Source organism: Panicum virgatum, chromosome 6N (genome assembly GCF_016808335.1).
Source record: "Panicum virgatum strain AP13 chromosome 6N, P.virgatum_v5, whole genome shotgun sequence".
Lineage (NCBI taxonomy): Eukaryota > Viridiplantae > Streptophyta > Magnoliopsida > Poales > Poaceae > Panicum > Panicum virgatum.
The window spans coordinates 39879806-40001638 of record NC_053150.1 but is presented as its reverse complement, the minus strand read 5'-3'; the positions used below and the strand labels follow the sequence as shown (position 1 = coordinate 40001638).

General features: G+C 49.0%; 1 protein-coding gene and 3 long non-coding RNA genes across 9 annotated transcripts in view; all 4 read left to right on the top strand.

Moving 5' to 3' along the window:
- Positions 1–714: 714 nt before the first annotated feature.
- LOC120678810 lies at positions 715–75295 on the top strand. Of its 5 annotated transcripts, none has more exons than XR_005676817.1 (4): positions 715–1762; positions 2515–4204; positions 7113–7179; positions 8165–8527. It is a non-coding gene; the product is annotated as an uncharacterized LOC120678810 (long non-coding RNA). The 5 variants fall into 5 exon arrangements; XR_005676815.1 differs by having other exon boundaries at positions 8162–8527; XR_005676814.1 differs by having other exon boundaries at positions 7113–7435; positions 7566–8527.
- A 12888-nt stretch (positions 75296–88183) lies between these two features.
- LOC120678930 lies at positions 88184–90416 on the top strand. Its single transcript, XR_005676890.1, has 4 exons — positions 88184–89022; positions 89106–89203; positions 89282–89500; positions 90051–90416. It is a non-coding gene; the product is annotated as an uncharacterized LOC120678930 (long non-coding RNA).
- A 5251-nt stretch (positions 90417–95667) lies between these two features.
- LOC120678928 (probable glucomannan 4-beta-mannosyltransferase 11) lies at positions 95668–103800 on the top strand. 2 transcript variants are annotated; one of them, XM_039960387.1, is made up of 9 exons: positions 95668–96641; positions 96792–96890; positions 100778–101030; positions 101139–101249; positions 101350–101486; positions 101584–101697; positions 101782–101981; positions 102076–102327; positions 102867–103800. In XM_039960387.1, the coding sequence occupies exons 1-9, from the start codon at positions 96246–96248 to the stop codon at positions 103030–103032; spliced, it is 1728 nt and encodes a 575-aa protein (XP_039816321.1). In that variant the 5' UTR covers positions 95668–96245; the 3' UTR covers positions 103033–103800. The 2 variants fall into 2 exon arrangements, with proteins under 2 accessions (XP_039816321.1, XP_039816322.1); XM_039960388.1 differs by lacking the exons at positions 95668–96641; positions 96792–96890 and adding an exon at positions 100059–100439.
- A 16127-nt stretch (positions 103801–119927) lies between these two features.
- The window catches only part of LOC120679159, a 2413-nt gene continuing 507 nt past the window's right edge, over positions 119928–121833 (top strand). Inside the window, exons 1-2 of the long non-coding RNA XR_005677014.1 lie at positions 119928–121329; positions 121611–121833. The exon at positions 121611–121833 is cut by the window's right edge and continues 507 nt beyond it. This is a non-coding gene — a long non-coding RNA (uncharacterized LOC120679159). The remainder of the gene's footprint in view (positions 121330–121610) is intronic.

Sequence of the window (121833 nt, the reverse complement as noted above, 5' to 3'; positions counted from 1 at the left end):
ATCAACTATACCTATCACACTTCATTCAATACATCAACACGTTGCTAAAATATATCAACACGATATTGTTTTAACTGTAATATACGATAATATATTTTTATTATTATTTTACATCAAATCTTTTGCTACAGGCCGCAAAGCGCGCCAACCTGCCTAGTTTGGAGCTATGGCCCATGGGCAGGCCAGCAGGTGGCCTGCTCTCGTGCAACGAAGAAGGGAATTTATTTTATTCGCTCTTCGAATTTCGAAATCTGATATTGCAAACCTGAGAGATTTCCATGCTGCTTGTGCCTGCCTCTCCCGCGATGTAGCAGGATGTACCATGAACACTGAGACAGAGAGAGAGAGAGATCCCTTTTCATGAGGATCCTCCATATTTTGCAGATGCCACGTCGTATGTCCTGCTTCGTGGATCATCAAGTGCCCATTTTGATTTCGGCATCAGCAATCTGTATAATGATCAGGAGATCCGATCCACGTGTGCTTGATGCTCCGCCGCCGTCGCAGGGATCTTATCTTATCTTATTTTATCTTCTTATCTCTAAAACACGAAAAGGCGTCCCCGCACGGGCGATTCTCTGGCATCGCGTTGCGCCACGTCGCGCAGAAAGATATGGGCCGTCGATCGGTCCATCCAACGGCCATGTGAAAAAGTTGATCTCGACCCTGCTGCTCTCTCTCTCTCTTTGGATAAGATGCCGCGTCCCTCTGCCTACTGCCCTCTCCGCTGACCGCGACCCACAACCAGGCTGTGCAGTGAAGTGCCACCTTGCCAACCCGACTCCCCTCCCCTTCGGCTGCAGGCTCCCGGCGGCGACTCCCCTCCCCTTCGGCTGCACCGCTGCAGGCGCCCGGCGTGCGGAGCTGTGCCGGCCGGCCGGCGGCGTGTGCTTATCTCCTTCCCCGCGGCTGCAGTCGTGCGGAGCTCGGCTCCATCAACGACCGAGGCCAGCGGCGCACGCGGCTGCCCAGCGAAAGGGCGCAGCATCGCCAGCGCTACGCCAGGAGCAGGACAACCAGCGGCTCGCACCACATCTCAGTCTCCACCGCGCTCCCTGCCACCACGCTATGGTGCTCGCGCCGCTTGCCCAGCCCTCAGTAGTAGCCATGGACGTACTGCGTCCCCTCTTACCCACCTTTGTCTATTAAGAGCACATATGCACAGCAAGTGTTCGATATTTTGCCTCTATAAGATGATTGCTCAGTTTGAACCTGAAACATATGCGCGGATGAATGATATTATGTTCGTCACCAACTAATGGATATGGACCATTGCCACCATGGCACTTGATTGCCATCTTCGACCATGACCTAGGAATAATTGCATTCCTAGATGAATCTTGGGAATCATGTAGGATATAATTATCATTATCTTAAATGATAGATACAGTGTGTATACTATTTTGTCAACTCATAAATACTTCTAACCTCCAACTCTGGTATCCAAAACTTTGGATTGTTTATTATCTGGGTTAACCATTTTACTATTAGAAGTATTGAGGGTATGACACCTGAAAATTAATTGAACAATGATTAGTTTGATATTTTCATCTCAACTGAACAAAGACTAATTTGATGTCCAGATCGCTTGCATCAGACAATGCCGGCGAGCATCGTCGTCAACTCCACCAAGGCAAGCTACATCAGTCTCTTCTCTGCAGACGCTGATGGCCTGCTGCTTGCATTTGAGGTCTCTAGGAGACCTACCACCCTTTTACAGAGCTTCATGCAATCGTGCTGGACTACGCTTACAACAACAAAGGTACTTTTATGGACAGCCTCGACCTGCTCGGTGAAATGATAGTAAGGACAACTGCATGCAAATGGCAACCTTAAATATAAAATTGGAAAAGTATCAGGGAGCTACTCACATGTTCTATCACATAAGATTACATAATGTCATTACACACAAACCTGATCTTGTTTGGTTCCTCCAATATGATAATTTTGGCAAGTATATTTGTGAGATTATTTTTCTGCTAATTCTTATCTTAAAAAGTATATTCTCCAATGCATATCTTCTTTAATAACCAACCTATTGCCGGATACCGGAATTTTATCTATGCGAATAGTTCTGAAGATGGCTGCCTATCTATCATTATATATTGCTTCAGAAGATATGTCATCTGAATAGAAGCATAAAGACACAGTAACAACTTCCTGCCAAATTCGAAACAGTATTATTTTGAACATCCACTGTACATAGAACTGTAGAATAGAATATCAACACATCAGTTCTAATCATCAAAAGAGAAACCCAAAACCTTTATAGTTACGAGAACCATGTGTAAGTTGAAATTTAACTCTTGTTGTTTAAACAAAGTTACACATTCACAATATCGCAAAAAAAAAAACAATGGGATCTTCATTGGCCAATGAAGTATATCAATTAACTATGTTGTACAAAGTCTGGCGCTGCCAAGGAAGAATTTAATGCAATTGCCTTTGTACAAGACCCTTACGGCTACATGTTTGAACCTATTCTGAATACATTTTCTTTTCCTTTTGTTAAAGGATGGGCAATTCCAAAGGACGGAGTTTCTTAGTACCTTCAGAGAAGCAAGATCTTTGGATGAAGTTCCTCAACAAGAAGAAGGATGTACCTGATTACCTTTCTATATGCAGTTTATCAGACAAGAATAATGTTGTTACATTTCATGCCATGCAACTTTTATTCAATTCTTCGTTTCATGCCATGCAACTTTTATTCAATTCTTCGAGATAGATTTATGCATATCATTTTTTGTTTGTATGGCATATGATAGAGAAATATAGAAAAGAAGCCAACTAAGAAAATGTGAAACTTCTCTGCTGACAAAGTGCACCCATATTAGGATCAAATTCTGTCATTCTACAAGAAATTCGTGCCTGCAAAGCTAGCTGAAGAGACAGAGCATAAGCCTAAGCAGAGGCTTGATAGCTGCTGCTCTGCCTCGGCTTCCTCGACCATGATTTTGAGGTCACAGCTGCCAACTGAGCAACATTATGCTTCTACCCCTACGGTCCTACCTCTTTTTATTTTAATTTACAAATTGATTCTTCTCCTATCATTATTGCTCTTTCGCCATTATTCTGAATTGCTATATTGGCATCTTCTATATACTATTACTCTTTTCATCAATTTAGACAGTGGCATCAATATTCAATAGGCTGGCCCACTCCAAAGAAGGAGGCGGCCGCGTCAGTGTTTCTAGTCTTGTCTTATCTTATCTTATAACACGAAAGCTGGGTCCATTCTCTGGATGGTGGATTGGGCCACGTCGACCCGTTAACCATTAACCGTTGGATCCATTGAACTCTCATTTCTGACCTTTGGATCGGGTGTAGCCCGTTAAGCTACGGACCTGATAACCCTCGGACCGTCGAGAACTTGCTGGAGGCTTCATCCCCTCCGCCTCGCAGGCCGCCGCCGCGCCCCGCGCATGTGGCCCCGGCGTCGCGAGCCTCTCCCTTCGCCTTTCCCACCACCGTACCCCTCTCACGTTGTGTCGGGCCGAGTTCTGTCCCTGGCCTCTCGACCGCGGCCTGGCAAGATGGAGCAACGATGAGCAAGAGATACCGAGGCGGGTGAAGGGGACAGACACCACGCCGCCTCCGCGCCAAGTAGATCCAGAAGCAGGCCTCCAATGCCACCGTCTCCGTCGCCGCGCTCGCCGCGGGCTTCTGCCACCTCCACCTCGACAGCACGCCGCCACCTATATATACCTTCTCTCCTCGCTCCACCGCAATTTCACCACCACGCTCTGCGCCATCCTCCTCCTGCCAGCTAGACCAGCCTCCATTCCAAGGACCTGATCCACGCCTCGTGCAGCGCCATCTCTAACAGTCTAACTCCAATCGTCCCTCCCTGCGCCAATCCGTCGGTCCGTCCCAATCGCCCCTTCTTCCCACCATCTCGCGCCTCCGCAGGGCACATGCCCATGCCACAATCGGCGAGCTGGGCTCCGATGTCCCCTCCTCACAGCACCCGCTCCACCGCTGGCGTGTAACCTTGGTTTCAAGAATTTCCTCACAGCAGGCGAGGGGCCAGGCCGAGCGGGAGAGGAGAACACGGCTGGCGATGCTGCGGATGACGTCGGGTAGACGGGTCGTGCTTTGTGGCCCGAACCGGGTTACGGAGATGGCCCTGTCCCTGCTGTCATCGACGCTCGCTAGGCCATGTAGGTGGCAGTCTGCCTTCGTGGTGCTACTCCCGTGTTCCGAGGTATGCTTTGCTGCCTTCGTGATGCTGCTCCCGTGCTCCGAGGCATGCTATAGCATGCGCTCCACCTGTTTGCTTAAATGTCTGTGGGAGATGGAAGTTAGTTTCTGCCTAGGAGTGGCATGCTGTACAATCCAGGGATCACGCCTAGACATCTCCCTAGATTCTGACTGGGTGATGCAGGAGGTGCATACTGATGCATTCAAGCTAATTGTAGCTTTAGTGAATGGTGACTAGCACATGCACAGTACACAGACTGAACATATATACCGGTCGAGCAACAGAGCAACAGAGCAACATGCAAAGTACATAGAGAGATCTGCGCAAACAGTAATAGGAAGGTTATCTTCTCTATATACGATTCTCGGATCATTCTCTGGGCATGGAGCGGGTCCACGTCACCCGCTAACTCTCCAGCCGTCGGATGAAGCTATCAAGCAACGTGAACCATCAGATTGGGATCCTCGCGGGTCGCGCCCGTTAAACCGTGAACCAGCCGCTCGCGAATGCTCTGGAACCCACACCACCTCTGCCTCACCGCCTAGCGCGCTTCAGCCGCGGCGCCTCCCGTTGGGCCACCGCACGCCGCCGAGCCTCCCGTCGGGCCGCGACGTCGCGCCGCGCCGAACTGCCTGCCGGGCTGCGAAGGAGGAGAACCCGCCGCGAAGGAACAGCCGCGTCGATTTGCCCGCCGTGCAGCCGTACCGAGCCGCTGGTCCTCCCTCGCCGGAGCGACCCGGTGTCGGCCCTCCGCCTAGGCCGCAGCTCGCGCTCCACTTGGCCGCCGGCCGTACCTTGGCCTGGCCCCATGGCTGCGGGGCCTCCAGTCCGGACCGCCGCTGGCCACAGCCCTCCGCGTGGCGCCGCCGGCCGCGCTGGAGGAGGCCCCAACCAAAGGGAGGCAGCATAACCCGTGGCCGCCGAGCCGCCACTCCGGCCAGCCGCTGGCTATTGCCTTGGGCGCCGATCTCTATATACGATTCTCGGATCATTCTCTGGGCATGGAGCGGGTCCACGTCACCCGCTAACTCTCCAGCCGTCGGATGAAGCTATCAAGCAACGTGAACCATCAGATTGGGATCCTCGCGGGTCGCGCCCGTTAAACCGTGAACCAGCCGCTCGCGAATGCTCTGGAACCCACACCACCTCTGCCTCACCGCCTAGCGCGCTTCAGCCGCGGCGCCTCCCGTTGGGCCACCGCACGCCGCCGAGCCTCCCGTCGGGCCGCGACGTCGCGCCGCGCCGAACTGCCTGCCGGGCTGCGAAGGAGGAGAACCCGCCGCGAAGGAACAGCCGCGTCGATTTGCCCGCCGTGCAGCCGTACCGAGCCGCTGGTCCTCCCTCGCCGGAGCGACCCGGTGTCGGCCCTCCGCCTAGGCCGCAGCTCGCGCTCCACTTGGCCGCCGGCCGTACCTTGGCCTGGCCCCATGGCTGCGGGGCCTCCAGTCCGGACCGCCGCTGGCCACAGCCCTCCGCGTGGCGCCGCCGGCCGCGCTGGAGGAGGCCCCAACCAAAGGGAGGCAGCATAACCCGTGGCCGCCGAGCCGCCACTCCGGCCAGCCGCTGGCTATTGCCTTGGGCGCCGCCGGCCACGCTGGAGGAGGCCGGAGACTACGTCCAAAGGGAGGCAGCATTCCTTGCCGCGCCGCGCCTTCGTGGTCCTGCTCGGGGCCGCCGCCGCCGCCGCCGCGCCGCGCCCCCGCTCGGCAGAGGCCTCCCCCGCCGGAGGCTAGAGCTCTAGTCACGACCAGGGAGGAGAGAGAGACCCTGCCACCGGCCCGAGCTCCGGTCGCGACCAGGGGAGAGAGAGAGGGAGATAGAGAGAGAGGGGAGGGACTGAGCCAGGGGAGGGGCGCACGGCACCGCGCGCAGCCCTCGCCCGCGCCGGCCGCTGCCGTGCGCGACAGGACTGGCAGCGTAGCGCCGACGGCAAGCGCCGGACCACCGGCAGTCCCGATACCGAGGACTCCGGCCGCCTGGTGGGGTTCGAGCATTGTGCGCTGTCCCTAGCAGGTCGAGCAGTTCCTTACGGCGTATCGACTTCCACGGTTCCATTCCCGTTCAATCCGGCGGAGACGCTACTCCTCTCCATGGACCGGAATCTCCAACCATTGCAGACCGTTGTTTTCCAGTTTTATGCCCCCAATCCATCTTGCTGCCAGAGCTTATGCCAGCTGAGATACCCATGATCTTTATGTATTTGATGAAATGCACAACCGTGAGGCACTCTATACACTCGTAGCTGTGGCTGATGAAGGCAGCTCCACGAGAAACTGAAAAATGGTAAGCATATCCAAAAATGAATTTAGTGCTACAACCTTGTACTCTTTGTATTTTTCCAAACTGTGATCTTATTTTCTTACCAGTTTATTAATAAAATATAAGTTACTGTCATTGCAAATCACTGAGATATAGTTTGGTTTAAGCATTGTATTCACCTTGAGTTCTGTAGTGTGAGCAATGATCCTTTTGTGTGATAAGAGTTGTAGGAGAGTGATTGGACTTTTTTTCTTCCAGAGGACAAATATTGACTAATTGCTTGTTTCCTGTACTGATCAAAGCTTTTCAAGTATGCATGTATATAGGTGGGCAACTGGGCATATATATATATATATATATATATATATATATATATATATATATATATATATATATATATATATATATATATATATAGAAATAGGCTACTCTTTCTTTTGTGGCCCTTGAATGAATGATACTATAGTGGATGGACACATGATCCAGGTAGTGAAGATGCAGAGGAAAAACATTAGATGATGTTATTATATCAATTATGATATGCATCTGCTCAATCATTGTTGCAACTTGTTCAAGGGTCCTTGCCATTTACCGGATGTTTAACCATGTCCATGCCGTGCAGCTAATAAAAGCACCTCTTTTTTTATCGCAGCAACCATCAGGAAGCTAACTAAAGTTCAGCATGTTATCTCTTGGGACTGCTCTACCAGAAATAGAAGGTTGCAGAGACATATTAATGTTTTCTCCTGAATACTAATATAACTTATAGTAGATCTGTATTCAAGCATTCAGATTGAGGGTTTCAAGAAAGGGCAGATCACTACAGACATGGATTCTTGCAGTTGAAACCCTTGTTGCTTCACTTCCCATTCAGGGTTGTAGATTGGAGAACAAACCTCTCCATTAAGATTTCTAGGAATTATTTTGAAAGCTTGCAGATTTGAGATTCAAATTATTCCTGCATGAGTGAACCAGGTAGCTATGTCCTCTAAATACAAGAGCTTACCTTATATTTTGTTTAAAAACAACATATGAAACTGCAAGTGTTATATCCAAAAGTTCAACTTAAAAATTCTTATATTTTATTCTCAATCTATGTATACAGTTGTGCACACCATTATACATGCTGCCTTCCCATTGTCAGACAAGATACCATGCATCTCTGCTATTGTTACTGGCCAAGATGTGCTTATTTAACTACTACTTCCCATTCAGGGTTGTAGATTGGAGAACAAACCTCTCCATTAAGATTTCTAGGAATTATTTTGAAAGCTTGCAGATTTGAGATGATAGTACCTACACATTCAAATAATTCCTGCATGAGTGAACCAGGTAGCTATGTCCTCTAAATACAAGAGCTTACCTTATATTTTGTTTAAAAACAACATATGAAACTGCAAGTGTTATATCCAAAAGTTCAACTTAAAAATTCTTATATTTTATTCTCAATCTATGTATACAGTTGTGCACACCATTATACATGCTGGCTTCCAATTGTCAGATCCATAATTTGCACACCATTATGCATCTCTGCTATTGTTGCTGGCCAATCCTCTCTAAGTTATAACAACTTCTGAATTCTAATCACGTCCAAGATCCATAATTTGCTCAGACACTGACAAATCTTTCTATCACTGACTCACTTATTTTGTTTCATGACCTTATATAATCTCTATTTTTTTCGTTTTGTTGTGTCAACAGCAGGCTGCAGGCAGTTGTCCCCAGCATAGGCGTCCACCCAGTAGAACACAATAGAAAAAAGGTTCTCTATCAGTACCACATTTCAGAAGTTGATGTATACACCGAAATAACTCTGCATTGAGGTTATTTCTGTTATTAAAAGTTTGTGCCAGCACCGTACATCGTTATTTTCGAAAATAGAATTGACCTTTGGCATGAAATATTTCATTAATAGTTTTACCAGGGGACATGCTTAGTCTATGAGTCATTTTAGATTATAGAACAAAGTTTTCATCTCCACATTCTTGTATCCCTCCACAACCATATTTTATCACTACCAAAATGTGTATACAAATACAATGGACCAATGCAATGACCAGAAAGCAACCCCTCTAGCTCCCTTTATGTTTGGCAGTTAACATTGCCCTTGCATAGGATAACTTGCAGGTAAATCTTTCCTCTCATACCACTTCAGGTATGTAATTATTGTCATTCAAATCTTATGAATGGTCTGCCACTTCAAATAAAATTCTTATAAATGGACTCAAAAGGATAAACTCTCATTCATGTGTTTGAACTACTAACAGTTCGAAATTTAGCTTCGTTCTATGGCCCTCAAAACTTAGCTCCCAAGCTATTGGTTTTTACTGTCCTAATAAGGTGAGCCATTATTTCAAAGAAAGCTCCTAGAGAGAGAGAGAGAGAGAGAGAGAGAGAGAGAGAAATCTATGACTTAATTATTATGATCTACTAGAGATTTAATTTACCTAGGCAAAGGAAAATAAGAAATTCCTGAAAAAAATATACACATAATTAATATAAAGTTTATAGCCATCCTACATGTTACATGGATGTTTTTAACTTTCTGATATTGAATTCCTTCACTGGCCCTCGCTCCATTTTATGCCTCATGTCCTTGTTTTCAGGTAAGCAGAAGAGGAAATAATATTTGAAAGTAAGGCAAAATATTGAAATTCAGCATAAATACATACTTTTACAAATTTAGTTCCGATTATCTACTTCGAAGATGGCGCGACAACGTCCCTCCGCCACCGTCGGCCTTGCGCACCGCCGGCCATCTTTGGCTCCGCCACTGGAAGGGCCCAGGTGAGTGAGGGGCGCCGGGAGGGAGCTGGGAGAAGGCGTGAGGAGAGAGAGAGAGAGAAAAAAATGGTAGGGAGGGAGGAGGGCGTTGATTGGGTGATCGGGGAGGGGGGGGGGGGTAAAAAATGACACATGGGTTCCACAACCTATGACAAGTGCGGGGAAATTGCATATAGGATAAAGAATCTCGATGGTCAGAATAGAATAAAGAATCTCGATGATCAAGACAAAATATTCAAAAGAGACGCTAGAGTACAAATAGTACTCGACAAATAATAATATGACAAAGCACACACCCTGCCACATACAAAGCAATCTTTAAAAAAATTTATATCAACATAATTACATTCTTCCATGTATGAAACAAAGTTTCAAATAATACAAATAAATAGTACAAACTAGGTCTCGCGCAGCGTTTGCGCGACGTTTCTAGTTATTTTATATTGGTGTTAAACATTAAGGTATGATTCTGTATCTCATTGTCCTATACCATTACTTTTTGAGTCTGCTAGGCTTAGCTGAAATGCTGGTAAATTAGGGCTAATTAGATCGATTTTTCTATCATCCACTACAAAGCTTAGAACATAGCTTAGTTGTTACAGATTCTAAATGACTTAGTTGTTACTAGAAAGCTAGTATTCTAAATGAACCCTTTTTCAAGTACGGATCAAGTTAAGATTTGCTCCGTACGTATTTTAATAACTTGGAATTACAAAACTTTCACTTTCTGAAAGTCTAAAACGTTGGTCCAATGTCTATTCTCTTTATATTTATGCTTTTTTTTTTCACTTAGCTAAAACCGGAATCGTATGAGGAAACAACTATACGGTTTTTTAATATATTTGTGAATTCTTTGATTTCTTGGCACAGATTTTCATTTAAAACACAACAGTAGGCTCAACAAACATCCTAATATATGTCTTTGAAAGCGATCGGGTGCTCTAGCCTAAGAGGGGAGGGGGTGAATTAGGCACTATTAAAACCTTAACCTATGGCTCCAACTAGTTTGCACAAAACTTAAACTAGATCAGACTATTTAGATGTGCAACTATGGTTCACCTTAGTCTAAAATTCTCATCCCAAAAGAGTTTTGCAACCTATAGCCAATCCTAGTAAGATACTACACTAAGAAAGTAAAAGCACACAAGTTGCAATATGAAATGCGGAAGCTTAAAGAGAGGGATGAGAGGAAGCGAACTCTCGACACGAGGATTTATCCCGTGATTCGGATTGCCACAAAGGCGCCCCTACGTCCACGTTGTTGAATCACTCACGAAGAGTATCGCTTCCCGGCAATTAAGTCTCTTCCGTGAACACAATCACGGTCACCTTGATCCCGATCTTCACTAAGGGAGATTGCCCACGAAGGAGGGGTCCCCGCACAATGTTGTCGACGCCGCTCCACACCAAGCCGAAGGGTTGTTGACTTGCCGGCGAGCCACCAAAGCTCCAAGGATGGCCGGCGCACCAAGATACAATGTTGGTTCACTCTAGAACCACAACACATAGATCTAAACCTTGCTTGATCACTCACTCAAAAGCTAACATAGCACTAACACTCACAAAACTTGTGTTAAAGACTAATGATTTGATCTTTATGCTCTTGGATGGCTTGGAGGTGTACTTGGATGTGTATGTGATGTCTTGGGACTCCAGAAATCTTCAAATGGCCGGGGGAGCACACACACACACACACACACACACACACACACACACACACACACACACACACACACACACACACACACACACATATATATATATATATATATGCCACCAAGTCTTGTAGCCGTTGCACCAACGGTCAGCAGAAAACAACAAACCACCGGTTGAACCGATCCTTGGGCGTCGGTTAAACCGGTCACTCACAGCCTCTGGACTAGCCGTCGGACCTCTCTCTTCTGCTGATGTCATTGCACCGATGGAATGCTCCGACGCACCACCGGTTCAACCAGTGCTGAAGACTTGGCTTCTGCGCGCTTGACATCGTCTCTGGAACATAGTACGTTGAATGCACCAATGCCTATCTTGAAGTCATCGGTTCAACCGGTGCTTCACTTGATCTTCCCTTGATCTCCATTTGGCGCTTAGACTTGTACCAAAGCGAAGGCGTCGGATCTTCCGACAACCATCGGATGCACCGATGCTTAGGCATCGGTTCTTCCGGTGCTACTGGTTTCTGCAGAACTCGTCCAATTCAGCGTTTCTTTGAGTTCTTTCTTCGTGTTTTGCTTTGTATGGCCTTTTTACTTTATCCCTGGGATCTAGAAACGTTCACTCAACAAAAACATTAGTCCCATTGTGTGACATCCCGAAAATCCATCAGAAGCAAATCACACGCTAAAGTAATTATTTGCAAAACTTCTTATCGTTGAGCTCAAAATGCTCTTAAAACCTGAGCCCTTTCCCGGAATCCCTCTCACCGTTCCTAACGTCCGATTCCCGACCCCGATCTTTTTCCTGTGGCCTCGTCCGCGCGCGCACGCAACGTTGCGCATGGCCGACCGGGTCACAGCGGCCGTCGCGATTCCCGCTGGCGAGCGCTCGTTCCTCTCTCTCCCCTCCTTTTCTTTTTCATTCTCCCATTTTCCTTTTTCTTTTCTTCTTTTCTTTTCCTCTCTCCTTCCTCCTTTCTCTCCCTCCTCTGCCGCGCGCGCCTGGCCCGCCCCCCCTCGCCTCCTGCAGTCTTGCTCCACCCGGCCACGCTCCCCACCCGAGCACGCCTCCCCTCGGCCGTGCGCACGCACGCCCCCGGAACCCGCTCCTGCGCGCGCCCCCCGCTCCCGGCTGCTGCTACGTGCACGCACACGCGCGCACCACCGCAACTCCCCTCCCCCGGCCGAGCGCCGCGCCGCGGAGCACCGAGCCGCAACGCCGGCCGCCCGCGCGCGCAGCCGTGCCAAGCCGCCCGCGCGCTCGGCCCTCCCTTCCCTCTCTCCTCCCCGAGCACGCCCGGCCCGGCTTTCCTTCTCCTCCACGCGCGCCGCCCGGCCTGCCAGTGCGCCCGTATGCACGCACACGCACGCGGCCTCGACACGACGAGCCGCGACCCGCGCGCACGCGCTGTCGCCATGGGCGCACAACACCGGTGACCTCGGCACAGAGCCGCCTGCGACGGTCGCCGCCTGCCCGAGGCGTCGCGTCACCTCGCCGTTCGCACCCCGGCCCGCCGTTGACGCCCGCACAGCGCCGCCGGACGCCGCCTGCCCGAGGCATCGCGTCACCGTCCGCACCACCGCCCAGCTGCCGCCGTTCCCGCTACGCGCCACCGCAGCCCACTGCTCGCCTCGACGCTCGAGCGGCACAGCACCGAGTCGGCCCCCACTGCCATTAAAGTCCGCCGGGCCGCCACCGCCGCACCCTCACCTCCACCGCCTCGGCCGCCTATAAAAGGGGCCGAGGAGCACCCCGACGCCTCCACAACCTCACCCACCTCCCCGAGCTCCCCTCCCTAGCCTGTAGCACTGCCGCCACAACCATCCCCGCTCACCGCCGCCGGTTCTCGATGCCCCGCCGCCTCGCTCCACCTCAACTTAAGCCAGGTGGGGGAATCGAGCCGCCTCCTTCTCCTCTCCCTTTCCCCTCTGACCCGGGCCACTGCCGAGCCCCGGCCGGCCGGAATTGGCCGGCGCAGAGGCTCCCCCGCCGCTCCCCTGTTTCCCGGTCGGGAGGAAGGAGAAAAGGGCAATTTTGCCCGAGACCCCCTTCCCTTCCCTCTAATTACTAAAGAACCCTTACCCTTTTAGCCCTCTTTCCCAAAAAGCCCTTCCTGTTTTCCCTTTTTGCAAATAAACCCTCCCCTCGTATAAACTTAATTCTAAATAGACCCCTGACCTTTCCAGAATGATCCAGATGTTTCAAAAAATTATAAATAGGCCCCTGCCTTCTCGAGAATAATTACAGCTAGGTCCCTGATTCCTAATCTAGCCCATGAACCTTTATAAAACCTATCATTTTATGCACCAAATGAACTCTGATCCACCCGAAACTTTACCACGACTTTCATAACTTAGTTTTGACCATGCCATTAGGAAACCGCTCGAAAATATTACTCCGAATTCTATATCTTAGTTGTTTCCGATTCGAGCTCAACGATAAAAGCTTTTATTTCTTTTTCTTGATTGTATGTTTGGTTGTGTGCAACGTAGACCACGGTGTGAACAAAAGAGAGCCCGTCAACGAGCAGTACTGCGAGCAGGTGAACGAGGACCAGTTCTGCGACCCCGAGCCCGAAGGACAGCACTTCGATCAGGAACCCCCCGAAGGCTTCGAAGACGGCAAATTCAATCCCATCCTTTGATGCATGTTTTGTCCTAGTTTTTACAAACACAACCTATTGGCCTATTTTACAAAATTGCATATGTTTTGCTTGCTGAAAACATGGTTGGATAGCTACCCTTTGATTTGTTATAACCATTCCTTGACCACCTAGATTAATGTCTGAATGTGTTTTGTTTGGACGTTAATGACTGCTAGAACGCTACGCTTAGGACCTTAAATTCAATACAACTTGTTTTACAAAGAAAAGGTGTGTGTGTGGGAAGGGATAAAAATGTGAGATTTCGAAAGATGTGTCTAGACGGGATGGATGGCATTTCTGTGTGATTTGCCGTTTGGTGTGTGTCGGTGTCCCGACTTGGGGGCCTGGATCCCAACTAGTAAATGCTGCGTGTTTCCTCGTCCCAGATGATGATGCAAGAGGCAATCACAGTAACGCTCGGTTTATCCTAGTTCCGGCCGCGGGGCCGTACGTCCAGCAAAGGGGGTGTGCGAGGGCACTGTATTATCTTGCACCCGGAGTGTTTGTAGTAGGGGATACAAGCGAGGCGAGAGAGGGAGGGAAGCTCCCAAGTCTCTGCTAGGAGTGGAGTCGGTTGAGATGAGTGCTCAGTAGTGCTGAGAGTTCTCTTGGGAGACAGAAGCCAGAGAGCCCGCTACCAACCACCCGGCTAAAGGAAGCCCACCTCCTCCTTTTATAGTCACAAGGAGGGGTGGTGCACATGAGTGGGGGCATGGAAGTCGTCGTTTCCCCCTGAATCGCGGGGGTACAGTGGTTGGACACTGTAGGAAGTACACTCCGGGAGATGGTGCGGAGGGTGCTGTCCGCCAGCTCGACCCCCCGCGTGGTGTTCGGTGGAGGAGACGCTGGAAGAAGGCTTGCGAGGAGAGCGTCCCGCTGGACCCGTGAGGTCTGGGGGCTGCTTCTCGCATCCCTAGCAGCCTCGCGTTGCGTCAGCTAGGGGCTCGGTGCCTTTCTTCGTCGCTCGCTCCACCCCAAGACAGGGAAAATTGCCACGTAGGTGGCAACGTGTTTGTATCTTTTGATGGCTTCGCGCCAGTGATCCTTTGTAATCTTTATTTGTATTGAGCAATAAAGTTCCCTTTCTCCTCTGCGGGGAGGATCCCCGAGGGTATAGGGATGTACATAGAGTCACGACCCTCGAATATGTGTGAAGTCAACTTCGCGGGGGCGCGTCAGCGCACCCGCGGGTGTAGCCCCCAAGGCCTTGGAGGAGAGTTTGTGCTCGTCCAAGGGCTATAAACGCTGCCCCCCCGTGTAGCTTTACTGGGGTGGCTGCCCAGCATCTTTTTTCAGCCGGCATCGGCACTCTTTCAGCCGGCCTCGGCATTCTCAGTGCTGGTACAGTGGCCTAGCACTTAGCTTAACCTTCAGGAGAGCGCACGTCAACAGCGGAGGGTTTGGTTAGACACGTGGAGCTTCACAATGGACGGTTGTCGACTTATTCGAGGGTGTGGTTTGAACCGTGGTGTGCGGGGAGCCCCTGAGCCCAGGCCCGCGTGAAGGCGTTCAGGGGAGCCCTCGACTTCGATTACGACCCTCGTCGCCCTTTCGCAGGGAGGAGGGGTGAAGCGCACCATGCTACCCATGTCCGGGCCGCGAGCTATGGCTGCTTCAGTGAGCTACTAGCGGGTTGTTCAAGCGGACGTCCGTGCCCCGTTCGATAGGGGTTGGCTCGTGGTCCATAGACACGTCCCATAAAGCGCTCGCGAGGGTTCGCTAAGCGGGGCTCGAACCCATTCGGTAGGGTTCGAGGGCTCGATGCTCTCCCTCGATGGGATCCCCCTTCTAGGCACCCTCGACTGGCCTTGAACACTGCGTAGGATGTCTCGAACTCCGCGTTCGAGGGTAGCTTGTATGGCACATCCCTGCAGTCCCTGACTCTGGTGATCTGGGGTGCCTGTCGAACCCCCTGAAGGGCTAGGCTTCGACCCCCTGATCAGTAAGGCCTCGGAATGCGATTCCTTCGAGGGTAAAGAGACCCTACGAAGGAATATTCTGTCGTGATCTGAAAATGTCGCAGAGCCGCGAGCCACGCGCGCGGGTCTTCCGCCGGTAGCGGGCGACGTGGCCCGATTTGTGCGGCACGGTGTGGGCGCGCCTTTTCAGGCGTCCGCCTCGGGCAGACGAAGCGGCGTGGGCGCGCGTGGGAGACTCCGCGGTCGTGGGGCCCATCCGTCGGCGATAGCAAAATCTACCGCATTCAATGCGGTAGATTTGGGCCATGGCTACGGATTCGCCCATCATGGTGAATAAATATGAAAAGAAAGGGGATGTTTTGGGTTTACCTGGCCATTTGCCTCCATCCTGCTTTGCCTTCTCCGCCTCCGTCGCTTCCTGAACCCGTAGCCAAGAGCGAGTAGGAGGAAGAAGGAGAAGGAGAAGGAGAAAGAGAGAGAGAGAGAGAGAGAGAGAGAGAGAGAGAGACATAGCCATTTCGGTGCCTCCTTTCCCGCATCCTCCCTCGACTCGCGGAGATGTTGGACATCCAGGAGCCTCTGCCGTGGGGGAAATCCTCCGCCACCGTGGCGGTTCTGGAGCAGCTGGTCGCTGACCGGCTGCTGCCGCGGAACCCCGACTCGGGAGCACTGGCGTGGATTTCCCCGCACCCAGACGAGACCGAGCCGAAGCCCCCGCAAGGCTACGTCGTAAGCTTCGTGCGCCTCCATGAGCGAGGCTTCGGCGTCCCCGTCAGTACGTTCATGAGGGCCTTGTGCGAGTACTACGGAGTGGAGCTGCACAATTTCAGCCCCAACTCCATCTCGCAGGCGGCGGTCTTCGTCGCCGTCTGCGAGGGGTACCTCGGCATCGAAGCCCACTGGGACCTCTGGATCCATCTGTTCCGCGGTGAACTCTTCATCGAGAACGCACGGAACTAGCCGAGGCGGTTCACGCGCGCCGATGGCCTGACGCTCCACGTCCGCCCGACCCGGAAGAACTTTTATATCTCGAGCAAGATGACGACAAACAACTCCGGGTGGAGCCGAGGGTGGTTCTACCTTCGGAACCACAAGGATGCACTCCCGGCGTTCACTAACAAAGTTCTCTAGGAGCGACCGCCGAAGTGGGACTGGGGGTGTCACCCCCAGCGCAACAAGCCAGGCTCGAGGGCCTCACCGACGCGCTGGCGCGTTTGGCGAGGAAAGGGCCGACGGCAGCGGCCGTTATCCCGAACTTCCACCGGCAGAGGGTTATCCCTCTCATGGAAAGGGCCCTGCCAATTTTCGAGCTCACCCCCGGGAGCAAGGTTGAAGGCTCGAGGACGTCAAGCAAGCTTCTCTCTCACACCTACGCCGCTCGAAGGGCGAAGTACGTGTTGGCGGAGTTTCCCCAAGATCTCGCGGATCTTTGGAGGATCAAGATGCGCCCCGAGCCGGGGTATATTTCCCTGGTAAGTTTTGCCTTCGAACTCGTCGTGCGTCGTGTAGTTCCCTTCTCCTGATCCTATCTCGGGTGTGTTTTACAGGGGTTGAGGTGCGGCACCTCGAGGCCCCCGGTCCCAGAATAGCGCCTGATCAATCGCCTCCACGTGGAGAAGATGAAGAGGTGGAAGGACGCGGCGGAGATGAAGGCCGAGAGGAAAAGGAAGAGGAAGGCGAGGCACGACAAGGCGTGCAAGCTTGCTCGCGCGGAGGGGAAGCCGCAGCCCTCCACACCCGTGTCCTCGGAGGAGGACGAGGAGGAGGCCTCGGACGCCGAGGACCACGCTCCGAGGAGGGACGGGGAGGGCGCGAGCCCCCCACCATTCTACCTGTGGGATGAAAAAGACGGAGCGACCGTGGTGCCAGAGGAGCCGAGGGCCGTAGCGGGGCCATCGGCGAATCCCTCTCTCGAGGGTGTGGCGCGGGAGTCATCCCCGCCGGCGGCCGGCGAAGAGACGCCCGCGCCCCAGGTGCTGATCCGTGACGACGAGGCTGCGGCGGGAGAGGAGTCGTCCATGCTGGCAGCCCCGAGCCACCGGGCTGACACGAGGGGGGCGCCTTCGGGGCAGTCTTCGAGGGACAGCACGATGCCCCGGTCTCAAAGGAGCGCCACGAGGAAGCGGAGCATGAGTGCTCGATTTGGGTAAGTATTTTGGATTTTGTTTTTGTTACGTATTTGGTGGATTTCTCGATCCTGCTCAACTCGCGTCTCTTGATTTCCAGCCCCGGGGCCGTTCCCAAGGATGTAGTGCGGCTTGCCCCGGCCAAGGCTCTCAAGACCGGGGCACGCAGCACTCCGCACATGGCGTCGCATTCCCAGCCCGCCGTGGATCTCGAGGCGGCGGCCGCTAGGCTACGGGAGGCCATGGCGCGAGGGGCCCAGGCGGCGCAGCAAGCTCGGGCACAGGAGGAGGGTGACACCGGTCAGAGCGACGCCGGCCAGCGTGGTGCCGAAGCAGCTGCCCAGGCGGCCGATGCCGGTGAAGAGGCCGGCCGGGGCAGTCTCGGTGGCGCTGCCGAGGCTGCCATTGAAGTTGAGGCCGGTCAGGGCGACGCGGCCAGCGCCGCCCGACTAGATACGGAAGGAGAGACCGGTGGGGGCACGCGGGAACGCTCTGCCGACCGTGTGGAGGAGACCCTCGACTTCGAGCCCTCGAGGGCCGAGGGCGGGGGCGTCGCGGTGGAGGGTACGACGCAAGAGGCGCCGGCGGTGGAAGGAGCCCCTGCCCCGGGGCCCGCGGAGGGCCTGGACGAGGGTACCGTCGCGGTTGTGCCTGAGCCAACGGCGCAAGGGGGTGTGACAGCGGTGGTGGAGCTGCCGGACAGCAGCGAGGAGTACGGGGATTCGATGGACATCGACCCCGCTGCTGCGGCGAGCGCTGCCGCACACATCGCCGAGTTCGCGTCGGCCATCGCGGGCGTGCTCGAAGCGGGGGCGTCCGAGGGAAGCCACCTCGGGGCGATCGTCCCGTCCGGGGTCCCCTCGGAGTTCCTCCGCAAGGAGCAGGAGGAGGATGAGGCCTGGAACAAACAGATGGGCGTCGGTCGCGAGATCTTGCAGGCCCTCGACCGCGCCTATCAGCTCCATCAGAATGCGGATTACCAGGTCAGCCAGGTAAATATTTCCCCCCGGAAATTGCTCGTATTCGGTTTTAGCTTTTACGCGTCTTCACCCACGCCCTGCCCCTTTGCAGCAGCTGAGGCAAATCTCGCGCGAAAAGAGCGCCGAGATGAGCCGGCTGTACTCCCAGATGAGCCAGCTCGGGCAACACAACGCCGAGCTGGTGCTCAAAAACATCGACGCCAACACAAAAATGGCCGACCTGGGAGCGCGTCAGTAGGCGCTGGAGGAGGAGCTGGCGCGGGTTGCTGGTGAGCGAGACGGCCAGAGGGCGGCAGCGGAGTAGAAGGCCCGGGAGGCCGAGGCGCAAACTGCCGAGCTGCAGCGCCTTCGGACGGCACTCGAGGAGAGAGCTCGCGAGGCGGAGGTGCAGAGCGCTGAGCTGCAGCGCCTCAGCATGAGGCTCAAATAGCAGAAGGCCAAGCTCCTCCATAAAGAGGTGGCCGTGGTCGTGCTCGCCGGGACCCTCCGGGAAAAGGGCGAGGCCCTCGAGGGGAAGGAGGTGGCCCTCCAGAACATGGGGGCCGCCCTTAGAGAGAAGGAAGCCTCCTTGTCCTCGCTTGAAGAGGCCGCCCGTACCCAGAGGGAGGAAGCGCAGAAGAACATGACGGGTGAGTACCTTCGATTTTTCGTCGATTTGTTTTCTTTCGTGGCTAATGTCGATTTCCTTTGCTCAGAGCTGAGGCAAAAGGTGGCGGACGAGACCGCGGCGAAGGAAGCGGTCCACACTGCTCTCACGGCGGCACAGATGGAGTTTGCCAAGCTGGAGTAGACCGCCGTGAGCGTGTGTCAAGAACTCGAGGGGGAGGGTGCCGTCTTGGGCAGTTCGGTGATCAGCCGCCTGCGCGCTAGGCGGTCGGATTGCCGAACATGCTAAGAGCACCTTCCGCCTTGGTGTCCTGCGGGCTCTCGCCGTGGCCTCGACGCACTACCTCATGGATCTCCAGAGGGTGTCGCGGGGTACGTCGTTCCTGATGATGCGGATGCGGACGCCGCATCGGTCATCATGGATGAAGCCGACGCAGCTGCGGAGGAGTTCGCCACCGTTCTCGCCGAGAAGCTCGAGGCAGACATCCCTCCCATCGCCGAATTCGACGCCCCTGAAGGCCCGCAAGAGGGGGATGGTAGCCTGTAGGAAAGTTGGGCCTCGAAGCTCATTGTAAATAGATTAGTGTTTATCATAGTCGCGCTTTGTAGTCGCATCCTATGAATATAAAAGATTTTGTTTCGTAATTTGAGTGTGTGGCCCGTCGAGGCCTTGCGTGTTCGAGCCTGTGTTCCTTTACTTTATTCCCGTGTTCCTGTATGCGACTTGGACGAACGTCTGCGAGGGGGTTCGCGTTCATAAGCAACGTAGGCGTAGGGTGGTGAGGGGGGTGCCGTATCCCGAAGGCGTAGGCGGCCCCACGACTCGGCCGGCTCCGTACCATAGTTGCTTACGCCTCGCGTCCGTTTTTTCCAAGGATACGAGAAACTTAGGGTCGAGACGGAAATATTTCGAAAAACATTGGCGACTTTTTGGGGACGTTCGGGGGTTCCCCCCGTAGTAGCCCCCGAGGGAGGCTCGGCTTTGCCGAGGGTAAAGCCGAGCGTACCTCAGAGTTAGCGCGCATCCTAGCCTTCGAGGGCCCGGATGGTTCCCAAAAATAAACCAGTAAAGCGTACTTTATTACTTCGGGAAATTGAAAATGTGAGTATGAGCAAATGTACAAAAAACTTGAAGTTCTAGGGATAGAAGCGACGTAGCTATTGTATATTCCAAGCGTTGGTGAGGACTTCGCCTTTTTCGTTTGCCAGCTTGTAGGTGCCGGGCTTGAGCACCTCGGCGATTATGTATGGTCCTTCCCATGGAGGTGAGAGCTTGTGGCGGCCTCTATTGTCCTGTCGAATCCTCAGCACCAAGTCCCCTTCATTGAGGTCTCGGCGCCGGACCCTCTGTGCTTGGTACCTTCGCAAGGACTGCTGGTAGCGCGCAGAGTGGAGGAGCGCCATGTCTCGAGCCTTGTCCACTTGGTCCAGCGAGTCTTCGCGAGCTCGCTGGTTTCGTTGCTCTTGGTATCTCTTGAGCCTCGGCGATCCGTACTCCAAGTCAGTGGGGAGTATAGCCTCGGCGCCGTAGATGAGGAAGAACAGAGAAAAACCCGTGGCTCTGCTCGGGGTCGTCCTTAGGCTCCAAATGACCGAGGGTAGCTCTGTGAGACACCTCCGGCCGAACTTGTTCAGCTTGTTGAAGATCCTTGGCTTTAGTCCTTGGAGGATCATGCCATTGGCACGCTCCACTTGCCCGTTCATCTGTGGGTGTGCCACAGCCGACCAGTCCACACGTATGTGGAAGCTGTCGCAGAACGCGAAGAATCTCTTGCCTGTGAACTGGGTGCCGTTGTCGGTGATGATCGAGTTCGGGACTCCGAACCTAAAGACAATGTCGGTGAAGAACAGAACTGCTTGCTCGGATTTGATCTTGCCGATGGGTCGAGCCTCTATCCATTTGGAAAACTTGTCGACCGCCACCAGCAAGTGGGTGAAGCCCCCGGGCGCCTTCTTCAGTGGACCGACGAGGTCCAGTCCCCACACGGCAAACAGCCACGTGATGGGGATGGTCTGCAAAGCATGGGCCGGGAGGTGTGTTTTTCGAGCATAGAACTGGCAACCCTCGCAGGTCCGCACGACGTCGGTGGCGTCGGCGACTGTGGTGGGCTAGTAAAAGCCTTGCCGAAACGCATTACCCACGAGGGTACGTGGCGCGGTGTGATGGCCACTGATGCCAGCATGGATGTCGCGGATCAGCTCCATGCCCTCGAGGATGGGGATGCATCGTTGCAGGACACCCGAGGGGCTGCGCTTGTGTAGCTCATTGTCGATTAGGATGAAGGACTTGGCCCTCCTGGCGAGGCGTCGCGCCTGAGCGCTGTTCGAGGGTAGGACCCCTCGAATCATCCAGTCGAGGTACTGGACGCGCCAATCTCGCGAAGTGGGGGCCTCGTCAATTTCCATTGCCTCGGCCTCGTTGGCAGAGGTGGTGCCGAAACCAATGTCCATGGGCTCGACCTCGTCCGCCGGAGGGTTCCCGCCGGGGGGCCCAGCGGACGAGGGGCCTGACTCCGTCGGGTTCGTGAACTCGACGGAGGGATTAATGATGTCTTGAGCGAAGATATTCGGGGGGATGGTGGTCCGCCCCGACGCGTTCTTGGCTAATTCATCGGCGTCCTCGTTGTACTTGCGCGGGACATGATTAAGCTCTAGGCCGTCGAACTCGTCTTTCGAGGCGGCGCACTGCCTTGCAGTACGCCTCCATCTTCGGGTCGTGACAGCTAGATTCCTTCATTACTTGATCAACGACGAGTTGAGAATCACCACGTACGTCGAGACGTTTGACGCCGAGCTCGATGGCGACGCGGAGGCCACTGAGGAGGGCCTCATACTCCGCCATGTTGTTGGAAGCGGGGAAATGCAAGCGTATCACGTACCGCATGTGTTCTCCGAGGGGTGAGATGAAGAGGAGGCCGGCACCGGCGCCGGTTTTCATCACCGATCCGTCGAAGTACATAGTCCAGCATTCGCCCTGGATTTGTGGTGGGGGTAGCTGAGTGTCCGTCTACTTAGCCACGAAGTCAGCCAAGATTTGAGACTTGATCGCCTTGCGGGGTGTGTAGGTGAGTGTTTCTCCCATCAGCTCCACAGACCATTTGGCAATTCTACCTTCGGCTTCCCGGTTGCGGGCTATCTCTCCCAAGGGGAAAGATGAGACCACGGTGACGGGGTGAGCCTCGAAGTAGTGGCGCAGCTTGCGCCGAGCCAAAACCACTGCGTAGAGCAGCTTTTGAATCTGCGGATAGCGTGTCTTAGTTTCAGACAACACCTCGCTGATGTAGTACACCGTTTGTTGGACGGGCAGAGCATGACCCTCCTCTTGTCTTTCGACCACGATCGCCGCGCTGACCACTTGGGTAGTCGCAGCTACGTACAGATAGAGGGGCTCGCCGTCTATAGGTGGTGTGAGAATGGGAGCACGAGTGAGCGATGCCTTCAGCCTTTCGAGGGCTTCTTGAGCTTCGGGGGTCCACGCGAAGTGCTCGGTTTTCCTCAAGAGTCGATACAGGGGTAAGCCTTTCTCGCCGAGACGCGAGATGAACCGACTAAGGGACGCCAGGCATCCCATGACCCTCTGTACCCCCTTTAGGTCTCGGATCGGTCCCATCCGAGTGATGGCCGAGACTTTGTCAGGGTTGGGTTTGATGCCCCGCTGGGAGACGATGAAGCCCAAGAGCATGCCTCGAGGCACCCCGAACACGCACTTCTCGGGGTTAAGTTTTACCCCTTTGGCTCGTAGGCAATCGAATGCGATCCTGAGATCAGCAACCAGGTCGTCCGCCTTCCTGGATTTCACAACGATGTCATCGACGTATGCCTCTACGCTGCGCCCTAGATGGTCTCCGAAAACGTGGAGCATACACCTCTGGCCCTAGTCTACACACATCCTCCAGTTTCCACTCTTTTTCTTTACTAATACTGGATTAGCTAGCCACTCGGGATGGAATACCTCTTTGATGAATCCGGCCGCCAGAAGTTTCTGCAACTCCTCGCCGATCGCCCGGCGCTTGAGCTTGTCGAAGCGTCTTAGGCGCTGCTTCACCGGCTTGGAGTTGGGTCGGACATCAAGAGAGTGCTCGGCGACCTCCCTCGGTATGCCAGGCATGTCCGAGGGACTCCACGCAAAGATATCTGCGTTGGCGCGGAGGAAATCGACGAGCACCACTTACTATTTGTCGTCGAGGGTGGCGCTGATCTGCAACGCCTTGTCGTCGGAGTGGCTCGGATCGAGGGGCACCCTCTTGATACCCTCGGCGGGTTCGAAGCTCCCGGCGTGTCGGTACGTGGAGTCCAAGGCCTCGCTTGCCATTTTGTCGAGGGTGGCTGCGAGGGCCTCATCCTACGCTTGAGCTTCCGCGCGCTCAACGCACTCGACGTCGCACTCGTAGGCGTGCTCGAACGAAGAGCCGATGGTGATGACGCCCTTCGGACCCGGCATTTTGAGCTTGAGGTAGGTGTAGTTGGGGACAGCCATAAACTTGGCGTAGCAAGGACGACCAAGAATGGCATGATAGGACCCTCGAAATCCCACCACCTCGAAAGTGAGTACCTCCTTGCGGAAGTTGGCTGCTGTGCCGAAGCACACAGGCAGATCGATCTGGCCGAGGGGTTGGACCCGCTTCCCTGGCGCGACGCCATGGAATGGTGACTTGCTGGGGTGAAGCTTGTCCAATCCGATCCCCATGAGCTCCAAGGTGGGGGCGTACATGATGCTGAGGCTGCTGCCTCCGTCCATGAGCACCTTGGAGAAGCGGGTGTTACCGATGATGGGGTCGACAACAAGCGGATACCGTCCCGGATGCGGGACGTAGTCGGGGTGGTCCTCGCGGCCAAAGGCGATGGTGTCCTTCGACCAGTCGAGGTAGGATGGCGTGGCTTTGGTGACGGAAAAGACTTCGCAGTGCTCGCGCTTGCGCTGCCGAGAAGTCATACTCGTCGTTGCTCCTCCAAAGATGAAGAAGGCGTTCTCCACTGGGGGGAACTCGTCATCTCCACCTTTGTCGCCCGCGTCCTTCTTCTTGTCCTCGTCGCGATGCGCAACGCGGTTGTAATACTTCTTGAGCATTTCGCACTGCTCGAGGGTATGGTTGACCGGGCCCTTGTGGTAAGGGCACGGCTTCTTGAGCATGTCGTCGAATTGGCCACCACCACGTCGAGGGGGGCCTCGAGGCCCTTTGCGGTCTGGGGCGGCAGCGAAGGCCTCCTCAGAGTCCTCTGCCCGCCCCGACTCATGCTGGTTCGGTGGGACCGGTTTCTTTCCCTTCCTCCCCCGCTTCTGTTTCTTGGCGGGGGCGTTGGGCATGGCGTTGCTGCCCTCCGCGGGCGCATCGTCCTTGCGCTTGCTCGATTTGTCATCGAAGATGGCACCAACAGCCTCCTCGCCGGCGGCGTAGTTGGTGGCAGCGTCGAACAACTCATTGGTGCTGACGGGTCGGCTTCTCGCAAGCTCATGCACCAGGTTCCTGCAGGTCGTACCCTCGAGGAAGGCATTGATGACCTCGACGTGGGTGACGCTAGGGAGCTCGGTGCACTGCTTGGAGAAGCGCCGCACGTAGTCACGCAGGGACTCGCGGGGCTTCTGGCGACACCCCTTGAGATCCCAAGAGTTCCCAGGGCGCACGTACGTGCCCTGGAAATTGCCCACGAAGATATGGACCAAGTCGGCCCAGTTGTGGATCTGATCCGCAGGCAGGTGCTCGAGCCACGTTCGTGTGGCGTCAGCAAGATGAAGAGGAAGGTTGCGGATGATGACCGCGTCCTCTGTCGCGCCGCCTAGCTGGCACGCTAGGCGGTAGTCATTGAGCCAGACTGCAGGGTCAGTCTCGCCCGAGTATTTGACGAGGGTGTTGGGATGTCGAAAGCGCGGGGGAAAAGACACAGTTCGAATCTCCCGGTTGAGCACCCGGGTGCCCAGAGGCTCCGGTGACTCACCCCTGTCGTGCTCAGGGTCGAAACGTCCACCCCGTCGAGGGGCGTACCTCCTGTCGTCGATGACGTTGCGGGCGTCGCCGTCGCCAGCGTGCCCGCGAGTGTCACGGATTCGCTCCCTTACGGGAACTCTCCCGATGCGCTCGTGCGCCGAGGGCGCCTTCGCACCGGGCGCTACGGCTACCTTGCCCTTCCCCGCTGGGGGTGTGTGCACAGAAACCTCACGGTCCTGACGCTGTAACACCCGGTTTATAAAAGGACATAAACCGAGCAATCATATACGTGCCAGGATCAAGTCACACGTATATACAACAGAATGAACAGTATATCACAGCACATATCACGAATAGGACATAATAAATCAAAATACGAATGTTATTTATTACATTAATGATAAAAATGTCTGATACAGCGGAAGCGAAGTACAAATACGATAAAACTCTCCGAAGCTGAGCAGGGCGCCACAGGGACGTCGACTGGGAGACGAACGCCTAGAAGTCCTCGTAGTCCTGGTAGCGCTGAGCGAACTCCCTCGCGTCGGCAGGTACTGAGCAGCAGTAGCGTATCCAAGAGGAAAAAGTAGAGAAGAGGCAAGGGTGAGTACACAACTTGTACTCAACAAGTATAACACAAACTATGAGGCTCTAGGTTGGCTGACTGACTGCATTAGCTTTTAAGTCTTGGCAAAATTTTATTAAAGCTAATTACTACAAGTTGATGAATTACCATTAACCCAGTTACATAGTAATTAATCAGAATTAATTAGGTAACTACTGAGAACCATACCAAAACCACCAAGGTAACCCCGAGAGGCACCCCCTCGTCGGAAGGAGCTAACCCCACTAATCAAAAGGAGTATCTGGGCCGCTCATGACCATGAGCACGGCTAGTATACCAGTTTTACACTCTACAGAGGTTGCATATCTTTACCCACAAGTCGTGAGCTATGCCAGTTGTTCATCACACTTCCTTAGGTGAGATGACTAGCAAACTCACTACGAGGCCGTTACAAAGGACACGTTGGTAAGGTGTAACCGCTAAGGATTCAGTCAATGCAACGATGGGGCCCACCTCGAGGGGGTACAAGACAACACAGACCAGCCTCGTAGCGTAGGGACCATTGAAGCTCGACTCCCCTCTTGCCCCGCAGGTAAGTTACTCCCGAACCAAAATGACCTAATTAGTAAGCCAAGACCGTCCCATTCCAGTCTTGTGGTAGCGCTGTTGTCCCAGGTTATCGCTCTATGAACCGGTCCTTATGGAGAGTGGCCAACCAGGCAGTAAGCACCGTGCTGGCCTCCTAAACCATGTTTATAACAAAACCAATTTTAACGAGACGTGAACCACTCAAGCCACACAGAGGGTCACTCTCAGAATTAAGTTGCATATACCATTAATCAAATTAATTAAAAAAGACCATTATGTGTTATAGCGCGGCACCTAGCACAACTAACCAAAATGCAACCCAAAGGATATATATAAAGGATATAAAGTGGCTAGGAAATCCTTATAGGCATACAGTATTAAAATGCAGAATGAAATTGTATTTAATAGTGATAGGTTGTTCATGTTATACTTGCCTTCCTCGTACTGCTCCTGCTGCTGCTCAAAGTGCTCAGAAGACGGCTGCTCCGGGTACTGATACTGGGGCTCCTCAGATGGATCAACGTCTACTCACGAACACATGGCCAAAACAATGCACAATAATAAGCATACAAGCAAACACTAACAAAAACTAAGAAAAAATACATCAATACATAAAAACAGCACACTAAACTAGTCTAAAACTATTCTACTCATTACAATGATCGCGTGGACGTAAAGAACGCTTAAAACGGAGCTAAAACACATTTTCTAGGCTAAAAACAAGGTTCAGGGACTAAACTGCAAGAAATCTAAGGTTCCAGGGGGTTTTCTGCAAAAACCGAGGGCCTAAATGTAATTAAACTAAAGCTTCAGGGTCTAACTCACAAAAACTTCAAGCCTGGACTGCGGGTACTATTTTAAAGAAACTCAGGGGGTTAACTGCTAAAAACTGGGCCGAACCGTAAATATTTTTGAACATGAGTGGACTGCGGGTGGATTCTGTGATAGTTTGGGGGTTCTTTAGCAAATAGGCCAAGGCGAAGCGGTATGGACAGATCTGATCCATTGGATCACGATCTCGCGGTCCAAAACCAATGGGTACGCCGTTCTAATCTCCGCCGCTGAGTTCAGATCCTACGGCTCAGGTGGGTCGGCTCGCGGGGCGGCGGCGCTGACCGCCGGAGTAGAGGCTCCCGCGGCGGCGCACGACCGGAGATGGCCATTCTCGACCTTCCCGGGGCGGATTCGAGCGGGGCTGGGGTCTAGGAGCATCTAGGCGGCATGCGTAAGCCACTGGTGGCGACAGCTGGGCAAGGTCAGGCTCGGGGACGCGAAAGCGGCTGCGGCGGCGGATTGGCTTGGGGAGACACGCCGGCGAGCGGCGTTCCCGGCCTCGGAGGCGAGTTACGGGCCTAGACAACTAGCGCAAAGCGACCAGGGGGCGAGTTGGTGCTTACCGAAGGCGCGGGGTGGTCGAAACTGCTGTGCAAGGTGGACGCCGGCGTGGTCGTGCGGCGGCGATGGGGCGGAACTCGCGGTCCGGGCGGCGCTGGGCTCCTCCGGGCTCCTGGGTCGCACGGATCGACGAGGGGTGGCGCTGCGAAGCCGAGCAAGGGGTTAGGAAGGGCCGAGGACCACTGGCGGCGATGAATTGGGGTGGCGGAGGTGTTTAACGGCGGTGGCCCTCCGGGCGGGAATCCGGCGCTATGCGGGCGGAATTCGTGCAGGTTCGGCTTGGGAGACTCCTCGGCGGCTCTGCGGATCTCCTGCGTGACTCGAGGAAGGCTGAGGTGCGGCGGAGGGGTGAGGACGCGGCGGCGCAGGGGACTCGGCGCGGCGGAGCAGAGCGGGGTGGTGGCTAGGGTTTGTGGGGAGGCGGCTGCGGATGTAGGGGATCACGAGTGGTTTAAAGGGCCCGGGCCGAAGATCTCGGCATGCGGGATAGGGAAGAGGGCTGTGGGAATCGCGGCCGGGGATCACGGCCGGTTTGTTGCGCGAGCTGGCTGTGCGAGCGGAGGGCGCGGGGAAGGGGATGATCCTGACCCGTGGGTCCGGCCGGGTAGCGAGGGAGGAGACAACGCGCACGGGGCTGGGCTGCGGGCGCTGGCTGGTGGGGTCAGGCGCACAGTGGGGGAGTGAGACGCGGTCGCGAGCGAGCGGCTGAGCTCTCCGCGCGGGCTGAGGCGCTGGCGGGTGGGCCTGAGGCGCGGTGAGGGAGAGGGCGATGCGGTGCGGGGAGCGGGCCGCTGCGCGAGCGAGTGCTGGGCCGCGCGCGGAGGTGTGGGTCGGGCCGCGGGGCAGGCTGGTCGGCCCGAGCGCGGGAAAGGGAAAAGAGAGGAAAGGGTTGGGCCTGCGAGTTTGGGCTGTTGGGTTGGTCACTAGGCCGAGATGGTTTGGGGTTTGGGCTCCTTTTCTAATCCCTTTCCTTTTCTATTTCTTTTCCTCTTGCAAACTCACACAAACTAGTTTGAATTCAAACAAATTTGAATTCAAACTCCCTAGCACTCAACCAAAATAAATAAAATATGCACCAGCATGAATGCAACAACAAAGTTTTAACCTTAGACAAAATTTTAATCACTTAAGGAGCAAAATTTTAGATTAAATGCAATTCTAACACAATAACCTTAGAAAATTAAATAAAGCCAATTAAATTTATTATTAAATGCTGAAATTTAAATTAGGGTGTTACAGACCCTACCCCCTTAAAGAAATCTCGTCCCCGAGATTTAGCTGGGCTGGCTAGCAAAGAGATCTGGATATGTCTTCTTTAGCTCATCTTCTCGCTCCCATGTAGCCTCAGCTTCACTGTGGTGACTCCACTGAACTCTGCACATCTTGATGCGCTTGTTCCAAGTAACCCTTTCTGATGTCTCCAGAATCTTCACCGGATGCTCAGTATAAGTTAGATCTTCCTGCACATCTACTCCATCCAGTGGTGCCTGCTCCTCGGGTACTCGCAAACACCTCTTCAGCTGAGATATATGGAAGACATCATGAACTCCTGAGAGGCTGGTGGGCAGCTCCAGGCGATAAGCAACTTCGCCTTTCCTCTCTAGCACCTTGAATGGACCAACATACCGAGGTGCTAACTTCCCCTTGACATTAAACCGGCGGATTCCTCTCATCGGAGACACCTTCAAGTATACATGATCACCAACACTAAAAGTCAGGTCTCTCTGTTTGCCATCTGCATAGCTCTTTTGTCTGCTCTGTGCAACCCTCAGATTTTCTCGCACAGCCTGAACCATCTGCTCTGCATCATCTATGATCTCAGGGCCAAAGAGCTGCTTCTCACCAATCTGATCCCAATAGAGTGGAGTCCTGCACTTTCTGCCATACAATGCCTCGAAGGGAGACTTCTTCAGACTGGCCTGATAGCTGTTGTTATATGAGAACTCAGCATAAGACATGCACTTATCCCAACTAGTACCGTACTGAATGGCACAAGCTCTCAGCATATCCTCCAACACTTGGTTGGTTCTCTCTGTCTGCCCATCTGTCTGAGGGTGATAAGCCATACTGAAACGCAGCTTCGTATCCAACGAATCATGGAGCTGCTCCCAGAACCGAGAAGTAAACTGAGACCCTCTATCAGATATGATCTTCTTGGGCACACCATGTAAGCAGACAATCCGAGAGATGTACAACTCTGCAAGTCTAGCACCGGAGTAAGTAGTGTTCACTGGAGTGAAGTGAGCAACCTTCGTCAGACGATCCACTACTACCCATATGGAGTTGTACCCTTTCTGAGTACGAGGCAATCCAACAATGAAGTCCATAGTGATCTCCTCCCATTTCCACTCTGGAATCTTCAAAGGCTGTAACAGACCCGCTGGCCTCTGATGCTCAGCTTTGACACGCTGACAGGTGTCACAAATAGCCACGTACTCTGCCACTGAACGCTTCATCTCATACCACCAGAAACGTTCCTTCAGATCATAATACATCTTCGTGCTACCCGGATGAATAGAATAAGCTGTATCATGGGCCTCACTCAGAATCAACTTCCGGAGATCCTTCACATCTGGCACACAGATCCGGTTCTTGTACCACAAGGTACCCTGATCATCCTCTCTGAAATGAGGAGCCTTGCCCTTCTTGAGCAACTCACGGATTTCCTGCAGCTTCTCATCTTCCTTCTGATGCTGCCTGATCTCTGACTCTAGAGTCGGTACTGCCTCAAACGCTGCACTCAAAGTATGATGCAAGAAGCCCAGACTCAACTGCTCGAACTCCTCGCATAACTCTGGAGGCATCTGGAAAGCCACGGCCATGTTGACATAACTTCTTCTGCTCAGAGCATCTGCTACAACATTGGCCTTGCCCGGATGATAGTGAATCTCCAGGTCATAATCCTTGACTAACTCTAGCCATCTTCTCTGCCGCATGTTCAGCTCATTCTGCGTGAAAATATATTTGAGGCTCTTGTGATCAGTGTAGATATCACACCGCTGTCCATACAAGTAATGCCTCCAAATCTTCAGAGCATGCACAATTGCGGCTAACTCAAGATCATGAGTGGCATAGTTCAGCTCATGCCGACGTAACTGCCGTGAAGCATAGGCAATCACTCTGCCCTCCTGCATCAGAACACACCCAAGACCATCCTTCGAAGCATCACAATATACCGTGAACCTCTTCGTCTGGTCTGGCAGAGTCAGGACTGGCGCCGTAGTCAACCTTTTCTTCAGCTCATCGAAGGCCCTCTGACGCTCATCAGTCCATATGAAAGCCACATTCTTCTCCAGCAAAGAAGTCAAAGGCTTCACGATCTTGGAGAAATTCTCAATGAACCTCCGATAATATCCTGCTAAGCCCAAGAAAGAACTGACTTCCTTTACTGTCTGCGGTGTCTCCCACTCGAGTACATCCTTCACCTTGCTCGGATCAACAGCAATGCCTCCCTGAGAGATAACATGACCGAGGAATGGAACCTCATCAATCCAGAACTCGCACTTGCTGAACTTGGCATACAGCTGATGCTCTCTCAATCTCTGCAATACGAGTCTCAGATGCTCCTCATTCTCTTCTTCTGTCTTGGAGAAGATCAGAATATCATCAATGAAAATCACCACAAAGACATCCAGATAATCCATGAAGACCATGTTCATCAGATGCATGAAGAAAGCCGGGGCATTAGTCAAGCCGAAGGACATGACCGTATACTCATATAGCCCGTACTTGCAGGTGAATGCCGTCTTCGGAATATCCCCAGGACGGATCCTCAGCTGAAAATAACCCGAACGAAGATCAATCTTCGAGAATATACGAGCACCTCGGAGCAGATCGAAGAGATCCTCAATACGGGGCAGTGGATGCTTGTTCTTGATAGTAACTGCATTCAGCTCCCGATAATCCACACACATCCTCTTCGAGCCATCCTTCTTATCTACCAGCAATAATGGAAAAGCCCAATGAGAGAAGCTGCGACGGATATAGCCCTTGGCTAGCAATTCATCAATAGTCTTCTTGACTTCTTCATGCTCTATAGGTGCCATACGGTAGGGCCGCTTTGCAATAGGAGCTGTGCCAGGCAAGAGATCAATACAAAACTCAATGGCCCGTTCAGGCGGCATACCTGGCAAATCATCCGGAAAGACATCCGGGAATTCAGACACCACGCGAATACCATCCGTGGGCCTAGCCTCCATCTGATGAAGAAATCCAGAAGGCTCTGAAGCACTGACTGTCACTTCTTGGCCATCAGATGCTGTCAGGTGAACTGCCCGATGAGCACAATCAATTCTGACTCCCCACTTGGCAAGAGTATCCATCCCCAGAATCACATCGATACCCTTGGTGTCTATCACCCTCAGATCAGCGCTGAACATTGCCCCCCTTATGGCTACACTAACTCGGGGGCAAACAATATGGGATCTCAACTCCCCTCCCGGTGAAGAGACTAGCAGACACTTCCTTAATGCAGTGGTAAAGAAACTATGCTCCTCAACATATGACTTGGTGATGAAAGAATGAGTAGCACCAGTGTCGAAAAGCACTGTAGCTAGATGGGAGTTGACCATGAACATACCAATAACCACGTTAGGAGCCTCGGCCGCTGACTCGGCCGTCACGTGGTTCACTCTGCCCTGTGCTGGCGCCCTGGGCTGAGCTGAGCGCCCATGCTGTCCCGCCTGCGCCTTCCGGGGGCAAGTGTTGGCGTAGTGCCCCGGCTGGCCGCAGTGATAGCACACACGAGGAGGTGCTGGAGCCTGCTGTCCGGCAGGAGGAGCTACCTGCCGTGGAGCCTGAGGTGCTGGCGGAGCTGGTAGAGCAGTACGAGCCGGAGGTGCCGGTAACCTCGGGCCCTGACCTGCCTGCTGCTGTTGAGGCGGGTACTGCTGCGGCCTCTGCTGGTACTGCTGGGGAGGCCGGTGCTGCTGCTGGTGGTACTGCTGGGGTGGCTGGAGGCGAGGACGAGTGTTGCTGCCGGAAGCAACGGGGACAATCTTCCTCTTCTTGTCCTCCATCTCCAAGTACTTGCGCTCTGTGTTGAGCGCGCTGTCAACCAGATGGTTGAAGTCGTCGAAGCGGAGGTTGAGCAGCGCGTACTGGAGGTAGTTCTCAAGACCCTCCATGAAGTGCTCCTGCTTCTTGTGGTCATCCGCAACATCGGCAGGGGCGTAGCGAGCAAGCTACAGAAAGCGATCACGATACTCCGTGACCGACATAGTCCCTTGCTTTAGTGCAAGGAACTCCTTCTGCTTCATCTTCATAATGCCCGCGGGGACGTTGTGGCTGCGGAACCGCTCCCGGAACTGGAGCCAAGTGAGAGCCTCGCGGTCCTGAACTGGGTGGGACTCCCACCAGTCCAAAGCTTCCCCTTGCAGCTGTCCTGCTGCGTACAGAACTCGATTCCGATCATCGCACTGGGCGATGTCCAGCTGGCGCTCCACTGCACGGAGCCAGTCGTCAGCCTGAAGAGGGTCGGACGTGTGAGAAAACGTCGGCGGGTGACCCCTCAGGAACTCAGCACGCCTGTCGCGGGGCTGCGGCGGTGGAGGAGGCAGAGGCTGAGTGTGAGCATGCTGAAGAGCCTGAACAGTGTTGTTCAGGGTGGCCATCATCTGCATCTGGAGCTGGAAGTACTGCTTCGGAGTCAAAGGCGGAGGCATCGGGATCCCGGTCCCCTGGGTGTTCTGACCCTGGTTGTTCTGCCCCTGCTGGTCAGAACCACGCCTGGTGTTCACCATCTGATTTTGGGACAAAAGATTTCATGAGTAAGGATATTGCAGGAATAAATTCAGATGGATATGATAACTCTTTGCGGAAAAAGACTCAGACCTGGTGAAATAGACAGGATAGAGTGGACTGTTTTACCCCCCAACGATTTAACTCATTTTATTAATTAGTTAACTTAACATAAGAGTGATTTTCTTTAAACAAATTTAAACTACTAAGCTATGCAATCATTCAAAAATCCAAATCAAACATGTAGCACAATAACAAGCAGACAATTTTTCACAACTTAGCCGAGTTTAACATACGACTCGACTAACACAACGCGTCGCAGAGCGTACTACCGTATTATTATAAAAGGGTCACCTAGCTGTTACTCATGGTGGTCAGATGACTGATTCAGGCCAAAATCTACGAAAACTATTCTTTAGAGAGAAAAATCAAGGCAAGGCGAGTAAAGAGTCTTAGAATTCAAGGGGTATAATAGTAAAATAGTTTCAGCAGACAAAGATTGGAGAGAAGAAGTCCTCAAACTCGACCAGTTCTATCTAGGCTTCGTCCTACAGTCGATACGGCTCTGATACCACTCTGTAACACCCGGTTTATAAAAGGACATAAACCGAGCAATCATATACGTGCCAGGATCAAGTCACACGTATATACAACAGAATGAATAGTATATCACAGCACATATCACGAATAAGACATAATAAATCGAAATACGAATGGTATTTATTACATTAATGACAAAAATGTCTGATACAGCGGAAGCGAAGTACAAATACGATAAAATTCTCCGAAGCTGAGCAGGGCGCCACAGGGACGTCGACTGGGAGACGAACGCCTAGAAGTCCTCATAGTCCTGGTAGCGCTGAGCGAACTCCCTCGCGTCGGCAGGTACTGAGCAGCAGTAGCGTATCCAAGAGGAAAAAGTAGAGAAGAGGCAAGGGTGAGTACACAACTTGTACTCAACAAGTATAACACAAACTATGAGGCTCTAGGTTGGCTGACTGACTGCATTAGCTTTTAAGTCTTGGTAAAATTTTATTAAAGCTAATTACTACAAGTTGATGAATTACCATTAACCTAGTTACATAGTAATTAATCAGAATTAATTAGGTAACTACTGAGAACCATACCAAAACCACCAAGGTAACCCCGAGAGGCACCCCCTCGTCGGAAGGAGCTAACCCCACTAATCAAAAGGAGGATCTGGGCCGCTCATGACCATGAGCACGGCTAGTATACCAGTTTTACACTCTACAGAGGTTGCACATCTTTACCCACAAGTCGTGAGCTACGCCAGTTGTTCATCACACTTCCTTAGGTGAGATGACTAGCAAACTCACTACGAGGCCGTTACAAAGGACACGTTGGTAAGGTGTAACCGCTAAGGATTCAGTCAATGCAACGATGGGGCCCACCTCGAGGGGGTACAAGACAACACAGACCAGCCTCGTAGCGTAGGGACCATTGAAGCTCGACTCCCCTCTTGCCCCGCAGGTAAGTTACTCCCGAACCAAAATGACCTAATTAGTAAGCCAAGACCGTCCCATTCCAATCTTGTGGAAGCACTGTTGTCCCAGGTTGTCGCTCTATGAACCGGTCCTTATGGAGAGTGGCCAACCAGGCAGTAAGCACCGTGCTGGCCCCCTAAACCATGTTTATAACAAAACCAATTTTAACGAGACGTGAACCACTCAAGCCACACAGAGGGTCACTCTCAGAATTAAGTTGCATATACCATTAATCAAATTAATTAAAAAGGACCATTATGTGTTATAGCGCGGCACCTAGCACAACTAACCAAAATGCAACCCAAAGGATATATATATAAAGGATATAAAGTGGCTAGGAAATCCTTATAGGCATACAGTATTAAAATGCAGAATGAAATTGTATTTAATAGTGATAGGTTGTTCATGTTATACTTGCCTTCCTCGTACTGCTCCTGTTGCTGCTCAAAGTGCTCAGAGGACGGCTGCTTCGTGTACTGGTACTGAGGCTCCTCAGATGGATCAACGTCTACTCACGAACACATGGCCAAAACAATGCACAATAATAAGCATACAAGCAAACACTAACAAAAACTAAGAAACAATACATCAATACATAAAAACAGCACACTAAACTAGTCTAAAACTATTCTACTCATTACAACGATCACGTGGACGTAAAGAACGCTTAAAACGGAGCTAAAACACATTTTCTAGGCTAAAAACAAGGTTCAGGGACTAAACTGCAAGAAATCTAAGGTTCCATGGGGTTTTCAGCAAAAACCGAGGGCCTAAACATAATTAAACTAAAGCTTTAGGGTCTAACTCGCAAAAACTTCAAGCCTGGACTGCGGGTACTATTTTAAAGAAACTCAGGGGGTTAACTGCTAAAAACTGGGCCGAACCGTAAATATTTTTGAACATGAGTGGACTGCGGGTGGATTCTGTGATAGTTTGGGGGCTCTTTAGCAAATAGGCCAAGGCGAAGCGGTATGGACAGATCTGATCCATTGGATCATGATCTTGCGGTCCAAAACCAATGGGTACGCCGTTCTAATCTCCGCCGCTGAGTTCAGATCCTACGGCTCAGGTGGGTCGGCTCGCGGGGCGGCGGCGCTGACCGCCGGAGTAGAGGCTCCCGCGGCGGCGCACGACCGGAGATGGCCATTCTCGACCTTCCCGGGGCGGATTCGAGCGGGGCTGGGGTCTAGGAGCATCTAGGCGGCATGCGTAAGCCACTGGTGGCGACAGCTGGGCAAGGTCAGGCTCGGGGACGTGAAAGCGGCTGTGGCTGCGGATTGGCTTGGGGAGACACACCGGCGAGCGGCGTTCCCGGCCTCGGAGGCGAGTTACGGGCCTAGACAACTAGCTTAAAGCGACCAGGGGGCGAGTTGGTGCTTACCGAAGGCGCGGGGTGGACAAAACTGCTGTGCAAGGTGGACGCCGGCGTGGTCGTGCGGCGGCGATGGGGCGGAACTCGCGGTCTGGGCGGCGCTGGGCTCCTCCGGGCTCCTGGGTCGCACGGATCGATGAGGCGTGGCACTGCGAAGCTGAGCAAGGGGTTAGGAAGGACCGAGGACCACTAGCGGCGATGAATTGGGGTGGTGGAGGTGTTTACCGGCGGCGGCCCTCCGGGCGGGAATCCGGCACTACGCGGGCGGAATTCGTGCAGGTTCGGCTTGGGAGACTCCTCGGCGGCTCTGCGGATCTCCTGCGCGACTCGAGGAAGGCTGAGGTGTGGCGGAGGGGTGAGGACGCGGCGGCGCAGGGGACTCGGCGCGGCAGAGCAGAGCGGGGTGGTGGCTAGGGTTTGTGGGGAGGCGGCTGCGGATGTAGGGGATCACGAGTGGTTTAAAGGGCCCGGGCCGAAGATCTCGGCATGCGAGATAGGGAAGAGGGCTGTGGGAATCGTGGCCGGGGATCACGGCCGGTTTGTTGCGCAAGCTGGCTGTGCGAGCGGAGGGCGCGGGGAAGGGGATGATCCTGACACGTGGGTCCGGCCGGGCAGTGAGGGAGGAGACGACGCGCACGGGGCTGGGCTGCAGGCGCTGGCTGGTGGGGTCAGGCGCGCAGTGGGGGAGTGAGACGCGATCGCGAGCGAGCGGCTGAGCGCTCCGCGCGGGCTGATGCATTGGCGGGTGGGCCTGAGGCGCGGTGAGGGAGAGGACGACACGGTGCGGGGAGCGGGCCGCTACGCGAGCGCATGCTGGGCCGCGCGCGGAGGTGTGGGTCGGGCCGCGGGGCAGGCTGGTCGGCCCGAGCGCGGGAAAGGGAAAAGAGAGGAGAGGGTTGGGCCTGCGAGTTTGGGCTGTTGGGTTGGTCACTGGGCCGAGATGGTTTGGGGTTTGGGCTCCTTTTCTAATCCCTTTCCTTTTCTATTTCTTTTCCTCTTGCAAACTCACACAAACTAGTTTGAATTCAAACAAATTTGAATTCAAACTCCCTAGCACTCAACCAAAATAAACAAAATATGCACCAGCATGAATGCAACAACAAAGTTTTAACCTTAGACAAAATTTTAATCACTTATGGAGCAAAATTTTAGATTAAATGCAAGTCTAACACAATAACCTTAGAAAATTAAATAAAGCCAATTAAATTTATTATTAAATGCTGAAATTTAAATTAGGGTGTTACAGACGCGCAGTCCCATCACGCTGCTCCGGGGCCTTCGAGCGCATACGAGACGCAGAACTCTCGGCCTGCTGCACGGCAGCTTGCTCGATGAGCTCCTGTGCCTTGCGGCGCAGGTTGCGGCCCGAAGGTGTAGATGGCTCGGGCATAGCTTGAAGTAGATAGGCCGCAGCGACGAGTTTTTCGCCGGCCGTTTGCAGTTCCGGAGATTTGTCGACGTTGTCGTCGGCCAGGATGCGCTCCTGGGCAACACGTCCCGCCGCCTGGGCGTGTGCACCACGCACGGCACGCTGCTGCTCGAGTGCGGCGCGTAGCTCCTGGGTTTGTTGACTGTAACACCCCGGGTGTCTGTACAGTAATTAAAAAGGTGTCTGCACAGTAATTAAAAAGGTGTCTGCACAGTAATTGTGTATGTTTGCTATGCATCATGTGCTTGAATTGCTTGAAAAGGATCTTTTTGTAATTATAAAAGGCTATATGTGTAATTATGATTTTATGCAAGGTCCTTTCTTTAGTTATTTCTGAATATAGCTTTTGTGGAGGGTGTTTCTGCAAAATTTCAGTGCATTTATTGCATGGCATCCAATTTTGCTTGTAAGTCTACATTTGAAGTGTATTTACTTTGAAAAAGACAAATTTCCTAGAATTCAAAATCCCTTCAATGATTTTAATTTTAGCTCTTGAATCTTTGGTCAAATAAATTTTTGCACAACATCAAAGTTGTAGATCTTGAAAAGTTGAACAACTTTCATGTTGGGCACTTTTCCATTTGAGCTTTTGTTTAAAAGTTATCGCTGGTTTACAGTTTAGTCCCTGGAATTTTTGGTAATTGCAAAATCGCCCTTATTTCCATCTCCCACCTCCCTGCTCTGTTCTCGCCGCCGCCCACCGACAGCGCCACCACCGGCGCCGGCGAAAGCTTTCCCGGCCATTACTCCGCCTCGCGCTGGCACCCACGCGTCGCCCCGGAGCTCCTCCCCCTCCTGTTGCCTCGCGCTGGAGTTCCCCGGCCGTGCCACGCGCCCCGCAGCTTCCAGAGCCGCCTCGACGGCCGCCACCGCGACGCCGCCGTGGACAGCCCCGGGCAGTGCCCGCCGGCCCCTTCTAGCGAGCGCCTGAGCAATAACGGAACCCCAGAAACCCATTCCCTCGCTCTCTTGCTTTTCCCTCGCTCTCACACCGCAGAACGCCGCTGCCGCCCCGCTTGAACCCCGACGAGCTCACCCCCGCCGCGGAGCCGCCTCACCGCCGCTCCTCCGCCCGCTCTGACCCCCTAGCAAGCACCGCCTCGCCCTCGCGCAACTCCCAGGCCACTTCCCCTCGCCCGAACCCCACCGGAGCCACCCCGCCGCCGTGCTCCGAGCCCGCAAGCCGCCGCTCGCCGTCGACCCGCCATCTCCGGCCCTCTTCTCGAGCTCCAAAGCCACCCAGAGGTGCGCCTTGGTCTCCTTAACCTCCCTTGCCCCTCCACTCTCGCCGCCGGCGCTCACCATCGCCGGATTTGGCCGGCCATCCTTTCTCTGTGCTTTTCCCCACGGCCGAGGACCCCGTGCTAGAATTTGAGAAACCCCAGGGGGTTATTTGAATAGGCCTAGACTCAGATGAATAGTGCCTTAGGGACTGCTTTGTAATATTTTTCAGTGAACTTTGAAATTCAATATCAATTCGTAGAAAATTCGTAAAATAGTAAATCTTGATGTTTTGGAATCCTCTTGAAGAGCTATATGCAATAGAATCATAATATGTTAGGCTTTAGTTACAAGTTTTTGCTGTAGATTTGGATTTGTGTTGCTAGTGCATAATTATTGGTTGATGTTATCTTTTTCTTAAACTGCTGAATAAAGCCATGTCTTGCAGTGAAACTTTTATGGTAGTTTACTCATGTGACACTAGCTTTGCTATAAAAATTTCATGATAAGTTCTATGTTGTAGCTATTTATTTGATTTAATCCTTGTTTAGTAGACTTTAATTATGGTAATTAGTTTCTGTTCTTGTTAAATCCTGAAAATATTCCTGAGTGTTCATCTAGAGTATATTAGCTTGTTCTGGAAGTTTGAGCTTCAGTTCATGGCTAGGTCAGGAGCTAAAAATATATCTTGCTAATATGTTGTTCTGTTTTGTTTATTTTCTCTTATTTATTTCTGTGTAGATAAAATCATCAAAAATTCACTGTAGTTAGTTCATTTCTGTATCAACCTTTTGTTAAATTTTGAGGTTCTTCTTTGTTCTAATTTGACTTGTATAATTCAAGTTTGTTCTATGTGCTGCCTGAATGAATGATTTGTTGTGATTAAATGGCTACATGTCTTGGCATGATTTTTACAGGGTTGATTGCTTTGTTCATGTTCTGTTTATTATAATTTTGGCAGATTTTATTACTGTTTTTACTATGAGTAGTTGATCGGTTAGCAAACTATGTTTTGTTTGTTATAAGAAAACCACCCCCACTTGTTTATGAAGTTAGTCAACTTCTTTTGTGCTGTTGATCATGATGCCTTGTGTAGTTAGTTTTGTTATTTAACTACTCTATAAACGATTGCCCATGTGTGTATTTATAATGTTGTTCTTGCATTACATATAGACACGACTACCTTATCGGACGGGACGTACGAGCTGATCCCGGAGTCTGACAGAGGTGATCTCGAAGCTCAAGTAAACACTGCTGAACTAACTGAAGCCCCGGACCAAAGTTCGGAAGAGCCTAGGGCTGAAATAGTTAGCAACTATCGAGAAGGCAAGCCCCGGACATAACCTATACTTCAAATTAATATCATTTACTGTATTACTTACTTGTGCATTTACAGTTCTTAGGATTTGAATTGAAACCCTAGATGCATGATCCTAGGAACCTATGTACTGAACACTAGACTTGAGTTCGACTACTTACTAAGCTTATAGGACCGGTAAAAGTCGAGTGATTGCCTGTCACTCGCGAGCTTTATAGGAATTGCCTATTTACTTTCTGTTAACAATATAAGGACGACGGACGGGGTTGTGATCGATATCATAACTTCATGTGAGACCCCGTCTGTGTTAATGAATTTGCTAAGGTCGCGGTGTGTGGTAGCGTTGGTTAAGTCTTTGAAAGTACTAGCCACATGCCGTCAATATGGTACGCGGCAAGCCTAGTAGCCGATTGGACCGAGGAGTGGATATACCTGACACTCTCTCTTAGGGATAGGTTTTATTTTTATGTTGTGCAACACTGCGACTTCAAGGGACAAGGGTGGACCTCGTAGAAGGGTGGACCTTGGAGCCCTGTAGTCGGGGAGAGTGTTCCTATCCACAAGCCGGAAAGAAAGGTCAACGGTTGTTTGGGAATGACCCGACGGTGTTCCAGACGTGTGTGCTAGGTTTATCCTTGCAAGGTTGAATTTCGATTCAGAATCGTCCGCCTCTCACGATGAAATGAGACTGCTTGATCTCTTTGCCACACAGAGTAATAAGAGCAACAATATTATTTATCAATCTTGTTGTTTGCTTAATCTTCTACCATGGTTGAATAGTAGCTGCTTACATAGAATAGTTAATCAACTAGAATCTTGAAAGCTAAAACTTGAAAGTAAGGACATACTCTTTATTGCTTTTCAGCAAAGAAAAACCAGAGCCTCACAAAACCTTGCATAGTCTAGCTAAAGTGGGCTACTTATAACCGTTGGCGGTTAAGTCTTGCTGAGTATTAGAATACTCAGTCTTGCTGTTGAAACCCTTTTTCAGGTATGAGTTTTGAGGATCAGATCGCTAGCTTGACCTACCCTTGCTCGTTGCCTCCTGGCTGGTCCGTAGAGTGGGACACGTCTGCGACCGGCAATGACTATGACGAGTGATACCAGGCTTGGGCTAGCCTGGTGTCCTTTTGCGACGTGTTGTAGCCGTCGTGTTTTATCTTCCGCTGTTTTAAACTCTGAACTTAAGTTATGGTTTGTATAACTGTTTTACTTAAGTTGGCTTTGTAATACTAGTTTTAACTGGTTTGTAATCATTACTATGCCTGTGTTGTAAAATTGTGGTTGTAATATCTCTGGACTCGCCTTCGTGCGGGGTATGCTTATTCGATCCGAGAATCGGTGGTTGTATCGGGACGTTACCTGACAGACCAAGAATTGTTCCGATTGAAGTGCGTTTAAGCTAATGTTGCCTTATTGGTGATGACCTGTGCACTTGAGCCGGGATAATTTAGGCGGTTCTGCCACAGCTGGTATCAGAGCTACAAGCGTACACCAGAGGTGTTGGAACCTTAAAAATCGCTTTCCGTATAAAATTGGAACAACAGGGTATTTCGAAAAATTACGTTGGATTCGTTAAGGGTTGTGCATAGAACGTAAAGTCCTAGGGAATTTACGGGAATTACTAGGTGGCTATTTATGTATGGTTTATGTTATCTGACTTCCAGCACTTTACATTTTGTTAAACCATACTCACAAGCAACTCTTAATTCTTGTAACGACGCACCTACGTTGAGGTAAGAAGGTAAGGATCCTCAGTCAGCTGAGGGAGTCTGACCTTCCCGTCGGTGATGCGAGCCGAACGCTGCCCTCAAGCAGTGGCTTACTTGAGGTGCTTCCAATATATCGACGATTAGTTGACTATATTGGAAGTAAAGTGTGCTCAGTCAGCTGAGGGAGTCTGACCTTCCCGTCGGTGATGCGAACCGAACGCTGCGCTCAAGCAGTGACCTACTTGAGCTGCTGCCAATATATCGATCTTGGTCGACTATATTGGGAGTAAAGGAACTTGTGAATATGCCTCTGAGTAGCGTATGTTAACGTTGGCCATACGGCGGAAATTGTATGGCTGCCGCTTCTATAGTGAGCGGTAATGTTTGGGGACGCTTTCATGGGTGCTGGCATGAAAGGTTCAATGGATATATATATATGTTCTGTCAATCTTCTGCAGGTACACTAACCGCGATTCGATAAGTTAAGAACGGTTAGAATGTATTGACTAGCTATATAGGGAGAGCCGTATTTATGTATGCCACCGTGCTAACCACGTAAGCCCAACGATAGTTGGCGATTGTTTATCTTGTGAGGACGGTCAGGACATGCATGCATATCTAGCTGATGTTTGATTTGGTTCTTAGTGTTTGAAGTTGTTACCTAAGCTTTGTAAGGAATTTCTAGTATGAATTCTCATAGATAAGTGTTAGTGTGCTTAAACCATAAGTGGGTTAGATTTTGATTTTAGAAGCATGCTTGTTAAATGCTTAGGTTTCCTTGGATGAAAAATATGGTTTTGAGTCATGCCTTCATCCTAAGCCCCATCTTGTTGTTAGACGGATCTTTTCATTCCATAGAATCTCAAATGATGAACCAGTACCGATTGTGGTTTGTTATTTTCTGAGTTTGGAACCATGTCATCTTTTGAATTAGAATCACATTTGTTTTACCGCAGTCTTCTTAAAGCTTTATTTGAGAAGTCTTGAGATAATTATATTACTCACATTTGAATCCTTTTTTATTCAGATGGCGACTTGTTCCCAGATCTTTTGGGATGAGGAGGGGAATGCTCATACCGACTGTCTGTACTGGGAGGGTTTCCCAAGGATTCTTTGGGATTCACTTCGTATCTTTCACTACCCAGATCCACCCCAGTACACGGGACGCCAGTTTTCTGAGGAGGGAATTAAGAAGAACAGAGTTACAATGACCATTCCTCAGCACCCCACCTTGGAGTGGCCACCGATTGAGATTGAGGTGATTGGGTACCGTCTTGTTGATGCTTTTGAGACAACAGCTCTCAAAGCAATTACTACTTTTTGTGAGCACCATCCCGAGGAGGTAGCTGCATATCCTATTGGTTTGTTTCCAGCAGTCAGTGCTGGCAATGCAGAGTGGCTGTTCAGGGTCACCCACTTCGGGCACTTAATTGGAGATGTAGCGGATGAGACTATTGAGGCCGTAGTCAGATATATGAATGCTCAGTTGCACTACCAGATACTTCAGCAGCGACACATGGACCAGGTGATAGACTTGGCCCAGAGTTTTCAGCGAGGTCTTCGTTTGAGAGATACCCAGATTCAGGGACTTCAGGATGCCGTTGCTGGGAGGGATCTGGCCATTGCACAGTTTGAGCATCAGGCTATGGAGCATGGTGCTGAGATAGAGCAGCGCAACATAGTTATTGGTTTTCTTCAGGGGCAGGTGACTGAGCTTCAAGCAGATTGGGCTGATGCTTTAGCACATGTTGGTATGCTCCAGGAGCAACTAGATGCCCCAGCCGAGCCTGCAGCAGCAGAAGAGGACCCAGAGGAGATTGAGGGAGTATCTGATTTAGATTAAGAGCACGCACTTGCTGAGCCTAACCCTCAGCCGGATGACTCTTCTTCCGGCAGTGCCTCTTCTGTGGGCAACCTCGACGACTTCTAGGCGCCTTAGACTAGTCCTAGATAGTTCGTGTTTTCTCTTGTTGTAGCTTGTACATAGGAAAGAGATGTTGTAAGGTAGCCCTAGGGAGGAGTACCACTTGTTGTATTATATGTGGTAAGGGTGAGTGATGTTAGGTTGTAAGAAAAATGCTACTTTGAGTGTAATATAAGTAGCGACTACCAGTTTGAAAATCATGATCTTCCTACCTACCAATTCTCTTCGTTTGTGCATTTCTAGGCTGTTTGACGAATACTAAAGATGTTGCAAGTTTTGTGGCATGTGTGCTCATCAAATTTTAGCCTATTGAATTTGTGAGACTAAATTTTTAGTCCAATCACTCCTATGGTCTCTGTTGATTAGTAGAACAGCACATAGTGATGAAGAGTGAATTGCTAGATTATCTCCTTTACCCTTTTGCTCTCAGCGTTGAGTATCGATACGATGGAGCATGAGGCTATATGACAGCTGACCTGTTCTGAGTTTTATGGGTTGCACAAATATGTGTTATGCATATTGTGCTACACCGCATTTAGTCAAATTCTGCTGATTTTATTTTGATATCCAATGTATGATCATTGCATGTACCATTGATTTTGGAAGCAAGAAATATGTATCTAATGGATGTCTTCCATAATTACAGATGGTAGGTCATACTCGTGGAACGCCTGATGGCTTCGGTTGTGAAGCTGGCAGTGGATCTCAGCAGCCACCGCCAACCCCGTCGAATCTGGCCGAGTTAATGGCCATGCAAACCGAATTGCTTCGCCAGCTTGTCCAAGGGCAACAAAATCAGCCACGCCAACAGTATGGAGGACGTGAGGCACAACCAGCGGGTTACCAGGAATTCTTTGGTACCCAACCTCCGCTTTTCAGCAAAGCTGATGACCCACTGGATGCCGATGCTTGGCTCCGTACAATCAATTCCAAGTTTGCTTTGTTAGCAGTACCGTGTGTTGATGCAAACAAGGCCCACTTTGCCGCTCAGCAACTTCGTGGTCCTGCACGTATATGGTGGGATAATTATTGTGCAATGCAGCCTGCTGAACATATTATATCTTGGGAGGAATTCAGAACTGCCTTCAGATCACATCATATTCCTGAGGGGCTAATTGAAAGAAAGTTGAATGAGTTCTTGGCTCTAGATCAGGGAACCCGCACTGTTCTACAATATGCACAGACCTTCAATCATCTGTGCCAGTATGCGGGCCATCATGCTGATACGGATGCCAAGAAACGTGATCGTTTCCGTCGTGACCTCAATACCAAGCTCAAGGAACGCCTGAACCTTGTTCAGCCCAACACCTACAATGAGCTGGTCAACTTGGCCATTACGCAAGAGGACTGTATTGCTGCCCATCGTGCTGAGAAGAAGCGGAAGGCACCAACAGGACCCTCGAGTGCTCAGCCACCGAGGTATCGTCTAGTGCAGAATGCTCCACCCAGGCCTCCGCAAAGAAATGCCCCAGTGGGCAGGTTTGTCTTTAGGCCGCCTCAGCAGCAAGGAGGATTCAGACCTCCAGTGCCTCAGTAGCAGCAACAGCAACAGCAGCAGCAGCAGTTTAGCCCAAGGCCGAATGCCCCACAGTTCAATAGTGGGAATAGTAATAATCGATGTTTCAACTGTGGCAGTACTTCTCACTTTGCCAAGAATTGTCCGCAACCCAGAAGGAATAATCCAGGGCAAAACTCCAACCAGAACAACAACAAGGGCAAGGGCAAGAGGCAAATGGTGCAAGTCCGGCAAGGGCGAGTTAACTTCACTACTCTTGCAGACCTTCCAGAAGGAGCACCAGTAATGACGGGTACTTTCTCTATCCACAATAAACCTGCAGTCATATTATTTGATTCTTGTGCAACACATAGTTTTATAAGTGCCAAATTTGGAGCCAGAATAGGATTGGACTTTTGTCATACTAAGAGATCTTTTATGATAACTCCTGGTGGGAAGATAGCTTCCAATCGAATCACTACACATGTACCCCTTATGTTGGGTAGTAAAGTGATAAAGACAGATTTGATTTTGTTGAATTTAGAAGGCATGGATGTTATTTTGGGCATGGATTGGATGACTAAGCATAAAGTACTGTTAGATATCTCTTCCCGAGCTATAGAGATAGATTCACCCCATCAAGGAGCCACCATACTCTATCTACCACAACAAGAGTGCTTCAACTCTTGTGCCTATACCACAAAAGAAATTAAACTTGAAGATATCCCAATTGTGTGGGAGTACGCGGATGTATTTCCAGATGATTTGCCTGGAATGCCCCCTGATAGAGATATTGAGTTTGTTATTGAGCTTCAACCCGGTACCACCCCTATATCTAAGAGGTCGTACCGAATGCCTCCAAATGAGTTAGCAGAATTGAAAGTCCAACTCCAAGACCTTCTTGACAAGGGCTTTATACGTCCAAGTTCTTCACCCTGGGGATGTCCAGCCCTGTTTGTGAAAAAAAAGGACAACAGCTTGAGGATATGTGTTGATTATCGACCACTCAATGCGGTCACTATTAAAAACAAGTATCCTCTTCCCCGCATCGATATACTGTTTGATCAGTTAGCTGGAGCCAAGGTTTTCTCTAAAATTGATCTTCGTTCTGGCTACCACCAAATAAAGATCAGGCCTTGTGATATTCCAAAGACTGCTTTCTCGACCAGATATGGACTCTATGAGTATCTGGTCATGTCTTTTGGTCTTACCAACGCCCCAGCATATTTTATGTACTTGATGAATTCAGTCTTCATGCCGGAGCTGGATAAATTCGTCGTGGTATTCATTGACGATATTTTGATCTACTCCAAGAATGAAGAAGATCATGCTGAGCATTTGCGTATCGTTCTTCAACGATTACGAGATCACCATCTTTATGCCAAATTCTCCAAATGTGACTTTTGGTTAGACAGTGTGAAATTCTTAGGCCACACTATCTCCAGTGATGGTATATCTGTTGATCCAACTAAAGTACAAGAAGTGATGGATTGGGAATCTCCTATTTCAGTTCATCAAATTCGCAGTTTTCTTGGTTTAGCTGGATATTATCGTCGATTCATTACTGATTTCTCTAGAATAGCTAAGCCTATGACGGAGTTATTGAAGAAGGGAGTGAAGTTTGTTTGGAATGATAAGTGTGAAGAAGCCTTCCAAACTCTCAAAGCACGATTAACTACTGCTCCAGTATTGGCTACACCGGACAGTACCAAACCTTTTGATGTCTATTGTGATGCTTCTGGTACGGGACTTGGTTGTGTGCTTATGAAAGATAACCGGGTTATTGCTTATGCATCAAGAGCTCTCCGAAATCATGAAAAGAATTATCCAACCCATGATCTGGAGTTAGCAGCTGTCATTCACGCTCTTAAGATTTGGAGACATCATCTTATGGGAACTCACTGTAATATTTACACTGACCATAAGAGCCTCAAATATATCTTCACTCAAGCTGATCTCAACATGAGACAGAGACGCTGGCTAGAGTTGATAAAGGATTATGATCTAAAAGTGCACTATCATCCAAGGAAGGCTAATGTGGTTGCGGATGCACTCAGCCGCAAGTCACAATGCCATTGTCTATCTGTAGAACCATTCAATGAAACTCTGTGCCAGGAAATTATGAAGTTAAACCTAGAAATGGTACCTCAAGGAAGTTTGAACCATATATCCCTTGAGCCTACACTTCATGATAGCATCATCATGGCATAATTACATGATGAAGGTATCAAGATCATCAAGGAAAAGTTATCACAAGTAGAAGCAAAGTACAAATGTTTCCGAGTGGATCATAGAGGAGTTCTATGGTTTGAATCTCGACTGGTTGTACCCAAGGATCACCAGCTTAGAAAGCAAATCCTTGATGAAGCACATCTATCGAAGTTTTCGATTCATCCTGGTGGTACCAAGATGTACCACGATCTTAAACAAAATTTCTGGTGGACTCGAATGAAAAGAGAGATCGCCAGATATGTGTCTGAATGTGATGTTTGTCAAAGAGTTAAGGCTAGTCACTTGAAAGTAGCTGGTACTCTCCAACCTTTACCCATTCCATCCTGGAAATGGGAGGACATCAGTATGGATTTTATCGTTGGCCTACCCACTACTCCTCATAAGCAGGATTCTGTTTGGGTAATCATTGATAGACTCACCAAGACCGCTCATTTTATTCCAGTACACACAACTTATTCGGCCAAGAGATATGCAGAAATTTATCTCGATCAGATTGTTCGTTTGCATGGAATTCCTAAGACAATTATTTCTGATCGTGGGCCTCAGTTTATTGCACGTTTCTGGGAGCAAATGCAAGAATCCCTTGGAACAAAACTGATTCGTAGTTCAGCTTATCATCCACAAACAGATGGGCAAACTGAACGAATCAATCAAATCCTTGAAGACATGTTGAGGGCATGTACTATTCAATATGGCAAGAACTGGGTTAAATGCCTAGCACTGGCAGAGTTTTCATATAATAACAGTTATCAATCCAGCTTGCAAATGGCACCATTTGAAGCATTATACGGTCGAAGGTGTCGAACTCCTTTGAATTGGTCGCAAGCTGGAGAACGCAAAATATTTGGGCCAGATTTAGTCTCTGAGGCAGAGGAGAAGGTCAAAGTTATCCAGGTTAATCTTAAAGCGGCTCAATCAAGACAGAAAAGTTATGCAGACAAAAGAAGAGATCCTTTACAATTCGAGGTAGGGGACTTCGTATATTTGCGAGTATCTCCTACTAAAGGTGTTCAACGCTTTGGCGTAAAAGGGAAATTAGCACCCCCATACATCGGACCATTTGAAATTATCGAAACTTGTGGACCCGTTGCCTACCGACTTCGTCTTCCATCTCAGTTGGCTGCCATTCATGATGTCTTCCATGTATCGCAACTCCGGAAGTGTACCAGGGTACCTACTGAGATCCTTGAACCACAAGATATCGAGATTGAATCCGATCTATCTTATACGGAGTATCCAATCAAGATTCTTGACACCAAAGAAAGAAGTACTAGAAGGGAGAAAGTTAAAATGTACAAAATCCAGTGGAATCAACATACTGTAGAAGAAGCTACTTGGGAGACTGAAAATTTTCTCCAACGAAACTTTCCCGACTTTCTTAGAACCAATCCAGGTACCAAGTCTTTGCATCCTTTCTTCCTGTAATCTCGGGACGAGATTCCTTTTAGGGGGGAAGGCTGTAACACACCGGGTGTCTGCACAGTAATTAAATAGGTGTCTGCACAGTAATTAAAAAGGTGTCTGCACAGTAATTGTGTATGTTTGCTATGCATCATGTGCTTGAATTGCTTGAAAAGGATCTTTTTGTAATTATAAAAGGCTATATGTGTAATTATGATTTTATGCAAGGTCCTTTCTTTAGTTATTTCTGAATATAGCTTTTGTGGAGGGTGTTTCTGCAAAATTTCAGTGCATTTATTGCATGGCATCCAATTTTGCTTGTAAGTCTACATTTGAAGTGTATTTACTTTGAAAAAGACAAATTTCCTAGAATTCAAAATCCCTTCAATGATTTTAATTTTATCTCTTGAATCTTTGGTCAAATAAATTTTTGCACAACATCAAAGTTGTAGATCCTGAAAAGTTGAACAACTTTCATGTTGGGCACTTTTCCATTTGAGCTTTGGTTTAAAAGTTATCGCTGGTTTATAGTTTAGTCCCTGGAATTTTTGGTAATTGCAAAATCGCCCTTATTTCCATCTCCCACCTCCCTGCTCTGTTCTCGCCGCCGCCCACCGACAGCGCCACCGCCAGCGCCGGGGAAAGCTTTCCCGGCCATTACTCCGCCTCGCGCTGGCACCCACGCGTCGCCCCGGAGCTCCTCCCCCTCCTGTTGCCTCGCGCTGGAGTTCCCCGGCCGTGCCACGCGCCCCGCAGCTTCCAGAGCCGCCTCGACGGCCGCCACCGTGACGCCGCCGTGGACAGCCCCGGGCAGTGCCCGCCGGCCTCTTCTAGCGAGCGCCTGAGCAATAACGGAACCCCAAAAACCCATTCCCCTCGCTCTCTTGCTTTTCCCTCGCTCTCACACCGCAGAACGCCGCCGCCGCCCCGCTTGAACCCCGACGAGCTCACTCCCGCCGCGGAGCCGCCTCACCACCGCTCCTCCGCCCGCTCTGACCCCCTAGCAAGCACCGCCTCGCCCTCGCGCAACTCCCAGGCCACTTCCCCTCGCCCGAACCCCACCGGAGCCACCCCGCCGCCGTGCTCCGAGCCCGCAAGCCGCCGCTCGCCATCGACCCGCCATCTCCGGCCCTCCTCTCGAGCTCCAAAGCCACCCAGAGGTGCGCCTTGGTCTCCTTAACCTCCCATGCCCCTCCACTCTCGCCGCCGGCGCTCACCATCGCCGGATTTGGCCGGCCATCCTTTCTCTGTGCTTTTCCCCACGGCCGAGGACCCCGTGCTAGAATTTGAGAAACCCCAGGGGGTTATTTGAATAGGCCTAGACTCAGATGAATAGTGCCTTAGGGACTGCTTTGTAATGTTTTTCAGTGAACTTTGAAATTCAATATCAATTCGTAGAAAATTCGTAAAATAGTAAATCTTGATGTTTTGGAATCCTCTTGAAGAGCTCTATGCAATAGAACCATAATATGTTAGTCTTTAGTTACAAGTTTTTGCTGTAGATTTGGATTTGTGTTGCTAGTGCATAATTATTGGTTGATGTTATCTTTTTCTTAAACTGCTGAATAAAGCCATGTCTTGCAGTGAAACTTTTATGGTAGTTTACTCATGTGACACTAGCTTTGCTATAAAAATTTCATGATATGTTCTATGCTGTAGCTATTTATTTGATTTAATCCTTGTTTAGTAGACTTTAATTATGGTAATTAGTTTCTGTTCTTACTAAATCCTGAAAATAATCCTGAGTGTTCATCTGGAGTATCTTAGCTCGTCCTAGAAGTTTTAGCTTCAGTTCATGGATAGGTCAGGAGCTAAAAATATATCTTTCTAATATGTTGTTCTGTTTTGTTTATTTTCTCTTATTTATTTCTGTGTAGATAAATCATGAAAAATTCACTGTAGTTAGTTCATTTCTGTATCAACCTCTTGTTAAATTTTGAGGTTCTTCTTTGTTCTAATTTGACCTGTATAATTCAAGTTTGTTCTATGTGCTGCCTGCATGAATGATTTGTTGTGATTAAATGGCTACATGTCTTGGCATGATTTTTACAGGGTAGATTGCTTTGTTCATGTTCTGTTTAGTGTAATTTTGGCAGATTTTATTACTGTTTTTACTATGAGTAGTTGATCGGTTAGCAAACTATGTTTTGTTTGTTATAAGAAAACCACCCCCACTTGTTTATGAAGTTAGTCAACTTCTTTTGTGCTGTTGATCATGATGCCTTGTGTAGTTAGATTTGTTATTTAACTACTCTATAAACGATTGCCCATGTGTGTATTTATAATGTTGTTCTTGCATTACATATAGACACGACTACCTTATCGGACGGGACGTACGAGCTGATCCCGGAGTCTGACGGAGGTGATCTCGAAGCTCAAGTAAACACTGCTGAACTAACTGAAGCCCCGGACCAAAGTTCGGAAGAGCCTAGGGCTGAAATAGTTAGCAACTATCGAGAAGGCAAGCCCCGGACATAACCTATACTTCAAATTAATATCATTTACTGTATTACTTACTTGTGCATTTACAGTTCTTAGGATTTGAATTGAAACCCTAGATGCATGATCCTAGGAACCTATGTACTGAACACTAGACTTGAGTTCGACTACTTGCTAAGCTTATAGGACCGGTAAAAGTCGAGTGATTGCCTGTCACTCGCGAGCTTTATAGGAATTGCCTGTTTACTTTCTGTTAACAATATAAGGACGACGGACGGGGTTGTGATCGATATCATAACTTCATGTGAGACCCCGTCTGTGTTAATGAATTTGCTAAGGTCGCGGTGTGTGGTAGCGTTGGTTAAGTCTTTGAAAGTACTAGCCACATGCCGTCAATATGGTACGCGGCAAGCCTAGTAGCCGATTGGACCGAGGAGTGGATATACCTGACACTCTCTCTTAGGGATAGGTTTTATTTTTATGTTGCGCAACACTGCGACTTCAAGGGACAAGGGTGGACCTCGTAGAAGGGTGGACCTTGGAGCCCTGTAGTCGGGGAGAGTGTTCCTATCCACAAGCCGGAAAGAAAGGTCAACGGTTGTTTGGGAATGATCCGACGGTGTTCCAGACGTGTGTGCTAGGTTTATCCTTGCAAGGTTGAATTTCGATTCAGAATCGTCCGCCTCTCACGATGAAATGAGACTGCTTGATCTCTTTGCCACACAGAGTAATAAGAGCAACAATATTATTTATCAATCTTGTTGTTTGCTTAATCTTCTACCATGGTTGAATAGTAGCTGCTTACATAGAATGGTTAATCAACTAGAATCTTGAAAGCTAAAACTTGAAAGTAAGGACATACTCTTTATTGCTTTTCAGCAAAGAAAAACCAGAGCCTCACAAAACCTTGCATAGTCTAGCTAAAGTGGGCTACTTATAACCGTTGGCAGTTAAGTCTTACTGAGTATTAGAATACTCAGTCTTGCTGTTGAAACCCTTTTTCAGGTATGAGTTTTGAGGATCAGATCGCTAGCTTGACCTACCCTTGCTCGTTGCCTCCTGGCTGGTCCGTAGAGTGGGACACGTCTGCGACCGGCAATGACTATGACGAGTGATACCAGGCTTGGGCAAGCCTGGTGTCCTTTTGCGACGTGTTGTAGCCGTCGTGTTTTATCTTCTGCTGTTTTAAACTCTGAACTTAAGTTATGGTTTGTATAACTGTTTTACTTAAGTTGGCTTTGTAATACTGGTTTTAACTGGTTTGTAATCATTACTATGCCTGTGTTGTAAAATTGTGGTTGTAATATCTCTGGACTCGCCTTCGTGCAGGGTATGCTTGTTCGATCCGAGAATCGGTGGTTGTATCGGGACGTTACCCGACAGACCAAGAATTGTTCCGATTGAAGTGCGTTTAAGCTAATGTTGCCTTATTGGTGATGGCCTGCGCACTTGAGCCGGGATAATTTAGGCGGTTCTGCCACATTGACGCTGCTCGTCGAGCTTGGCTTGAAGCTCGTTGAGCTGCGCCAGTTGAGCTTGTCGTGCCGCTGAACTTGACGAGGAAGGGGCTGCAGGCGGGACCACCGGTTGCATTGCCCGCACGTCCGCCCCGCCGTCCCCATCGTTGGCTGGAGCATTGTCGTCCTGCTCGTCTGCGAGGTCCGCCATGAAGCATTCCCAGGAAGGATCTAAATCCCCCTCGCTGGAGTCTTCAGAGCAGGTGAGGCAGTAAGCCGTCGCCAGCTGGAACGAGCGAAGAGCGTCGGGGTCGCGAACCCCGGAGTAGTCCTCGGCCTCCTCGGCCGTGAAGTTGTTCATGAAGAAGTCGATGTCGTCGGCGATCGGGCTCGCCGTCTCGGGGTAGGATTCGTCAGGAGGCGACGCGATGAGGCTGCGAATTGACCGAAGATGATGACCTGGCAGATCCTCATGCTTGATGAAGTTAGCGTTGGTTGACGAGGCGTGGGCGGCAGCATTGCGCATCCCGAAGGGGAAGGGCGACGCCGAAGTCGAGTCCCCCCTGGGAGGCACTACTGCTGCCGTAGGCGATGGTGCTGGCGCAGATGACGCCGAGGCACGTGATGACGAAATAGTGGCCCCATTGGCTGTGATGCTGAGTTGCGACATGCCAGCCTCGACCCACGTGGGGGAGCTGTGGTGTGCCGCACGACGACGCTCCGCGCGTGGTTCTCGCGAACGCCGACCCGAGCGCCTGTTGCGCCGGGCTGGCGAAGTCGGAGCGATGGGGTTGCGTCCGGGAGAGAGGAGCTGCATGAGGTAACCGTTGCCGGTTGCCCTGAACTCGAGACTCCCGAACGAGATCACGCGTCCCACTGGGAATGGATCCGAAACACCCATTGGGTATGGGTTGAATTTTCCCGCCATCCCTGAAGATCAAATGGGAAAAAGAGAGAAAAAAGTCACGCCGCTCCCCTACCTGGCGCGCCAACTGTCGGTGTCCCGACCTGGGGGCCTGGATCCCAACTAGTAAATGTTGTGTGTTTCCTCGTCCCAGATGATGATGCAAGAGGCAATCACAGTAACGCTCGGTTTATCCTGGTTCCGGCCGCGGGGCCGTACGTCCAGCAAAGGGGGTGTGCGAGGGCACTGTATTATCTTGCACCCGGAGTGTTTGTAGTAGGGGATACAAGCGAGGCGAGAGAGGGAGGGAAGCTCCCAAGTCTCTGCTAGGAGTGGAGTCGGTTGAGATGAGTGCTCAGTAGTGCTGAGAGTTCTCTTGGGAGACAGAAGCCAGAGAGCCCGCTACCAACCACCCGGCTAAAGGAAGCCCACCTCCTCCTTTTATAGTCACAAGGAGGGGTGGTGCACAAAAGTGGGGGCATGGAAATCATCTTTTTCCCCTGAATCACGGGGGTACAGTGGTTGGACACTGTAGGAAGTACACTGTGGGAAGGCGGCGCGCGTCGCTGTCGTCTTGGATTTCGTCCTCGGTTCTGTGAGGATCGCGCCGGTCGTCCTGCAGCATCCCTGTAGGCGGCGCGCATCGCCGATGTGTGGTCTTCCATATACGGCGCGGTGGCGTTCGGTGGGCCCTACGGACTAGAGTCCCGCATGCACCAGCGGCAGCGGGGTGCGTGGCGGCCCCGGGCCCCCCGATCGGAGTGCGGGCGTGCACACAAGGAGGTCCGAGGGACGCGCGGCGGTCCCGGGCTCCACATGAGGGGAGGTTTCGGACTCCGCTCGTGCATGCTGAGTGCCCCTCTTGGAAGGACACGTGACATCGCCGGACCCCTTCCCCAGTGGGAGGTGAGTCCGGATGGTCGGTGTCCGTAGAATAGTAATGGGAGCAGTGCCGGACCCGTCTTGTCCCCCGTCGCATGTCCCGCAGTGCTGCTACCGCCTCTGGGACGGCGGAGCGGTGACCGAAGTCAGCGGATGGGACCCCGGTCACATCCACTGTGGGAGTGGTGGCCTGACGCCGCATGTCCTTTGAGCCGTGGCAGAGTGGCTGGCTTTCAATGCCTTCGTACGGCGAGCGGTTGGGCGGCGGGGCCGTTTGTCCCTTGTGCTGAGAGACGGCCTCGAGTGAGACGGAGAATGAGTCACCGCTCGAGGGTAGATCCGCTACCCTCGAGCGAGGCGGAGGTGCGTGCATGATCGAGGGTCCCGAAGGGAGCCCTCGAGCGAGGCGGAGAATGAGCCACCGCTCGAGGGTAGGTCCGCTACCCTCGAGCGAGGCGGAGATTGTCCAGCGGGCCCGAGAGGGACCCTCGAGCGAGGCGGAGATCGTTCCGCGGGTTCGAGGGGGATGTGGATGGGCCGCTGCTGGGCTTTATTGAGTCCTTTCCTTTCTTCCAGATTGGAAGGAGGCCGTGGGCTTAGTTGCCTTAACAGGTGTTTGTGTTTTTAAAAGCGGTCTTAGTACCCCGATTAGGGTGTCCCTAATTGTGATATCTGACAGTGTGCTTGTGTCTGTGTGGCAGAGCAAGGAAGGGAGATATCCATCTTGTCACCACTAAGGACCGAGTTGGTGTTACATCTCACCTAACTCCACTTTCGTGCAAACCACTCGACCGTTGTATGGGCAACGGCTTAGCATAAACCCCACTAGTTAGTCTGATAGCCATCAGGAGAGCTGAGAGCAACGGGTGACCAAGGAAAAGGGATATGTTCTGTGTGACATAGGCCCCAGTTAAACCTCAGAGATAGGTCAATGGCCCCTTGGTGCATCCCGTGGTGGCTAGTCAGGTCTAGCTAAGGTGGGTAAAGGCTTTGTTGGGATCTGCACTGACACTAAGGTGATCGTGTTGTGGTACCCCACTTGTGGGTAAAGTTGCACACCTCTACAGAGTTAAAACCTATTCGAATAGTCCGTGCCCACGGTATTGGGCGAGTTACGGTGTGGTCTCACAACTAGTGTTTATTCTGGGATGGGTTGGCGTGTGTTGTTTTGGAAATGTGTCCGGCAGTTGTGCTGTGTGCTACGGCGGATGAGGAGTCCGGTAGCAGCTTAAAACATGGATCCTGTGTGGATCAACCCTTTGAGATACTCAGTACAAGAAAACTAGTTTTGGAAAATGCTTTCTTTCAAATGAACCCCTGCATAAAATGTTGCTTTCCGCAAAACAAACCCTAGCCTTATCCTTGATTTACCCTATGCATTATATTCTATTTATACCCCCTCCGTGGGTGTGGTTGGACTTGCTGAGTATGTTTGTACTCACCCCATTCTTTATTTTTACAGAAGAAGATCCAGACTTTGTACCTGACGACGTGGAGTAGGGCACCGTGCTGCACCCAGCCTTGCCTGTGGATTAAGGTCATCTACAAGAGATACCGCATGGCGCAAGACTCTGATGATTTACTCTTTATATTTAATAGTGTTGCGTGTGTGTGGATTGTAATCCTCGCGATAGTGGCACTTCTCTGCTCACTACCGCGTAGAGTTGTACGGTAATGAACCATCTGATATAATAAATATTTCATCAGCCTCCTGGGACTGATGTTTGTAACACATTTAAGTCTTCTCTTATGAGGGGACGATACAGGTATTATCAGAGCCGTAGGTTGGCCGTAGGACGTAACCCTAGGAGCGAAACCGTGTTTTAGGCCTTTCACACTAGGGTTATTCCTTCCTTAACCCTTTCTTCACACAGACACTCACCACTGGTTCTTGCCCTGTTCCAGATGGCTGACAATGGATGGATCGGCGGAATCTGTCACGCAGAGCCCGGCCTTCCTAAGTTGTTGATACTCAGCCTGGAACGCATCGGAGTTGTGGACCCACCAGAGTTTCTCTACCGGGAGTACGACTCCAAGGGCACTCTTCGGTGCGACCTGATGATCTTCATGGCAAGGAGCACCCGCTACCCAGATGTGGACCCTTGGTTCATCTCCACCACTGGTTTTCGCTTCCCGGACACCTATCGAAAAGCCGCCCGTAAAGCCCTGCGACGTCTGCGCGTGATCTACAGGCATCAACTCCAGCAGACTCCAATGGGATTTTTCCCGCCGACTGAAGGAAGAGGATGCACATGGATTGCCCGGATGAGAGGACTTGGAAGAGAAGAAGAAGACTTAGAAGACACGGTCTCTCATCTATCCGTCTATCTCACTGGCCTGGATGAGCTCTACCGCGAACAAGCGGCACAACTGAAGCAACAAGTCCACAGAGCAGAGAAGGCAACCCAAGAGCTGGATGAACAACGGACAAGAGCCGTACACGCCGAGTATTCCCTAGCCGCTCTCCAAATCCAAATGCAAGAAAGAGAGGCAGAACTGGAAGAACAACAGGCGAGAGCCACACGCGCCGAGAATTCTCTAGCCGCTCTCCAAGCCCGAATGCAAGAATACGAGGCTCGCAGAGGAATAGGTGGATGGATAGAGGAAGAAGAATAAGAAGAACCCGAAGAAACCCACTGGGATAAAGGTACTCGGACCGAAGATGACGCGATGGATCAGTACCTTCCACTGAAGAAGCGCCCCCTTAGGATCAAGGAAGAATCCCCATGATAGGAGTAGTACCCCAAGCTAGAACCTTTGCCCTAATAATCGTGTATCCATGAAGTCTGTATCCCACCATGTTGCAATACTAAATATCATCTACTTCCTTGTGTACCCCAAATAATTGTGCAAGTTTATTCACCCTATCTTTGTTTTTAGATGGTTGAGGAATGATGGACCCAGGGCAATTGCCATTCTGCACCTGGCTTCCCCATCCTCTTGATCAACGCCCTGGAAAGCCTTGGCGTCACGGAACACCCAAGGTACTACAGTAGAGAGTACGAGCATCATGGCACTCTCCGCTGCAGGGTGATCTTAGTCATCGCCAAAAGTGACCGCTACCCCGACATCCAGCCATGGCGAGTGACCGCTACAGGGTTTAGGCACCAGGACACCTATCCCTTAGCCGTCAGGAAAGCACTCCGTTACCTGTGCCGGATTTTCGAAAGACACCTCGCCCCCACACCAATGAGGTTCTTTCCGCCGGCCATCAGAACCCCAGTTTGGGAAGCCCGAATGAGAAGCCTGGAACGGCGCCACCATGAAGAAGGCCTCCTGTACCAAGTGGCTACCTACCTAGCCTCCTTGGATCAGCTCTTTGATGAGCAAGCCAACTTGCTGAGGGAACAGACCCATCGAGCCGAGCAAGCAGAGCTCGCGGTAAGACTGCAACAGATCCGAGCAGTCCAAGCCGAGGCAAGAGCCGCAGCCGCGGTCAGCAGTGAAGTAGTTGCTTAGGAGAGCCTCAGGCAAGCTCGGGACCAGCGTATGCAGGAATGGGCTAGAAGTGGAACCCCAGTCCCGGCAATAGGAGAAGACCATGTCCTACTCGGAACGCCCGTCATAGGATGGGGACCACTCTTTGGAAACCCACAAGCCCCACCCGAGAACCCTGGAAGGTCTACGGCCGCCGCCGCAAGAGAAGCCACTGCGCAACCCCGAGAAAATGGAGATCTAGAGGACGGCGAGCAAGGACCGCTCATTCCCCTGGAAGACGTGAGTTCTCTCCCAAGGGAAGAACCCACTCAAGCCAATGAGTTTGCCTAAAGTGCTAGCGACCATCAAGGGATGAAGCCGTGTGGTCCGAAGGAGATTTGTGCCCCCCTTTTCTTTTGAAGTTGTGTACCCGGACGTGTAGTACGCGTTTAGCCTTGCCCCGTGTTGTACCCTCCCTTGCAGTAATAAAGTTGTTGTGCTTGTTGTTTGCTATATTGTGTGCTTGTTAGTTGTGTGCTTATCGGCAGAAGGTAGATACTGCCTTTCCAAAAATACGAATTAAACAACTTAAACATCACCTAATCTTAGTCCCAATCCACTCGATCTACAGATGGTTTCCCGGAGCGTCACGAGGGCCTCCCGCAACCAGATCCCTCCAGCCGCTGATGCAGGAGCACCGCCTCTTGAGCAGAACCCTCCGCCCGTAGAACAAGAAGTGAGCCAGGGCAGAGGAGAAAATGATGATGCGCCACTACCGCCACCGCCACCACCACCCTTCACGGACCTGGCACAGATAATCCACAACCAGACTCTCATACTGGAGACACTGGCCAATGCTCTCGTAAACAAGCGGCCACGAGAGCAAACCTTTAATGACAAGCTTACGGCTTTTCTGAGGACCAAGCCGCCCACTTTTGCCGGATCCAGCAACCCCTTGGATGCAGATGATTCGCTCCGTGTGATCCAAAGGAAGCTTGAGCCATTCGAGTGCCAGGATCGGGAAAAAGTTCTTCTAGCAGCCCACCAACTCACCGGGTCTGCCTTAGCCTGGTGGGAGAATTACTGCGCTGCTGCCAAGGATGCCTCCACCATCACTTGGAATGAATTCATGAAGGAGTTCCGCCGCTACCATATCCCCTCGGCCACCATGAAGCGCAAGGCGGATGAATTCCGCGCACTTCAGCAAGGAAGTATGTTGGTGGAAGAGTATAATCACCAATTTATGGAGCTGGCTCCCTATGCACCAGAAGAAGTGAACGACGACGAGAAGAGGCAGGATATGTTCAAGAAGGGACTAAACCTAGAACTCAGGACCTTGCTCACCCCTCAGATCTATCCTGATTTGAACACTCTGATGAACAAGGCAATCCTCACAGAGAAGGCCAAAATTGATGAAACGAAAGATAACAAGCGCAAGTTCCTGGAGAGCAAATCTCGCCAGCAGGATCGTTTCCAGAAGCCCAGAAGCTTCAGCTACAACGCACCAAGGTCCCAAGCCCCAATGCACTACAGAACTCAGTCTCAAGTGACAGGACCACGGGTCCCTAACACCCAGCCCAGAAGCCAGAACACCATGAGGGCCCCGCAGAGTAATGCAAGCCAGGTCACCACCAACAACAGCAATGTGAGGGCCTGCTTCAACTGCCGAGAGACGGGACATTTCATCGCCGACTGCCCCTATGCCAAGAACAAGCCAGCTACGTCAGCCTTCTCCAATACAGTGAATGGACCAAGGCCAGTTCTGTCATGTGCCAACCGAGTGCCCATCCGCAACAACAGCAACGCCAACAACAACAGTCAGCAGATGAGGCAGCCCCAGCAGTCATTTGGACGAGCCCGCGTCAACCACATCAACGCACAGGAGGCTCAAGGAGCTCAGGGCGTAGTACTCGGTGAGTACCTAGTCAGCTCAGCCCTTGCAACAGTGTTATTTGATTCTGGAGCATCACACTCATTCATATCCTCGAGTTTTGTGGAAAAACACAAAATACCTACAGTACTACTAAAAACACCCCTAATAACCCGGACGCCTGGAGGTGACATCAAGTGTCAACTAGGTTGTCTACGGGTAAGGATCAATTTAAGTGGGGTAGAATTTTTAGCAGACTTAGTAGTACTAAAGTCCAAGGGAATAGACGTGATCCTTGGAATGGACTGGCTAAGCCGACACAATGGCCTCATAGGTTGTACGAACAAGGTGGTACACCTGACAAACCCGGAAGGAGTACGAGTAACCTGCCATACCCGGGTAAGAGGATCAGACCCGATGGTGTTTAGCATGGAAGCCAAGTCCTTAGATGAAGTCCCAGTAGTGAATGAATACCCAGATGTCTTCCCTGAAGAACTTCCCGGTATGCCACCGAATAGGGATGTAGAGTTTGTTATTGACCTTGTTCCTGGAACCGCCCCTATAGCCAAGAGACCCTATAGGATGGCAGCCTCGGAGTTAGCAGAATTAAAGAAACAGCTGGAAGAACTACAATGAATTGGCTTCATCAGGCCAAGTTCGTCTCCTTGGGGAGCCCCGGTTCTATTTGTCAAAAAGAAGGACGGAAGTATGAGGTTGTGTGTAGATTACCGGGCACTAAACGAAGTCACTATCAAGAACAAGTACCCCCTTCCCAGGATCGACGACCTTTTTGATCAGTTAAAAGGGGCCAGGTACTTCTCCAAGATCGATCTGAGACCCAGATATTTTCAGCTCAAGATTAGGGAGAACGATATCCCGAAGACAGCCTTTGTCACCCGATATGGGCAGTTTGAGTTCACAGTGATGTCTTTTGGACTGACAAATGCACCTGCTTATTTCATGAACCTCATGAACAAGGTGTTTATGGACGAGTTAGATAAGTTTGTCGTAGTCTTCATCGACGACATACTTATTTACTCGAAGAGTATTCAGGAGCACGAGCAGCACCTGAGGGTAGTTTTGGAAAAGCTGAGAGTGCATAGGCTATACGCCAAATTCAGCAAGTGTGAGTTCTGGCTGGAGAATGTAGCCTTCCTTGGTCATATTCTGACCACAGAAGGAGTAGCAGTAGACCCCGAGAAGGTCGAAGTAGTCTCCAACTGGCAACAACCGACCAACGTCAGTGAGATCAGAAGTTTTCTCGGATTAGCTGGGTATTATCGGAGATTCATCGAAGGATTTTCCAAGATAGCACGGCCCATGACGGAGCTACTCAAGAAGGAGAAGAAATTCACCTGGACGGAGTCGTGTGAAAGGAGTTTCCAGGAATTGAAGCGAAGATTGACGACCGCTCCAGTACTAACCCTACCGGATATTCATCGGGATTTTGTCATCTATTGTGACACATCCCGACAAGGATTGGGTTGTGTGCTGATGCAAGACGGGAAAGTCGTTGCATATGCTTCCCGCCAGCTCAGGTCTCATGACCAGAACTACCCGACCCATGATTTGGAACTTGCAGCCGTAGTGCACGCTCTTAAAATTTGGAGGCATTATTTGATTGGAAATAAGTGTGAGATTTATACTGACCATAAGAGCCTGAAGTACATCTTCACCCAGCCGGATCTAAACCTAAGGCAGAGAAGATGGTTGGAATTGGTTAAGGATTATAACTTGGAAATCCATTACCACCCGGGGAAAGCAAACGTAGTAGCCGATGCCCTAAGTCGGAAATCCTATGGACCCAAGGATGATCATCTGCGAGAGGAAATGGCACGATTAAATGTGCACATTGTCCCTCGAGGTTCCAGCCAAGTGCTGAACATTCAATCCACGCTAGAAGACAGAATCCGAAAGGCACAAAGTTCGGATAAGGGGCTAATGGAAATCCGGAGGCAGACTGGAGAAAATAAGGCGCCAAATTTTAGAGTGGACAATAAGGGAACCTTATGGTATAAAGATAGGATTTGTGTGCCCCAGAAAGGAGACTTCAGGCAAATAATCATGGATGAAGCTCACAACTCGGCATATTCCATTCACCCAGGATCCACAAAAATGTATATGGACTTAAAACAAAAATATTGGTGGAATGGGGTGAAGGCAGATATTGCACGATTTGTCGCCCGGTGCGATACTTGTCAAAGGATCAAGGCCGAACATCATAAATCAGCAGGGTTGTTGCAACCCTTACCCATCCCGGTTTGGAAATGGGATGAGGTAGGAATGGATTTTGTAGTAGGTTTGCCCAGGACTCAGAAAGGGCACGACTCCATATGGGTAATAGTGAATCGACTTACTAAATCAGCTCATTTCATACCCGTACGAACCAATTACGGCGGAGAGAAGCTAGCCAAGCTCTATGTGGAAAACATAGTGAAGTTGCATGGTGTGTCCAGCTGAATTGTTTCAGATAGAGGGACCCAGTTCACCTCTAGATTTTGGAAAAGTTTGCATAAAGCCATGGGCACCAAGTTAGATTTTAGCTCTGCTTATCTCCCGCAGACAGGTGGCCAGACAGAAAGGGTAAACCAGATTATGGAAGATATGCTGAGAGCGTGTGTCCTCACTTATGTCAAAGATTGGGAGCAGAGTTTACCCTATGCCGAGTTCTCATACAACAACGGGTACCAAGCAAGTTTAGGCATGTCACCGTTCGAAGCCCTCTATGTAAGGAAGTGCAGAACACCGCTGATGTGGTCAGAAGTTGGAGAACGTGCCCTAGTCGGGCCTGCACTCATAAAAGAAGCAAAAGAAAGAGTTGCTGAGATTAGAGAAAAGCTAAAAGCAGCCCAGTCCCGACAGAAGAGCTACGCCGACAAGAAAAGATGGGAAATAAGTTTCAACCCAGGAGATTTCGTGTATCTCAAGGTATCACCCATTCGAGGAACCCGAAGATTCCAGGTACAAGGCAAATTGGCCCCCCGGTACATTGGACCGTACCGAGTTCTGAAGAAAGTTGGAGCAGTAACATACCGCCTAGAGCTACTAGAAGAAATGTCGGATATACACCCAGTGTTCCACGTGTCGCAATTAAGAAGGTGTTTGAGGGTACCCGAGGCAGAACACGTGCCAGTGGAAACAATAGATCTACAGCCAGACCTGCGGTACCAGGAAATACCGGTGAAGATTCTAGACACTGTCACCAGGAGGACCAGAAACTCCGAAGTACGGATCTGCAGAGTTCAGTGGAGCAGACACGGAGTGGAAGAAGCTACGTGGGAACGCGAAGACGCTCTGAAGAAGGAATTTCCTCATCTCTTTAGGAACCAGCCGAATCTCGAGGACGAGATTCATTTTAAGTGGGGTAGGTTTTGTGACATCCCGAAAATCCATCAAAAGCAAATCACACGCTAAAGTAATTATTTGCAAAACTTCTTATCGTTGAGCTCAAAATGCTCTTAAAACCCGAGCCCTTTCCCGGAATCCCTCTCTCCGTTCCTAACGTCCGATTCCCGACCCCGATCTTTTTCATGTGGCCTCGTCCGCGCGCGCACGCAACGTTGCGCATGGCCGACCGGGTCACAGCGGCCGCCGCGAATCCCGCCGGCGAGCGCTCGTTCCTCTCTCTCCCCTCCTTTTCTTTTTCTTTCTCCCATTTTCCTTTTTCTTTTCTTCTTTTCTTTTCCTCTCTCCTTCCTCCTTTCTCTCCCTCCTCTGCCGCGCGTGCCTGGCCCGCCCCCTCGCCTCCTGCTCCACCCGGCCACGCTCCCCACCTGAGCACACCTCCCCTCGGCCGTGCGCACGCACGGCCCCGGACCCCGCTCCTGCGCGCGCGCCCCGCTCCCGGCTGCTGCTCCGTGCACGCACACGCGTGCACCACCGCAGCTCCCCTCCCCCGGCCGAGCGCCGCGCCGCGCCAAGCCGACCCGAGCCGTGCACACGCGCGCGTGCGCACGCGCCCGCCGCGCCGCGGAGCACCGAGCCGCGACGCCGGCCGCCCGCGTGCGCAGCCGTGCCAAGCCGCCCGCGCGCTCAGCCCTCCCTTCCCTCTCTCCTCCCCGAGCACGCCCAGCCCGGCTTTCCTTCTCCTCCACACGCGCCGCCCAGCCTGCCAGTGCGCCCGTATGCGCGCACAAGCACGCGGCCTCGACACGCCGAGCCGCGACCCGCGCGCACGCGCCGTCGCCCTAGGCGCACAGCACCGGTGACCTCGGCACAGTGCCGCCTGCGACGGTCGCCGCCTGCCCGAGGCATCGCGTCACCTCGCCGTTCGCACCCCCGCCCGCCGTTGACGCCCGCACAGCGCCGCCGGACACCGCCTGCCCGAGGCGTCGCGTCACCGTCCGCACCACCGCCCAGCTGCCGCCGTTCCCGCTATGCGCCACCGCAGCCCACTGCTCGCCTCGATGCTCGAGCGGCACAACACCGAGTCGGCCCCCACCGCCATTAAAGCCGGGCACGGAGTCCGCCGGGCCGCCACCGCCGCACCCTCACCTCCACCGCCTCGGCCGCCTATAAAAGAGACCGAGGAGCACCCCGACGCCTCCACAACCTCACCCACCTCCCCGAGCTCCCCTCCCTAGCCTGTAGCGCTGCTGCCACAACCATTCCCGCTCACCGCCGCTGGTTCTCGATGCCCCGCCACCTCACTCCACCTCAGCTTAAGCTAGGTGGGGGAATCGAGCCGCCCCCTTCTCCTCTCCCTTTCCCCTCTGACCCGGGACACTGCCGAGCCCCGGCCGGCCGGAATCGGCCGGCGCAGAGGCTCCCTCGCCACTCCCCTGTTTCCCGGTCGGGAGGAAGGAGAAAAGGGCAATTTTGCCCGAGACCCCCTTACCTTCCCTCTAATTACTAAAGAACCCTTACCCTTTTAGCCCTCTTTCCCAAAAAGCCCTTCCTGTTTTCCCTTTTTGCAAATAAACCCTCCCCTCGTATAAACTTAATTCTAAATAGACCCCTGACCTTTCCAGAATGATCCAGATGTTTCCAAAAATTATAAACAGGCCCCTGCCTTCTCGAGAATAATTACAGCTAGGTCCCTGATTCCTAATCTAGCCCCTGAACCTTTATAAAACCTATCATTTTATGCACAAAATGAACTCTGATCCACCCGAAACTTTACCACAACTTTCATAACTTAGTTTTGACCATGCCATTAGGAAACCGCTCGAAAATATTACTCTGAATTCTATATCTTAATTGTTTCCGATTCGAGCTCAACGATAAAAGCTTTTATTTCTTTTTCTTGATTGTATGTTTGGTTGTGTGCAACGTAGACCACGGTGTGAACGAAGGAGAGCCCATCAACGAGCAGTACTGCGAGCAGGTGAACGAGGACCAGTTCTGCGACCCCGAGCCCGAAGGACAGCACTTCGATCAGGAACCCCCCGAAGGCTTCGAAGACGGCAAATTCAATCCCATCCTTTGATGCAGGTTTTGTCCTAGTTTTTACAAACACAACCTATTGGCCTATTTTACAAAATTGGATATGTTTTGCTTGCTGAAAACACGGTTGGATAGCCACCCCTTGATTTTTTATAACCATTCCTTGACCACCTAGATTAATGTCTGAATGTGTTTTGTTTGGACGTTAATCACTGCTAGAACGCTACGCTTAGGACCTTAAATTCAATACAACTTGTTTTACAAAGAAAAGGGGTGTGTGTGGGAAGGGATAAAAATGTGAGATTTCGAAAGATGTGTCTAGACGGGATGGATGGCATTTCTGTGTGATTTGCCATTTGGTGTGCTTGTGCCTGTGTGGCAGAGCAAGGAAGGGAGATATCCATCTTGTCACCACTAAGGACCGAGTTGGTGTTACATCTCACCTAACTCCACTTTCGTGCAAACCACTCGACCGTTGTATGGGCAACGGCTTAGCATAAACCCCACTAGTTAGTCTGATAGCCATCAGGAGAGCTGAGAGCAACGGGTGACCAAGGAAAAGGGATATGTTCTGTGTGACTTAGGCCCCAGTTAAACCTCAGAGATAGGTCAATGGCCCCTTGGTGCATCCCGTGGTGGCTAGTCAGGTCTAGCTAAGGTGGGTAAAGGCTTTGTTGGGATCTGCACCGACACTAAGGTGATCGTGTTGTGGTACCCCACTTGTGGGTAAAGTTGCACACCTCTGCAGAGTTAAAACCTATTCGAATAGTCCGTGCCCACGGTATTGGGCGAGTTACGGTGTGGTCTCACAACTAGTGTTTATTCTGGGATGGGTTGGCGTGTGTTGTTTTGGAAATGTGTCCGGCAGTTGTGCTGTGTGCTACGGCGGATGAGGAGTCCGGTAGCAGCTTAAAACATGGATCCTGTGTGGATCAACCCTTTGAGATACTCAGTACAAGAAAACTAGTTTTGGAAAATGCTTTCTTTCAAATGAACCCCTGCATAAAATGTTGCTTTCCGCAAAACAAACCCTAGCCTTATCCTTGATTTACCCTATGCATTATATTCTATTTATACCCCCTCCGTGGGTGTGGTTGGACTTGCTGAGTATGTTTGTACTCACCCCATTCTTTATTTTTAAAGAAGAAGATCCAGACTTTGTACCTGACGACGTGGAGTAGGGCACCGTGCTGCACCCAGCCTTGCCTGTGGATTAAGGTCATCTACAAGAGATACCGCATGGCGCAAGACTCTGATGATTTACTTTTTATATTTAATAGTGTTGCGTGTGTGTGGATTGTAATCCTCGCGATAGTGGCACTTCTCTGCTCACTACCGCGTAGAGTTGTACGGTAATGAACCATCTGATATAATAAATATTTCATCAGCCTCCTGGGACTGATGTTTGTAACACATTTAAGTCTTCTCTTATGAGGGGACGATACAGGTATTATCAGAGCCGTAGGTTGGCCGTAGGACGTAACCCTAGGAGCGAAACCGTGTTTTAGGCCTTTCACACTAGGGTTATTCCTTCCTTAACCCTTTCTTCACACAGACACTCACCACTGGTTCTTGCCCTGTTCCAGATGGCTGACAATGGATGGATCGGCGGAATCTGTCACGCAGAGCCCGGCCTTCCTAAGTTGTTGATACTCAGCCTGGAACGCATCGGAGTTGTGGACCCACCAGAGTTTCTCTACCGGGAGTACGACTCCAAGGGCACTCTTCGGTGCGACCTGATGATCTTCATGGCAAGGAGCACCCGCTACCCAGATGTGGACCCTTGGTTCATCTCCACCACTGGTTTTCGCTTCCCGGACACCTATCGAAAAGCCGCCCGTAAAGCCCTGCGACGTCTGCGCGTGATCTACAGGCATCAACTCCAGCAGACTCCAATGGGATTTTTCCCGCCGACTGAAGGAAGAGGATGCACATGGATTGCCCGGATGAGAGGACTTGGAAGAGAAGAAGAAGACTTAGAAGACACGGTCTCTCATCTATCCGTCTATCTCACTGGCCTGGATGAGCTCTACCGCGAACAAGCGGCACAACTGAAGCAACAAGTCCACAGAGCAGAGAAGCCAACCCAAGAGCTGGATGAACAACGGACAAGAGCCGTACACGCCGAGTATTCCCTAGCCGCTCTCCAAATCCAAATGCAAGAAAGAGAGGCAGAACTGGAAGAACAACAGGCGAGAGCCACACGCGCCGAGAATTCTCTAGCCGCTCTCCAAGCCCGAATGCAAGAATACGAGGCTCGCAGAGGAATAGGTGGATGGATAGAGGAAGAAGAATAAGAAGAACCCGAAGAAACCCACTGGGATAAAGGTACTCGGACCGAAGATGACGCGATGGATCAGTACCTTTCACTGAAGAAGCGCCCCCTTAGGATCAAGGAAGAATCCCCATGATAGGAGTAGTACCCCAAGCTAGAACCTTTGCCCTAATAATCGTGTATCCATGAAGTCTATATCCCACCATGTTGCAATACTAAATATCATCTACTTCCTTGTGTACCCCAAATAATTGTGCAAGTTTATTCACCCTATCTTTGTTTTTAGATGGTTGAGGAATGATGGACCCAGGGCAATTGCCATTCTGCACCTGGCTTCCCCATCCTCTTGATCAACGCCCTGGAAAGCCTTGGCGTCACGGAACACCCAAGGTACTACAGTAGAGAGTACGAGCATCATGGCACTCTCCGCTGCAGGGTGATCTTAGTCATCGCCAGAAGTGACCGCTACCCCGACATCCAGCCATGGCGAGTGACCGCTACAGGGTTTAGGCACCAGGACACCTATCCCTTAGCCGTCAGGAAAGCACTCCGTTACCTGTGCCGGATTTTCGAAAGACACCTCGCCCCCACACCAATGAGGTTCTTTCCGCCGGCCATCAGAACCCCAGTTTGGGAAGCCCGAATGAGAAGCCTGGAACGGCGCCACCATGAAGAAGGCCTCCTGTACCAAGTGGCTACCTACCTAGCCTCCTTGGATCAGCTCTTTGATGAGCAAGCCAACTTGCTGAGGGAACAGACCCATCGAGCCGAGCAAGCAGAGCTCGCGGTAAGACTGCAACAGATCCGAGCAGTCCAAGCCGAGGCAAGAGCCGCAGCCGCGGTCAGCAGTGAAGTAGTTGCTTAGGAGAGCCTCAGGCAAGCTCGGGACCAGCGTATGCAGGAATGGGCTAGAAGTGGAACCCCAGTCCCGGCAATAGGAGAAGACCATGTCCTACTCGGAACGCCCGTCATAGGATGGGGACCACTCTTTGGAAACCCACAAGCCCCACCCGAGAACCCTGGAAGGTCTACGGCCGCCGCCGCAAGAGAAGCCACTGCGCAACCCCGAGAAAATGGAGATCTAGAGGACGGCGAGCAAGGACCGCTCATTCCCCTGGAAGACGTGAGTTCTCTCCCAAGGGAAGAACCCACTCAAGCCAATGAGTTTGCCTAAAGTGCTAGCGACCATCAAGGGATGAAGCCGTGTGGTCCGAAGGAGATTTGTGCCCCCCTTTTCTTTTGAAGTTGTGTACCCGGACGTGTAGTACGCGTTTAGCCTTGCCCCGTGTTGTACCCTCCCTTGCAGTAATAAAGTTGCACACCTCTGCAGAGTTAAAACCTATTCGAATAGTCCGTGCCCACGGTATTGGGCGAGTTACGGTGTGGTCTCACAACTAGTGTTTATTCTGGGATGGGTTGGCGTGTGTTGTTTTGGAAATGTGTCCGGCAGTTGTGCTGTGTGCTACGGCGGATGAGGAGTCCGGTAGCAGCTTAAAACATGGATCCTGTGTGGATCAACCCTTTGAGATACTCAGTACAAGAAAACTGGTTTTGGAAAATGCTTTCTTTCAAATGAACCCCTGCATAAAATGTTGCTTTCCGCAAAACAAACCCTAGCCTTATCCTTGATATACCCTATGCATTATATTCTATTTATACCCCCTCCGTGGGTGTGGTTGGACTTGCTGAGTATGTTTGTACTCACCCCATTCTTTATTTTTACAGAAGAAGATCCAGACTTTGTACCTGACGACGTGGAGTAGGGTACCGTGCTGCACCCAGCCTTGCCTGTGGATTAAGGTCATCTACAAGAGATACCGCATGGCGCAAGACTCTGATGATTTACTTTTTATATTTAATAGTGTTGCGTGTGTGTGGATTGTAATCCTCGCGATAGTGGCACTTCTCTGCTCACTACCGCGTAGAGTTGTACGGTAATGAACCATCTGATGTAATAAATGTGTCATCAGCCTCCTGGGACTGATGTTTGTAACACATTTAAGTCTTCTCTTATGAGGGGACGCTTCACATTGATTGCGTTGTCATTCGATCACCAAAATCACTTGAAATGGCATAAATGGTGCCATGTTCGTTACAATCTCCCTCTTTTTGGTGATTGATGACAACACAATCAAAGCAAACATAAAATTTGTAAAAATTAACAATCTGAACTACTTACACTTGCTTGGATGATTACCATCATCCAATGACGGTTTGGCCTCCCCCTAAAACATGATTCCCCCTTTGATCCTCCCCCTATCTTGCTACTCCTTCCTCATAAGTTGACTTGATTCACTTAGGCATTTCTCCCCCTTTGGGATATACTTCTCCTCCTTGAGAAAATATCTTGTTTTGATCCACATTTCTCCCCCTTTGGAATCAAATCACCTAAAAAGTCTTGCACCTAAAAGGTCTTGCAAAACAATATAGCTCAACAGAAAATTAGTAGCCTAGGGAGTTAGTTCTATGACTTATGATCCAAATGTATGATATCAATGAAAATACCAATTGAAAATTTCACTACGGTGGATCACAAAATCACGAAACTAGCATGACATGAGCTAAGCTTTCCATAAGTATGTGCACAAAATGATAATGTGAAAATCAAGTGCACAACTATATGTTATAACTAGAAAGCTTAGGCCATATTATGCACGGAGGTAGCTCTAAAATAATAAGGAATTGACAATAATACCAATTGAATGAGTTTAGAACCTTTGATACCTCCGGGGGCCTTTGTTTACCTTGTATGTACCAATTTGAAAGTGACTTGCAACAATTGAAGTCTTTAAAAAATGAGCACTTGGTACACTAAGGTTAAGCAAATTTATGAGCACATAGCCTATAAACTTAGATATGAGCATTTAAGTTCAATAGAGCATGACTCAATATGCATGAAAGCACAATTTATCTAATCACTTTTATAGAGTTGTTTGTTCACATTGATTGTGAATAACATTCTCTTAGAGTGTTAACTCCATCGTGAGACTACAAAAGATAAACTTGCAAACATGTTAGTTTCAAAATCACAACCCATAGGATGAACTCCCCCTAAATGTGTGCATTTTGTGTTTGAATCACCAAGCAAATGTATGCACATTGATTTTGGCATAATTGGGAAGTTTACCCTATAGCTTGTGTTCATGGTACACATATGAAATACATACCTCATGAGGTCCATGTATCATGAAGGGTAACTTTGTGTAGCTTTCTACACAATTATCAAACCATGTAGGTTGCTCATGGGTTAGAATCATGACACAAGCAACCCACCATATATAACACTAGGAGATGCAATATATGCAAACATCCTAGCAAAAGCAATAGAGCTACATGATGCTTGAATTGAAATCTAGCTACCATTACCTTAATATGGGGGATTTGGGCAACAAATGTCCAAGTTGTGAGCTTAGCTTCTTTGGCTTGAACCTTCACTTCAACTTATGAGTTAAGCCTCCAAATCCCCCAAAGCCAATTCTTGGGCTTCAAGTCTCCTTTGGAACCCAAACTATTTGAGGCCCCTTCATGTTGGTGATGATGTCCTTGGGCACCCAAATAGAGTGGTTCCAACTTCTTTTCTTTTTCCCAACCTTGTGAGCAACCACCTTGCCACTGGTCTTTTTTTATCACATAGGAGGTGCTATTACTTTTGTTCCTTCGGTTGGACTTGGTGTAGATGAGAAAACTCTTGATTGTGAGCTTCTTCTTGTTCTTCTCATCCGGAAGCTTCTTTCTTGGTTGAAGGCACTTGTTGGACTTGTGGCCTTATTTGTGGCACTTGAAGCAAGTCACGGTGGACCCTTTCTTAAGCTTCTTCACCATGTCTTCACGGTTATTTTGAGAAGGTTGGACTTTGCTTTCCATGCCTTTGCCCTTCAATCTATACAAGTCCTTCATGAGTCTTTCCACTTCTTGCTTGAGCTCATCATTCTCCTTGGCAATAAAATCATCACATGATTCTACAACAACATTCTCATTGCATTTCTCATTGCAAGAGTTAGAGCAAGATTCATCAATTAAATCAATGCAAAAAGTTGAAGCATCTACCCTAGAGATTGAAATTGCACAAGGAATAGTTTGCTTCATTTTCAAAGAGTCATTAGTATCATTAATGCTCTCAAATTTTAATTTGAGCTCTTCATGCTCCTTGCTAAGCAATTCGAATTTGCACATCAAATCTTCAAAATTTATAGTAAGAGAAGCATTTAGATCATTGAGAGCATTAAGGTTTTTAATTTCTTTTGATTGTTTCTTTATGACTTTTTGGTGCTTATGAACAAGGTCAAGAAGTTCATCAATTGAAGGAGAGTCGGAGTCATCATCACTTACATCGCTATCCATACCTTTGGCCATAAAACAAGTATTGGATGATGATCCCATGCGGGTGGTGAATTTCTTGTTTGATTCATCACTTGAGCTTGCACTTAATTCTTCACCACCGTTTACCCATTCACCAAATGTGGCAAATGACTCATGCTTGGGCTTCTTCTCCTTCTTTTTCTTATTCTTCTTAAACTTCTTCTCAACCTTCATTAGTTGATGGTGAGGTCCATCTTTGAGGAAGACCATATACCCCATTGAGTTTATTTCCTTCAAGCTTTTGTTCATCTTCTTTACATGCTTGTAGAGGTTGGGGTTCATTGGCTCTTTTTCATCATTTGAGGAGCTTCTTGCATCCTCTTCTTCCTCATCACTTGTGCTATCTTTGATGGCCATCTTCTTCAACTTCTTGAGTTGTTTGCATGCAAGTGTGCTATGCGTTGGTGAAGAAGATGACGCCTTTGTCTTGATGTCATTGCGTAGCTCATGGGCGATCATCTTGTTGAGTACTTGATTTGGTGTCAACGTGTTGAGCTCTTTCTCATATAGAATTGTGGTTACCAAATCATAGTCCGGCCTTTGGAGTGAGTGAAGGATCTTGCGAATGAGTTCCAAATCTTCAATTTGCTTCACACCTAAGGAATTAATCTCATTCACAAGAGTATTCAATCGTGAGTACATAGATTCGGCATTTTCCTCATCAAGTTGCTTAAAGCTATTAAGTTTATCAATGAGAACATGATATCTTTCATTGGCAACATCCTCCGTGCCCTCATGGTTCTCAATGATAGTCTTCCATAGCTCTTTAGCATTTTCTCAAGAATAAACACGATTGAAAACATTGTCACTAAGAGAAGACAAGATTATGCATTTAGCGGTGACATCATGTTGCTTCTCTTGTTGACCATTATTCTTTACACCTTCATTCACAACTCTCCAAACATTTAACCCGGTTGCTTGGAGATGGGCTTGTATTAAAATCTTCCATCGTTGGAAGCCCGTGCCGTCGAACCGTAGAGCGGGTCTAAAAGGATCCATCCTTTCCCCCTAAGAGCTAACTCACTAGGCGGTGAAGCCTACCGATCTAATGAGACGGTAAACACAAATTTGCCAATGGAATTGGCTTTCTTTGTGAGAGAAGTGAGTCCCGGCTCTGATACCAATTGAAAGCGATCGGGTGCTCTAGCCTAAGAGGAGGAGGGGGTGAATTAGGCACTATTAAAACCTTAACCTATGGCTCCAACTAATTTGCACAAAACTAAAACTAGATCAAGCTATCTAGATGTGCAACTACGGTTCACCTTAGTATAAAACTCTCATCCCAAAAGAGTTTTGCAACCTATAGCCAATCCTAGCAAGATACTACACTGAGAATGTAAAAGCACACAAGTTGCAATATGAAATATGGAAGCTTAAAGAGAGGAATGAGAGGAAGCGAACTCTCGACACGAGGATTTATCCCGTGGTTCGGATTGCCACAAAGGCACACAAGTTGCAATATGAAATGCGGAAGCTTAAAAGGAGGGATGAGAGGAAGCGAACTCTCGATACGAGGATTTGTCCCGTGGTTCAGATTGCCACAAAGGCACCCCTACGTCCACGTTGTTGAAGCACTCATGAAGAGTATCGCTTCCCGGCAATCAAGTCTCTTCCGTGAACACAATCACGGTCACCTTGATCCCGATCTTCACTAAGGGAGATTGCCCATGAAGGAGGGTTCTCCATCCCCCGCACAATGTTGTCGACGCCGCTTCACACCAAGCCGGAGGGTCGTTGACTTGCCGGCGAGCCACCAAAGCTCCAAGGATGGCCGGCGCACCAAGATACAATGTTGGTTCACTCTAGAACCACAGCACAAGAATCTAAATTTTGCTTGATCACTCACTCAAGAGCTAACCTAGCACTAACACTCACAAAGCTTGTGCTAAAGACTAAAGATTTGACCTTTATGCTCTTGGATGGCTTGGAGGTGTTCTTGAATGTGTATGTGATGTCTTGGGACTTCAGCAATCTTCAAATGGCCGGGGGAGCACATATATATAGGCCACCAAGTCTTGTAGCCGTTGCACCAACGGTCAGCAGAAAACAACAAACTACTGGTTGAACCGATGCCTCTGCATTGGGTAGCGTCGGTTCAACCGGTCACTCACAAGCAACTGGACTAGCCGTTGGACTTTCTGACATGCTGCAGAACCATCGGTTTAACTGATGATTGGGCGTCGGTTAAACCGGTCACTCACAGCCTCTGGACTAGCCGTTGGACCTCTCTCTTCTGCTAACGTCATTGCACCGATGGAATGCTTCGACGCACCACCGGTTCAACCGGTGCTGAAGACTTGGCTTCACATCATCTCTGGAACATAGTACGTTGAACGCACCGATGCCTATCTTGAAGCCGTTGGTTCAACCGGTGCTTCACTTGATCTTCCCTTGATCTCCATTTGGCGCTCTGACTTGTACCAAAGCGAGGGCGTCGGATCTTCCGACAACCATCGGATGCACCGATACTTAGGCATCAGTTCTTCCAGTGCTACTGGTTTCTGCAGAACTCGTCCAATTCAGCGTTTTTTTGAGTTTTTTCTTCGTGTTTTGCTCTGTATGACCTTTTTACTTTATCCCTGGGATCTAGAAATGTTCACTCAACAAAAACATTAGTCCCATTGATTGCGTTGTCATTCGATCACCAAATCACTCGAAATGGCATAAGTGGTGCCATGTTCGTTACAGTCTTGTATGAGGTTACACAAATGTTTCTGTCTCTGTTATCCTACACTTGGCAGTTCTGACCATGCTCTAGTAGAAGTGATGCTGTGGAATGGATCGTCTATTAGTTCTGCAACAGTTAAATCAGAGCTTGAAAGTTACCATTCTCTACCAAGGAATATGTCTTGTATGTCATTTAATTCCTGAAATTATTGTCTACTTTCTGCAGGTGAGTATATCCATCTCCACAATATTGCAGGGTTGCTTGAAGTCTCTATTATCGTTGGGGCAATCATTGGAGGTGCCATGGATGAGCAAATTAAGTGACTCTAAACGTATACAAGGTCACAATAACATTGTTGTTCCAACTGGTTCGTGACATGCTTCATGTGAAAATAGCAGGGAAGGACTACGCAAGTGACAAAATGACATACCCAAAGTCACTGCAGTTAGAGAAGTCTCAGGACTTCGCACAAAAGATGCAACGAAGCAGCTTACTGGTTTGGACCAAGGTTACCAGCATATGTAATTATCTCAATCATGATGTGACATATACATGCTGTAGCTTTCTATCTTGGTGGGTAACTGGGATATTTATCAATGACACCTATCGTTAATCGTATGAATAGCATCATTGAAATGCTCCAAGCAGTCTTATCTATTGCAAAGCACTAGTAGAATCTGTTTTTTCTATGCAGTATCAGCTATTGGTTGTCTAAAGAGGGCTATATTTCTGTTGTAGTATGTTGTTGATTAAATAGAACAACACTGGTCATATCTAAGATGGCGCGGCAATGCGGCGCCTGAGTTTCTAGTTATCATGAGCGGGAACCTGAAACCTGCATGCATGGACAATTGGGCTTGCATGGGCGCCAGTGAGTAATCATCCTTTTTGGCACCCGATCCATCCAGCGGTCACCTGTTGGTACTTGTCGGGGCCTTACGGCTTTGGCAAAATCCCGAGAAGGGATAAATCGCCCTGGCCGGAGGATATAAGATGGAGCCTTCTCATCGATTGCTCCAACTTTTCTGAAGAAGCTGTATACATTGCTGGAATAATGATTTTATTTTATGAAACACAGACACAGACACTCGTATACACGCACACACACTTACCCTTAGAAATACACACAACTGAAATTATAATACGATCCAAAAAATTAGAGGTTGCAGAATGCAAAGGATTGATGTGATGGTGTGAAGCCTCCCTGTAGTTACCGTAGGGAAAAGCCTGCCTCGGTTTATCCCTTTCCCAGACGGCCAGACCCCCACTCATGTCTGCCCTTTTTTTTAGAATGCAAAGAGTTATTGTTGATTGGCTGCTGCTGGCAGAGATGTTGTGTGGCACGAGTGAAAGGAATGATTTTATAGTTACCATCATGCGTTTTGCCACCATCGTACGTATAGAGAAACAATACCCTGTCTCATATCTGTGTACGAATGGCTACATCCTGTTGAACGTGTTGATGGACGAGCAACACGTTTTGGGGTGGAGAGAGTACTTTTTATCCGATATATATGCCTATCTGCAAACATAGCATGTGTAAAGTAAAACGGCACCGGGTTCCTTTTCTATATCGCTTATGTCATGATTTATTACATATTTTCTAGATTAAAACGTATGAATTATTTCTGTAATTTTCCAACAGGTTCGAGCTTATGCAAAAATAAGGAAATCAAGCATTCATAGAGGCACGAGCGAGTGGAATTTGTTGCATTTGTTCTTGAAAGTATGGAACGAAACGACATGAATTTCAATGGAAAGGTCGTTTTGGCTCTAAGTGTGGTCAAGGACGTTGCCGCGGAAGCACGGTGTTGGATCACGGCGGGCATTGTTTATTTGTCTCTCTTTATTTGTTTTCTTTGATGGCTAGTTTTATGTTGAGCTTAGTATTTCATAAAAAAATGTTGAGCTTAGTAGTTTAGCGGTTGATCGTTCTTCTCTTCTTCTTTTTTTCTTGTGTTAATTATGTAATTCCCCCCATTTTTTGTATGAGGTGGGTCCAGTAAAACCTGTTGTTTCTTCTTGGCGAAATGCTTGCCCAAACAAATGAAAACGAACAGGTGTCCTCATTTTTCATGCCGTGGACTTGTCAGTAAAAAAGAAAGAGAAGCAGAAGCAATCAGTGAACGAGGGAACCTCCTGTACTCAGCGTTGATCATGACCAGGCAGTGAGCCAGTGAGGCAGTGACCTTGCCGAAGCCAAATTGCTGCTGGCAAGGAGCTGTTTGGATGAACTAAGGTTGAGTGCTAAATTTTAGCACATATTAGCACTCACACGGATATTAAAGTTTTTAAATCTTGAATAAATCTAGTCCACTTCATTAGCACTCCATTTGGAAAAACTAGTGCTAAAGTTTAGTACTTTCACCTATTAGCACTTGGGTCCAAAACTGGATCGAAGGCTAGCCCTCGATCGATCGGTAGAACTCCTGCAAGCACATCCATCCATCAGAGCAGCTTGTACTACTCCAGTAGTGATCACGCATGCGCATGCATTGTACTTACCTTGGCAGTAGCATTTTTATCGCCAGTCCTGTCCAGATTTCTTTCTTTTTGTTAGGAACTATTTACACATCTAGGAGTAGATCGAGCGGGAGTAACCTTTACAGAGGACAAAAAAAACATTGTCGACTTCCATGGCGCAGTCGTGGAGGTCGGGGTCCGCTGGAGTAAGTCGAAGAAGATGACAGCGCCGGCGTGATGCGGGACGGCGCCGGTGGAGTGGCGCAGGGGCCGACGGAGGCGTGACGCAGTGGCGACGGCGGGCCGGTGGCGCTTCCCGTCGCTTCAGCACATCCCTGATCGGCTAGGGTTTCTATTGGTGGGGGTGGGGCAAAGGGCGACGATCTTTGGACTGTGTGCCACTGACCCCCACCTCTTCCTTTTATATGTGTGCTGCGCGACGGGGGCCCACCAGCCTTCCACGGACTGGGCGCCCCCGATCAGGGCGCGAGTCAAGGCCCGTTTGGTCCGTTGGGCCCAAACGGTGGAGATCAACACTAACATTCTCCCCCTTGATCTCATCTCGTATTTTAACTTATCTCAATCTTTACTTTCTTCATTCTTGATTCTTTATCTACCTACTCCATTACGGATTAGTGCATATGAGCATGCCTCATCGTCACGGTCAATAGCCGATGGACTTAACAGCTACAACACACCTCTCAGTTCTGAAATAGATACTTTAACTTTGGGCCCTTTATCGTCCGGAAAACATAGGCTATACCATAAACCCATGTCGACTGTGTGTTCTCTGTACACACTGGGCGGCAAGCCTTTAGCAAGCGGATCCGCAGACACTTTCTGTCATTTATACTCACAATGCATTTCATCATGATTCCGGACTTTCTCCTTTACAACGTATAACTTTGTGTCAATGTGTTTGGCACCACACTTGACTCGTTGTCATATGAGCAAACTACTTTAATGGTTATTGCTGTTGTCAACCATTATCAACTCCGGGTACAGGTTCCCTTAACCATTTTGCCTGTCCCTCGGCCTCGTATCATGCTATACCATGTCTTTGCATCACATTGATGATAATTGTTTCATTTTGGAGCTTTTCCACACAAAATCTCCAAGTGTGAAAGTTAGCGACAATTGTGGATTTCGCTACACATTTCACATGTTCTACTTTTGTACTCACAATCTTTTGAGAGTACTTGATCTATCCAACTTAGCATGAGGCCGACATTCTCAATTTTATTCCAGTGATCTATATCTGGATTGAACTTTTGCCAAAATAACCCGGATACACAAAATATGTCAGGGTAAATTCTTTACTTGCGCGCCTATAAAGCTTCCAGCAGCTGAAGCATTTGGAACTATTTCCATTTCACATTGGTTCCTGGAACACTAAGGTTCCCAAAACTATTACCCTTGACGATAGGAACAGACATAAGTTTATTCATATGCATACTTCATTTCTTTAGAATCTTTTCTAAGTATGCCTTTGTTGTAACCATAATACCCCTTCCTTTCTTGATGAGTTTCAATTCGTAGAATGAAAACCCATCACCGAGATCAAAATTTGAGGACAAGAATTCTTTATCTATAACAATATTTTAACACCACCACTAGAAAGTAGGATGTTATCTTCATTTAAGATGTGGAAATTAGATTTCCCATTCTTTTACTTTTCCTTAAAAGCTATTGTCCTCCCCAATCTTTTGGAAAACCCAAAAAAAAATTCATATTGTTTCATTTAAACTTTAGATACCACCGTTTCGTGGCTTTCTTCAATCCATAAATGAATTTACTATTATGGTATCATGTATGTTCTTTCTTCTCTTTGACTAAAACTTTTGTCACAAGTTTTGCTTTATTTCTTTCAACATTCCCTCTGGAGTCACATTGCGTTTGTAGGTCCAATACAACCTATTGTGATGGCTCTTTCAGGAATCACTTCTTTTTCCATGACCTTAACCCATGGAATTCTCGTAACTCTTCAAATGGGGTGGAATCAACATCCATGTGATTTTCTTTACTTTGTATAGGGCTGATGTTGCTCCTTTTTGCCAAATGGCTATGGACTAATGAGATCCTGCATAACAAGATCCTTCTTTACTTTATTCATTTTCTTTGAGAGCTAACATGTGTTGTATACAACATCAGCACGTATGAGAAACTTGTTGTTCTTGAATCATCGAAGTGGGAACGCATTCCCACTTCTCTTCAAGTCTTAGGTATCTACATACCATGCTCCCCCAGATTTTGCCATCTTTTGTAAAGATAGCGTATCATTAAATCTCTTTGTTTGGGTTCTATCTGTTAAAAATTTTATATGTGCTCTGTAAGCACCATCTTACTATTTTTGAGTGTCATCCAGCATGAATGCTGAAATTTAGCTATTTCTTTACATAGGGGTATCAGTATAGTGACCGTTGTACTCCCCCTGATGGTCACATTCATTCTTTAATAGATCATCTCTTGCTTTCAATGCACATTACATGGGAGTATCTATCTTAACTGTCTCATATTTCTCCCCCTCGAAATGTGGCTTGAACTTTTCTGCCACAATTTCGAAAACTATTCACAACTTTTGTGAATGAGGAAACTTTAATTACTTACTTCATCCACATGATTACGTCATGCAGAACAAAGTAATTCTTAGTTCGTATGGGAGTACTTTTTACTCATTTCACTTTAAGAACTCAACATAGTCCTTTATTTAAAACCTTTTGCAAGTCACGCTCGCATATCATTCTCATCTTGAGGTTCATATGTAACATTTCATTCTTTTTAAAATCATTGAGTGCTTAATCACTATGACACAATAGAAGTGCTCGACCAATTCTAAAATAGCTTAAGAGCTACTCCAAAACTTTTCTCCCAGTGTGGGATAAACCAGCACATGAGTCATCACAACTTTCTCCCGCCATGCAGGATTAGCACTATGCCAACTTTATCCCGTCATGCGGGTATTATTTCATACTTTTGGTTCATATCAAATTCAGAAATAAATCTGAATATTCCATGACACACATGCTTAATCCGACGTTGGTCAAATTAAACATATATGACTTATCACAACTTTGACTGAACTCAAAATGAATTCTTCTTGATCGAGAGAACATAAGAGAATTTCCTGAACTAAGCTCTTATTGCTCTATCTTCTTTTCTTGATCAATATCCACGAGTACTTTTCTTTTCAAGCCATTCTTTACAGAGATCACATTCTCTCATGCAATGGCCTTCTTTCTTTCTGAGTCATAAGTACCAAGTACATTTTCTTTCGTTCTTTCAAGAAGAACATGGAAATATTTGTCTGAAAAAAAATTAATATAAGTTCTATTCTATATCACCGTTGGGCAGAAATAGAATACAACATCTTTTTTTTACATTAATTCCATATCACCGTTGGGCAGAAATGGAATTAACGTATGGAAAAACTCAATGAACTTTAAAATCATATATCTGCTCCTCAAAATTAAATTCTCTCGTTGGTTCGAATTTAATTAGAGGGTAATCAAATTTATTGCAGCGAAAACTAGAAAAATACATTTCTCTAGTTTAAGAGCAGTTCTTTATCTATTCTCTGAAAAAAGGTGACTATGATGCAACATTTACCATGAACTTTAAACTTTAAGCTATAACTCATAAAAAATTATAATATTGTTATCATCAACGTTGGTCAGAAAATAACAATACTATAATTAACTTTAGATTTCTCTCCTTTGAGAATTATCTTTCATAAACAGTGCTTTGTACTCATTTTCTCTCTAAATAATTTATCTCATTGGTTCAAAGTTGAATAGAGATCAAACTGTACAAAACTTACTCAAAGTAAGTTCTTTAATCATGCTCTAAAAAATAATTCCCCCATTGCTTTCAATTAAAATTAAGAGCAACAACTTTAAAACTTTGCAGCGGGAATATGAAAAATTCTATTCTATATTCAGAAGCATTGCTGTACATTTCTCTCTAACAAAATACACGTTGGTGCAAATTTGAATAGAGATCGAATTCATCAAAACATCATTCAAAATGCTTCTAAAAAACATGAAACTTTATTACTGTGCTTGCAGTCAGCCCAGCAGCATGGCAGCGGCCCAATCCTTCCTTCACCGGCCTGCTCAGCTCGCTCGGCCTGCCAGGCCCGAGCGCCACTCGGCTCGCTGGGCCGCCGAATCGGCCAATCCGCGGCTGCCCCCTCCGCCCGCATGAATCGCAGCCGTCCGCTGGGATCCGACGGCTGAGCGCGGAGATCGGAGGAACCAAATAGTTGGCGGCTGGTTCTTCCGCTCGAACCCTAGCGCCATTTGACTCCTCTCCCGGCCCGAGCCGGCGGCGGCAGCTCTCGCCGGTGCACCACCAGATCCGACCACCGGTACACTACCAGCGACCCTTCTCCTTTCCTCCCCTCCTTTCTTTCCAACCTGATCGAGTCGAGCGACGGCCGCCACTGCGGCTCGCTGGAGGAGGTGACTGCGCCGCCGCGGGGCTCTTCGCCGGCTCGCGCGCTCGCCCGAGGGTGAGCGTGCCGCCATCGAACGGCCTTGGGGCGGTGCCCTGAGCCCGAGCTCGCGCGTGCCTCTGTTCTACCCGACGGCGGCTCGGCTCTCTGTTCCGCGCGACAGCGGCGGTCTGCCGGCGAACCGGCGGCTCTCGTCGCCTTCCCGCACTGCGGTGGCCGGCGGTGGTGTGCGCAGCGCGACAGGTAGGTCGCTCCGGCCTCTGTTCTTCCCTAGGGTTAGGATTTGGGTTTGACTGTCGATTTGCTTTTCTGTGTCGATTTGAGATCGATTCGACTGGTTCTTTGTCTCTGTTTATTTGATTCGAAGCCGAATCTGCTTTCCCAACTTTATCTGTTAGGGCTAGGGTTCAACGAACCGAGACTCTTCTCTTTGATTCTTTCGATCCGTGTTCGGATCCATCCCCAAATTCGATCTACACACTAGATCGAGGCTCTGATACCATTGTTAGGAACTATTTACACATCTAGGAGTAGATCGAGCGGGAGTAACCTTTACAGAGGACAAAAAAAACGTTGTCAACTTCCATGGCGCAGTCGTGGAGGTCGGGGTCCGCCGGAGTAAGTCGAAGAAGATGACAGCGCCGGCGTGATGCGGGACGGCGCCGGTGGAGTGGCGCAGGGGCCGACGTAGGCGTGACGCAGTGGCGACGACGGGCCGGTGGCGCTTCCCGTCGCTTCAGCACATCCCTGATCGGCTAGGGTTTCTATTGGTGGGGGTGGGGCAAAGGGCGACGATCTTTGGACTGTGTGCCACTGACCCCCACCTCTTCCTTTTATATGTGTGCTGCGTGACGGGGGCCCACTAGCCTTCCACGGACCGGGCGCCCCCGATCAGGGCGCGAGTCAAAGCCCGTTTGGTCCGTTGGGCCCAAACGGTGGAGATCAACACTAACATTTTTTCCCTTTTCGAGAGGCAGAGACGATTTCTTCAGGTTTCCATTCCATCTTTGCGGATCGGATCATGATCAAGTGACCATCAGCATCAGCCAACACTACTGCAGCGATCGGCGGTGGATTGGAGCTCCATCATGTCGTCGCTCTTCGTCGTCGCAGGAATCATCAGCATGGCCTGCAATGCATCCACGGCACCGGATCTTGCATTGTCTGCCGCCACTCACAGTGGTGGCAGAACGTAGCCTCCAGGTGGTGGTGCTCTGTTGGAGGTCTCTAGCTAGCTGGGTGTCTTGTTGGCTTGTTGCCTGGGCAAAAATGCCTGTGTGCCACATGGGAAAAAGGCACGCAGCAGGATGGACAGTTACACCCCGGCCCCTGGCTGGTTGGCCCGGCCGGAGGGAGGATAAGATGGAGGCTTCACGATCGATCGCTCTCGATCGCCTCAACTTTTCCGGACAGGACGTGCAGTGCGCTGCGCTGTAGCTGGGGCGAACCAAAAGGGCAAAACAAAAGGGGTCAGCAAAGATGATCGCTGGTTGGCTGATAATAACGGCACGTGCATGCATGCATGCCGTGTAACACGACGAGAGTGATTGAGGCGAGTCACCATGCCTGTCGGGAACTTTTACTGGTTTCCTTTTCGTTTCGCCTTTCCTGAATCGTGAGCTTGGGGCGTATCATGACAAAGTAAAGATGACGAGCCGAACTGACAGCTTGGAAGACCATGCATCCCTCGATCGCCTGCACGCACAACACAAACATCTGGCAGCTGCCTGCATGTGCTTCTTTTACCGTCAGCCTTGTTCAGATGTTCAGGTTACCTTTTCTTTTACTTTTCGAGAGGTAGATAAGCATTGCTCAGATTTCTGTCACCATTCACCCAGCATGGCCAACGGCATCCCCGGAGAAGTCGCAATGATCGGTGGTGGATCCACGATTCCACGTGTCCGCGACGTTCGTGGTAGCAGGAGAACATTTGGCCGCCGGGGTCCTACCTGTACTACCTGCATGCGAACGCCACCAAGCAGGGAATAATCAACGACCTGCCTTTATTTTTTGGCACTCCATCCTGTCTGCCGCCACTGGATTTCGCCTGGTTGGTGCAATGGTGCAGATGCTGCTCGATCTCGATGAGGCCGGCCTTTGACAAAATGCCCTGCCACGTGGAGAAAAAGCAGGATAAGATGGAGCCTTCTCGACCGCTTCAACTTTTTCCTCGGGTGTTTATGGTCTGTTTGGGAGGGCTCTAACTCCGGCTCCATCGGCGGCTCCTGCTGGAGCCCTACCAAACACTCTGAAAGTGGAGCGGCTCTATACTATAGCATGTGAGAAGGTGGAATAACAGCTATGCCTGCGAGAAGGTGAAGCCGGTGGAGCCACAAAAACCAGCTCTACCTCCGGCTTCATCCTTTTTACAAAGAGCTGGAGCCCTCACAAACAGGCCCTTAGTTGCCTCCCTAAAAATTTTACATCCCGTTATATTAAAGAAAATCTTGCTATGTAGAAGCATTAAATAAAATCTGTTTACAAACTTTTTACACGGATGAGTTATAAATCGCGAGACGAATCTAATGAGCATGCTTAATCCATAATTTGCAACAGTGATATTACAGTAATCATTCGCTAATTATGGATTAATTAGACTCATTAGATTCATTTCGTGATTTATAATCTATTTGTGCAAAAATTTTATAAACAGATTTTATTTAATTAAATAACAAAATTCTCTTTAAACAAAACTTTGTAGGTGTGTAATCCAAAAACGGGTTGACAACGTTACCGTAAATGGGCTGTCACATACATGTCGTGCGTGCAACACGAGTGTGGGTGTGGAGTACTACTTCCAACGTGTCGCTTGTCGGAAGCGGCCTGGCCCCAATCTCGTGGTGATTAAACGGAACTCTCCTTTTACTTTTTCCTTTTCCTTTTCTGAATCGGTTATATAGAGACGTGTACATTCGCCTGATCGCCGGTCTATTTATTGTACGGCCGAGTGCCAACCTACAATACACACGGTGTGATCACAAACACGACTGAGCCGGATGATTCTTAAAATTAATAAATTCATCAAGTAGTGATTCGCTGTCGCCTACCACTGAAAAAATAAAAAATAGCACTGATTAAACTATAAACTAAATTAAAAAAACTCTTTTATAATAATTGTAAAGTATCAATGGGTACTTTCAGATACTTTTACTTGTAACTTTTTTCTAGCCGTTGATCTATTGAAAATATTTATAAAAGTTAATTAAATTAGTATTCAGTCGCACTTTTTATACTTGGTCCCACATTTTGGAAGTACCAATTACTTTATTCTAGGTACTTCCCGTCTTCACCAACGTTGATTTTATCAGATAAACGGCTCCTATTTTTTTCAATCATTTTAAAATTTACGAGCACCTATGCCGAGTTACGGACTCAAATCTGAATAGCCAGATTCCACTACAATAAATCCTAGAAATGGTTTAGAAAAATCGTTCACCAAAAGTTGGTAACAACTAAGAAGTAACAAGTAGGGACACGCACGTCTTGACAAATTAGGCGATATCGAATCTAAGGCAACTGCATCCAATTATATCCAATTATGAACATGTAGTGCTCAACTCTACCAGGCGCACGCAACAAGCTCAATTTTATCCTCTACTCAACAATCCAAAACCCAATCAATTATTTGCTTTGGCTACGCTAGCTAAAATAAGAACGAAGAAACACTACGGGTACTGAATTCGAAAGGGACCAGTGATATAAAGTGGTAGCTAAAGGAGTGATTGGGCATTCCCAAAAAACGTGATGGTTTCTGTTTCTCCCGTTTTAGGTTGCTAAAGGCAATATGCCTTATTCCAGCTTTGGAATGAGGCATATAATGGTGAAAAGAGAGGAGGGCCCTAGCTAGATACTGTGAAAAAGCTTTGCAATAATATACGCTTGCAATAATATACGCTTCAGCTATAAGCAGATCATCGATATTCGATAACTCTGATGAAACGATTCTCCTTGTAGCACATCATATTTGCTTTTTCAAGCCAGGTGTTGCTCTGTAGGTTTAATAATTTCCGACGTGTAAAACGTTTGGGGTTGTCGTTAACAATAGCTTTCTATCTTCACAAAGTTTTCTTGGATTCATTGTTTTGTCAAACAAGTTGACTTTTTATTTTGCGAAACAAGTTATCTTGGACACCAACGAACACAAACTGAGCTTTTACTAAAACCCCCAAAGATTTTTTTTTCAAGAAAAACACGAGAATGCTGTGTGTTGCGGAGGGATTTTTTCCCCCTGTAATTAAGAATCCAGCTCCCATGCATGTCAATATTGCAAATTAACATTTCTCTATGACGATTTAGACATCAATTCATTTAATTATAGTCCATCACTGTCGTGGACTACACGTAAAAATTTAATTATGCTCCGATACGAAAGAGAACATCCAGGCATCGAGGATGGCCATTGCAGGTACCGATATGATGGCCATTACAGGCCTCGAGACTTGCTGAATAAACAGACAAGAACATGGCGTGTCATGAGAGAGAAAGAAAGCTATATGCCGAGGCCCGTGGGCCTTAAAATGATGCTCCGATCTACCGCTGCAGCACAACTAAAAATGGAGCATCATCGCTGATGTGATGTGATGTGATGTATATGAAGCATGCTGGTCTAGCCACACAGGCTCTGCTTTATTCCTTTTCTTTCTCTTTGCTGCGTGCTCCGCATAATATTATACAGTCCCTTTCAGGATTCAGGTGGTCCGTCGTTGTGTTTAATGTACACATCCTGATATGCAACATTGGGGGTACTGTTAGTACCCCCTCACAACAGGTCATCTTTTCAGTGAAATAAATCCTATGCCGAGAATGTCAGATATTATACTTGGATTCGATAACCTTTGGGTATTATTAGTTCACACACGTTCCTTACCGCACCCCTAGTCAACGATCAAAATAAGGATAAATACGTAAAGATCAAGGGCAAAATCGTAATGACTTGTGAAAAATAAAGAGCAAAATTGCAAAGTTAAAAAGTTAGGGAAAAAACTACAATTGCATTTTAAATCAGGGGCCAGAACACCAAAAGATCTCATGTGTATTCGAGAGCTTCGTAGGTATCTTTTTATTAAGGTAGAAACTAAATAAGGCTGTTCTGGTTGGTATTGTAGCTACATTTTCTGCGAAGAAAGTCCATCATCAGCTTGCACATTGCGAATGGTGAGATCCGGCCGGCCTGTTCTGGTTGCAGTGTCTAGCTAGACCACGAGGTATGCTGTGAGCATTCAACCTGTGGCTTTGCTGAGGCCGGAATTATCCCTTAATCTAAAGAAGACCACGAGGTATGCCGTTTGGGCGCCTGGTGCGACGGTGCGTGTGCGTGCCAATGATCGATAGAGGGACACTAGTCCTAGTACTATGATCGATGCGGACTTTCTAGCTTCATTCCAAGGGCGGCTTCGACAACGGAAAGCAGCTTCGCAGCGACCTCCTTCGGCCGCACCCACACAAGACGACGACTCGCTCCTCCTGGCCCTTGTACGCATGCATGCATCTTGCTCGATCGGGAGTGAAAGTCTCCGGACCCAACTTAACCAAAGTCCGTCCGAGCGGCCTAAACTCTATGTATGCCTCTTCCGTGACGCTGCAGCTGCTGCCCGGCCGTCTATGATCAGTGCTCCGCTTGTCCAGTTCGTTCTGGAGGTGCAAATGGGTGTCTTTTACCGTATCAATTGCCCCTCTTTAGTTTAAAATTTTATACTAGTTTTTTAAAATGAGCTTCCACTTTAATAAACTAGTACAAACTTTTGAACTAAAAAGAGATGGTGGATACACTTAGGAATACATATTTGCACGCTTAGTTCGTTCTCACCTTTAGAGGTGAACAATACTATTTTAGTTTCAATTCATTGCATGGTTTGGAGCAGGATGACTAGAGACTAGAGTGCTCCGTTCCATGGGCCGCTGCTCCGGATTCGGCTCTGCTGTGCTTTACTTGGATCTGGCATCCCAGGTGTAAGAGTTGATCTCCTCTGGCTCAGCCCAAAGGCCGAGTCGAGCCTTGATCCACGCCCTGATCCCTGGGGGAGGGGAGCAGTCGACACATGGCTGGTAGGCTCCTGTCGCGCAGCTCTATATAGAGAAGGTGGGGGCCGCAGAGGCACACTGACCAAAGTTCACCGTGCCTTCTAACCCACCTAAAAACCCTAATCCGATCTGGAGAGCGCTGAGGCGATGGGAACCACCACCGACGTTGTCACGTCGCCGTCCTCCGGCGCCGCCGTTCCTAGTGTAGGTGGAGGCCGCCGCTACCTGTGTGCACCCGCACCGGCCGCAACTGCTCTGTCACTCGTCGTCGTCGACATGTCCAATCACTACTACAGATATGATCATTGCAAACGGCTCATCACCGCCGGTTTGAAACAACCCGACGGTGATAGCATGTCACCACCAGTTCTAAATTAACCCGACGGTGATATTCACTCATCACCAACGGGTCGTATTACGAACCGGCGGTAATAAGTTTTCAAACATCGCCACCGGGTCGTAATGCGAACCGGCGGTGATAGTTAGACATCACCGCCGGATCATATTACGACCCGGCGGTGATGCCAAATTTTTTTCATATCTGGTTTCTCTCCGGCTCCTGTCTGTCTCCCCCTTCCACATCTTCCATCTCCCTCCCTCTCCCGTCTCCTGTCTCCCCTCCCATCCCCTCCCCGTCTCTTCCTTCTTCCTCCACGGGGCCCCTCCTCTCCCCGCGTCTCCTCCAGTGCCGCGCGGCGCACGGATCCCCTCCCTTCCATGACTCTCCTCCCGTGCTGCGTGGGGGTGCAGACGCGGCGGCGCTGCCCAGCTAGCGCGGCGGCGGCGGGGAGCAGCGGCCGGCCAGGCGCGGCGATGCACGGAGTGGTGGCGCTGCACGGAGTAGTGGCGCTGCACGCGGTTCAAAAATGAGAAGGTCACGCTAGCTTGTTCCCCTCCCTTCTCTTAGAGTTTTTTTGTTTGATGCTGCAGGTTGCTAGCTGCAAATGCATTTGTGTAATTGAGGGGTTGGGCGTTGGGTTTTTTGCTCGAAATGCCCCGCTGAACGATAATTGAGGAGCTGCGTGGTGCTGAATTGCTGATTGGTAGTCACTAGTCAGTTCGGGAGGGTAGTTCCGCGGTGTAGTTTTGAGCCATCCTAGTTTCAGACTGTTCGACGTCTGATAGAATTATACTTTGTCCAGCTACATCTTTTGGTCGCATGGGCATTGCTGTCTATTGTCTCAAGTCTCAACTGTGACTGATTGCAACAGTCTGTCAAGGAGACCTACCATTTTGAATGATTTATGGGTATCAATCTCATCAGCTCATGCAGACTGTCGCAGCTTTTAAGACTTTTACTTTACTTTCCTGCACAATTAGCACTATTTAGTGTCCATTATGTGTTATATCTTTTACTAAAATATTTTTCAGGTAGGTAACATTGGTGGGAAAGAATTTTCTGAGTCACTAGCCCCAGGTGTCCAGAAACTTCTTGTGAGTGAATGTTCTATTGCTTATGTTTCCCTTTCATTGTTTTGTGAATGATTCTATTAATGAAACATCTTATGTTGTCACAGATTTCAAGTAGCGGCCGTCCTGTTGTCAGAAAGAAGGCTGCTCTATGCCTTCTGCGGCTTTATAGGAAGAATCCTGATGTTGTGAATATTGATATCTGGTAGTAATATTATAGAATATAGATGTACTACATAATACTCTACCAAATATAATATGCTAATTGGATTCTGCATATCAGGGCTGATCGAATGGCACAACTTCTAGATGAGCGCTACCTAGGTGTGCTGACATCTGTCATGACTCATGACCCTTTTTGTTTAATTAGTATCCAACAATGCGGAAGTATATTGGAATTGACTTCCAGAATGTGTAAGAATTAATACTGGAGAGACTAGCAAGAAATCAAGATATTCCACAGGAATACACTTACTACGGAATCCCATCTCCTTGGTTGCAGGTACTTTCCTTTCTCATGCCATCATTCCTTCATCTAGTTTGATTTATTAGTAAAGTTAGGCCAAATCTATTTTTAATTAAACTGTTACATTCTATTATGCTTGACCAATAAAGTGTTACATTCTATTATGCGGTGGCCAATTTGAAGAACCTTGGAGTAATGTAATAATAAAGACTATTTGTTCTGGTTATCTTTTCTGAAATTCATTGGGTTGTACTGCTGTCTTTTTTTTTAAGATGTCCTTGTGTATGTTAGAGTCATTCTTTTTAATGAGCCCTTGTTTGCAAGACATGACCTGTTGATTTTTAAAACAAGTTTTTTTTCTATGGTCAGTAATTTTGAGTACTATTATAACCTAAAAATTTGTTTTCTATTTTCTTGCCCCATCTGCCTTTCTTCCATAAGTTTATCTGCACATTTCTCAGCTAATTTAACAATCTGGCATTGTTTTGATTTGGTTTCACAACCTGACAGATAGCACATGATGTGAATTCTTCTACTTATGGTATAAATGGTATCATGCTAATGGTGTTTCAGTTACAATTAACAGGGATGATGTGGCTCTGGAAATCCTCCAACATGATCTCTTTGCGGTAAAATAGTTGCAGTTCTCTCAGACTTGCATTTTATTCTTCGGCTAAGATTGTTGTGCATGTATTTCCATCTTTTTACAAATCTGATTGTCTCATGTCTTGTTGACATTTTGCATGCTCTTCTGAATTTTGAAGTCATGTATGTTCTGTCCAATTTCCATGTAATAAGTCACATTGTTAATATCTAGGATCATATCAAGTGCCGAGCCAGAGAGTAATGGGCAGCTTGTTAAGTTTGCTACAGAGAGAGGCTCAAAAACTAGGCTTGATGTATGAACTCTTTGTTTTAATCTTGATGTATGAACCCTTTCGTTTAATCTCAATGTATGAGCTCATGTGATTGAATTCTGCTGCTATAATGATATATTATATATGCTGTATAAACGGTGCAATATTATTATATGAATATATTTTTTATGAGAAAATGGACTTCACCGCCGGTTCCATCCACAAACCGGCGGTGGTGAGCACTTATCACCAACGGTTTATGAACCGGCGGTGATGAGCCCTCTTATCACCGCCGGTTTTGAAACCGGCGGTGATGACCCTTCCTATCACCAACGACTTAAATTCAACGCCTCACAAACCGGCGGTGATGCTCATTTCGAACCGGCGGTGATGGGGGATGTTGTAGCAGTGAATAACGCCGAGGCCGGCTCCTCCAAGTCCTCCGGCGATAGTCTGCTCCCTCTACCTCTCTCTCTCTCTCTCCGGTATTAGAGTAATAGATCGAACATTGTATCGCGGTCAAGTTTGTACCCACAGATCTACTGCCTAGACGATCTGTTAGACCTAACACCAGGATCCTGATTCCTGAGTGCGATCGAGGCCAGGAAGCGGACACGCAAGTTGCCAACCAGGAGCAGCGCTAGCTTCGTTTTCCTCCTTGTCCTATCTTGGGACGATCAATGGCTCCACTGCTTCTCGATGGTCTGCTCCAGCTGCACCCCCTTCCGTTCACCAGTCACCACGTTGTTCAGATCAGATCCATCCCGTCCCGGCCGGGCTTCTGAGACCTCAGATGCATGCTGAGTCCGGCCCCACTAGGAAGTCAAAAAAAAAAGAGAGGGAAACGAGGAACGCTCAAGGCTGCGGCTGGCGAGAGGTCACATGCCGCCAGCGACAGGAGTCTCCTTGTCCTTTGTCCCCCCACGTGAAACCCCGAATCCGCATCGGCTCGCCGCCGGCGGAGACTGATCGGTCGGTCGGCGCGCGAGCGCGATCGCGGTGGGTGGATCCACCGCCCGGCCAACTCGTGCTCGGCGTCCTCAGATCAGGATCCGATCGAGGACCCAAGCAAACCTCTGCCCATTTGACAGGGATCGGAGCAACAGGGATCCCAAGCTTCACTTCGTACACATGGAAACGCTGCGGGTGGAGTACTCTTTTTTTTCTTCTTTTTCTACGAATCACTTGCTGTTTTAAGGACCTGTACTACGTATAAACGCCATCATCACACAGTTCTACTCCGCTTACAAGGAGCTCCATGACATCTAGCGCGTTTTGATCTCTAACTAAAAAAAGTTCTTGCTCATCATGTTGGCACATACTTTCTTTTATTGTGCAACGCCTTAGGATCCAGCACAACTCATCATAATAAAAACACGCGCACGACACGTTCTCGAAAAGCATACCAACATAACCTAGTTAGCACGAGTATACTCCCTATGAATTTTTTTAATTTTAACCCTTTTTAATCTAAAATTTTAATAATAATCTGTCTGGATCTAAATTTTCAAAAACTAGCTCTTTTGGTCACGCCAAAACTCGTGGCGCGACTCACTGAATGGTCGCGCCACATGCTTTGGCGCGACCAACCTGTCACGCTGGCAGCTCAGCTGACCTGGCAAGGCTGAGTCGCGCCACATGCTTTGGTGTGACTCTTTAGCGAGTCGTGCCATGCGGCGTGGCACTACTCAACCAATGGTCAGTGACGATTCGCCCACCCGTACTGAATGCAGACTCGGCTGCAACAGTAGATGCTGTTACAGGCAATACATCACAGGCCATACCAGCTAGAATTGGATATTTTGGTGCATGCATCTTCTACCAGTGTAACATGTCAAAACTATCATTATTACACAGGAATAAATTGACATACGAGTGAATTTTTTCTCAACTTGCAATCTCACTTTCTTGAGCAGAAGAATTAAAAGACTCCCATTTCAAATGAGATAAGTATCCGTTGTACAAACTTCTTATAGTTGTACCTACTTAATCAATATGAAAACTAGCTATGTCTCCAAAAGCCTTGTTTAATCGAAACTCGACAAATCCAAACTTGAATCGAGAATCAAGTATAACTAGTATGCAATTTGAGTATGAGATTTTCCAATATTTCTCAAATTTCGTCTTCATTTCTCTGTATTGCTTAGTGTGCATTTTAGTTCATGTCTCATACACAGGGTAGATTTCCTTGACATCGAGAACTGCTTTCTACATTCAATTTTTGTCCATGGTTTGATTTGCACAGATTACATGTATAGATTTAGTGGTAAAGAGGTTAGCAAACTGCTCTACAGAAACCAATACGAGTGGGCAAAATATGTGGACTTAAAATTTTAATTATTTTTAAATCCGTCTAACAACAAACACTTTCTCCATATCTCAGTTACCAATGGAGGCGAAGGTTCAAATGACCACGATGGCCTGCTAACTCAGTCGGTAATGTAACATTATGACATCTCCAATAAGCGAAAAGCATATTACGCATTCAATATTTTTCAAGATATTTTGCCATATGTACAATGAAGGTTATTGTTCTTAAGAAATGCAGAAATTCAGGTGGTACTTCGACATAATTGAATGATTTTTTTCTTAGAAAGTTTCTCTTCTAAAAAGTGGTGTTCATGAGCAGGCTGAATTAGATTTTTCACCATAAATTATGTTAAGTGATGGTTTAATATGCTTGCAAAAATGTCCGCTATAGATAGAAAACTAGAGCCAGTTATCATTTTTCTTAGTTTCCCCTTCCAGCATGTAGGCTGAGAGCCACTAGCAGTTTTTCTTCAATGTGATTAGCCAAATGAATTTGGGCATCATGATTATCTTTAACATATCAAGTGTGTTTTCGTCATAAAATTTTGTTTTGGTGATTCTATTGGTTACTAGAGAAACTTATGATTTGATAATGAACATGAAGCTTGCAGAAAGGGAAAGAAAAAGAGGACACGGCCTACGGTCTACGCACCGCTACACATGCGATTTCAACGTAAGCCTGACCAGGACCTCCACTGCGCATCGCATCAGGTTATCATGAGCTTGCTTGTTATATGTCAGTAGTTCTTAGATCTTGTGATTGCATTGCTGCGGCTCTAAGTTTGAGTCTCTAATTCTCCAATATCTTTGATCATTTGGCAGCAACGAACACTGCCTTGGTGCCCAGCTGTCGGTGTTTTACCGTCGGGTTCTCCGAGGGGTATCCCGAGGAGAGTGATTATGAGTAGGGACTTGCCGAGATCAGAACGTGATGGTACAAGGAACACAAGAATTTAGACAGGTTCAGGCCGCCGGAGCGTAATACCCTACGTCGTGTGTGGTGGTTTGTATTTCCTTAGGTGTTGTTCGATGTGTCTCGTCCCTTTTGAGGGAATCCCTGATCGCCCTTATATAATCTGGGGGAACAGGGTTACATAGAAAGTCATAGTCGAGTTCTGTTAGGATCCTAGTCCGAGGGGTTTGGCTGGTTTCCGAGTACGTCGACTAGTTCTACTCCTATTCAGGTAAATACAAAAAAGTAGGACATATCCATGTGCTACTCCCTACTCTAGAATATTCCGTGCCCGTGGGCAGTCTCACTGTCCCGGGTCTGACAAGGTGTAACTATTCGCGATGAATCTAATAACGGTAATTAATCCATGATTTGCTACAGTGATGCTACAGTAACCATGCTCTAATCGTGCGGTCAAAGGCCTTATTAGATTGGTCTCGCGAATTTACCAGGAGTCCTGAAGGTGGTTTTGTAATTAGACTTTATTTAATACTCTAAATTGGTGGTCAAAGGTGCAAAAAGTTTTCGCGAAATTTTTGCACCCCAAACCAAACAAGGCACATAATTCTTCTCTATGTTGAAAAGTTTATGATGCCAATGATCGTGCCATGGAGGTGGAGGATAGAGTAGATTTAGAGGGGGAGGGGCGGCGCCATGGAGAAGTTGGGTGGAAGGGCCGGGGGAAGAAACGGAGGAGGAAGAAGAGGTGATCGTTTATTAAGATGAGTCGCACCACGCCACACGGCGCGACTCCCTGAAGAGTCGCGCCACGCCAGATGGCACGACTCCTTTAAGAGTCAGGCCACGCCGCATGGCACGACTCACTGAGGAGTCACGCCAAAGCATGTGGCGCGACTCAGTCTTAACAGGTCAGCTGAGTTGCCAGCATGGCAGGTTGGTCGCGCCAAAGCATGTGGCGCAACCCTTCAGTGAGTCGCGCCACGAGTTTTGGCGTGACCAAAAAGACTAGTTCTTGGAAATTTAGATCCACGTAGGTTATTATTAAAATTTTAGATTAAAAAAGATTAAAATTTAAAAAAATTCACTCCCTATGGGCCTCAGATTTATGATATTTTAGGATTCAAATTTTATTCACAAATATAAGACATTTTAAATTGAGAGTGGACCCAACCATCTTAATTTGCATTGTTTTTGGTTTTTCTCAACAGAAAGATGTGCATGTAACCATGTAGGGGGAGGTGTATGGGAAAAGGCATGCTACTTTAAAGCCTCCTCCAGTGGTTGCAGCCAGCACCAACGACGTTGCTGGGCGGCACAACAGCAGCAGTGACCTCGGGTTGTGTGCATGTGAGGGGGAGAGCCTTCTCGCTAGCGAGAATTGCAGCGCTAGCGTGAGGGATTCTACATTGTTCACTGAATAAAAAACTATTTTAGCTGGCAACATCGCTGGCTTTTGGAGGAGGTCTAATTAGCACATATTTAGTAACCCAAAAAGAGTCCCAATCCTTAATAATTAGGGGAGGAGAGTCTTTTTATATAGTTATAATTTGTCGTAAAAATTCTAAAATGTCCTACGTTTCAGGACGAAGTATATATATATATATATATATATCATCATATTTTTAGATTGGAAACGCGAAAAGTTTCACTCATGCGTGCGTGCCGCTACCCTACCCCTCGCCTTGAAGTAATTCCTCCGCAATGTTGCGGGGGACTCTTGTTCATTGAGGTGTGAACCCAGCAGCACCCGGATCCACACGTCACTCGAGGGAATTCTTGTGCGGTAAAAAAACCAACAGAGAAGGTACTAAAAGAGGAACAAGTTAAAAAACACTAGGGCGAGTTAACCCCACCACGTTTTCTATGCGTTGCTCCAAATTTTTCAACGTGTTGGATCAATCGGGACCCAGCCGCGACCAATCCCTAGCCCTCAAATAAACTAGTTTCCTGATCTGGCACTGTGAACACGGGAGTTAACGGTGAGCACAGGTCAGTCACAGGCAACCACGCGGCTTCTAGCCGGACAAGCCCCCGGATCCGGCGAATCGCGCGCCGCGTTGGCCATCGGTCATTGCCATCTCGGCCGGCCAGTCACCCCACCTCTTCTTCCTCCTCCGTTCCATTCACCTTTTTCCTACGCCAATGATAGACAGCACCACCTCCCGGCAGTCACCACTCACCACCACCCCTGTCAACCTGTCATCAACCACTCCACTTCGACGATCCATCCACACTCCCCAGTCCCCTCACCCTCACACCTCACACAGCCCACAGGTTGGCTCTCATGGCCATGCATGATCCACCCTGACGTCGCCAACCACCAGGTTAACGTGAACCTGCCCTGCCCATCTCCATGCGGCAAGATCCTGTCCATCTTCCCCAGCGGAATAAAGAAAAAAAACACAGCCGAGAACAGCATGTGAGCGCACGCGCGGAGCCAGCCAGCGCCGTGTGTGTGTGAGCATCGCCGATTCGTCGTCCTCGGCGCGCCCGGGCCTGTCCCCATCACGGCACGGCTCGGCGCCACCACCACCACCACCACTCCATTCCATACGCCTCCGTCCAAGCTATATAGCCCCCGCGCCACCGTAGACCTCTTCCCCCATCTGCTAGCTGGCCGGCCGGGCGACTACCTAGTGGAACCAACGCCAGCTCGCCAGCCCGCCTCGCCCCAAGGCCCGTCCTCGATCGACGGGGGTCCATGGACGCCCGCGGCTACGGCGGCGGCGCCGCCGCCGCGGCCATGAGCGTCGGCGAGGAGGCGGCGCGGCTGTGGGCGGAGCTGCCCGTGCGCGTGGACTGGGCGGCGGTGGCGGCGCAATGCGCGTGGGCGGCGGCGCGCGCGCGGGCGCTACTGGTGGTGCCGGCGGTGCGGGCGCTGGTGTACCTGTCGCTGGCCATGACGGTGATGATCCTGGTGGAGAAGCTCTTCGTCTGCGCCGTGTGCCTCGCCGTGCGCGCGCTCCGGCTGGGCCCCGCCCGGCGGTACCGCTGGGAGCCCATCGCCGCCGCCGCGGGCGACGTGGAGGCCGGCGCCGGCGCCGCCGCCAGGTACCCCGTGGTGCTGGTGCAGATCCCCATGTACAACGAGCGGGAGGTGAGTGAGTGAATGATCGGCCGGCGAGCCGGCGCATTGCCGCCGCCGGCCTGCCGTACTGGGCACGACGGGCTGCCAGTGCCAGCAAGCGGAGTGAATTCGCTCCAGCCAATTCCTTCATTCCGTGACTTTTTTGGTGCGGCTGGACAGGTGTACAAGCTGTCGATCGGCGCGGCGTGCGCGCTGGAGTGGCCGGCGGAGCGCGTCGTCATCCAGGTGCTGGACGACTCCACGGACCCCGTTGTAAAGGTACCCACCGCCGGCGGCGCACATGGCCGCCGGCCGGCCGCCGCCATCCTCTCGATCGACTCCATCCATCCTTCTTCCTCATGCACGCACACGCACACGGCACACGGCACACGACGCACTCTGCTGCTCTGCTCCTCGCCGTGCCAGTGCCCAATTGGTCATGCATCCTTGACTTTTTTTCCCCCATTTGCATCCTGCAACGACCAACCACGCGCATGCACGATATAAGGAGGAATAAGTTGCGACATGGGTCTCTCCGTACCTATTTTTTTTGGGTCCCTGCCATGTGCGAGTCGTTTTGTGGAAAAAAACACGGCAAGTGGCCACGGTGTGGAGCGGTTGAGAGTTGAGACCACACGTCGGCGTGGCGCTCTGCGTCCGTCGCCGTCGCCGGCCGCCGTGTAAAGAAGAAAATCCTCGGGGCTCCGGACAGCCGAGAGTTACCGAACCGGCGGGGCCGTTTCCTCCGGCCTGGCATGCCTGCGGACACGTCGGCGGCGTCGTTGCCACGTAGGCACGGAGCTGGCGCAAGGCGACCGGCGGGGCACATCCGCCCGGGCATGTCCCGGGCGCGCGGCGAACCCCACCGGCAAAGAAGCCCCCCCTGGCACGGGGACGCGGTTACCGTCAGCATAGGGGTAGGTACCCACCCGACCCCGCCGGCTAGCTTGCCACCGCCGCCGGCCGCCGCCCACCGCCCGTCCCGCCCCGCCCGGCCGGGGGTGCTGTCGCACCCCCTCGCCCACCGCCGCCGGACGAGCCGCCGCCGCCGCCGAGCCGCCGCCGCTGCCGAATCCTCTAACACCGGTGGACCTCGGCACCCCCGGAAACCCGAATCCCTAAGGCCCGCCGCCGCCCACCACCACCCCCGGCCACCGGCGACCACGCCGGCGACCGCCCCCACCCACCAACCACCCCGGACGGCGCCGAGGACGTCGAGGACGCCGGGTGGGTATGTACCCCTATGCTGACGAGAACATTTGCGCCTGGCACGGAGCGCGCACGGCGCGAGCTCGGGCGGCATGGCGCGCCTGTCACGGCTGGCTCAAGTGGCTGGGCGATGGACGCCACCGCCACCAATTAATTTACCCGCGCCGTGAGCAGCAGCTAGTGGCCAGGACACGCCGGCTGAGCGCTCTGGCGCGTAGTGGGCCGCCGACCGTCGCCGGTGTTCCGGGAGTAAAAAATAGCGCCGCCGCCGCGCACTGACCGCGGCCGCCGTCGAGCAGGTCGCGCGCGGCCGCTACGTGCGTCTTGTTTTCTGTGTAGACCCATGCCTGCCGCTGGTCAGCGTAGTGCCGCCGGCGCAGAGTTGTAAGCCACTTGCTGGCCGGTAGCCCGCACCGCGCCTCTTCCGCGCGCCGCCCGGGTCCGTATCCCGACCGGCGCGGCGGCGGATCGCCGGCCGGCCGGCGGAGGTGTACCAGTGGATCTACCTGAAGAACGGTTCCTGCGGATCTACCAAACGGATCCGCGCGCGGCAGCCACTGGATCGTCGATCTGACCGTGTGTCCTCTGCGCCACCACGAACAAGTCCGCGCGGCGAGCCGGCCGGTGGTCCAGCCATGCCATGCCATGACGTTGACGGGATTAGGGCAAAGGCCACACCTTTAGACTCTGGCTAGAGAACAACACAGAATAGCCAGCAGGGCGCGAGATTCCTAGCTAAAAGCAGCCTCAATCATCGGCGTCGTACTCGCCGTATATATTCTCGGCCGGGCACCAATGGCGACCGGCCGGCGCGTTCCCGGTCCGGCCGTGCGTGACTCGTGACACGCATGCGTGTCTTGCGTGCTGCCAGGAGCAGCAGGGCCTGCCAAGCCGGAACCGTGGTGTGCATGCCTTTTCCCCTTCGACGTGCGCACGGTCGGCGTAGGCCGTCGCACCGGAGCCGTACGCTGCAGCTTGTACGCTGGCGAAGCAGCCACAGCCGTCCATGTCGGGCGCGATGAGTGGGTGCCGAGCGACGGCCGTCGCGTAGTCCAGGATGCCGGCCGGAACCACACGCGGGCGTATAGATACAGATACTCCATGGTGCGGCGATTGGCATCGACAACGGAAAGGGACGTGCCTGGACGCACGCGCGCGCGCGCGCGACACGGCCAGCCGTACGTGCTCGGCGGCCGGCCGGCGACAGCTAGCGGCCTAGCGCTCGCCGCTAGCTAACCAGGCCAGCGCGCCCAGTCGCCGTCAAGCGCCGGCCGGCTGGCGTGCGGTGGCCCGGAGAGCGGCGGCTAGCTAGCCGCCGACGGAGAATCGGGACGCCGCGCCGTGCCGCGGGGCCGTCGCGCCGAGTCATCGATCATGGCATGAGCGAGCGCGCGCGCGCTCGCCGTTGGATCCGACCGGCCGGCGCCCGGCTTCCCGTCCAATCCACCGTGCGCCGGCATCTCGCGGCCGCCCCATCACACCGTCTTGGTTGGACTCGGCGGCGGCACCTCGGGCGTGCGTGCTGGCCAGGGCAGGCAATCAGGCATGGTCGTGGTCGTGGACTCGTGCTCTTGCGCCCTGCCCTGCCCCTGCCCGATGCCAAGTCGGCAAGCCCCGCCCCACTGGCCACTAGCCACGATTCGATGCGAGGCCTCACATGGAGTGCTGTGAGTCTGTCTGCCTGACTGCCTCTGCCCCCAAGAACACTGTTCTTGTACTGGCGCTCTCCATTAAGATCCTGCGCGGTTGGAGCTTTTCTGCTTTACTTTTACTGCTGGATGAGGTTATTTGGCAGATCGACGTTATGTCGTTATGCATCTCGAGCGGGGACGGTATCCCGTTGGGGTTTAGGGGATCCTGCGCGGCTCGAATTCATGCGAGGATTCTTGCAATTCAAACGGAGCTCAAGTTCATTTTGTTTTGGAGAATTTGAAATGCGCGTTTAGAGTAGTACTCCCTCCGTTCCAAATTATAAGTCATTCTAAGAATCTTGGAGAGTCAAACTATTTCAAAGTTTGACCAAAATTATAGAGAGAAACACAAAAATTTATGACATGAAATAGGTATACTATAAAAAATATAACTAAGAAAGAGACTAATGATATTTAATTAGTATTATAAATGTTATTATTTTGTTGTATAAATTTAGTCAAATTTAGAAAATTTTAATTATATAAAATTCTTAGAATAACTTATAATTTGGAAGGGAGGGAGGGAGTAGAATAGTAGTGGACAAGTCATAGACAGACATCGCTGGTTCTAAAGAAACAAAGAACTTTTCGTACTGGGCTGCAAGTTGCTCCATGCGGGCTGAATAGAATATGGGCTTTCCATCTCGCAAGCGGCGAGCAGGCCCATGTGGGTTGCACCGCACGTCATGGGCTTACTGAGTTGGTCGCCGCCCTAGGCGAAACTCCGGCCGCGGCCGGCGAGTCCCCGCCGCCGACGCCGGGCCGGATGCGGCAGCGCGGGGATGCGCAACGTGCCCTGGGGTCCGGGGCCGTACCGGCGGCGAGCGGCGTGCGCGGCCCGGGAGATAATGCCGAGAGGTGGTACAGGGAGGCGTCGGAGTAGGATATCCGATGCGTCCTCAGGGCGTCTCGTGTCTCGCCGTCGGAGGTATGGCGCATTTGGATTTGGTTCTCGGGAGTACTAGCTACCTTGCCTTGCTGGTGGAGCTTGTGGGCGGCTCCATAGCTTGCGGATTCCATTCCTGGAACTAGGGTTCGTTCTTAGCATTTTTGTAGGTTAAAATATCGAATCCTTTGTTCTGCACGTCATGCGTTGTTTTTTTGGTTGAGTTATTCTGAATTTTCTGACATCATTGAATACCGACTAGCATTGTGAGCATAATACCAGCAATTCACTTCTTGGACTCTAATTTCATCAAGCCTTATAAATACTTAATACTTCCAGCGATGGGCATATCCTTCAACCTTTTTGGTTTCCATTTTTAGGATTTGGTGGAGATGGAGTGCCACAGATGGATGAGCAAAGGCGTGAACATAAAGTACGAGGTCAGGGGGAACCGGAAGGGGTACAAGGCTGGCGCGCTCAAGGAAGGATTGAAGCATGACTACGTCAAAGACTGCCAGTACATTGCCATGTTTGATGCCGACTTCCAGCCTGAGTCCGATTTTCTCCTCCGGACTATTCCGTTCCTCGTGCACAACCCGGAGATCGCCCTCGTCCAGGCTCGCTGGAAATTCGGTTAGTACATATGCCATCTCTTCATGTAAGATGTTTGTTTGATGACTGGCAGAAATGGTACTGCAATAAACTTCACTTGTTCTAAGCATCGTTGAACCATATGCACAGTCAATTCTGATGAGTGTCTGCTGACAAGATTCCAAGAAATGTCGTTGGATTACCATTTCAAGTATGAGCAAGAGGCGGGGTCATCAGTGTACTCATTCTTTGGCTTTAATGGTACATCGTGTTCCCTCATGTGAATAATTCTACTATCAAACTCAGAAAATTAAACAATCTATTGACTGTTGGCCTTACAAGAGCAATGTTCATCTTTCAGGGACAGCTGGTGTTTGGAGGATTTCAGCAATCAATGATGCCGGGGGCTGGAAGGACCGGACAACAGTGGAGGATATGGACCTGGCTGTCCGCACGATGCTTCGGGGGTGGAAATTCGTTTACGTCGGTGACATAAAAGTATGAACCAGCTCCTTTGCTTGCCTGTAGGAAATTCAAGAACATAATGAGAAACGAACCTAACAGTCCACAGAAATTTGCATATGTTCGTGCTTAGGTCAAGAGTGAGCTACCTAGCACATTCAAGGCATACAGGTTTCAGCAGCACAGGTGGTCATGTGGACCGGCAAACCTGTTCAAGAAAATGATGGTAGAGATTTTAGAAAACAAGGTTTGTATTCTCTTCAGGCTGCCTCTACAAGTGCAAAGTATCACAGCATTGGCTGACAGGTATAGCTTTTTTTTTATTGTGTAGAAAGTGTCATTGTGGAGTAAAATTCACCTGTGGTACGATTTCTTCTTCGTCGGGAAGGTTGCTGCTCATACAGTGACATTCATCTATTACTGCTTCGCCATCCCTGTGTCAGTTTTGTTCCCTGAGATTCAAATCCCGCTCTGGGGGGTTGTCTATATCCCAACAGTTATCACCCTCTTGAAGGCTCTTGGCACACCTAGGTAACACGCGTGCCAAGATTCAAGTTTTCGTATGACAGTCCATATGCCACATTAATATAACATCTGATAACATGAAAGCTTCTCACTGTTACAGTTCATTTCACCTGGTGATCCTCTGGGTCCTGTTTGAGAATGTCATGTCGCTGCACCGGATTAAAGCTGCAGTAAGTGGTCTTCTGGATGCTGGAGGACGAGTCAATGAGTGGGTTGTCACCGAAAAATTAGGTGACGCCAACAAGACAAAGCCTAGCAGCAATGGATCAGATTCTATAAAGGTGATAGATGTAAAGCTAACAGAGCCCCTTGTACCGAAGATCGTAAAGAAGCGGACAAGATTCTGGGAGGGGTAAGTTTATCTATTATCACTGAGATTTTCTTGAAGCTTACATGCTGCCCTCTGTTCAATGTAAGATGTTTAAGTTTTTTTTCCCTAAGTTAAACCTCGAACATTGACAAAGTTTGTAAAAAAATGTACAAACATCTACGACATCAAATTAGTTTTATTGAATCCACCATGGAATATGTCTTGATTGCGCATTTATTAGGTATTTTTTATGTTAACATAATACAACAACAACAACATAGCCTTTTTTCCCAAGCAAGTTGGGGTAGGCTAGACCGCTAGAGATGAAACCCGAAAGAAATAAGTTTAAGGTTCAGGCACATTGATAGCTAGTCTTTTATGTTAACATAATAATATTATTAAACTTGGTCAAATTATTGAAGTTTTTCTTAGGACAGAACAAAAACCTCTTACATTTTGAGCTGTGGGAGTAGGTACTTTCAAAACACTAATATAGGTTTTTACATACTTATGAGAATGCGATAGTGTTAATGGCTTATTTTCCAGTGTTTTCAAATGCTTATAAACAATCTCTGTATCAGGTACCACTGCTCAGAACTTTTCGTTGGAATCTGCATAATTCTGTGTGGTTGCTATGACGTGGTTTACGCGAAGAAGGGATACTACATTTTCCTCTTCCTTCAAGGCACAGCTTTCCTTGTTGCTGGCTTTGGGTATGTCGGCACACGACCTCCTTCCACTGCATAAGCTGTCTTGGACAAAACTGATATAACCGCTTACAAAAAATTGAGTGCAAGCAAAGCCCCTCTCTCCTGCACATATCGACTATAGAATACAATGGTAACGGAACATTTTTTCCCATCAATCTCGGCCAGATATGATCCAACCATTCCTTTTTACTGCCAAGAAGGTCCTAGATATAGCATTGGCATACTTCCCATCAGTCATGGTCAGATTTGATCCAACCATTCTTTAGTGCCAAGATTCAGATACCGCTGTCATCCTTCAATTCCCTGCGGACTCTGATCTTGTTCAGTTTTGATTCAAATATTCGTTACTGCCAAGAAGGCCATTCAGATAGTATCTGTCATTCTAATTGTATAATAACAGTGCTTACTGAAGCACCCTGAAAATAAAAATGATTGGTGCAGCAGCATTTGGTTCAGATCCTGTAGAGGTGCATTTCAGAGTTGGAAGAATTGCAACAGTTGTAAATGTAATAGCACCAGCTGGCAATTTCTGTAGATCTCTGAAATTGTAGTTTTGTTTTTGGCAATTTAGTGATATAGCTTTGTCAGAGTTCAGATTCATAAGGGAAGATCGTTGGCTTCCTCAGTTCATAACCCGTGCAGGCTTAATACTTAAATGTACATTGTTTCTTAATTGCCATAATTCTGTCGAACTCTGGCAGATCTTGAAATGCATTATTGCACTGCAAGTGTAGCATGTAAATTTTGTTATGTAAGAAGCTAAAGACGACGCCTTCTGAACAGACATTTTACTTGCTGCGACACATGGACTAGTGGATCTATTTACTATCGAGCTGCAGCCATTTGTTTATACTGATCACCCTCACCCATGGCTCAAGTTATGCTATTTCTGTTTTTTTTCCTGTTCTCGTGTAACAAGTGGTGCATAGACAAGTTAAGAATTGAATTCAACAAGGTTGAGGTATAACTGCCAAGCCGAGGTGTGACAAGTGGTGTTTTCAGTGGTAGGCAACGTTTCCGTCGACAACGAGGTATCTAACGTTTCCATCGATAATAAGGTATCTATGGTGATTTTGTCAATTTTGAAAATTTGTCAGCTCAGTCTTCAAAGATGCTCATAGGAGTAGGATTTGCATACATACGTTCATAGGGATATGTGTGCGTGTGTTGTGAGTATCTGAGGTATACTGTATAATCTTAAAAAAACATACAATTAAAGTTAATTGATTCAAAAAGGACCATATGATGGGTCAGACCAATGCAACTGGATGGCATAACTCCCTCCACGAAGTCATTACTAATAGAATAAGTCACATGGAGTATGGACTTGTCCCTACAACTACAAAGAAATATAGATCCAAAATGCTAAAACATACATCAATATCAAGATGGGATGATACGTCGCCTAGTTTGTTGTGAAAATGGTCATACCACTTTAGAATAATACTTTCCCTTATCCTCAAACTTGTGTCATTCCTTCATAAGGGGTAATAAGATCTTATGAGACAATAACAAAACTAGGCCTACATGAGTATGCATGGGGTGGAATAAATTGATCATAAGGTTGCTCCTCCAATGATAGAAACTCCATCTTGTGTATGTTTAGGAGAGTAATTGAAAGCCCTACTCAAGGATATACAAAGGGTATTCATATTCACATTTGGATTTTACCTTTCTATAGTGCTTTCTGAATACCTTCCTAAAGAACAAAATGTGCACCGACATCATCGGAAGCCATTGGCTATTTGCACCTGAAAAAGAATGGAAAAAGCTGTCAAGCACAGAGTAAAGTGAAGCACAAAGTCATTATTCGCTATGTTCAACTAGTTTGTCATCCAGCCAGTTTCTCTCACACCAAATCAGTATCAGCCACCAGCCAACAGCAAGCCAACAGTATTTTTCTCTTATAACAAATCAACATCAACTATCAGCCACAGCTAGCCAAACAAAACTAGGAGGAGAAGACTCCGAGAAGGAGAAGAAACCCAGAGTCTCGGGAGGCCATAGAATGGCTAGGAGGGCACCAACCCTTACTGAAACATTCTGACAACTCGTAGCAGGTATGAACACCGATCAAGCGTACACGCTACGGAGTATTGTATAGACAAGTCTGGTGTTCTCACTGTACGATGGAGACGTTAGAGGCAAGCGATGACGCACTTGCGCTGTCCCAAATAATAACAGATCCACCCTCTCCACGCCGAAGTAAACAATTTAATAACGGCGACTTTTTTCAGCTTTGAGACGGCACAGAAAATAACCGCCTCTCTGTTTGAAAATAACCCGGCATCCATGGATCAGCCCCGGGGGGGTTCAAGGCTGGCAGCCCCGCGGCGGGGGAGTGGCGATCGGCGTGGAGCATGTCGCCATCATCCCCGGGGAGGTCGGTCGGCGCGGCGGCCCCAGGGCTGTGGCCCAAAGTGGCAATGGTGGCGGCGGCAAGCGTCCGATGGATGTGCGGCGGCGAGTGGCGCTCAGATGGGCTTAAGCAGGCCTGTGATGGGCTTTGGCGAGCCTTTGATGGGCTTTGCCGGGCTCGTCACGATTTGTTTTATTTTTTAATTAATTAACTGAGACGGGCACACAACAGCCTCATTCTGTGACTTTTGTTTTGAGGCGGTTGCGAAAACCGCCTCGATTTTGCCCATCTATGTTAAGTTTTGTGTAGTAATGATACAGGCCCAAACGCCGGGATCGGGTGGAAGCCGCCAAACAGCCGAACATCCTCGTCCAACGGGACATGATCGCCGGAGTCGATTGGGTTGGGGCCGGGCCGGCCGGGGAGGAGAGGTGGGTCAAGGTGGCGGTTTATTTATTTTTTTATTTTTTATTTTCATTTTTTACAAAAATATATTTTCGATTTGGAAATTTACAGGAATATACCCCGGCCGCCCCGCTACCGGGCGGCCGGGACCGGGCCGCCCGGCAGCGGGGCGGTAGGGGCATTTATGAAAAAAAATTCGCGGATAAAATTGCGCGCAGGTCCCTGGGGCCGGTCGCCCGGCAGCGGGGTGGCCGGCCCTGGCCGCCCGGCTGCGGGGCGACCGGCCGTAATTTTTGCAATTTAGCCATTTTCGCGAAAGAATTTCACATATGTGCCCTTTTTGTAACTTTTTGCAAAAATAGACCCTGGGGGTCGACGCCGAGATAACACGTCTTGGCGCCACAGATCACGGCGCCGAGGTGCCACGCACGCACAAGCAATCTAGTGAATCTTCGAACTTGCCTTTAATATTTTCGGACCTTTTCAGGAGACTAGAATACTGTGAACCACACATGAAATATAACGGTAAGAATTAAGAACTAAAAACTGCATTACACAATGTAAACCATAGGAATTACATCATAATACAATGATAATGAAACACACATCAGACATGCAATGGCATGGCAGAACCCGTTGCAACTACGGTAAACAGATTTTGAACTAAGCTAACATGTCTTAGGTAATTTTTAAAAAAACACAACAAACACAATGATGCAGCATGTCACTAGCACTAGGTAGTCGTAGTAGCCGTACCCCACGTAGCAAACTGCGTTGAGCCTTCTCCGCAGTATCCACCCATTGCAGGTGGTGCAGGCGGTGGTGCCGGAGGGGCAGGGCCCTTCTTCTTGTGACAAGGGCAGTTGCAGTAAGGAATAGTGCATGGTTCATCCTGTGAAGCAGTAGCATTGCTGATATCATCATCTTCGTCGTCTTTGTTACCCTCGCTCACTTCCTCATAATGGTTCACCTTACATTCCAGATCAAAGATATTTATCTGGAGGTACTCGATGAACTCCTAAACTGAATCAATTGGTGCAGGATCGACCCACCTGGTAAAACCACAGTTTTCTGGAGCATCTGAAGACTGCAAAATAAATTTCATGTAAGGTGTCTCAATGAAGATAAAGAAATAAAATAACCGAGTATTACCCATGCGTGTTGGCATTTGAAGAAACGCCGACCGCCATCCACCCCGTCGGTGCACATCTGCACTAAACAGTCCTCACCATGTCTGCATTTTGGCCACGGTTCTCTACAGTTATCGTATTGTCGAAGAGGAGTTTCATTGGTAAATTCACTGTTGTGCTGTGGCGGAAACTCAAACACTGGTTCCGAAAAGGAATCAGGTCCAAGAGGCCCCTCCCATATTATGGGTCTCCCTTTCTTCCTCCTTTTCCTTTCCCAAAACTGTAGTAATTCTTCCCGCTAGACCCACCTCCAGACATTGGGTATACAATGAGCTTTGGTGTTTGAGTGCTGCAGGGAGTTCACAAACTTCGGAGTATTTATAGGCGCACAAAGGTCTGATACCCGGAGTGTGGAGTGTAAATGCACCTGAAAAGCCTACATGACAACACAGTGAAGAGGCTAGCTGACCGAACACTGAAAATGTTAGATTCAATTCTCGAACTGACTACTCGATGCATCTCTATGCATGCAGAGCATCTAAGTGCATGCAGACTCACAGCACTGCATCGCTGCCGCTCGGTCGATCGTGCCTAGATGCCGCCTTCCCCACTACACGCCACAGACCTTCGCTGTAGAATGACAGTTCCGTCGTCCTCGCCCGAGAGACTGCTTTGAAGGTGAGCTGGTGTGGTTGCCGTGTTGTCACATCTTTTTGAAATGGTGAAAGGGCACTGTTATTGGGCTGTCGTCTTTTGTCACATTTGTCTGGGCAAACAATGCGACATATGAGAAACCCGTGATCGCCGTGCTGAGCAGTGGCAACCTGTGATCTCGTACTCGCAGCTAGATATACTATGGTCCCTATTTTGAGCTATACGAGCGTGTCACGAAGTTTACTCTGTATGCGGTAGTCGTCATCATCGTCGGCGGGATCTCGGCCGCTAACTCCTCTCGCACCTAACTTGTCCTTCATTAAATCACGGAAAAAATCGCAAGAACTTCCCTTATTTCACGAGCATTATGGAACCCACAAACATAACAAGTTCACATCAATAATATCTGTAGAAACAAATGACAAGTAAACTACCACAATCATAAACAACCATAATCCGAATAGTCGAAATAGTCCATAATAACAATAGAGAAACAAGTGCCAACAACTAACCACCCCTACCATTCCGACCTCTCTTATGTTGTGCGTGTACGTGATATGTAGGGTAGCTATGACGGTCCGGTGGCCTCACGTCTCTGGCAGGACGGCGTAACAAAGCCACAGGTGTATGCAAGCTGTGATCATTGTCCTGGGCAGGCGTAGCAAACAACCGTGTAAAGTCGTCCAAGGAGGCCGCGTCGTTGTCTTCAGACCACCCTACAGATCACAAAAATAAATTTTAAGCAACATTCAATAGGTGAATGCAATTCCGTACAAATTATACTACGTACCCTGTGTTCCAGGTGGTAGTGGTGGTGGATAGGAAGAAACTCCTTCATATCCTCCTGGTGGCGGCATAGGGTGATACGAAGACGGCCCCGCTCCGGTGAACTGTTGTGATCCTGAGTATAAATAATAATGTATGAGCCTTCGGCCATAAAACATAAGCAAATAAAATTATGCACCACATATTTACTTAAAGTCCCTCCAGCTGGTGGCATAGAGGTAAACTGGGTTCCTTGAAATGGAGCCCCTTGCGAGGCACCTGGCCCTCCATAGGGCTGAGAACCATGGTACCCGTACCCTGTGTGGAGTCGTATTTAAATACTGCATATAAACATACGGATCGGTAAATATCACACCATACCTTCGTACTGTCGGTGGTATAAGGGAGGCTGCTGGCATGCGGGACCACAAGGAACCGACGTCGACGCTTGCGACGATCCATAGGAATCCTCGTACTCCGTCCGCGTACCAAAGGCCTGAAGGATGCCTCGGGCTCTATCACGTTGAGTGGTCCAGGCCTCGAGTTGTGTCGGCATGCTCATCGTAGACCCGCCATGAATCCTCATTACATTCAGTGAGCAATCTAATTCAAGCAACCTACAGGCCTCGAACTGCAACCAAAAAAACTTAGTATACAAATCTTAAAAGATCGAAAATGCCGTCAACATTTACTCACCGCCCCAGCAAATGTCTCATCCCTGTGTCGTGCATAGCGATCCTGCGAAGTCGCAACATGCGGTTGAAGATGCATGTCAACATACGTCAAACGGCAATGAGTCTTCGGTTCGTACCAGGTTAGGTACGCCCGAAACGAAGGCTCAGTGTGTGGACCGGTATCCTCAGCCAACTGCTCGCTTGCATCATCCCACGCAACCACCCATGGTTGTAATCTAGTGACCCACATTGTCGAGAAAGGATGTCCAGCCCTTGATAAACTACACGTTAAATAGAAATTAGTTTCACGTTATTAGTACATGGGGACTTATACATTTTTGTTACCTATGATCGTGGCGCTGAACACGATCACAGGGAAAGACTGGTGTCGACCGAACTGCCTCATGACTCTATCCGGGCAGTGGGCCTCAACTGCAACGTCGTACACCAAAGCTGCAGTAGTCATCCATAGGCCTTGGTCCTGTGTGCACACCGAAGATATCCCAAGCGGTGCACGTGCGGCTATAGCCGAAGGACTGTATGGCTCCCACACAATGTCTTCTGGGGTCAATCGATCAAATTCGGCAACAAACTCAGGATAAGACCGCCCGGTCTGTACATGTGCCCATGTTTTCTGCAAAAATAAAAATTATGTGTCCATAAGAAAGGTATTGAGGTAACAATATATGACCATAGTATGCATAGAATATAAATTTTTATCGGGTCCATACCTGTCGAGAGTACCAGAGAGTCCCCATGGTGGGTCTGTCGTCCTCCGTGTCACCATACATATCCGGCTTGTACGGTGACTGGTCAATCATGGGACGACCGATAGCAATCCTCTCGTAAGACCAAAGCTGTAGCAGAATTGGGCACCCCGTTAGGACAACATTTCTATTATTCTGCCGTGATGCCTTGCAGAGTCCACGATATGTGCATGCAAGAACCGCTGAACCCCAACTATATAAGGGTATGGCATCCTCATCTGAATCGGCGATCTCCTGTGCGTAGGGCAGAAGCACCCTATCCACACAGTGGCCGTGTGAGTTGTTGAACATGATGTACCCAAACAACCACAGCAGGTATGCCTCGAGTGATCTAGTCACGCTGTACTCATCAGCATCGGCTGCCAACAGATCCGGCTGCAATGAAGTACGAACATTGAGAATAAGAAACACATGAGGTATTTCAAAGCCATAAAATACATCAACACATCGTTTTGTACAAAATTGTACCTGAAACTGTAGGAGCCATGACTTGGAAGGGTCTTTCGACTGTGGGTGCTCATTGAAATCTTCAGGATCAATCGTGGTGGCAACACCTACAAAACGTTCCTTAAGATCCTCCAGCCAAGTAGAAGGTACCACGCGGGGCCCGACAGCATCTCCGGTGATAGAAAGACCAACCAGCATCGCAACGTCCTGCAGGGTCGGTGCCATCTCCCCACAAGGGAGGTGGAACGTGTGTGTCTCAGGTCTCCATCTGTCAACGAGAGCTGAAAGTAGAGACCTGTCTAGCTTCACCAAAGCACTCTCAGCAAGACGAGCCACAGTGAGAAGACCTTCCTTGCTCAGCCTGCATCATACAGTACACAAATGTTAATACATTATATAACGAAATGTATAACGGATAAAAACAGAAAATAGACGACATATCACCTGGGCATCCATCGTGGGTCTACAGGAACCAACTCTGCAGGTAGACGTGGACGCAACACGTTTAGTTCTTGGTGCTGAACCTTCGCAACCGGTGACCCGAGTGTAGGGTCGAGATGGCGGACTAGAGGGGGGGTGAATAGTCCTTTCTAAAACTAATTGCGCCGGCTAATCGAAACTTATACGGAATTGAAACTATTCGCTTAGCCAAGACTTCACCCCTCTAACTATGACTCTAAGGCACCTCCAAAAAGATCCTACACAAAGCAAATGGAGTGCCAAGCTAGTAAGAGCTCTCCTAACAATTTTAATGCCAAGCCACACAAGCCTAAGCACTAGTACTTCACAAACCGGGGGAGCTCCTACACAATTCTAATGAGCAAAAGCACAAAGCCAAACCTAAGCTCACTAGATGCTCAAGGACAAGGATACACAATCCAAATCCAAGAGCTCAACTTGCTTAGCTACACAATATAAGCAAGAGCAACTAATTAAGCTACACAAGCTAACTAGTTACACTAGAGAGCAATTACACAAGTACAACATATAGATGAATGTAAATACAAGGCTTGTGATTTGGAGAATGCAAACCACCGAGAAGAGTAGACAAAATTGACACGGTGATTTTTATCCCGAGGTTCACTTGGTTGCCACCAAGCTAATCCCCGTTGAGACAAACTCCAAGGTTGCCGTCGATCCTCTTGCTAGTGGTGACTCTCAAGTCACACTCTCCCACATGGAGTGCTCACACCGAGCTCTAGCACATGATCCGGCCGAACCACTTGTTGCTCTTCACATCTCGCTCAACTAGAGTTGCTCTTCGCGGCTCCCGCGGGGTGAGCACAATACCCCTCACAATCTCTTCTCCGGAGCACCGCACAATCTTCTTGCGGGCTTCAACGGAGCCTCTTGCCACCAAGCCGTCTAGGAGGTGGCAACCTCCAAAAGTAACAAGCACACCGGCTTGCAACACGATCACCTAGTGCCACTCGATGCAATCTCTCAAAACAATTGCACTAGAATCGCTCTCTCACTCGATCGGATCATTACTATAAAGTTAGAGTGAGTAGAGGGCTCTCAATCACTCTCACACATGGACACCAAGTCCCCAAGGTGATCAGCAACCTCAAATGGTTACACTCAAATCCCGCGAAAACAAAGTTTTCGCGGACTGTCCGCCTCACAGAGACCGGACCGTCCGCCAATCAAAACCAACGGCTAGAACTGCAATGATTATGTGTCAGAGTCGACCGTTAGAGCCCCGGGCGGACTGTCCGCACCCCTGGGGCGGACCGTCCGCGGTTCAAAACTTCGAACCAACCAATTTGCAAACATCTCTAACTAAATATGGAAGTGACCTGCGGACTGTCCGCTCCCCAAGGGCGGACCGTCCGCAGTTCAAAAAGTGAGCACACACAGAAACCGCAGTGTTTCTGTCCCAGAAATTTCAGTAGGAGGCGGACGGTCCGCCCCCAAGGGCCGGACCGTCCGCAGTATAATTTGGACACCCAAGACAGAACTACCATGTTTCTGTGTCCGTTTCAGCTTTTAAAGGCGGACCGTCCGCCCCCATGGACCGGACGGTCCGCAGTTCATTTTGGACCACCAACAGAGCCAAAAATGGTTCTGCTCGAGCTCATCCGAGATAACGGCGGACCGTTCACAGGTCTATTTCCAGCTGAAATGTACCTCGGTAAAACGGCCATAACTCTTAGCTCCAATGTCCAAATTTGGTGATCTTGGACTCTATGGAAAGCTTATTCAGAGGGCTACACAACCCAACTGAATATTTCATCCAAAACACAATGGATCAAAGCAGTATTTCACTCCAAGAGCCAACCTAATCTCTGAAGAACACCGAAAAGCCTTTCTTGCTTCCCCAAGTTGATAAACATCAACTCCAACTATTTCTCCTTTGCAAATGTGCCAACACCACCACGTGAACAACACCATGTGCATGTGTGTTAGCATTTCACAATCATTTTCAAAGAACTTTCACTTGATCTCACCACGCCACTCGATACTAGCAACATCGCAATGTTAGATCGCTCAAGTGGCACTAGAGGACCGATATGCAAACAAGTTTGCCCCTCTTGATAGTACGGCCATCTATCCTAAATCCGGTCATGCACTTCTCTACACAACTTTTGACCGGTGAAATGAAATGCCCTACAAGTCATACCTTTGCCTTGCGCATTCCATTTCATCTTCCCAAATATTGATGTTACACAAGCACCAAACTCCATCAAGCCTTTTGATCATCATCCTGAGTCAACACTTGGCTTGATCTTCCTTGAATGATATGATCCACTCCATATCATCACATGACCTCTTTGGTCCATCGATCTTGACCTTGCTCGCTCTTCACCGTTGCCTCGGTCCATCGGCGCCAAATCTTGCCCAAGCTTCACCGCTCGCGGTCCCTCGCTTCAAAGCCTTGACTTGTCCTTCTCCATTGCAACCGGTCCATCAAGTCAAGCCTTGTCTTGATCTTCTCCACTTTGGTCACATAACTCCATGTCATGTCTCATATGCAATGAGTTCCTCCATCACACTATATGAGCATAGCATCAACCCTTAGTCATTTCTCCTCCATGGCACATGTCGCTCATACTAGTGTCTTTGTGTGGACTAATCTCCTGTGTATCTCGACATAAATATTTATTAGTCCACCTAAGTTGTCACTCAATTACCAAAACCAACCAAGAGCCTTTCAATCTCCCCCTTTTTGGTAATTGATGACAACTCTACAAAGATATGGAAATTAAGTATATTCCAAGCTAGCACTTCACACACGTGTAAATAGCTAACTTGGTTTGGATTTTATGTTTCTTATCCACCATTCAGACCACTTGTAAAAGATTGGATAAACACCATAAAAATCTGACTTGGTAGTGATAACTCCCTCTACATGTGTGCTCAAGAGATTTGGTTTTAAACTCACACACATGCATAAATATGAAATTTGTGGGATTGTTATCACTACTAAGTGATGCTAAGGTGTATAGGATAAACCTTTGAAGCGTGATACCAATTTGAGTTGCATCCTTGAAGTTCATTCCTTAGCATCAATGAGTAACTAGACATTCATCAAAAAATCAAGATACCTCATGAGATCAACAATATTAGCAAGGCTCTTGATTCACTTGTAAAAAAAATGTCTAGCTACAATCTATGCATGCTAGTTATCAAATCATCAATCAAGTTCTATGACTAGCATACATCACACACAAGCAATGCATATATAAATTTTAAAACTTATGCAAATGCAACAAGCACATGAATATGCACATATCAAATGCAAACAACCAAGTTGCAAACAACCAAGTTCATGAGTTTGCTCCCCCTACTTGTGTGCTCTTCTTGTCCAAGAATATTGATCCTCCTCAATATTGCTCCTCTTGATCCATGTCCATGATCGCACTCTCATCTCATCTCCCCTTCTGTCATTCAAGGATAATTCATATCTTTGTTCATTCCTCTCCCCCTTTGTCATCAATGACCATAAAAAGGGCCAAAACCACATGAAATTGTCCATGTGAAGATCAATGGCTACCACTTGAAGTTGTACCTCTTGTACTTGTAGGGTTACCACTTGAATACCCTTTGTAGGCAATCATATGAAGTGCTTGTGGTTTGATACAAAGAGTTGGATTTGGGTAGATGGTTGAGTCTTGAATCTTCATTTTTGATGGACACTTTCAAGTTGATTGGAATTGACACCACTTGTAACAACAACATGTGGAAGCATAAAGACCACCTTGAAATGCCACATGTAGGACACTAGTAGGATTCTTGACCTTGATACCTTGTAGTGGGGCTCCTCCCCCTATGTCAAAGTGTTTGTCAATCTATTTGAATCTTGAGCTCTTCTTGATGAGGGTAGCTTTCTTGATTTGAATTGATCACTTAAAGTTGAGGATCACTTGTGGAACCACCATTATTGCACTAGATCTACTTGAATGAATACCACTTGTATGACCATGTATATCACTTGTAGAGATACAATGATATACCTTTTGTTGAATCTAGTATCACTTGTAAAATCATGATAGACCACTTTGTTGAATTTGACATTGATAATCAATTCTTGAACTGATTGTTTCCATGAGCTTCTTTCTCTTTGACTTGATCTAGACTACTTGCCCGCCGGGGCGGCCAGGGCCCGCCGCTCCTCTGCCGGGTGGCCTGGAGGGCAGGCCGCCCCGCTGCCAGGCGGCCGGTCCTCTAGGGACCTCGGTGCAATTTTTTATAGACTTTTTTTGCAGATAAGCCCCTGCCGCCCGGCTGCCGGGGTATATTCATGTAAATTTCCAAATCGAAAATATATTTTTGTAAAAAACGAAAATAAAAATAAAAAAAACCGCGTCAATATAGAGCTTGTTCAGATGATGAGATGATAACTAGAGGAGCCCTGCCCGGCCAACAAGCTGGGCTGGTGGACGGGGAAGCGCCGCCACCCCTCCGCACCTACCGCACGCGTCGTACCCGGCTACGGCGGAGCGAGCAGGCGAGCGCCCCCACAGCTGATCGCTTCCCAGTTCCCGATTGAACTTGTGTGAAGTCTAGCGGTATTTTGCCAGATGATATAGTAGAACACAAAATTTCAGTGTAAATCACCAATCACGAGGCACGATATGAAAGGGTTAGCAATTAACTGATGGCGACAGGAAAATTATTACTCGGGCAATGCTTACGAATTCTGATTCCGAAACAGATGCTTCATCTGGGCCCAAGCCCAATTGGATTGCGCCTAGAACCTTTGCAACTGATAGGCCTTTCCTCATCAACGGATCCTCTGCAGCGTTCTTTTCTTTTTTATATTTAAAAAAAATCAAAATTTCAAAAATATATGTCCGTTTTGAAAAATTTCAAAACTACCCCCGGTCGCCCTATGGGGGGCGACAGGCCCTAGATGTAATTTTTTTCTTCAAATTTGCAATGAGGTCCATGGCCGAAAAAAATGAAAGGGAGGCCTGTCGCCCCCCCAACGGGCGACAGAGGGGGCCTGTCGCCCCCCCCCCCTCGGGCGACCGGTGGCCCCCGCCCACAGGCGCGACAGGGGGGGCCTGTCGCCCCCCCTCGGGCGACCGGGCCATGCCCCCCTATATAAGCATCCGACCCCTATTTCCTCCTCATTTGAGCCCGAAAATTCCACCAAAAATCCAGAAAAAAAAGAGAGGGGTGAGGAGAAGGAAAGCGGCGAAGCCCTGCCGGATTCCGCACTTGTGATCTACAGGTTAGTACATTTAGTTTATGTATTTTTTCATTGGTATTGTAGAGTAATTTAATTTAATTAGTGCTATAGTAGAACCATTTAAGTAGGAGTTTAATGATACTTTAGTTAAGTAGTAGTAAATTAGTTTAGAAAATTAGTACTATGCATTTATTATTACAATTGCAGTACTATTAGATACGTGTTTATAAATTAATTACGATTTAGAATAGAATTTGGCATATGCAGTATAGAATTTGAGTGTCATCATGTAGTTATGAATACTTATACGTTGTAGTTGAATTCCATACTTAGTTTTTACAGATTATTGAATAAGGTAGTGAAGTAAAGAGTATAACTCGATAAGTATTCTGTTATATACAGATATGTCGAGCAAGATGCAGTTTCAAGTATTTTATGGTGACTACAATGTTTTGTATGGGCCAAATGGAGTAGACCTTTCTGCCTTTAAGTGCACATCTAGCGCCATAGATAAACCTCTGGAAAGGAGTTTTGGTTCCATATGTAAGTGGCTGCAGCGTGGGTTCCGTGTTGATCCGTTGACACATGTGATGACCGTCCAGTCTCTTGTTAATTGGGAGGTAGAAAGTGATTTATGGGAATTCACAGCTTGACTCCAAAAGAGCCTGCCGCGCAAGGTGACCCCGATGTCTTGGGGTATTCACAGCTAGGAGGAGCACCACTTGGGATCTCTCAGCAGCAGACACCGCAGCCCCTTGCGCGTCCTGAGCGACAGGTGAGGTCTCCGGATGTTCTCACCTACTCCGAGGGCCATGTCCGTGCCCAGCAGAGGGCTAAGAGGGTCCGACGCCCTAGGGGTGGTTAGATATATCTGATGTTTGTATCTCTGATGTTTATTTGTAATGAGATAGCTATGGACCGCTTATTTGTATTCGATGTTTATGATTATGCTAGTTTACTTGTCATTTGTTTCTATAGATACTATTGATGTGAACTTGTTATGTTTGTGGGTTCCATAATGCTCGTGAAATAAGGGAAGTTCTTGCGAATTTTTTCCGTGATTTAATGAAGGACAAGTTAGGTGCGGTAGGAGTTAGCGGCCGAGATCCCACCGACGATGATGACGACTACACACTCGAATAGCTCAAAATAGGAACTATAGTGTATCTAGCTGCGAGTACGAGATCACAGGTTGGCACTGCTCAGCACGGCGATCACGGGTTTCCCAAATGTCGCATTCTTTGCCCAGACATACGTGGCAAAAGACGACAACCCAATAGCAGTGCCCTTCCACCATTTCAAAAAGATGTGACAACACAGCAACCACACCAGCTCACCTTCAAAGCAGTCTCTCTGGCGAGGACGACGGATCTGTCATTCTACAGCGAAGGTCTGTGGCATGTAGTGGGGAAGGCGGCATCTAGGCGCGATCGACCGAGCGGCAGCAATGCAGTGCTGTGAGTCTGCATGCACAGAGATGCATCGAGTAGTCATTTCGAGAATCGAATCTAGCATTTTCAGTGTTAGGTCAGCTAGCCTCTTCACTGTGTTGTCATGTAGGCTTTTTAGGTGCATTTACACTCCACACTCCGGGTATCAGACCTTTGTGCGCCTATAAATACTCCGAAGTTTGTGAACTCCCAGCAGCACTCAAACACCAAAGCTCATTGTATACCCAATGTCTGGAGGTGGGTCTAGCGGAAAGAATTACTACGGTTTTGGGAAAGGAAAAAGGGGGAAGAAAGGGAGACCCCATAATATGGGAGGGGCCTCTTGGACCTTATTCCTTTCCGAACCAGTGTTTGAGTTTCCACCAAAGCACAAAAGTGAATTTACCAATGAAACTCCTCTTCGACAATACGATAACCGTAGAGAATCGTGGCCAAAATGCAGACATGGTTAGGAATGCTTAGTGCAGATGTGCACCGACGGGATGGATGGCGGTCGGCGTTTCTTTAAATGTCCACACGCATGGGTAATACTTGGTTGTTTCATTTCTTTATCTTCAATGAGACACCTTACATGAAATTTATTTTGCAGTCTTCCGATGCTCCAGAAAACGGTGGTTTTACTAGGTGGGTCGATCCTGCACCAATTGATTCTGTTCAGGAGTTCATCGAGTACCTCCAGATAAAGATCTTTGATCTGGAATGCAAGGTGAACCATTATGAGGAGGTGAGTGAGGGTAACAAAGACGACGAAGATGATGATACCAGCAATGCTGCCGGTTCATAGGATAAACCATACACTATTCCTTACTGCAACTGCCCTTGTCACAAGAAGAAGGGCCCTGCGCCTCCGGCACCACCGCCTGCACCACCTGCAATGGGTGGATACTGCGGAGAAGGCTCAACACAGTTTGCTACGTGGGGGTACGGCTACTAGGACTACCCTAGTGCTAGTGACATGCTGCATCGTTGTGTTTGTTGTGTTTTTTTAAATTACCTAAGGCATGTTAGGTTAGTCCGGAATCTGTTTACCGTAGTTTACAACGGGTTCTGCCATGCCACTACATGTGTGATGTGTGTTTCATTATCGTTGTATTATGATGTAACATTTGATAGTTCACATTATGTAATGCATTTCTTAGTTCTTATTTCTTATCGTTATATTAATTAAATGTGTGCTTTTTAGTATTCTAGTGACATGAAAAGCTCCGAAAATATTAAAGACAATTTCAAACATTTCATAGATTCCCGGCTACAACTGCAAATTAATGGTAAAAGTTACAACACACAGAATCAAGCTCTCAACTGAAAACATAAACAACTAATTGCAGTGGCATGTGCACGCGACTAGATAATTTCTTGTTGCATCTAAACCTATCATGCCTTATGGAATGTAAAATGCCGGGATTACATTGTACTACTCTACTGAGTGCACCGATGATATTTGTCCTTCCTAATTGCTTCGGGGCCGGCTTCCTTCGCACGGCGTGCCCTCTCTCGCTTTCTCTCCCTGTCAGCTTCACGTTCGGTCGCCGTCTTACGATCCACCTCCTCCATCCTCTTGCGGATCTCTTCTTGCTCTTTCTTGCGCTTCTCCTCTTGCTATTGCTCGTGCTTCATTCGGCGCCAACGTTTTGCAGCCCACCTTGTTTGTTGTTCCACAAAGTCCTTTGCCTGCTGCGACTGTACGGTGTCGAACCACTGCATAAAATCACAAAGAGGCGGAGGAGACTTTGTCCAACAAAAGTTAGAATCATAACTCAATATTAGGTCACAAAGAAAAATAGTGTATGTTGTCCTGCTACCTTGGTCCGGTCTTTGCCGTATCGCTTAGGTGGATCATATTCGTAGTTCTCACACATAAAGAACCTCATGCCGTAGTCATCTCCCAAATCCTCAGATTGCATGAACTTGCATAACGAACCGCAGAAGCACATTGGCACATCAATTCCTTCAGGTACGGTGGCTACACACTTGCTCCACGGAATGTAGGTTGATCCTGACGAAGACATTGGCGCTATAGTGTGGTGCGCCAAATGACGAACAATGATTTAAATAATGCACATATCGTATACCAAATCGATGTGTGAAAACATAGGTATTGTCATAATTCTATTGTCTTATGCTGCAATATCAATAAGGTATTGTCATAATTCTATTATAATGCATAATTAATTTAAAAACAAGTCTGTAATAGTACTCAAATTGTAATACTAAACGAGTGTTCTAAAGCACCAAATCTAATTCAGGTAATCCGCTAATTAAATTAAATTGTTATACAATATCAACGGATTCATACGGAAGTTACCGGTAGATCACAAGTGCGGAATTCGGTAGAGCTTCGCCGCTTTTTTTCTCCTCATCCCTCTCTTTTCTTCGCCGTTGGGGGGCGACAGGCCCCCCTTTCTTTTTTCTTTTTTCGGCCATGGACCTCATTGCAAATTTGAAGAAAAAAATTACAACTAAAACATGTCGCCCCCGTAGGACGACCGTGGGGTATTTTTGAAATTTTTCAAAATGGAAGTCCTCTTCTGCAATCCTCATCTGGGCCTGCCTAGTTTTAATTGGGCCCAAGAACCGTGAGCCCCGCCGCTCCTCCTCGCTCGCTGGCTCAGCCGCCGTCCGGACTAGCGCGTCCGCGGGGAGCGTGGGGGAACTGCCGCGGCGCGTCAAGGGCACCAACGTCGAGTTCGAACGCCGGAGCACCCGCAACCGGGCCGGCGCCGGCGAGTACATCGCGGTGAATCCGACCCCGAGCCGCCGACTCCCACCGCCCCACGCGCGCCGCCGCGTCCACTTCTCCCGCGATGCGGTCGCATCCCCAATGGTCAGGCAGGAGCTCCGCCCCGCATCGCCTCCCGCCGGCCCAGTCGTTGCTTCACGCTCGCCCGGCTCGACATCGCCCCACCTACTGTGAAGTACTGTCCTTTTTATTTTCTGATGAAGGATCATATCATATGCAAGGTTTTAAATATGCTATAGTTTTTAGAAAGGGCGGTCGCTATGTCATTTAGCTCGCTAAAACCGGCTATAGCCCGTTAAATGTCGGCTATAGTCCGCTAAACGCCGTAACGGCAGCCCTGCCGCTAAACGTCTTAGCCGGCGATTTAAAATATTGGTCATATGAAATCTGCTATCGTGCGCACGTTCTTTGTTTATCTGATCCACGGCACTACACTATTAATTGTTTCAGACATTGCGCCGCCATACTGGATGTTTGTTCAGTGGGTTTCCTTTGTGGCACAACATATCGCGCGATTTCCTCTGACATATCGAAAGAATTCTGAATAGTATTGCTCACTCACTGCCCACCTTGTAGGTCCTCCCATTGGATTATCTTAGGGAGAGTATTAATTACTCGCCAATGTCATGCCCTTGCACTTTTCTAATTTCTGAACCTGTCTTCATTGGCCTCTTCGAATCAGGAAGGGTCAACGTCAGAGCCTGATATTGCCATTCCTAAAAGTTCCAGTTCAGAGCTTGGAAGAGGTAATCAATCAATACAATCAGTTTCTACTGCTACCCTCTAGAAACTACTACTTTCCAGGGATATATTCTGGTGAAATAAAGCCTGTTGCAGAGGACATCAGATAATCAGTGTGCCTGTCTGACAGAGCATCAAGCAGATGGGCATCAGTAGCGTGCCCAGCAGCATACTAGATCTGGAAGATGAGACAAGTAATTAGCCAACAAAAGGTTCTCGTCACTGGACGGCCACTCATTGATGGAGTACGACACTGATCGGGTGGGTCCCGGTCATCTGAAAGCAAAGGCTTGAAAATGCCATCTGACGAGTGTCTAGGGTTTCTGATGAGGCATCGACAGAATCACAGGGTTTACTGGCAGTCGTTTCTCTCTCTCTTTCATGAACTCATGAGGACTAGCCACTGAATTCATCGGTGCTTGAGGATTTTTGCCATATGGTGCACACTGACCTATGGGTCCTAGTGCCGCATGACGATGAAGCACGGGTCGCGGCAAATCCTGAAACGACACCGAATGATAGAGTAGCAGATCATCAAGATCTCCTTTGTGAAGGCAAGAACAGTAAGTCTTATCTTTCGGCCATTAGCCAAGGTTCAGCACCTTGGAAACTGTCGTTGGGCTGTACTTTGCTTATACGCTTTTGCTATGATTATGCGCACAGAAAGATTGCTGTATTATTTGACTTGTATCTTCCCTTATCAGTCTATTGCATTCCTGGTCATGGTTATTGGTCACAGAGGATAGGAACAGCCATTCGTAGCAACTAGCCAGGGAATCCAGCCTAGGCCGGCTCTTATGTCTCTATATGATCTGTTCATATTCTTTATTCCTTTTTCCATCAGGGGCACGCAAGCATGAACAATGCGCATTGAAGAAAAAGTCGCTGGAAACAAGTGTCTGAGCTCGTAGGATTAGCAAACTGGAAGAATATTTCAGAAGTGGGGTTACTGGATGGATCTGAGCCGCTTGGCTCCAAATTGGAGTGGACTTGGGGACCAAGTGGAGGAGGCGCGACTGATGAACTTGCGCTGCAGAAGTATCTTCTGAAACTTTAGGTTGTGCGTC

Excerpts from the sequence above, each read along its gene's own strand:
- LOC120678928 (XM_039960387.1), top strand. The coding sequence starts at position 96,246 with ATGGACGCCCGCGGCTACGGCGGCGGCGCCGCCGCCGCGGCCATGAGC. Across the intron at positions 101,031-101,138 it reads CCAGGCTCGCTGGAAATTCG|TCAATTCTGATGAGTGTCTG; the intron begins GTTAGTACATAT and ends CCATATGCACAG. Across the intron at positions 101,982-102,075 it reads AAGGCTCTTGGCACACCTAG|TTCATTTCACCTGGTGATCC; the intron begins GTAACACGCGTG and ends TCACTGTTACAG.